Source organism: Chelonia mydas, chromosome 1 (assembly GCF_015237465.2).
Source record: "Chelonia mydas isolate rCheMyd1 chromosome 1, rCheMyd1.pri.v2, whole genome shotgun sequence".
Lineage (NCBI taxonomy): Eukaryota > Metazoa > Chordata > Testudines > Cheloniidae > Chelonia > Chelonia mydas.
The window spans coordinates 250,451,533-250,573,428 of record NC_057849.1 but is presented as its reverse complement, the minus strand read 5'-3'; the positions used below and the strand labels follow the sequence as shown (position 1 = coordinate 250,573,428).

General features: G+C 42.7%; 1 protein-coding gene and 2 long non-coding RNA genes across 4 annotated transcripts; 1 reads left to right on the top strand and 2 right to left on the bottom strand.

Annotated features, from left to right (window-relative positions):
• Positions 1-2,932: 2,932 nt before the first annotated feature.
• Positions 2,933-15,789, bottom strand: LOC122464910. Its single transcript, XR_006289338.1, has 3 exons — positions 15,466-15,789; positions 6,742-6,796; positions 2,933-6,546 (listed from the first exon to the last, which is right to left on the bottom strand). It is a non-coding gene; the product is annotated as an uncharacterized LOC122464910 (long non-coding RNA).
• An 807-nt stretch (positions 15,790-16,596) lies between these two features.
• Positions 16,597-76,105, top strand: NUAK1 (NUAK family kinase 1). Its single transcript, XM_037880049.2, has 7 exons — positions 16,597-16,999; positions 46,601-46,721; positions 59,719-59,870; positions 61,606-61,671; positions 70,261-70,380; positions 70,718-70,850; positions 71,971-76,105. Exons 1-7 carry the CDS (start codon positions 16,643-16,645, stop codon positions 73,122-73,124), a joined length of 2,103 nt encoding a protein of 700 aa, XP_037735977.1. The 5' UTR covers positions 16,597-16,642; the 3' UTR covers positions 73,125-76,105.
• Positions 21,277-33,641, bottom strand: LOC122464908. Of its 2 annotated transcripts, none has more exons than XR_006289336.1 (3): positions 33,344-33,641; positions 32,883-33,096; positions 21,277-21,816 (listed from the first exon to the last, which is right to left on the bottom strand). It is a non-coding gene; the product is annotated as an uncharacterized LOC122464908 (long non-coding RNA). The 2 variants fall into 2 exon arrangements; XR_006289337.1 differs by lacking the exon at positions 21,277-21,816 and adding an exon at positions 31,104-31,229.
• Positions 76,106-121,896: the final 45,791 nt, after the last annotated feature.

Genomic DNA, 121,896 nt, shown 5'->3' with positions numbered 1-121,896 from the left:
TCCCCAAAGCTTCACCTTTGCTTCAAAGGGCCTCTCTGAGCCTTGCCTTTTATGCTGAAAATGTCCTTTCAAACACGTGTTGCTGTCATAGCGGCTCCTAGGTCTCCTGCTGCATTTCTAAATGGCAAGTCACTTCAGGCTTCTTACACTTCGTTTCAGACGCACTTCTGTATGTGGGCAAACAGAGCAGCCAGTCAGCACCTGCTTTACTAAGCAGAGGAAGGTGGTCAGGACACAGGGAGCTGTCCTTTATACTTTCCAGGGATTCTTCAACCTGGTCAGCCAGCTGTGATGGGCAGAAAGTCCTTTGATTTTACATGTCGCTGGACGCAGAACATGTTTAACAATGCAGTGGCAAGGGGTAACTGTCAACACTGGCCATGATGAATGCAAGTTCTGGTGGCCAATTTAAACCTATGATCTTCTGACCAAGAGCCAAATTGCCATCAACTGAGCCGTAATGATATTTACAATTGGTTAATGTAGAGATTTCAGGCGACGTGTAGTAGCTGAGTGACATGGTACATCAGAGGTGCTGCCTCTGTGGGTGCACCAGGGCTTATGCACACACTAAAAAAATAGGGGGTACTCAGCACCCACAGGGCCGGATTAATCTTTTGTGGGCCCTAGTGCCTGGACCATGGCCCCGCCCCACCCATGCTTTGCCCCAAAGCCCTGCCCCTACTTGGCCCCTGCCCCCAATGCCCCAGCCCTGCTCAGCTTCTTCCCCCCGCAAGGCCCTGCCTGCTGCTCCTCCCAAGGCCCCGTCCTCGCTCGGCCTCTTCCCCCTGAGGCCCCGCCCACCACTCACATGGGGTGGAGGGGCAGAGAGGAGCATCCACTGGCAAAAACAAAAGTCAGCACCTGTGTGTTACATAATAAGCTTGAATGGATTTTTGAAGGTTTAAATGTTGTTAAAAGCTTGAGGACTTTGGCCCTCGTTCTGAGCTCACTTACACTAGTTTTCTACTGGTGAAATTCCATGGTCTGATCCATAGTAATAAATTTTATGCTCTTTTGGGGGCAGATTTTTTGGTTTGACTAAGATGCTCTTAGCACAAGAGCAAGGGGGACAAAGGCTGCTCTACATCATGTTAGAAAATGTTGCTCTTGTAAAATTATTTCTTTCCAGGTTCTGCACCAAGTGAAGTGACTCAGGATGCCCCTCAATGATGACCAGAACAGTGATTTTGATTCTTCAAGGCTATCTGAAAGCACAGCTTCTTCCAGTGACTCTGAATATTCAAGGCAGAGTTTTGCTACTGAGCACAGTGGGATCCTGCTCCATGAGTGGGGCTCCTAGGGGCCACCACAATAATAATTTGGGTTTTATTATCTCCTTTCTTGACTCTAATAGCTGTTTTCTTTGAACTCAACATGCTTAAGTCTTCTCTCACTTACAGTGGTATAACTCAGTTGGCTTTAGTGGAGTTACTCATAATTTACACCCGTGTCAGTGACATAAGGATCAGGCTTGATGCTTTAAAATGCTGAGAAGGGTTAAGAAGGGTTGCTGTAAAAAGATCCTGTATGTGTGTGCTTTGAATCCTATACTTTCATACACAGATACTCCACCAGTTGGTGGTGCTACTGCAAGGTACATTTCTTTTTCCAGTGTGAAGAATATGCAGATACCAAACCAAACTGGGTAACGCTGTGGCAGTGAACAAGGTTACTCCAGTCTCATTTCTAAACCTTATACAGCCTTCTCTATGGGAGGGTTAAAGATTCAGAAATCCATCTGAACTTTTTTGCTTGCAAAGGTACTTAAAGTTATAACCTCTGCTAAATCATTTCCTATATAACAAATAATACCTAGCTCTTATATAGTGTTTTGCATCCATAGATCTCCAAGTGCTTTACAGCAGAGGGCAGTATCATTGTATCATTTTACAAATGGGGAAACTGAGACAAAGGGAAAGTAAGTGACTTGCTATTCAATTTATGCATTTGTAATAGACGTGGGAGAACACTGGAAAGTGTCCCACAAGCAATTACTTGAATTTAAAAATGCATTTGTTTCATGCCCCCTTTTGTGTTTGCTTTCCATAGACATTCAAGCCACCCCTTTTTTCTTGCACCAGCGCTAGCAGGAAATGAATTCTCAGCTTGCACACTCCGGTATTCACACTGGAAGTGGGAGTTGGGCACCTAACTATGCAAAATACCAGCCACATTTTATTTGGGATAGGATGGCACTTGACAGGCTGGGGAGGGAGTGGGGCATGGTGGGGGGGGGGGGATGCAGGTAGGTTCCAAAGCCCCTCCTTCACATCCAAGCCTTGGCACAGAGGCGGTTAAGGTCCTGAGTCAGCAAGCACTTAAGTCTTGGATCTAGGTGTGAAGGTGGAAATGAGTGCTGCATACCTTACTTCTTCTTCCTGGAACAGGTGGGTGAAGAGGGAATGAGCAGACCAACCAGTGGACCAGAGGCAGCATAGGTGGGTGGGGGAGGTTAGTAATTTGCAGTGGCCTTGTGGCACAGTCTAGCCTATTCTGAAAAGGCTAACTGGTGTCATGTGGGTGTAGGCATACAGTCACTTTAAGTTGACAAAGGGACCAATCCTGCAGGCTTTCTTCTCACAGATCTCCAGCTGAAATCAGGAGATGCAGGACTAAAATGAGCAGGATTTTGCCTCATTCTGCCCGAAACCAGGCAAAAAGAAAAACAGCCTATAGATGACATTGCTCTTCTTATTAGCATTGAATACTTTCGTTTAAACAGACCTTCAACCATGTTCTCTTTAGACACTAGTGTCTAAACAGTAAATCTGTTTAATTACTGTAACACAACTAGTGTCAGCTAAGCATTCTGCAGGTCTGACAAGGCTTTATTTTTGTTTAATTCTTGTGAGGCAGGGTAGACTATTCCAGTTCTGTAAGAGTGATAAGGAAAGCCAAATTTAAAGGCAGTTTTAGATCCTGGCTCAGTTTTTCTGCTTCACCAGATTTACACAGGCATGCATGGCTCCATAATTCTCTGCCAGTGCAGGTTAGAGACACCTAGATTAGGTTAGAGACACTTATATACTCCAACTGGCAACAATTCTCTAGAAATTGCCCATCAGCTAAGCATAGCTGGAACACAGCATGCCCCCGTCACTTCTTCTTGTCCCTGACATACATCACCCCATTCCTGATATTCTCCTTGCATGGGCACTCCAGAGATGGTGGTGTCTGAGCCAGTGACATTGGCTCTATGCCTGCTGGGTACACCCTCACACTGGGGGTATCCCCAGCAATGGGGATTCATCCGGTGTCCACTCCCTTTGTACCACATTAGCAGCACACAGGGAGGGTAAGAGAATCTATCTCATTGCATTTACTCAGTCAATGAAATGCAATTGTTATGCATAATGACTCTTTGATCCTTTTTGTCATTTATTCAAATTGCCATTGATTAAAGAGTTAACTCAGCTAAGCAAAATGCATAAAGGATGACATTTGAGTAAGATCTGAATGGAAGATTGCATTTGATTCTTGTGCATCAATACATAAACAGATTAATTTACCATTTAATTTTTTTTCCAGCTCACTGGCTGAGATTTTTAAGAAATGTGTGCACTCTCTCTTCGGGATTTCTCTGTCTCTTTCGCCCTATCTCATTGGTACATACCCCAAAGCCATAATATCCTATTTGCCTCGCTGTAATCATGTCCCATAAAATGATTATGTTGCTATTAACAGATTTTATGACTTTATCTGATTTACAAGTTGTAGGCAGCCACAGCTTTTAAAGCAGGAAATGGCTACAGACAGATGAAAAGTAAATGGAATTAAGTTAAATAAAGCAGGCAGCCTTTGCTCTGACTGATCATGAAAGTATTTTCTAATTTAGCTTTGTTTTGACCTTGACAAACTAATTCTCAAAGATGAAATCATGCAGACAAAATTACAGCTATGCAAAGAAGCCATGATGCACATTGTGTTAAATTCTAAGGTTCCCAGGTTCCAAGTATCTTTAGTAAGAATTTGGGGTGGGAAAAGGTTGAGGGAGGATTTCATAGGGCTGGACTGTCGCCCTAGGACATAGCCCATAATAAAAGGTGGCACTTTGCTAGACTACCCCATGAGCATCCTAGGGAATGGATTGTGATTCGGGATACCACTAGTCCCTCCCTGCTCACTGAGGGGAATTCATTTGCAGTTGGCCAACCTGCTATGTGTGTGTGGAGAGGAAGAGGGAGTATGGGCCAAGGCTCCACTTCTTTCCCACCCGCATGCTCCATAAAAGGAGTAAGCAGGTGTGCGATGTCCCTTACTCATAAGAGTCCAGTGTCCAGGTGGCTCACATTGAGGTGGGGGGGCGGGGAGGGGAGTTGCTTATATGACCACATAATTATAGGGAATGCTGGAATTTCTCCATATATGGTCACAGTGGACATTACATTCCATGTTTTACATGGTTGCTTTTTCAGTATCCATGCAAAACATGCTGATGGTCTCAAATAGACCAAAATATGCTGGATGGCTCAGTGGATAGACAACTGGTTCCATTAGGAAGTACAAGCTAGGCCAGGTGTCAGGGCCAGCCTTAGGGAAACTGGCAACCTGGTGGTGTAGCTAGGCGGAGAGCGGGACCTTCACCGACGCAGCTGCCTGGGTGAACTTTCTTTGGCGCCCTTTACCTACTGCTCCCTGAGCCGCGGGCAGCCACTCAGCAGGCAGAGCAGCAACGGATGGAGCCACTGCAGGGGAGGGCAGAGAGGGGACGTGTGTGAGTGCCAGATTCCCGCCCCGCAGCCCCCTTTATCTTCTCCCCCCACTTACTAGGTGGGCATGGCTTTTCTGCAGCCTCTTGACCCCAGGTGTCCCCCGAACTGTGATGCCTTGGGCAGTTGTCCATGTCACCCACCAGTAGGGATGGCCCTGCCCATTGTGTCCAAAATCTATTATCATCCAATGGCTGTGCCATATGTGAAGAGAATTTTAGGTCTAGATTCTGTGCTCACCTCTAAAAAAATACATAATTAAAAAAGATGGAAAAGGCTGCAAACGTGCCTTTTCTAAACCAAAGTTGCTCCTTTTTCTAGACCTACAATTGAATTTTAAAAGAAAATTGGCTATACATATCATTACTGGAATCCTGCCGTGGAAGAATTATACAACCTGACAAAAGTCCACAGGCAAATCAACCTTTCCAAAACAAAGTTTGAGTAAAATTTACATTTTAGTTTCTCCATCAGAGGCATCAGTACAAAGTATCTTTAGTAAAAATTTGGGGTGGGCAAAGGTTGAGGGAGGATTTCATAGGGCTGGACTGTTGCCCTAGGACATAGCCCATTATAAAAGGTGGCACTTTGCTAGACTACCCCACGAGCATCCCAGGGAATGGGCTGTGCACAATGTTTGAATCACAAATGAATCTGGACCATAGATTCTTCAGGGATCCACCCAGTGGATGTGACATCATGATTACATCAGGCTGACCAGGAAATCCCAGATTGTCTGCTTCATCTCATTTATGAGTCACCAGGATGCATGGGTCAAAATGACAAAAATTCACTCTTCCTCATTATATTTCCATACAAAAGTAGTTTGCTGACTTTGTGTTAAGGTTATTAGATTACACACCCCACCAAAACAAAGCAGAAAAGAGCAAGGAAATAAGCAATTACGGCATTGGACACCTCAGCTGCACTCCATTTCCCTTTCTGAGCTCAGCTATCTGCTTTCCACAACCCACAGGCCACATTATCTTCACCCTTATGGGGAACAACCCACAGGCACCCTTGAACTCTGCCTGGTTCTACTGGTTATATGATCATGGGTTACAGGATTGGTATGGTTTCCATTAGTCTCACCATATATAGCATTGTATTGTCAGTAGGCGAGGTACAACATCAGATTTTAAATGGTGACTGTAAAATAAATTTATCCGTAATGTTTAGGAACAATTTTGTGCACAAGTGATTTCTGTTGTTAGTGATTATTCTGAATTTGGTATGCAAATCTAGGCAGAATGTAAAGGTTTGAAGTCTGTGCACATGCACTAGGCAGAATGTAAAAATATGACAAACTGAGTGTGCTGGTGTACTATATTGGTGGTTGAAGGTAAAGCAGCCTGTTGTTCCGGATAAGGGTAGAACTGTGGAGGTGATGGAAGGGAGGTAATAGAGGATGAGAAAGGGAAGTGATGAGTGGAGTGTGAATGGGGTGCTGAGTGACTTAACTGCTTATTTCCTTGCTTTGTACATTTGTGTATTGATGGGATGTTGCAGTCTAGCAACCTGAACTCAAGGCTAATGACGATGAAAGATGAAATGTTGGTTTTCTGTTACAACCTGCTGATATATATGACTTTAACACTGAGGATTAATGCTCCTTTGGATTGTTTTATGCTTTGTACTGTATATCTTATTTCCACTGTAAAAATAGTATTTAAATAAAGTAATAATCCCTTGTGTCATCATAGAGATTTATAGGCATTGAAAGAACACTTAAACTGAGAGGAGTGGGAGAAGGTGGCAGTCCCACTGACTTCCGCTGGAGTTGGGTGGGCTCAGCACTTCTGAAAATCAGGTTCTGTGCGTCTTCATAGGGCACCTAAAACCAGATGCACCCACAATTAGGGAATGCTTTTGAAAACTGGGAGGCCTTAACCTCTCTATACCTTAGTTTTCCCATCTATAAAATGGGGATAATAATCCCTTTCTTCACAGGGCTGTTGTGAGGCTAACTTCATGAATGGTTGTGAGGTGCCCAGATACTACACTGATACAACTATAAATAAGTACATACTGAGGCATGGGATCCTTCCAAATCCAGCTGATGACTGGCTTCTCCCATGCAGAACCTGTGACAAAAATAGTAACAAACAATTATTCATCAGAATCAATGATAATGTATTCGTATTCTAATCCCCCATTTCAATCTGATGGAGCAGACTGAGACTAAACCTTTCAAAGAGATCTCATGGAGTTAGGCTCCATCTTCTGTGGGCACCATTACAAACCTATGGAAGTCACGGCCTAAATAGCCAAGAGACCTCCCTGCCTCCCAGCAACCTCTTCCCATAACCACTCCTCCTCAGCATCAGTGGTCTTTCACAGCCCATAAATCTCTGTGATCAGGCATTTATTATTTCACTGAAATATTACTTTATTGGTGAAATAAGATACACAGTACAAATACAAAACATTCCACAGCTGAAAGCAGCACTGTGTAAGGGACCCAGGTGGAGGCTGTCTTGCCAAGCAGTCACAGCTGGGCTGGTGTCCAAAAGTCATAGAGAGCCAGAAGGCTACAGTCAGCAACAGGGATCAGAATAATTGCTAGAGCTGGGATCAGTAGACAAGAGTCAGGGTCAGAGACCAGAGATAGTTACCAGGCTGGAATCAGGAGGCAAGAGTCAGGCTGGGGTCAGAGACTGGCAATCAGACAGCAAGGTGAGGTGTGGCATCATAGAAAACCAGGTATCTGCATGGTTACCAGCCAACTTCCAGGGCCACCCTCCAGGGTTAAATAGTGGCCCAATCAGAAGGTCACAGGGTGCTAGTGCTCTGGTTCCTTTGGGTGGTATGGCCTGTGGTGTCTCAGCTCTACAGGGCTCCTAGGCTAAAAACGTGACTTAGCCTGCAGATAGTGGTGTGGGAATAGGTAGTGTCCCAGGCGCGAGAGAGCTGGGTTCTAAACTATTAAGAATATTGACATTACATCCTTCATCTTGAATCTCATCATTTTTATGAAGTATTTATATAAAGAACTTAAGTGCAGGATAGGATATGACCTGTCAGGGCAGATAATACACAGTAATTTGCAGCAAGTGACAGATGCCAACTACCTCTGCTTCCAAGAGATATTCTCTGTTACTTAGTGAAACAGGTTTCCCTGTATTCATTTCATCCTACCAAAAATCCATTTATTAGAATGCATTTAAATGGAGGATGAAGGTGTGTTGCTAAGTTTCCCTATTAAGAATATTCACATTGGCATACATGTAACTCTTTAGGGGCTTGATCCCGCTTGGTGGTGAGCTCTAGCCTGAACCAGCAAAAATAATATAGTGGTATTTTAGTCTAATCCAGGTTATTTGCCTGTATGTAGAAGTAAGTGAGTGGGGTTTAGCAGCCTGTTATGTACAGGCAGGCAGATTGGCTGATGTAGTGGTCCCTTCTGGCCTTAAACTCTATGATTCATGAGCATGTGCTTAACTTTAAGCGTATGAATGGTCTCATTAATTTTAATCACATGGCTAAGTGTTTTTGTGGATCAGGACCACAGTGCTCAGCATCAGGACCACAGTGCTCAGCAGGATTGAACGGTAGAAGACCAGCCCATCAGTTCTGGTATACACACATCCTTGTCTAACATTGTATTGTATCCATGAGTTCCCGTAATAATAATACCTACCGCTTCATAAACATTAACTGTGATAGTGGCCAGACAAGTGATTATGTATAAATTACACCTACTTACTTAACAGGTCTGCAAGGTACATAATGTACATAATTGGAAAACACTTGGTGTTGAAAAGAAGAATTTGTAGGAAATTGCTTTGAGTTCTGATGTTTATTTCCTCCCACAGAAATACATGAGAGGAATTAAACATCAAAATCTATGCCTCTGATGTATAATTCCACCCACATGCTGTATTTTTATGAGAGGATTTAAACATTAGGTTGAAAGCCATTAGGCCAACATTTTCAAACTTGAGTGTCTAAAGTTAGGTACTAAAATAAGTGGGATGATTTTCAGAGGTATTGAGCATCCACAACTACCACTGATATGTCTTTGTATCATTAGTGTCCATTGGCCATTCTGGAAGGGTAAGTTAACATGCAGAATGGTAGAATAGGAGTAATATGCCCATTGGGTAAGATCTCCCTATTTTCTAATAAATAAATAAATAAATAAATAAAATCCAACACTTTTATTTTTAATAGTATGCGTATCCTTATGTTGCTCCGGAAGTTTGGATCTTGTCTAGGCTGTGTCTTCCTGTAAGCTCCTGGGGTCTGTTAGAAGACTTCAGACCCACAGTGTTGGTGCTGAATGTGGCTGCCTGCCTTCTTTATGGTTAGGCTGCCGTGAGCACATCAGGCCCATGCCCAAGTCCTTCCACTGGGTCCCAGTCAGCTTTCAGTGCTAGTGTAATGCTTTGGTCATAACGTTCAAAGCAAGTGATGGACCCCACCCCAGCTGCATCAAAGACTGAATTTCAATTCATGAACCGTTGTGGCACTGCGATCCTCTAGGAACTGCGCTCCTCTAGGACAATGCTGATCACAAAGCCCAGGATGAGATGTGTGAGACCTGGGCACAAAGCATGTTTGATCCACGGGATCTGGCTACAGAAGAAAATCCCAGAGGAGATCAGCCAAATCTAGAGTCTGACCATCTTTAGGAAATGCTGCAAAACCTTCCTCTTTGAAAAGGCCTTCCCACCATAAGAATGAAACAACACTGACACCCTTTTCTACCCAGTAAACCCCAACACACCAAAACCAAAGGAAATTAACAGTCTAAAACACCAAATACACACCTCAAAAAATAAAAAAATGCACCCCCAAGTAGTGTCTCTACTACTTTACTATTGCTTTTGATTTTACATAGAAGGCTCTCAGATACTGCGATGATGGGTGGCAGTCTAAAACCCTTAGATAGATCTGGGGCCAAATTCTGCTCTCACACCAGTGTAAATGTAGAGTAACTCCACTTAAGTCTTCCATTAAGAGCAGAAGTTGGTCCATTAGCATTACAGAATTACCAAATCCTCTCCTGGATGAATGTCAGGAATCAGTGACTGCAGCAGAGCTAGTCTTCAAGCATCCTCATCAGCACAGCTAGCCTGCAGCAGGCTGCCTGATTGGCCACACCACCTGATTGGCTGGAGGGACCAGCACGCCAGCTCTTAAGCCAGCAGCAGCTTACGGGCTGCTCAATGCTCATGTTCACCACTGTGACTGCTCCTGTGTTACCTTGTTCTTGCTGCCTCTACTTGCTCCAGTTCCTGATCTCTGGCTTGACTCTGGTAGCCAGTTCCTGCCTTCTAGTTTGACCCTTGGCTCCAAAACCTGACTACTGACGCCAAACCTAGTCCTTGGTGCCTGATGCCTTGCTCCAACAACTAGCTCTGATGCCTGCTCTACCACTAGGCTAGACTGTTCTTGTCCCACATGGCTGACAGTATAAAGGAATTTCTCTCCTTACATTTCCTCTTTTCCCATTATAGGTCTTAAATGCTAATCTTTTTAATTTTATAAGGCACTAAAGAATATTCGTTTTGTATGGAAGCTTTTATGGGTGTTGTCTACTGTTTTCTTGCAAATTTGGGCCCTGATCCTACTCCCTTTGAAGTTAATGGCAAGATCTCCTTTGGTGTGAAGGTGAGGACTGGGCCATTTGAGAATAAGGAGATGGTACATAACAGAATATCAAATGTGGAAAAACTCCCTCTTGGTTTCTGTAGACACAGAGGGCCAAAATCATGCAGAATCATATTTGACTCAGAATCATAATTATTTGAATAATCAGGAATGTCTAAAGTGTCTAAAACAGGCATTAATTTCAGATTATCTTCTACACCCATTTTATTGCTTTCCTTTCTCAGTATCTATAACAACCCAAAGGCCTAGAAGCAGGGTCTGGGGCAACCGCTTCCTCATTACTACCAAGGACCCAGGTAGGGTTGCCTCTGAGAAATACTGAGAGGCTAAGCCCTGCAGGAAGTTATGCCCTAAAGGGGATGAGTGACAGCTCTCTGTGATACTGGCTGGCACAGTCCATATAAATCAGAAAGCCCATTCTGGGGTTTGTCTAGCAATGCCTCAGATCCCACTTGTTGTAACTCACCTGAATCCCAGACTCCCAACTGTGGCCTGGTTCCTGACCCTGACCTTGGTATAACGTCTTTGGTGTAGGACCATTGCTGACCGTGCTGCAAGATTCTGGTCCGGCCTGACCCGGATTCTCGCCTCACACTCACTATTTGGTAATGGACTCTGACTCTGTGGTTTTGAGATGAGCTGCCACAGACTGATCTTTGTCTGTGCAACCCAGATACTAAGCAGCTCACCGCATGCCCACAGGCTGCCTGTGACCTGGCTCTGGCAGTATCCTCACACCAGCTGCTGCTGCTGAACAGTGATTTGCTGTTGCTTCGTTACTTTCAATTTTGACAATGACATAAATGTAAAATTGACCATAAAGCTGACAATACTTCCACAACAGAAAGGAAATATTGCCATATTGTGATATTCTTCATCTTTTATGGGTACCTTCGTGTCTCTCATGCTATATATTTATTCCATAATAGAAAGGCATATTCTCTATCGTCATTGCTATTACATGTGGATAGATTCAGTACACCACATCTTAGCTGTAATTTACATATCTGATTTGTTCAATGCCCCTCTAGCTTTTTGTTCAATAGGGTGGAAATTTAAAGCAGAGAATAGTATTTATGATTGTATATACTGCATCTAATTATGCCATTAAGAAAAGACATTTTTTAATTTGGAGTTTTAGTTTGGAGCATTATTACATTTTATATCTGTCCATTCAGAATAAATAACAATTATTGATGACATATGAAGTCATGTAAGTGTGATTATGGTGTATACTTATGGGAAGGTCAAAGAGAACATTTTCTTGTGAAGATTAATAACCCTCCAGGAGCAAAACGCAATGGGCAGATTCTCTCCCCTGGAATTGGCCTCTCTGTGCTGCTCAAGATGTGTAAAGGCTCTGGATACTGCCCTGAATCTGGTTAGCTAAGAATTCACCCAGTCAGTCTGAGACTGGCATAGCTAGTTCCTATGCCAGCCTGCCCTCCTGGCCCTAAGAAGCATGCCAGTGGTGGGAGGAGGTATGCCTGGAGTGCTTCTTGCCTGCCTCCAGCAATTTTCAGCTGGCAGACAAGCCCTAGACTGCGGTAACTTTTAGCAGAGCCAGGGCTGGCGCTGCACAGGGAAGAACAGTCAGAGAGTTGTAATTGCTCCCTAATAGCCTGCCCTCTCTCCTGCACTCAGCAAAGTTTGATGCAGGAGAGAACCTGACCCAATTTTTCTAAACTTTGTTATTAACTTATTTTCCTCCAAACTATGCCAGAAATATATATCTTGGTCCATTCCGCTTCAAATGAGGTTGCACCAAGTTGGCCAAGAATTTTGGGGCAGGCATGCAAAACAATTTTTTACTTCTTCCCACACCTTCTCAAACATAATCAGCTCATGTCCAGGCCACTATGCATAGCCCCAGAAATAGGATTTGCTGGAAGTTCCTCTCCGACTTAGCTAACTTATTTTACTTAAAAGTTTGGGTGAGAGGAACCTGTACATTGATAGATTTTAAAGCCAGAAGAGACCATTATGGTCTGATCCAAATAACACAGGCCATTGAATTTTCATCCTCTAGGGATTCCAGTTAGGAACATAGCTCCTCCTTCTCTGCTCAAAGAAGAGAGTGAGTTCCCATTCCCTTTCTTTTCCTCTCCTGATCTTGTGGGAGCTCAGCCATCCCCTCTCCTCTTGATTCTTCACTGGCAAATGAAGTGAGGACTCAGCATGTTGGAGAATTTGAAGCTGGAGAAGCAGAAGGAGCTGGTGGCTGGTGAAGGAATTTGTGGAGCTTTTACTGCCTATGTGTGGTATAGCACCAACATGACAAATGATGGGATGAATTGTTTCCTGCTGGGAGCCAGTCCCCTACCTGTTTCCTTATTTCTACGGCAAATCTCTGCCCCTGTTGGCCAGGGGGCAGAGCAGGAAAAAGAGAGAGTCTACGGCCTCCTCCTCTCCCTCCTCCTGCCTCCAGAGGAAAAGGGAGACTGTGCCACTTGCCTCCCCATTCCCACAGAAAGAATCTAAGGTAATGGTCCTGTCAGTTTCCTCTCCTCTCCTGACACGCCATAGTAGGGCATCCAGGCAGGGTATCGAGGGTGGATTGGAGCACAAGGGTTCCCTTGCACAGAGCCATATTTGGCATGTGCACATGCACATTTGTTTGGTTGGCTAAGGGCCTGCTCGGAGATATGGACTCCAGTCAGATACTTTTATTTATTTTGCCCCCGTTCTCTTCACCATGTCCCATCACACTAGATGATGTAATGTCACTATTCCACATGATGTCAATACTCAAAACATACCATCACCACAACTGTGAGCTTCCTCTGCTATACTGATCTTCTTTAACAATTGGTGTTGAGCTAGTGATCTCACAGAGATTTGTGCGTTCACATCTGCCCGGTTTGTTAAAGTCAGTGAGCTAGTGACCTCACAGAGGGCTCAGCCTTATCATCAGCCAAGAAAGCTAGAGGTCCTGAGCCAGTGAGCTCACAAGTCCTTTTACTTGATACTAGCCAAGCTGTTTTTTACCATCAGCCTTCTGCACTAGATAGGGTTAAAAGAATGTTGACAAGAATGATCTAGGGTATAGAAAAACTCTCTTATGAAGCGAGATTGAAAAGATTGGAATTGTTCACCTTAGAAAGGAGAGAAATAAGAGGGGACATGATAAAATCCATAAAATGACTCATCTACAGAAGGTAGATCGGGGGTTCTGTTCTCCCTGTCTCATAGCACAGGAACAACAGGCTGTTCAATTAACTAAAAGGTGGGAAATTAAAAAAATGATAAAAGGAAATACATGTTGTGTAATGTGTGATTACCACCCGAAGTTGATGAGGCCAAGAATTTAAGATTCCAAATTGGACCAGGCATTTATATGGATATCAAGAACATACGATTATTGTTGTTAATGATAAATTTTGTGGAAGGGATATTAAACCTCATGTGTCAGGGCTTAAACCAGTCTCTAACCATTACAGATGAGGCTGAGACCCAATGAGAGGGGGCACATTATTCCATATCTGCCTGCTCTGGGGTTTTTATACTTTCCTCTGAAGCATCTGGTACAGGCTATTGTCAGAGACAGGATACTGAATTAGGTGGACCTCAGGTCTGATCCAGTCTGGCAATTCCTTTGCTCCTAAGATGAAGCTGCAGAGCCAATAACCTCATAGAGACCTGTGCTTTCACATCAGTCCATTAAACTACGGGTGCAGAGTCATTAATATCACCAAGACCCGTTCCTTGTCATTATCTCGGCAAGCTAGTGGTGCATCGGCAGACTTCACAGAAAGCTAAGCTCTCACATAAGCCCAGCAAGCTGGAGGTGCTGATCCCGAAACCTCACTGAGCCCTGTGCCTTGACATCATCCCAGCATTCTAACACTGCTGAGCTAGTGTCCTGAGCTTTTGCATTAGCCCAGCCAATTACACAAGTGGAGCCAGTACATGCACAGAGAGCTGTGCCTTAACATCATCCCAGCAAGCAAGAAGGGTTGAGTTAGTGACCTCACAAAGTTACAGATATTGACACCAGTTTAGCAAGACAATGCTACTGAACCAGCAAATTCAAAAGGCCTGTGCCTTGTGATTATTCTAGCAAAGTAGAGGTACTTAGCTGGTAACCTCGAAAAGGCCTGAACCTTATTGTCAGCCAGCAAGATGAAAATGCTGAGCCAGTAACCTCAGAGAGGCCTGGATCTTTGTATCTGCCCAGCAAACTAGTCATGCTGAACAGAGGATAAAGTAAGGGGCCAACACAGCTCCCCTTCCTCTGCTAAAAGCAGAAGGTGCCCCCCACCCTCTCCAGGCTTCAGGGGACATGCAATTTTTAGGAAAGATAAGTGATAAAATTTCAACTCTGGCAATCAGTTGACATATCTATTTTGGTTTACGTTTTCTAGGCTATCTTTGCAAGGGAAAGGACTAGAAAATTACTTAAAAAAGAAAAGAAAAGAAAGTTGATTTTCTCCTTTATATTTCTAGGTGCCCCAAACCAGGAGTGAGGGCTCTGCAGGCCCAAAGATTGTCTCTGGTTGCATGGAAAATTTGGGTACAGAAACCAAAGATTTTTCTTAAAGGTGAAAAACACTAGCCTGGATCATAAGAGGGATCATATGTCCTGCACAACGCCAATGCAGAAAGCTGATGGGTGTGCCCAGTGTTTTTCTAAAAGTTCCAGTTACACAGAAATCATATAGAGCTGTTAGGATACCAGGGAATATAATAGTTGTTTGGAAAAGCCTGCTAGACATAAATGGGTACATTTTCTTCTAGGCCTCTCTCAAGCCTGTGTGTGTGCATTTGTGCACACAAAATTGTGCACGCACACATTTATGCCTGCACGTTGCGGGTGCAAACACTAAGATGTGCTATAAAAATTCTGACATTGGTGTGCACATTTTAAATAATCCAATACCTGTGCACGCACAAGTTTTTGCAGTGTCAAATTTGAACACTTATGCATGCTTTGGTGTAAGTCCATTTAAATTGTATGTGCATGTATTTGCACCTGTATAGCACAGGCAATCTTCAAATGCCTTGTGTTTGAAACTGGGGGCCACAGTACTCTGCCTAATGTAGCTAGTTCTCTTACTAGAACCCAATTTGTAAATGCCTAGAGATCCTTCTATGAAAGTAAAATTAATAGCACCCTGTCTATCCACCTTTAGGGTACCTGTCTGTCCATGGGATCTGTCCTTCTATTGTCCCACTCTCTGCCTTTGGCATCTGTCTGTTCCTCCATTGTCCTATCTGTCTGTCCTGGTATCCGTCCATCTGTCCCCTCATCTCAGTTTCCTTAGCAGCAGGTTCCAGCTGACTCCCTTTTGTGCCATGCTTTTGTCCTGGCCTCGCTTCACGCCGGCTGCTGGGCTGCGAGCTGAGTGGCTGGCTGGGCATTGCCAACCGCACCCTGCGAGCAGCGTGAGTCCCGCTTTGTGACCTGCGGGGCTAGCCACCGCCCCCCACGCCTGGCTGCCCGCTTCCCGCCCCCGTTCAGCGCCTGCACTGGAGAGGGGCGGCTCCCGCCTGCAAATCCGCTAGGCGCTGCCCGCCCCTTCCCAAACCCAGCCAAGCCCGCAGGGAGGCGAGCGAGGCAGGCGGCGAGCTGCCCGGGGCATGTGCGGAGCTGGGGCGGAGGAGGGACTGTGGCTTCCGCTCACGGCCGCGGCAAAGCGGCTGCTCGCCACAGCCAGGGCCGGGCTGAAGGGAACATGAGGAGGAGGCTCCGGCGCCTGCTCTGCACAGAGAGAGCGGCTCGGCCGCCTAGCCCCGCCGCTGGCTCCAGCCCCAGCCCGGGCACCCTCCGCCACCAAATATAGCCTGGAGCAGAAGGGCACCTTCCAGCCGCACATGTGCGGCGGGGCCGGCGGCAGGGGCAGCCAGCTCGGGGCCCGTGGGCTGTAAATACCGAGCCCCCCCCCCAGGCCGGGCAGCCCGGCTGAGTGAGGGGCCAGGCGGGGCCAGTCTCCTCGGCGGCCGCACAAAGACGGGACTGGTCTCCCCGCCACCCCCGGCCAGAGCCGCTTCCCAGCCCGGGGCCACCGGCCAGGAAGGGGCTGCCCAGCACAGCTCCAGCCAGGGGCTCCCCGCCAGCGGGTGCCCGCTGCCCCCGAGCCTTGCCTGCCCCTAGGCGGGGCGGAGCGGGGTCGCTTCGGCTCGCTTCGTCCCGGGGGGCGGAGGGGGGACTTGCCAAGCGGGGCTGCAGCGGCGCCTGTTCCCCGAGTGCCAAATGTGCCTCAGCAGCCGGAGAGGGGGGTGAGGAGGAGGAGGAGGAGGAAGGAGAGGGGAGGGAGGGGGTCGGGGGCGCTGCGGATCCCCACCCCAGCGGCGCAAGGGCTGGTGCACAGCAGATGTGGGCAGAGCGGAGAGGCGGCGGCTGCGCTCCCGCGAGTGCCCCCCGCGCCGTGCCGCCGCCGGAGATGGAGGGCGCTGAGCTGGATGCTGGCCGCGGCCCCGCGCCCCAGCGCTGCCTCTCGTGCGGCTCCCAGCCGGGCGCCGCCGGCAAGGGAGCCGCGGCCCTGGAGGAGCCGGCGGAAGAGGCTCCATCCTCCGAGGTGACAGCGGCGCCGGAGCTGAGGAAGCAGCAAGGGGTGAAGAGGCATCATCACAAGCACAACCTGAAGCACCGCTACGAGCTGCAGGAGACCCTGGGCAAGGGCACCTACGGCAAAGTCAAGAGGGCCATCGAGAGGTTTTCGGGCAGAGTGGTAAGGCAGCCTGAGCCGTTTTTCTTATAGCTTCCCAGAGGGAACACCGCTCCTCGGGTGCATCCTCCCAGGAGCTTGTTAGAGACCAGTCCCCTGAGCGTTATCTCAGAGGAGGTAGAAAGGAAGCTGTGGCATTCAAGAGGTGCCCAAGCCACAAAGCTTCGAGCTGAAATCTCCCCAAAGAATGGGAGAATATGAACCCAGCTCTTTGGGGGTACTGGTACCCATTATACAGCTAGCTATGGAGTTTGGGACTCGATCGGAATAGCCTCCAAGTGCCTTTGGAACCGGTGTTTTGACTCCAGCCAAATACTTACGATGAGGCAGTTATATACTTGGGCATATTTACCTGGCGACAAATGATATTTATGATTGGAATAAAATGTGTATTTTTGTTGGCCTTCACAGATGTGGCCGTCTTCACCAGTAACCTTACCTTTATTTCTAAGGGTGGAAATGTATAGTGCAGTGCAACTTGCTGTGTTCCCTAGCTAATTGAAGTGACCTTCAGAATGGTGTCAGAATATTAAGTGTTATTTTTAAGTGATACAGTGCAGTGATTTGTTGCAGTTAACTTTTGTGATCTGAACTTGGCTGACACCTAAAAAATGCTGGGACTGCAATCCAGCCCCATTGATTTTTACAGTCCAGTTCATGGCTCAGTTTTGTGGGATGGCTCAAGACCTAACACAGCCCAGAGGCCACCCTATAATAACTGGAATCCAGCAAGTCCTCCCACATCTCCTTCAGCCTCATACACAGGGGGACTTGTAATGCATCTGAAGTAACACACACACATTGCCATTTGTTTTTCAGTTGAAATACATCTCCAGTAGTAGGGTGATGGTACAAGATGCAGGGAGTGCATTAGCGATTGACTGCTCAGAGACATAAATGCTTTTCTGAAGACACCTTAACATAAATTTCATTTGAGGTTGACTGATTTTCAGCAGACTGTACAAAAGCAAGACATTGCCCTAGTGACATACAAGTTTTGTTTCATTGCTGTTTTTGTTTTGGTTGGCTGCAAACCTAGCACATACCCAGAGGAAGAAACAGAAACTGCCAGTGAGGTGGCTTGAATAAGGGACATTTACTTTACAACTAGAGCTATGTGTCAACAGTTAAAATGAGAGTTTCAACCAAGCTGTACAACTACATTATGTGTTCTTTCATTTTACTAGCTCATTTGGAGGCTGGCTAAACAGAAACCAGAGATGAACATCTCTGCACATGCTCACTTCAAGTACAAGATTTTTAATGTTTGCTGTCTTGGCTGGTCTAAAATTTCAGACTAACAGAAGCTAATGATCTCTATTATGGAGACTGATTGTTTTAAAGTCTGATGTTTTTTAGTTGCAAAAAAGTAAGAAATATCTATTTTTTAAACTTGAATAACTTAAAGAAAGATGTTGAATGGGCTTTAATCAGATTTGTTTAGGGGAAAGTCCTCTTCTGAAAAGAGATGAAGTATTTCAAATTTCAGTCTGATCTGAATCTTTGTGGCTGAGGTAGCAAAGCTTGGGGAAATAGGGAGAAAGGGTGAAAATCAAAATACAGCTGGATTCTTAAATGAAATAAAAATGTTGCATGCAATCTGTCTACCGGTATTTAGAATACTTACTGGAGTATATTATAGCTTAATTTTATATTGTAAAATTTAATCCTTGCCACATGGCATTTATTTTTATCAATTAAGCTACATTCAATTACAATATAATGTTTTTGCTTGAACTCTCCTGTTTGAGCACATGTGAAATATCTGCATTTTGTTGGTTCTAAAGAATTAGAGCTAGTGGCCCTGAACCCAACCAGACATGAAGTTAATAGAAATTACTTTTTTTTTTTCAGTTTCCACCCCCGACTCTCGTACTTCGAGCACTAATTTATCTCACAGACCACTTCACCCACAAGAGGAGAATGCAGGAAAAGGGGGCTGGGTCAGGAGAGATACAGGGTTTTCATTCAACTTTTTTTCATTCTCATTTCTTTCTTCCCTTCTATTCTCATTAGTCATCAGTATTTATGGCATCTTTGAAAAGGCTTGAATAGATTCATACTGTGACCAGCAGGGGATGCACAGAGAGCAGTGTGGCAGGCACCATTCCATTATGTCTTAAGCACAAATTGTCCAATAACCAGAAGCTAGGTTTCAAGAGTCCCAAGGTCACTCTCTAACCTGGCTGTTTGCTTCCAGTCATCTTTTTTCACTCAGCAGTATGTAAATAGTTCAAGCTGTATGGCAACAGATTGCAAACCTGAACCTTGGAAACAACATTACATTCCCAGTTATTAGCCCTGTCCAAGTGATCTGCGCTAACATATTTGGCCTTTAAAAATTTTTATTAGCCAACAAGCAATTTAGCTATACAACATTTTGCTAAAGATTATTGCATGAGTAGTCAGACTTTAATATAAAATGTAAGCTTTGAATTTTGCATTCTGTTGTTTCTAACTGTAATAAACAACTTAACAACAAAGTCAGTCGACAGATTTGACAGGCTAAGAGTCTGATTCTGATCTCACATTGCTGTAAATGAGAAGTAACACCACAGAAGTCAATGGAGTAACATCAGTACAAAATCAGCATGAGAGGAGAATTGAGTCCTATAAATGGCTCAATCCTGCCCCAACTAAAGTCAACAGCAAGTCTGTATTGACTTCAGTGGGAATAGTATTTGGCTTTGATTTAACAGGCTATGTGTATTCAGTTTACCTTTTTTTTTTTTTTTTTTTACCATTTTGCACTGAAACATGTTCACAAAGTGTTCTGAAAATAAAAACTGCTAGGTGGATTGTATGATATATTTAGTTTGTTGCTAAAAACAACTTATTTGAATGTGTACTAGTTAACGACAAGTTACTACATACAACGTTGTGTGTTCCATGAAACAGATAAATTAATATCCCAATATGATGTTCTGGGGCACGCTGTTTTCCAAACAAGATTTCCTTATTTAGTACTGGGTGGGTATAAAATTCACACCTTATGATATCTTAAGTGAAAGTTCCTATAAGTGTAAGGGTGATATAGGAGGATATAGAAAGTCTGTGTACATTGAAATTCCTGTAGGTGTTTTCTCCGCTTGTCCTCTTGCACATGAAAGCAGCAGAACAAAACTTTGCTCATGTACTATAATCAGTATGGGTTAGCCAAGGAATCCATAGTTATAATCATATAAGTGCAAGGCATGCTAGGTAATGGTCATATGTGCCTGTACAGTACACGGTGCATAATGAAAGGAAATCCTGCAAGATGCTCATGCTAGAAAACGCTTGGTTTGAGGACAATTACCCTAAACTGCTGATAGGGCCTTTCAACCTTAACTCCATCTTTAAGTAGTTTTTTTCTGGGATTACATATAAGCCAGTAAATGGTATTCTGCTGATACGGTGTATGTTTTGGTTAATATCGGCAAAAGAAGGTCTAGTATTGTGAAACATGGCAAGAATCCAGATGAAAGCCTGTTACATTGCACGATGCACTCAAAGCAGAGCAGAACTTGATTTTTTTAAAAGGAGGCACATCCAGAGCCCTCTGCGGGTCCACTCATATAGGGGTTCCCTCTTGTGTCATCATTCAATTCCCCCTCCATACCCCAATGTCCCAATTATTAATAACACTATATATTGTATGTAACAATTTCTCATGCAACCACTCTCCAAGCACCCAGTGTCTGACCCCTTCAACATTCACTCACTGGAAAGATTTTTCTTTCTGCAGGGGCCAGGGGTGGGCTAGGGGAGTGGGAGCAGCAGCAGGTAATTTTTTCTCTGGTCCCCTCCTGAGAGTCAGGGCTTTTATCTTCCTCCTGGCCAGCAGAGGGCAAACCACATAGTTCTTCTCTCCCTACCCCTAAGACAGGCTTATTAGTCTGAGAACTGATGACAGGTTGCAGCACAACATAAAACACAGGCATTTCATGCATATTGGTACATGTGTTTATATCTTATTTACACTTATGTATAAAAGTGCACCATGCAGCTCTCAATCATAGGGACACTGCCAAATTAAATTTGGCCCCAAATTTACATCCTATAAAAGCAATCTCTTGCAAAATTTTAGATTGTTTGAAACATTTGCACAGTTGAAAAAATTCCAATGAAAAAACCTTGTTTCAAAACAAATCAGCATTCCCCTGTGGTGCTGGAAACTCAGACATTGCTTTTGAGAACCTGAAAGTGAAATGGTGTAAACAAAGGGAAACTGGCTTCATTGATTGTCATTGCCCTGACAGAGAGAAGTGAAAAACATAAATAGTGACAAGTAAATTGGATTTTTTTTTAAAGTTTGGTCATTTTAATAATTAGGGTCTTATTTGTAACACAGATGCATTTGTTTGTTTACAACAAGATTTTTTAAGTGGAGTGTGTCCCAATTAACAAGATAAGAGCGGTTGTGCAGATCACAAGGAGTAGTGTCCTGATTCTCCATTCTGCTGAGTTGATCTCAGTGTAGGAATGGAAGGGTGGGAGTAAAGGGGTTGTGCACCACTTCAAAGCCTTCCAGTATTCTTGGCTCAGTCAACATTCTGCCCAGTCCTTAGGGCTATAGGGCTGCTCTAACGTACACTGTGCTCTGGTTGCAGTGGCTGTAGGCTGAGACTCGCAGCGCCCACTCTTCCTTCTGTCTTCTGGCATGCCCCATACACAGGGAACTGAGAAGGGTCTGGTGCTTAGCAGTTCCAGTAGAGCTCTGTGGCAAGTGGGGAACCACTTTATGGCAGGTCCAGTTTATGGAACTTTTACATCAGCAAATTACATAACGTGTCTGTCAGACAACCCATAATTGAGCCCTTTAGGGGTAGATCAGTAATCTATTACAGCCAGAGGAAAAAAAACCTACATTAAAAGCAAGTTAATGTTGAAAAGTCAAGGACTCAAAAGTTAGGAAATGTCAGTGGTAAAGTTGTCTGTGGAACCTTAATTCAGCTCTCTTGTATGCTTCATTTTAATTACGTGATCATGTACTGTTTTATCCACAGGACTCCTCCCTCATACAGTGAATGGGCAGGTCAATATTTATTTGTATTCTCATTGTTCCTGTGAGGCCCTATGCATTATTTACTACACATTATTCAAACCAAATACAGAATTATAAATTTCCTTATAACTTTTCTATAATGCTCTCATTGTAGTAACTTAGTTCATGACAAACATTCATTAATGTGTCTTTGGAACACTGTTGTGATGTGAAGTGATATGATTATTATTCCCATTTTACGCATGGAGCAGAGGTTAAATCCAAGTGTCAAAAGTGTCAGCATACTTTGGGTGCCCACTTTGAGATGCTGGGACTTGACTTTTTCAGAGTACTTAGCATTTTATAGCACTTTGTATGTTCAGAATAGATCTCCTGTAGACTTCTGTTGCTGTTCTGAGTGCTCAGCACTTCTGCAAATCAGACCCTAATATCTCAAGTCAAGCACCTAGAAAATGAGGAATACACAGTGGCCACCTGTAAATGTTTTGGCTTCATTGACTTGCCCAGCATCACACAGGAACTCTGTGGCAGAGGCAGGGATAGAATCCAGGTCCCCAAGGCAGCATTCAAGTGCCTTAGCCATGCGATCATCCTTTCTTTTCTTGCAGTTCCCTGCCTCTTTCAGTATGTACCTTACAACTTCTGCAACAAATGAGGCAGGGATCCAACAGACAACCCCCTTTACTACTCAACCCTGATTCATTCCTAGAGCAGTCTCTCTCCCACTTGGCTCCTGTGCCTCACACCTCTTCCTTCTCCTCTCCCTGTTCCTTACACATTTCTCAAATGTGGCCACTGTGGCCGCATGAAGCCACCGGGGGGGGGGGGGTTTCCTGTGGCCATGACAGCCTTCTGGGGGAGAGGGCAAAGCAGTGGTCCCTCCATGCAGGGTCCAGGGGCTCCAGGGGACTTCAGCCCCTCCCCCCCTTCAGCCTCAGGACTCTGGGGGTGGGCTTAATCCCCCTCCCTTCCATCTTCAGCCTTGGGGCTCTGGCAGTGAGCATCGTGCTTCAGCTCTCCCCCTGCCCCCGTTTCAGCTGGCTCCGGGCTTCAGCCTCCTGGGGTGGCAGCAGGGCACCAAGCTTCAGCCTCCCCCACCCTTGACTCCAGCTGTGGGGCTCCGGCTTTGGGCTTTAGCAAATCTGATCTTACAAGGCACCATGGTAAAGAGGCATGGTTCGGGCTAAGCCTAGGGTGTGAGGCCACAGAAAGGAGCTTGGGGCAATGTGGGGTGGGGGAAGCAGCAGGGGCCAGGGACATCCATGGAGGGCGGGGGGAGGCAGCAGGGGCCACGGGCATCAAAATACAACTATACCTTATTAAATCTGCAAAAAAAAAACCCCACCTTACATAAATAAATTACAATGATTTGGACAAGTATATGTGCATATTTATTTGTTTTGCCTAAAGTTAATTAAGTATGCTAGGAAAATTTGTCAGAGCAGCCACCAGCAAGAGTTGGTGGCCACACTTAGAGACCACCAAAAATTTTGTTGTGAAAACCCCCTATCTGCATTCCAGTCAAGCTGCACTCTCCTCTTCTATACTGATGGGGAACAAGCTGGGGGAGCATTGAGAGTGCAGGAGAGAGAGTCTTCCTGCTCTCAGTTCCTGTGTCTGGTGCCACAATGGGACCTAGCAGTTGAGTGAAGCAATTGCAGGGAAGGTCTGAGCTCCTGCAGTCCCAGGATGGAGCATGCTCAGTCTTTCTGCGGAGACAGTGCATACACGCTCCAGTTATCACACAAGAGCTGTGAGGGGTTGCAGCATGCTCTGTGCAGATGGAATCTTTGGCAAATTTAGCTCCAAACTCTAACAACATTCTATTGAGCATATGCAAACTGAGATTTTTCAGAGGCTTATGACTTTGATAAATTTGGGCAAGGTTCCATGGAGATGAGAGAAGGTACATTCCTGACACCAGGGAGACCCCCTGCTAAATTTCAAGTTCCTGCTCCAAAGCATGGAGGTGTTACAGCTTAGTGAAAAAGTTAAGATTTTTTTTTTTAGCATGGGCAAAACAACATTTTTCATAACCTCCTTCTTGGAAATGGCTGGACTGCTAAAACTTTCCAGCAATATTCATCCTGAGGCAGATACCCAGCATGGAAAAAATTGGCAGTCCAAACAATTAAAATTTGGCAAAGATATAAGTAACTGAAAACAGAACCTTATAACAGTAAGTGTCAGGCATTAACTCTGGGAATTGCTATCTGCACTGCCTATAATAAGCCTAAGAAAATTGGCTTTGGGGACTGATTTTTGTTGTTTTGTTCCATCCCTACTTATTACATAACTTTGTTCTAAAACAGTGGTATAAATATTTCCTAATTAAATGCAATGGTGTGTTGTTTATTTTTGCTTACAGTCCTTCTTAGAAAGTACCACAAATTTATTACAGTGGGAAATATCATGAGGTAAGTGTCAAATGGCTACATCTAACCCTCACTTGAGTATCTGAAATGTGCAGGAAGGGGTTGAGTTTCAGGAACTGAAAACAGAAATTGATTGTCCTGTATTCTGCCATCCTTCCTAAAGCACGGCTCTCCAGATCCTCAAACTAGAGAGATTAGATCAGAAGGGGTGCTCCTAGCTAAAAATAACTTAAACAAATGGCTGAAAAATGTAGAAGCAAGTTAGTTTGGTGAAGTAAATATTCTGTAAAAGTCTGCGTCAATGAGTTGCCAGTAAGGACTCAGAGTAGTCTAAATATGTTAGTTTTCACAAATCTTTTAGCTCTTTTAACTCAGTCAGAGGCAGATGCTCACTCTGATTCCTGGGTGGACGTCTGGTGGGTGGCATTTACTGGAGGACTTTGGATCTATAAACAAGTGAATGGATTTCTAGGCTCTGGGATCCTATTTCTGGCTTTCCGCTGACTTGCTGTGTGATTTGGGGCAGTTCAGTTAACTTCTCTGTGCCTCAGCTTGCCCATTATAAAATAGGGATACTGCTACTTTGCCACTCAGAGAAGTTGTGTTAATTTATGGGCCAAATTCGGCCCTGATTTACACCCCATGCAACCTCACTGAAGTGAAATTCATGATAGAATTTGGCCTACTGTTTATAAAGCAACTCTCAGTTAAAAAATACTATAAGTACTAAGTGTTGTTACAAATGGTTTCAAAACACCATGTGTGAGAGAACCCAACAGAATGAAAACTGTACAAAATCTCTTTTGGCACATATTGTTCAAATGTATTGTGGTGTTCGGCTGTGTGTGATTTTATTTTTGCCTAAGAATTACAATTATGATATGACATGTGGAGAGTGTTTTCATACATATTCTAGTTTGAGCTCATCTATGTTGGATAAAGATGTCTGGAACTTGCAGTTCATGCTAAAGATTGTTTATTCATTATAGAATTCTAATCACAGTTACTCTGTGAGTCTTTTTTGTTTGTTTGTTTTTGTTTTTTGGTAAATAACTAGAAAGTTTTGCTAGATTGTAGAGCCAATAAGCAGCAGGTGGTAGCCACAAAATACCAGAGGAGAAAGTCATACATGGGTTAAAAAACACTGACAATATTTGGTAAACCTTGGCCACAGCCAGATCCACATGCACAGATCCATGAAAATCAAAGGAGAGAGAATGTGAGAAACATTATAGTGCCCTTATAGCACACAGATCTGTTGACATTTTTCTCTTGTTCTTTTCCCCCAGAAGGCAGAATTTGGCCCTACATTGCCAGGGCATGCACCTGACTCTTTTAAAAAAAAATTCTTGTTCTACTTCTTTGTTTGAGACACACTTCTTTGCAACTCCAAGTATACCCCATATACTGACCAATCAGAAGTGTAATACTAGATATGCAAATTAATTGGTTGATGCATCTTTTAGCTATCTTTTAACAGACAGGGATACCATATGTGTCTATTTAACAAACAAAACCAAAAACTGTTTCCACAATTTGCTAGATATATGGCCAACAGTGAAAAAACTACAGAGCAAGGTAAAAACTGCATCTGTGTGTTGTTATATTTTATGACCAATTCACTAAAGCCATAAGTGTATCCAGGCTTTCAATAGTGTTCTCCTGCTGTTGCTTCCTGTACTCCCTGGCTATAGAATCAGGCACTGTGGCTCTCATTTGTCTTACCCACATGAAAGCCTTTAAGCATCTGTGAGTTATGATTTGAGAAGGATCTGCTTTTTAAACAGATTATATTTATCACCATGTCTGCACAGACAACATTGTACATTGTATAAATTAGAAGATCCTAGACCTTTGAACACTAGGGGGCTGGGTGAGGTATTCCATGAGAGTATAGCGTCTGGCCATACTGATCAAACATCCTGGAATCACACCAAAAATACCAGATGTTTAATTCATGTAGAGGCCCTCCCATCACCTTTAACTACATGTTCAAATGGGGAAAAAATGCCTGAATGCAGTCGTCCCTTGCTGTGGTGCTGTCTAATTTCTAATTGCAGCTAAATATGATTTTTATACCAATCACCATGTGTACAAATTAAACAATCCCCAAGTCATGCCATTAAACTAATATGGATTATTGATATTTGTAATATCCCTGCTCTCCAAGGACAGATAGCACTGCTACTAGTTTTGATTGTTCCCAAGATATCAGACCTTGTAACTGCCACTGGTACAGGATTGAATACAAGTCCTGGATCTTGCTTGAGTGTGATTTTTCAAGTCCTGTTCTGACACACGGAGGAAAGGAATAAAATATTTTTATGGTTAGTTCCTTTTATTTTAAAAAAATGGCTGCTGTGGGAAAAGTGCTTGACAGGATTGGAATGTTAGGAGCAGTCCTGGTGGAATTAGATTTGTGAGCCAACTGTAGGTAAACTCAAAATTGCAAATTAAGTGCAGTTCATTCCATGGTTTGTAGCTTATTTCATGGCCACAGTCCATTCCTTGGCAAAAATGATCACATGACCATCATCCTTCTATCCCAGACCAAAAGCTTTTTTAATAAAGAGTTAATCTTCCATTAATACAACAATTAATCCCTAGGTAATTCCCCAGTCATCCCTCGCAACCTACAACAGTTGTTCCTTGTCCACATTACTTCAGCAACATCTACACCACAGCACTCTTCCCTCCACAACCCCGTCGCCCACTGCACACCCCACATTTTTTCACCTTCCATGTTGTCTCCCACATCCCTGCTCAGCCTCTCATGGTCTCCTTAAATGGGCCATTCACCACATCCTCACTCCCAGTGGGGCAGTTGTATAGTGCACTGGGGAACCAAGGAGGACAAGAGGTGGGATGTGGGGGAGCTTGATGGTGATTGAAGATTCTATGGGAGGCAGGAGAGTGACTAGGGATCCCACTGTCTCTGTGATAAGGCATCAGTGCTTCAAGGGCTCCCTCAGGCCTGTTACCTTGGCTACCTGGTAGACCAAGTCAGCAGCACTGGGTAAGCCCTTGATGTGCTGGTATTTTGGCATAGAGGCCCGTAGTGACCTTGGCACTGCTGCTGGCATACTGGAGAGCTCAGGCAGTAGTACTGGAGGAGCCAAGTGCCTGAGCTGAGGCACTGGTGCTTGAAAGACTCCCCACGGTGCGAGTGCTTCAGTGTGTTGGAGAGCTGAGTCAGCAGTGTTTGTGGCAGTGGAGAGGGCAGGGTGTCTTTAAGCACCAATGCCTTGGCACAGACACAGTGATTTGTACATACTTGACTGAAAAAAATAGAACATTTGTTTGTCCTACGAAGGATTATTGTGCCAAAGTTGGAGACTAAATTCAGTCATTAAGATATAGAGCAGAGAGATTTTGGTCCTGCTTTAGGTGGAAATCACAGTGCAGTTTTGACAATGGAGTTGCTACTGACGCCTCCAGACTATATTTCCCATACACAGAAAAGGGATCTAATCCCTACTATAACTACCAATCTTGACACAATCCTAATGATGGACATTCTAGAGACACCTCCATAATATTCACTGTATTTGGAAGAGATTTGTTTAATTTAAAAATGAGTCTGAATATTTTCCTTGTAGAACCTGCTTCATAATCTAGCAATGAGTTTAGATAAAAACATCTCTGCAAGGCAGCATGAACTTTAGGATTAGTGTTTGCTAACGATAATAATTGAAAATAACTGTTTTGTTTGTTATTGATACAAATGATTATCCCTATTTAAGCAAAAGATAAATGAAGAAAAATGACCATGCATCATTTGTTTAAAAAAACAGCCCACTATCATACACATTTGGAATTTTTGTTTTGTTTTTGTTGGGCTTTGCAGAAATAAAGTCATAATGTGTTTTGGTTCCATATTGGGGTTTTTAATTATGTTTGTCACAAGGAATGACATGCTTAAAATAGTGTAAATAGTGTAGTCCTGGAATTTAGAACCCTTGCATCTGTAGTTAAATCTGAAATGAAGACATACCTCATAATCACCTTTGCAGTGTTCTGCGGTTTGTTGTTCCAAGTGGAACATTTTGGCATAGGAAAAAGTGACCATCGGGAGAATACTGAAGAGTGAAACCTCCTTGGTAGCTGAATGCTCAGCAGGAGGGTAGGTTGACTAACACTACACTCCCTGAGGCTTGAAGTAGTTGCATACCGATATGAAATATTATAGCCTGTAAAAATACCAGCTAAAATACAGTACTACTACCTTACCACAAGAGTATTTAAAATACATTAGAAAGCAGTACAGTTGGACCTACACCAATGGGTAAAAACATTTGATAACTCTATTGTGATAGCAGTGGTTAGCTAAACATTTGTTTGTTTGACGTCTGGGCTATTTTTATGGTTCGTTGGTCCCAGTCATCTGAGAATGAGCTTTAGTTGACCTTAATTAACCCAGATAAGGGTGTACATGAGGAGGGTACTCACCTCCCTCCCACAAGCAAAGAATATTTGAACCTTGTCTCCATTGTGTTTTCCTGAGCAGCCTTTTCTTTATATAACCCAACTTTTCCTCCTCCATTTTTATGTATAGGCTTTTTCTGTGGTGCTTGTCATCACCATAATGTCGGAGCACCCCACAACCATTAACATAGCCTTGCTACATCCCTTTGAGATAGGACGAATTATTTCCCCCATGTTACAGAAGGGGAAATGAGGTCTGGTTTGTACTGAAAAGTTTTGCCAGCACAGCTCTATCAGTTAGCAGTATGACAAAATAAAAACATACCCCTAACTCGCACAGCTATGCCAGCAAAAGCCCTACGGTAAACACAGTTATACTGGCAAAAAAAGTCTGTTTGCTGGTATAGCTTATTTCATTTGGGGGAACTGGACTGAGCCATACTGTCAAGAGGTTTTTTTTGCTGGCATAAGCTGCGTCTCCATAGGAGGGTTTGACGGTATAGCGATACTGGTTTAGGTATACTGACAAACCCTTCCTAGTGAAGACAAGGCCTCAGGCAATGAGAGATTAAGTGACTTGCCCAAGGTCACACGAGAAATTTGTGGCAGAGCAAGAAACAGAAGCCCAAACTCTCAAGTGCCACTCCAGTGCCTTAATCATAAGCCTAGCCTTCTTCTACTTGACTGTTTGTGGCAGCTTCGTACATCCTAGGAAAAGGCTGCACTTCCTCTGTGACAAGGAAAAGTGAGTATCTTCCTTTGAGGCTGTAGTTGTATCCCCTGAGCACTGTAGATGTTAGCTTTTCTTCCACCCACAGACTGTCTCCTCTTCTTCATGCCCACACCCTACCCAATTATCCGCTTAAGTCGTTAAGACTCGTAATGAACAAGGGGCCTTCAGCAAAAAAAATTGTGCAACATATTGGCAGCCAAGTGATTGGCTGGCCCTCTTTTTCAGCAACAGTCTTATTCTGAGTATAATCCAAGAGTTTTCTATGCATCTCTTTATTTCAGTGACATAAGTATCGTCTCAGTTCATCCTGTCTAGCATTTCATTATAAAAATGTGTTCTAACAGGACCATGAAATGCTTCATTGTGGAGGGAATATTACCATAGAGGAATTCATTAGAGAAAAGAATTTCATTATGTACTTTAACCTCCCTCCTTCCAGCCTTCCTCCGATGCGAAGAAACCTGTGTAGTTATGAATGTTACCAGTTATCATTATTCCCTCTCCCTGAATGTAAAACAGAAAATCACATTCCTTGAGACAGCTTTGGGCCAAATTCTGCTCTTGGTTACACTTGTAAGCTGAAGAATTTTGGCCCTTTGTTTCAGTTGATGTATTTGTTTAATGCAGGCAAGGGCTAAATGACACACTTGAAAGCAATCTGTGTTATTGTCTGTAGAGCAGAGCTTGTGTTTTATGAACTGGCTGATCATAAAGGCAGCATAAATCATGTAAAGCATTCTCATTTGCTTTTTCTCTTTTTTGCAGATGGGGCTCATAGAGTAGAATTGCAGTCAAATGTCTGCTCCAGGATATTTTAGTTGAGCTGTATGAGTCCATTAAACAAATGTAATGGCTTTTTGGAAAGAAGTGCTATGTGTTTCAAACCAAATGTTTTACATAGAGAACATCTGGGTATTACTGGTGTTTGTGTGTACAGCACATCAGACTGCAGCCTTAGCAAGCTCAGTTGGGAGGTTGCCTGGGATGTGGTTGTAGGATATGACAGTTCAGTTGTTATAGGGAATAATTTGTATGAAGTATTGCCATAAACTGAATGTTTGGCACAGGCAGCTGTGTCTTTGTTTCACTGTACACCCAAATTCTTCTCATTATCTGCCCAACAAAGCCCTTTATGACACTTTAACAGCATATTATATAAGCTAATTTAAATGTTCGCTCATTCTGAACTATGGCATGCACATTAAAGCACACTTCAGAAAGCAGTCACAGTAAAAGGAGGGCTAAAATTGCTTCATTTTCAAAAAGGCAGCTCTGTTAATCCTTGTCATGGATTATCTGATGCAATTGAGAGGTTAATGCTGTGCTTGCACAAGTTAATATAGGATTGAGCTGGAAGTTATCAGTATTATAGTGGTAGCCATGTGCATTCTTGTTTTTAGGAATGTAAAAATGCAAAACCAGGAAAACACATAATTTAATACAATGCATGGTTTTATCCAGGGGCTAAAAAAATGGACTTAATTGCTGGTGTAATTCCACTGAATGTAATGTATTTGGTTTTATTTTAGCTAAATCAGGATTAGTATATTTCTAGGACATGGAGCCAATAATTTATGCAGAAAATGTCACAAATGTTTTTATTTAGGATCTGTTTTAAAAATTAAATTATTTCTGCCACTTAGCAAAGGAATGCCTGGCTCAAATGAGATGAAAGCAGTTCTGAGCTCCAGAGTAGCAAAATGCAACCTCCTCCTTCAGGGTAGTTTAAGTAAAAAGTTAAATAAAATGGGTTAGGCAGTGGCTAGCTCAGTCCCTCATGGACAGCAATTCACATTGCACAGCACCACTTAAATAGTTCTACACAGTATGACATGATTTGTGGTATTTTCTGGGATGAAATTCTGGACCAAGTAGAATGAGAGGGAATTGTTCTCCACTCTGGGGACGGTGGTACATCCAAGTCTGTGTTAAGGTCACTGGCAGGGTGAAGTGGGAAGCCTGCGTTGCTGCTGGTGCTCTACCTAACTTTTTGGCAAAAGGATTCCAGAAATCTGAGTACGGACTCTCCCTTGTTCAATTGACTCTGGCTAAGGCAGCTGCCAAGAAAAGGGGGTGTGCGTGTGATGGGGGTGGGGGCTACAGTCTGAGTGAGATTACACAGTCCGAATGAGTACATTGCCAAAGGCTTTTTTACCCATTCCTTTGTTCTGGGTTGCCTCTTTTTCAAATTTCATTCTCCCCCAACTGTTCAAAACAACCACCTTGATTTCTGAACAGGGAGAATAGGTACCCTTCTCTGTGGCCGTAAAATTGCTTGGTAACCAGCTGCTAGATCTTGTGAAAGGACAATCCATTCTTCACCCTCCTTGTCACATCTTTGTCCATTCCAGTTCTACTGTTCCAGGAAAACCTGAGCTTGGTTGTTTCTGTATTACCCTTCCCACCGAGCCATTAGGTGGCCCCTCTTATTTACTTTTGATAAATAGAAAGGAGCAGCAGCAGGTCCCTCTGCTTTCAGGGATACAGATATTTCTTAGAAATCAGAGAAGGATGGGGAAAAAAATGTTAACAGTTCCTTTCCTCCCTCTGTAATAATTCCATGGAACTCTGTAATAATTTCCAGGATGGTCCATAACCAAAAAGGGCAATTAAATTAATACCATTCAGGCTGAACAAGATGAAACCAAAGTAGAATTATTACAAAAACAAGAGGGGAGTTTAATATTACAGAATGATCTGCAGACCTAAAACAAAAGGAAACTGGGTGAGGTTTAACTGACAAAGTTGCCAACATTTGAAAATATTTTCCAGGGTCAGTTCTCCAAACAGGATGGGGGACTGTGGGTTACTAGGACCCAATAGAGGATTGTATCTGCAGCCTGGTCCATTTTAGATTATTTTAGAAAATTATTATAATTTAGCCATCAGGGCCTCAGAGTTGATACTCCTGTGTGATAAACTGAATCCCCTACCCCTCCCTCTCCATTACATACCTTTGTGTACCTTATATTATATTCCCTGTACAGTACACCACCCCTTGTATCATAATTGCTACCCATAATTGGCAATCCTAAAGCCTGAATTTCCTGCACATCCAAAACTCCCATTGACCTAACTAAAAATTTTAGATGCTGACGAAATATAGGTCTGGGCCTTGATTAGCACAATCATATCCCAGGAATATGGACTCTTTAAAAATAAACTTTCCAAAGAAAACTTCTCCATGCTGTGGCGCTCAGACTGAAATATTAATCTCTTTTCCCTTTTAATTAATTCTCATCCTGCTTCTAAGACTAACAGTGCCGGGGGAATAAAACAAAATCCATATAAAATCTAGGATGAGCATTGTAAAAGCGTATGCATGAGCACATAACCACCCCCCTGGCATTTATACTGTAAAATTACCTCTCATTAATGATGGAGAAGAGAACCCCCAAAAGTCTGTGGTTTGATGAGCATACAGCAGTCCTGATGCTTCTCTGAAGCTATAGAGGCCCTGTGAACTGGTGCCGTATTGCATCAGCACCTCCTTTTGGTCAGATGGAGTGTTGCACATAGTCTGTTCAGTTCAGCGGGGCAGTCAGTCCACCCTTCTTGTCTGAATCTCTGTAGTCCTACCCTGCAGGCAAAGACATTAAATTCTGTCTCACTGGAGTGTATGGGTTTCCCCTTATGTTTGGCAGGGGTTAGCTGGTCCTTGTCCTCAAGAGGTCTGGAACCCGCTTTGGTTCTTAAGTTTCTGTTGAGGGATAGGTTGGAGAACCCAAGCCCACCCACTCAACTGAGTTCCAGCTCAGGGCCCTCAACCCTGGCAGGCAGAATCAACCCTCAACAATTCTTCTGCTGTACCCTGAGCTCCATCCTACCTTGGTTCTATCGGTTTCTGCAGCCTGTGGTCATCTGTTCTCTAGGGTGTTGACCCTCTGGGACAGCTTCTCACCAGCTTGCTGGCAGGACCTACTTTCTCTGGTCTACTGCCTCCTCTGGCAGCCACCCCACTCCTGTGCTTCTCAGCTCTTTTATTCTCCCAGCTGCTGTGAGGCTGCCAATCAGCATTGGCTGGTAGTTCCTGCATTAACTCATTCGTTGCCAGGCCAGCATGGGGTCTATACACCCCATGACATGCCCCAAAAAGGGCCTTGGGTCCATTATCTTCTCACACCATTCTACCTGCTGTGGGGCCTTATGGTAAACCTTAGGCTGCTGCAGGCCCTCTTTAGTGCATTAGGGGTGTGGCCAATAGACACGTTTCCCTCTTTGTGGCATACTGAGGGGAGGATGGCAGACCTCTTCTCTTAGTAGTGTCTTCAGGGAGTACGTTTTTCCTCTCAATGGTCCTGCTCCCATTGAAGTCAAGGGCAAAACTCCTACTGACTTCAATGGGAGCTACATTTTGATTGTTTAGAGGAGCATTCAGTGCTTCTCCCCTACTGTCTTTATTCTGAGAGAATGCTTTGTAGATTACTCCTTTGTTATCGTTCTGTCAGAGAAAGCCAAGTATTTTTATCATCATGCCCATGCCCATGTAATGGGCCTTATTATTAAGATAGGTTTAATGATCTTAGTGGCAGTATACAGTAGAGAGAGAAAACAGGGTGAAGAGTTCCCTTAATGTAAGCGGTGTTAAACTTGTCGATCCATATCATCATCATCAACTGGACCTTATGGTTGAAAGGAAAATGTACTTGCAGGTAGGTCCTTGGAAGATTCTAGTTAACTGTAAGAGAGTTTTAAAATCATCCGAAACCCTTCTCGTTTTGTGTGTGTCATTTATCCAGCGTCTTTCACCTAAACATAAGCCAACGTATGTTACAGACATTGCTAACTGATGGAGTGCATTGTTGCAACTGTTTAACACACACAACAACAGGATGCAAGTTTCTAAGAGGATGTGAATAATATTTACGTTTAAATTATGGGGTGGGAGCAGGGGGGGGGGGTGAGTAGTAGACAAGGAGAATATATTCAAACTGGAGTTTTGCCAAAACACCAAGACTAGGACCCTTGTGCTTGAGAAAAGTGTAAGGGATTTTTTTAATGACCACAAGTGACCAGCATCTTGCTTTTACATTTCATCCCAAATCAGCACCTCCAAAGAGAGAGTGCCCTCTAACATTATGCTTCAAGACCGATTCACAACGAAGATGTTGCCTCCTGAATCACTAAAGATCCTTTCTACTGCTTCAGTTTGGCATTTTTCATTGTATCATTGGCTATGGTAGCTGAGAAATCAAGCCTCAAAATTAATTTTGAAAACTGTCTTCCAGTATTTGGAGGAGGAATCTTTAGTAACCATGCAAAACTGAGCACAGTGATCATGGGACTTGAGAATTATTTCACTCTCCTTTCCCCTGATTTGCCAGTATTTTAAATTAGTAATAAACATTCTGCACGTGGACTTGCAGACCTTAAAGGACTGGCACATGAGACACTTGAAGTAAGTTTTCCTCCCTTGCACATGTTCTGGATGGTGCTGTGCTGTGTTTGGAAGCTGATCAATAACAAAGATTTCACAATTGTAACCTTATTCAAACTATGATATAAACAGACATTGAAACAGATGCTACTAGGTTTTTTTCCTACTTATAAGTAAAGTCAGCTTTTTTTTGTTCCAACAAAATTGTAACCTGGAAGGAAAGCAGTTAGACATTGTGGAATCCCAATTCCTTGTTGCATTTGGCTTTAGTAAATGTGGAAGCCAAAAATAAACATTTGCTTGGCAACTTCACCAGAAGTTAATATAAATGCAGTTTTTATCCTTTCAATGAAAATGGCATTCAGTATTGGTTAACATTTCTTAAGGAGTAGTGACTGTGTCATTAAGGTTGTAAGACAGTTTTTATTTTAATTCCAATTACGGACCTATGGTGCTTACCAGAAAAAAAACCCAAACCCTCTCCCCCCATCTTTTTTACAAGGCTTTCATGTGTCCAGAGGTGAACTTTCTTTGAAAGTTTGAAGGTAGTTGAACAGGATGTTTTTGAGTTATGAGACTATGGAAACGAGGTGGTTATTCACTTTTTAGAAATTGTTCTGTTATTTTGTCCATTCTCAACCTAAAAACAACTGGATGTAAAACTTCAAACTCATTTTTTTTAAACTAATCTCCTTAGGAAGTATAGCATATGACTTTTTTTTCAGGCTGGAGTACACAAGGTTTTAGGTATTAGAAGTAGCATTTTTGGATGTTCTGACAGGTCTTGGCAACAGGTACAGGTTTCATTCCAGCTAATGTAAGAATTCATTTAAAAAAAAAAATCCAGCCCTTTTTATTAGGAAGCTAGGCTTCAGAATTCATCTTACAGTCATCAGCTCCAGGGCACCTACCTTGAGTTATCACCCCTTTCAGCTCACACCTTCCTCACTAAAGACGGCACAGGTAATGTTGGATCTCTACTCTTCAGTAGCTCCCCACGCAATTACACTTAGAGAAAGTAACTTCCCCAGTTCCTGAACTGTCATTGCTCTCCACCACTCCCTCCTGGGGAAACGGAGTCTTTGTGAATGAGGTGGGATGGGTATTACAGAGTTCAAGGGAAAAAAAGGAAAATGGCAGGAACTGTGTCTTCTGTAGGTACCACGGCAAACTTGCTTCACTGTTGACTGTGCCAGAGTGGAGTGTTTCTGGAACTGCAGTGGTATATTATAACTGATACAACATGGGTGGATATCGAGAGGACGGATTAATGTTGATCCAGCATTTGAAAAATTGAATAACACTTAAGTCCTAAGAATGTTTATGATATATTTATTCTTCCTTTTGAACATAACTACTGCAATATAGAAGTGTATTATCGCCATATTTAAAATAATACTTTTTGGGGGAAGGTGGCTTTCTTTAGAGTTGTAAGGTCCATCAATTTATATGTTGGTTTTGGGATGTGAAGTCTTCTGTGGCAACTGGATTGAGACTACCAAATTTAAGAGCTATCAGATGGTAACTGATTTAGGCTGGATTTGAACCAGCAATAATCTAGAAATAGAAGGTTTTATTGCTCGTTGACTGAGCCCTCCAGACAGCCCTTTCCAAGATCCACTGCATAGGGATGGAACACGAGTAACCAAACTGCTAACCCATATTTTAAGTCCTGTTGGGAAGAAGATTTATGCCAGACCAGATGAATTGCCTTTTATTTCTGAGGGTAAATCAATCTTGAAATGGTTGATGCAGAGCTGTCATTTCCAGTTGGAAATAATGAAAAGACAAGGCAGGGCTCCTTCCGAATGCCAAAAGAATGGGTCTGTCCAGGGAATTTTACTCGAGAATGCACAGTAAAAATATGCCAAGCAGCATTTACACAGCAGACTGAGGACAACAGGTACCAAACAATGAAGGGATGTAAATTTTCCAGCAGGGCATTTCTCAGGAAATACGCACATAAATCCTGTTAACATGTACCATGGACAAGGATGAGGGCAGAAGGGGAGGAAGGGTGTTGCACAATATGCCTCCTGTCACCCACTTTGTAAATGTATAGCATAAATCTCTTGGTCTGATTGCTTCTAGTGCTCAGTATACCTCGTTACTTACACAGGCAGTTTTTTGAGTCTGTGAATAAAAGAGGCATGATAAAGGCAATGAAAATCAACCTAATATTTCTGAGTCACAATTCCTCTTCTGTTGCTGAGTCACCACTCATGATATGATAACGGCATTTACAGCCAACAAAATTGGAAACGAAGAAGTAAAACACAGATAAAAGTATTCTGGCTCTCTCTAAAGGCACAGGCACACAATGTCTCATCTTATGCAAATAAAATTTTGATTTGACATTTATCATCTAGACCCAGGACTTCCAGTGCCTGAGCAGAAGAGAGTTTCTCGACAGGCAGAGATATGGTAGCCGTAAATCAGCTTCAGATTTGGAAAATAGAATCTTTTTATATGACATGTTGGGATGTAGAAGATTGAAGCAGATGGTTACAGATGTTCTGTTTTTACCATACTGAATGAGGTTTCTGTAAAAGTTACCTCACCTTTTAAGAGAGAGAAATCAAAGGTGCCTATTTAACCTTTGATTGGCACATGCATGCTTGCCCTTATGTGATTGTTGATGCAGCTGCTGGCTCTCAAACAACAGCATTCGTCTTTGGAAACATCCATGTAATGACATGAACAAACACGCAAATAAAAAAAAAAAAAGCAAAAGCCCTGAGGTTTAAATCAGCAGGGTTCCATTGGGTACAGATTGCACCATTGCTTGCTTAGAGGAAAGAATTTAAGCAACTTCCCTGATTATGACACAAGTTTGCCAATCTGCTAAACAATAGAGTTGGGTAGCTTATAAATAATTAATTAGGATTTTGCTGCATGATTGTCTCCCAGGCAGTAATCTCCATGGAGATGATTTAGCTTGCAGGATCTGAAAAGTAACAGACTCCAAGATGATGGTACTGTGATGGCCTCACTCTCTCTGCCCCGCAAAAGGAGAACACTCGGAGATGTATCTGTCCAACGTACAAGGCCAGGCACTAATTTTACAGCAACTCATATAATGTCTTTTTATCCGACTTTCCACTCAACACATGAAATGTTTTCTATGTCTCTGCAGAAGCCTCTTGTAAAACAGTTTTTCGTTTATACTGAATATGGCTTGAAGTCAGATTGCCAAGAGAGCTGTACTTCTGCATCTCTAGCTAAGAGCAGGAGTATGGCCCAGGAGTTTGGGAAGACACACAGGAGGGGGCTCTAGGAGAGGAGATCTCCACAAGGATGCCCCTGTGGAGTTCTTTTCTGATTGTTCACCTTCCCCATGGAATAACCCAAGGGATCTGCCCCCAAACCTAGCAGATCCAAAAAAGCCCTTTACCTAGCTCTTATCCCTAGTGCCTCCCTGGACCCTGGCAGAGCAACTCCAATGGAATCACACTTGCAAGGGCCCCTTCCACCCCAATCGACTGCAGCTTCCCCGGGGGGGGGGAGGCTCGATGAAAAATATAATACAGTCCCAACCTTTATTATTTTTTCTGACTAAGCACCAGGGGGCTGGGGGAGGAACATGTCTCCTCCTTCCTCCCCCTCCCACACACACTGGCTCTACTCCTGGTCCACTTCCTTGCATTTGGTCCACTCAATCTATAACTCCACACATAGAACATAAGAACGGCCATGCTGGGTCAGACTAATGGTCCAACTTAGTACTCCCACCCAGCCACTCCCCTGTCCCTATGTGTCCCTGTCCCCCTTCTCCCTGTCCCCATGTGTTTCTGTGCCCCCGCTCAGACACCTTCTGTCCCTATGTAGCTCTGCACCCTCTCCCCAATCACCATGTGGCCCTGCACCTCCCTCCCCACTGTGGCCCTGTGCCTCCATTCCCTTTCAGCTCCTGTCCCAGTCTGTCCTCCCCCACTAGCCCTTATGAGCCCCTGTCCGACCCCCCAGCAGCCCCACACTGTCTGTCACCCACTAGCCCCTGTCTCCTGGCCTGGCCTGACAGGAGCTGAGTAGAAGGCAGGCCTTTTCTCTTCCCTAGCTGGCTGGGAGCTGCCGCTGCGGTCTATCCCCACAGCGCCCTCTGGTGGGCAAAAGGCAGAACTGCAGCAACATTTCGGCAGAAGCTTTTAAAAACTTAAAAATATGCATAGCTCATTAATTATGCACACGCGCAGTAGCACAGAATTCCCCCAGAAGTAAACTAGCCCAGTATCCTGGCATCTGACAGTGGCCAATGCCAGGGGCTTCCAAGGGAATGAACAGAACAGGGCAGTCATCAAGTGATCCATCCCCTGTCACCCAGTCCCAGCATCTGGCAGTCAGCACTGGCTCTTGACCTACATCTTCCATGAAGTCCAGAGGAGGGGAAACAGAGCCACAGAACTGGCTGGACCTGACTACTTCCCATCACACAGTGATGATCCCCTCTGATCACAGATTTGAGGAAGTGGTGGCCTGTGTATACTTTAAAACACCCCCCACCCACCCACAGACCCCAAAAAAGAAGCAAACCCTATTCTGCTTTAAATAACCCTTTTAAGCTGCATTTTTAACATATTTCCTAGTGACAGTAGTTGGTCTTCCTCCCTCAGGGGATTGCATTCTCTCCCTGATGTCATTTCCCCTGCACTCTTAGAATGCTGTTGCAGTAATAAATTGGAATTTGCTCCACAGCCTAACTGGGACGCCTAAGAGGTTGAATCAGCTTAAAATTCCCAGCCTCCACAATGAAATGGAACAGCTTGTGAGCACACAGATGGATCTTTCTTTGTTTATTTTTCAAACACAAAAATATTCTACAGAATAGAAGATAAGTTTGGCTGATAAGAAAACTAACATATTATCTACAGAAATTACGGGGGGAGATTCTATGGCCTGTTATGAAGGAGAACAGGCTAGATAATCATAATGGCTCCTGCTGGCCTTAAAAATTTATAAATCTATGCCATAGGGCAAATTCTGCCTCTGTTTACATTCGTGCAATCCCAGTGGGGAATGTGTCAGAATTTGGCACATTGTCTTTAAAAATCAGTTAGAAACAGCCAAAAGGAAATGTTTGATTCAGGAAAATATAGCTTTATTGTTCAAGATTAAGTCTCTACGGCTTTTTCTCCACCCTCACCTGCCAATAACCTGATGGCCAGATTGGTCCCACAAACCAACGAGTGCCCAGGAGGTGGACACCTACTACCTACTTATACTCTTTACCAAGTGTTTATAATATGTCATATTTTGCTGTGCACAACGCTTTTACTGTATCTTTATGGAAAATTCCATCCATTTTGCTTTGCCCAGAAGTCTGGAAAAAGTGAAACATTTCTCATGAAGATAGCACTGAAAGTACAGAAACCTTTGTAACTATCATGAACCATCTATGAAATATAACTCGATTACAAAGTATTTGCAACAAACAAAAGCCAAATAAGTATGAAACATACTTGGGAAATTCTCCATCATCCCTCCAGGCAGGCCCAGAGAGTGAGTATAAATCCTCTTTCCAGCAAAGTCAGACAGGTAATTTATTGTAGCCCTGCAAAGGGAGTAACTTACTTCCCCACACTTCATGCCCATCCAACTTTGCTAGCCATTGCTTGGAGAAGTGCCGCCATGGCTCTGCCCCATCTTTGCCTTCTTGTTTATTGGAGAGGGAACAATTGGTGACAGGACCCAGTGTCATGATGTGATCACTGGTGGCACAATTGCACCAGACTGTTGAGGGGACTGTATTTCCTTGCAGGGCCATGTGAGGATTAGTGACAATCTAACCCAAAATGTTTAAACAGTAAAGTGTGGTGTTGTGGTATTTTTATAATTGAAAGCTTCATTTCCAAATGCGGGGTTATCTTGTAGACCTCCACAGTGCAGAAGTTTCTACTTTAAAGTTATACTTTTAGATACATTTTCTTTTCCTGTCAGTAGATCAGCGAAGAGTGGGCAAATTATTAACGCTTAAGATTGGAGTTAGCTACTTCCCTGAAAAAAGGTTCACCGTTGGTTAGATGTTTTTGTCTCTGTTGTTACTTTGTGTTTCTGAAGAGTGCAGGATTTATTCTGTTTACTTCTGGCTATCCTCAGAATGGGTGGGAGGGAGAGATTTTTCCAGCTCCTCCCCACAAATGAACTCAATCCTGACCAATTGTAGGACTGAAAGGAAAGTTCAGATTTTATGCTCATATAATCCTTGGCCTCAGTGTGACTAACAAAGATTCTAGTTAGTGCTACTTGTGATCCTTTTGTGTGCATATGTGTAACGGACACCTGTCCTCTAGGAAATGAACTGAGACCAAATCATCCTATTGTGGTCCCCAAAGAAGCCATCTTGTGGCAACTGCTTTTGGACCCAGATCTGAAAATGCACATGCTTAACTTTGCACTTACGAATAGTTCCAGTGAAGTCAGTGGGACCACTTACGTGCATAAAGTTAACCATATGCAGAGCCGTCCCTTGTGTATGGCGAATTGGGGTGACTGCTCTGGCCCTGCGCTTTGGGGGGCCCCACAGGCCGGTGCGATTGGCTGGTGCAGTTGGTCCCAGAAGTGCCGGGTCAGCCCCGGAAGTGACAGATTCGTCACTTCCTTCCCGGGCCCCGTACTCCCCTAGGGACGGCCCTGACCATGTGCTTAAGTGTTTGCAAGATCAGGGCCTTTGTCTCTATTGATCTTGAACCTGTGACATAGGAATGAAAGACTTTGTATCTCTCTATTACAAACCAGGTATGTTATTGTGTCTGCAACTAGGGTTCTTAGTTACCCAACACATCTCATCAGTTCAGGAGGCTGGGAAAAACTAAACTGCTCTGATAGTAAAGTTACCAAAAATGCCATAATTACATATCCTGAGATATAAAGCTAGAAATGTTTTAAAATCAGCAAAACACAAACAAAAAGTGTGGTAAGAATCATGTACCGTTTTCTGGGATTACCATAGGGGCTAATCACACTTCTGCAGTCAGAACTAGAACTGGGTTGTCATGAGCTGTTGATAAGGTTGGCACAAAATGCATATTGTATTTTATCCTGCCAAATTTCATGTACTTTGAAACTTAACATGTTGTGATGATGAACAGAATAGATCTGTTGCTTTCAAAGAAAGGCATCTGCAGGATGAACAAATAAGTGCTTTTTAAAATGTATTTTTCAATTAAGATAATAACTTCTTAGGCCTAAGTTTTTCAGGTTCCTCATGTACAGTCTCTGGCATCAGTCCCATAATTAAGATTCTGACAAATGCAGCCTACAATATCTCTAGTGCTAAAAGAATAAACACATTTTAGAAAAGCTGCTTTTTTCCTGAACGTATTTTTGTGTAAAATAAATTTCATAAACAGAAATCCGTTAGCAGCATTTAGAGTGCTTAGAAAAGACTTGTTTTACATTTTGATACTGTAACAAGCAGATAGAGATCTTGTTTTGTTCACTGAGACCAAAACAGTGACATATACTATAATTTCCTAAAATGCCATCATGGCACTTAAGAGAAACCATTGAACATGTTGCAATGAAATACTTCAAAAACAATAGAACTGAAAGATATTGGGCCAGATCCTCATCTGTGTTGATTCTTTCAAGTCAGTGGAACTGTGCCAGTTCATACCAGCTGACGATCTGATCCTATCTGTGTGAATTTGGTGCTGGTGAAAGTGACAGTTTTGGAGACTGAAGTTTTCTCTATCCACAAAAAAGCAACACCATGGATGTCAATATAACCTTCTGAACAGTGTAAGTCTGAAGTGTGCAGTCTTGACTTGGGATACTGCCTCTGTGGGGGAAAGATCCGTGTCCAGGCCCAGTCAATACTTGGTCTTTAAGATGAGATTGCTGACAAGATTGCTGGTCTTTGTGATATTGAGTCTATCCACTTGGAATTGGGCAGACAACCGTACTTGTATAGGACACCAAATAGACATCAGATGGTAACAGTATTCAATCATTATCAACCTAGGCTGTATTTGATCCAATGACCTACAAGTGAAATGTTCCTTATTCTTTTAGAGCCAGGTTTTGATGCCTTTACTCATGTAGAGTAGCCCTATTCATCTCAGCGGAGCTCCTCATGAAGGAAAGTGAAACTCACAGTGGGTGAGGGTGTCAGAATCTAATAATCCCCCAATTCCCTGAGCAATCCATTCCTCTTAACACAGCAGTTTGGGCGGGAAAGTAGACTTCCATGTCTGAGACAGAATGAGTGTCATGATCCACATTGTGGAGTACCTGTTCTTGGGAGAGGCACGCCACCTTTCAGACTCAGTTTCATTATATGTTAAAATGGGGAAAATAAAGCTTACCCTCTTATTTCTCAGGAGTGTTATGAGGCTTAACTAGGTAATATCTGCACAGCACTTTGAACATGTAAAGTGATATGTAAATTCTAATCAATATTATTCCTATTTAGCATAAGAGTCTAGATTCTGCCACCCTCACTCACACTGAGTAGTACCAGAATATGCACAGAGTCCTATTAAGGGGCAGTACCTCACTCCACAGGTAGTATCCAATAAGCTAATGCTCACTTTAAGAATTGCAGAATATGACCCAAAATGTGCATAAATACTCTGAGAAAAGATCATCAGCTGACTTCAGTGGAGCAATAACAATTTATACCAGCTGAGGAGCTGTCCCTGTATTCCTGAGTATCAGTCACTGAGACCAAAAGAGCCTGAGGGACAGGTGAGGAAGTCAAAGTCTGTGTTACTGATTTGCATGAGAGATGTTTCTTCCCTCATCTGGGGTGAACTCCTGGACCTAAGAAGTCAGTGGCAAAACTCCCATTGACTTCAATGGGTCTAAGACTTAAACATACAGGGTAAAATTTTCAAGAGAGCCTAAGCCTAAGCCTTAGGACCCCAATTCCCATTTTCAAAAGTGACAAGCACTTAGGAAAGAAAGTGATAGTCAGTGAGACAGGCTCCTAAGTGCCTAAGACTCTTTTGGAAATTGGATTTAGGATTCTAAGTCACTTAGGTGCTTTTGAAAAATTTAGCCACAGGAAACACATCTTACTGTATTCCAAGGCAAGTTCAAAGATACATTTTAATGTCTATATGCAACCATAATACTTAGTCCTGCCATGAATGCAGGGGACTGGACTAGATGACCTCTCGCAGTCCCCTCCAGTCCGATGATTTTATAATTTGAATCACTGTTGTGTATTTTTCATATAAAAAGCATATACTTCCATGTTTAAAATAGAAACTAATTATGAGAGTTAATTTTCCTGTTTGTCAAGTATAGAGTTAGGATGCTGGCAGGCTGTCATGCTCTCCTGGATGCCATTATTCCTTTCCTGACCCAGAATGGTGAAGAATCATAGAATATCAGGGTTGGAAGGGACCTCAGGAGGTCATCTAGTTCAACCCCCTGCTCAAAGCAGGACCAATCCCCAATTAAATCATCATCCCATGAAGAATTTGCTACCTGTTATATGCTTGACAATAAAATCCTTCTTAAATTCTTCTTGAGAGCCAAGTGCAAGACTGTCTTATAATAAAAGGCAGTGGTTCTCAAACTAGGCCTGCCGCTTGTTTAGGGAAAGCCCCTGGCGGGCCGGGCCGGTTTGTTTACCTGCCACGTCCGCAGGTTCAGCCGATCGTGGCTCCCACTGGCTGTGGTTTGCCTCTCCAGGGCAATGGGGGCTCCGGGAAGCGGCGCGGGCCGAGGGATGTGCTGGCCGCCCTTCCCGCGGCCCCCATTGGCCTGGAGCGGTGAACCGCAGCCAGTGGGAGCCCGGCCCACCAGGGGCTCTCCCTGAACAAGCGGTGGCCCTGGTTTGAGAACCACTGATAAAAGGCATATTTCTACCCGTGTCTAAATTTACTTTCAGGAATGCGTGTGCTGCTCCAAGAGCCACCCACATCCTCCTTGTAAACAAGGTATGCACTTACAGCCTGCCCAAGTGCAGAAAAATTGAAAAAGAGAAAAATCATGTGATGTCTGCTAGTGTTAGCCGCTTTAGCCCTCTGCTTGGAATATCTCTGATGAGGCCTTTTTCTTCTTACCTTTACTGGAAAGGTGTGAATCCGAGATGAAAACGTTGCTTTGCGCTGTTACTTTTCAAACTTCGATCCCAAATGTTTGGGTCAAGCAGCAGAAAAGAATTGTATAGCTTTTAGATATGACTCCCCTCATCCTTTACTGCCTGCTGTGTTCTGTTGTTCACTCAGGCCCTGAATCAGGATAGCATGTAAGCACATGCTTAAAGTTGAGCATGAGTTTAAGTCCTATTGACTTCAGAGGGATTTAGGATCATGCTTAAAGTTGAGCATGTGCTTAAGTTTTTGCTGAATAGGGATGCCTTCCCAATTTGGGGACTCTGTAGTTCCCATTTAAGCACAGTTCATGTTAATATTCTTTAATATTTTTCCCTTTCCCTCCAATGTCCTTGATGCTACACATAATAATTAAAAAGGCACCAATAATGCCATTCACAATTATTGATGCATGCAAACAGTGTTTCACAATAGACTGGAGCATTGTAAACCGAAATACTTTTTCACAAGGCAAAATGTTTTCTCAGGAAAGTTCCATGTTATAATAAGCTTGTGGAATAACAAAAGTGTTATTCACCCACAAAAGGGTGGTCTCCATAGTAGGAACAAGGTCATTGGAGGAGCATTGGAGGATAATGATGTTAGACAAAAGGCTAATGTTTGATTTTAATCTAGCTGGTAATGTATTCCTTGTGCCCTGGCTTTAAATAAAAAAAACCATTTGGGGTAAGTATCTGTGATCATAAAGTCAGTGTTGCCATTTGCTGTTATTCAAAATGCATATTCCCCCAATCAGGGTCTTCCCATTGTTGATTTATGCTTTTTTTCTGTAGCATGATCTGACCTCAGCAATTATTTATGAGCTCGCTCATATAAGTCCTCTCTTTCACAGGCAACTCACACACTTGCTAGGGCTTTTTGAATCTGAATTTGTGCTGCAAGTTCACCTATCACTTCCTCTGTTCCCACCCAGCTTTTTGGAAAGATACCCAGTCACACGATGTGCTTGTGAAAGGTAGCTGATTGAGGAAGGATGCAGGAAGGATATGGTTTTGGAGTGATTGCATAAGTGCTGTATAGGACATGAAAGTACAGGATTTATACAAGAGCGATTTTCAAGGCAGTGGCTGCAAATATTAAGGATTTCTTTATTTTTCACTTAGGCCTGCTCAGTACTTAGGACTTGTGTTGTAGCTCATCATGTAATAACTTGTATTAATATCGTGCTTATTGTGTGAGCTTGGCCCAATATATTTTGTTATTGGTACCCTAAAATATCGGTACCCTAAAGTTTCTCTGAAAAACTAATAGGATTTCTAAGGGGAATGGGCTAAAGCTTTTGTGTGAGATTGTCAAAAACAATCAACTCTGGCCAAATGCTGTTCTCATTGAAATCAATGGGGGGCTTTACCATTGACTTCAGATTTAGGCCAACACTGAGTCCTTTTGAAAACCCCACCCTTTTTTGAAGGATAAAGCTGTACAAATAAAAGTCTCAAAACTTAATGTGATTCACTGCAGTAATGAGAGTGTACGCGTTGTAATGAAGTGGAGGGGGCATGGGGTATGTATTTTAAAACTTTATTTTGGTCATTCCACATTCTGCCAGCATCTGACATCTGTATTTATTTTCTGAACTCTCCTAATAGATTATTTGCATCTGTTCAGTTCCAAGAGTAATGCTCGATTTCCTGAATTTATAGGTTGCAATAAAATCCATTCGTAAGGACAAAATTAAGGATGAACAAGATATGGTTCATATCAGACGGGAGATTGAAATCATGTCATCCCTCAGCCATCCTCATATCATCACTATATTTGAAGGTTAGTGACTGCGATTCTTTTCACCATCTGTACTGTTTGTTGTCTCAGACCTAGTTTTCATATGCTTTTAGGTTAGGTCTTATGACATCTCTTAGTTTTGTGCACCAATTCCCCTTCAAATCGTATTCCACTTTGCAAATGTACACCACCTCTCTAGCAACCACAGGAATTCCTTGCATGGGGGAAGTTGTTAATGTGTGGCTGAAATGCTTCTGTCTGAGTGTGAGGAGAGCTGTCACACAAACCATCCAATCTTCCCTGTCCCAAACCAGAAAATCAATTTCATTTCCCCCCTCCCACTCCAATTCATTTCCTCCCCTCACCAAAATAAAATCAATTTCAGTTCATGCCCCTCAACCACATAGAAAGTCAAACTAGATGATCTGATCATCCCTTCTGGTCTTAAATTCTTTGAAACCCCCAACCATTCCCCACATAGTTCATTGCTTTAACTTCCTTGGAGCCCACCTGGTCAGTCTTAGTCTCCTTACACCGTTTCCTTCATTGCTGCCAGCCCCTCTTGATGGCTGTCTTCCCAGGCCCCGTTCCTCCCTGAATCCAAGGTTCATCTTCCAACTGACTTCTCAAGCCTTGCTCCCAACCCAGTCACTAGCTCATCACTCCTGTCTCCCAGTCCAGTCCCAACTCCTTCCCTTGGCTCTGCATTCCTGCTCCCTAACTCCCTTCCCTGCAGCATATGGCAGTGGGGCTAGTAGCTTTCTCCAGCTTATAGTTCCTGGCTCCAGGGCTGCTACTGACTCTGGGGAGGAGCTGGAAGTAAAAGGCAGCCTAGAATAGTGGCCTCTAGTGGAAGCTCCTCCTTCCTTCCTTCCTTAGGCTGTGACGTCCTGGCCAGAGCTAAAAAGGTTCGGAAGTGTACATGCTGTCTGGTCCTGAGTAGGAATGGAGCCACAGAGGACCTGTAGAGTGCAAACTCCAAATGTGTTGAGGGAGCTTTGCCCCACTTAGTCACTCTTCTTTTCTCACATGCTTATATTGGGAAGAGGCACCTGAATTTGGCCCTAAGTATTAACTCTACACACCCGCTGTACACGCTAGGTGATGATAGGTATATGGCAACTCCATTCTGAGAGTTGATCTGACTGATTAAAACAAGGTCTGGCTTGGAATAATGTTACAATATCACATATTGAGTTATTCAAAAGCATGTTCTTTTACTTGAAAGGAGATGAATTCATCTGTCTTTTTATGGAATAAACTCGTAACAGGATCTGGGAACAGAAAAGGGGAGGGATGCTGTGTCAGCATGTGGGTTGCAAATGGAGCAAAAGTTATTTCCAGTGTGCACTGGAACTAAAAAAATTAGGTATGCTACAGTGCTTTGACCAAGTGGCCTTCTTATGTCCCCTGCTCTGCTTTAAATAATTTTACTGAGTTAAAACATTTTAAAGATTAGAAAGATTTTAAAAAGTAGAAAATAACTTAAAGTTACCTTGAAGCAAAACCTTCCCCTACAACCCTCAGTTCCTTGGCTCTAGCTGAAGATGGTCTCTTCCCACAGCAGAACCAAGACAGGTTTTTAGTTCAGGGTTTTTCACCCCTTCCTTCCCAGTGAAAGTGCATAGGGCACATGACAGTGTTACCCTCAGTGAGATCCCATGCTGTTTATTCTGTTGTGATTCCTTAAGCATGAGTGACTCTTTTCTACATGGAAACTGGAGGCAGCTTTCCTCTCGTCTTTATAGGTTTTCAAGGTGTTCATTCCATTACCATTTGCTTCTATCCCTGGTGAAATAGCTACTCTGTTATTGAAACAAAATAATTATTGAGAAACTAAAGCAGTCTGGCATGACCCTCTGTATTTCAGTCATGGCCTGTGTAGATGGGCAATGGGAATTCAGATGGACAGTGTGATCCTATCCATTATAAAATCAATCATGTGGCACTGGGAACAGAGGCATGGCAGCTGTAGCCTCACAAACTCCAGGAGGCCAAAAGAAATATTCTCCAACACCCGACATCATACCATGGGTACTGAAGTGCAAGGCAGACCAGCTGAGACACAGCCATATTCACCAGGGGAATAGTTACATACTGCAGAATAATTAGGATCCCAATTCAGAAAGGTACCTCTTCATGTGTCTTACTTTAAGACTAAGAGGTGGTTCCAATGAAGTTAATGGGACTACTTCCATGTTCGAGATTAGGCTGGTACTGCAGCTTGCTGCATCAGGGCCTAGATTACAAAGCCATCTTCATGAATGAGCCATAAAAAATATTATAGTTATATTGTTATATATAAAGGTTAGTTTTAGTTCTCTGTTGTCTATTTATAATTTTTCTTTTGCTGTGTGTATTCAAGAAGAGATTTGAACTGCCATCAAACGCCCTAAAATCCATAAACAGAGGTGCAGGAGGACTGCACGGAGTCTGGCTAGAATGAGTACTGCTCTCTCTGTCTGGAAGATCTTTAAAAGATCTTTGAATTGTACTTACAAAAACACATGTTTTCCTGAAATGGGATCCATGTTTTGGTATCCTTTTGACCTTGTTGGCTAAAGGTGATTAACCTCTGAATTTGTCAAGTCAATATAAACATAAGCCATTGGTTTTTAATGCTAAGCAAATCCAAATGCATGTAAACAGGCTTTCTGGTTTAATGATACATTTTGTACCCAAATCAAAATGGAATTTATCTCATGCGCTATTTGCAAGAGGTAGACCTCCAGTTCTGAGTCAGAAGAAATTCCATCCTCTCAAGCAGGACTGTAATTGGCAATCTTTAGAGTGCAGCTGGAAGGGAAGTGTTCTTTTGAGTAACTTTAAATTCCTTGAAAAGGACTGAATAGATGAAGCTGACTTTGCCAGAAGTGTTCTGATTTCAGGGCATAAATTTTAACTCAGAAAGCAAAGCGCCCTCCACCCCCTTTTCTCCCCCTTGCAAACTCCAGGACTTGGTATCTAAAGCCTTTGAGAGCAAACATATTATTCCATGGGTAGCCTGACTGAAAAAAAAATCCCATCTGGCAATACTTTATTTTATAAAAGTTAAAACGTGGGGAGCGTATAGGGCCCAATCCTGTAAACACTTACACATGTGTAAAACTGTTCATGGGGGTAACGTTATGCACAGGATCAGGCCCATGGGTCTCTACATGGTGACGTACAGTCTTTGTGTAAGAGTCTCCATTGCGTGTCCCGGGTGTTGTCCCGGATTTCAGTAAATACAAACAGAGAAGTTCCTCCATTTATGAAAAGGACAGGTTACTTTAAAAAAAGCAAACACACTGTTTGCAAACACCGGGGAAATTATTTAACAAAGATTTTCCCTACTGAAATATAAGATTATGAACCCATTGCAAAGCCCATTGAAGTCAATAGCATTGGTTACTCCTGTACATAAAGTAAAGCATGTATTAAGTGCTTTGCTGGGTTGGGGCCAAGGCACTCAGCACCTTGAAGAGTCAAGCTCCTTTAAAACATCACAGTACTAAAATTGCATTTCCCTTAAAAAACACACTTCCTTAGTTCTTTGCAATTGCATTTTATTGATTAATAAAAAAGAGAATAAAAAGATTCTTCACACATTTCCACAAAGTGTAAGTTACAAATGTAAACTGACTTGAATTAGGTTTCCTACCTTTGCTAATCAGGAAATAAGTTTAGTTCTTTTAAACCTTTTAACTTCAATGTAAAACCTTTTAAATCTAACATATATTTACAAAGACGGTGTATGTTGCCTAGTTATAATAGTTGTTTTATTTACAAATACATGTTAAATCTAACATTTCATATCATGCCTCTGCAACAGTAACAGGACATGATCGGTTAGTTTTCAGTCATTGCTAGTCAATTCCACCTTGCATTTTTACAGACAGAATCAAAATGGAACTGAGTGCATGATCATGTGAGCCTCTGTGTGGAGAACTCAGTGAAGTCAATAGGTGTCCTGTAGCGTGAAGCACACGCGGGACTGAGCGCTTAACATGAATGATAAAAACTAGAAAGCTGAGATTTTTCTTTTTAAAATTTAACCAAGGGAAAGTATTTCAATGGTGACACCATTTAACCACATTGCTAATTGGCTTCCTCTATTTATATAGCTTTTTGACCTTCAAGTATATTATTTCCATTGTTTTCTTTTGATAACATCCAAGAATATGAAGTGATTTTTCTATAGTCTAGTGATTAGTAATGAAACAAGTATAAACAAACTTAACTCCTAGGTTATCATACTCCACCCACATGAATTTCCTTGCATTGAGTATGGTTTAACACCTAAACACCACCACTTGTGAGATGAACCCTCAGGTTCCTGAGAACACTGGCAATTTCAAATCACATTCTAACATGGTCTCAGGCTACATTATGTTTAAAAAATAAAAACAAATTTCTAACTGCCACCTCATGGCATATGCTTGCTTGTCTGAGGTTACAAAGCAATCATAATTTAAAAATGTAATTAGCAAGTCTGTTCTTCACTCAGGCAAAATTGGGATAAAATAGTGTAACAGAGAGCTTAAACGTTATGGCTGATTTAGTGATTCTCACATTTTTCTCAGCTTCTTTTTAAATGGTGAAACATCAAATTCTATGTTTCTTCATCCATGTATACATACAATTGATATCAGCAAGGCGTATGGTTCTCATTTTGATTTAATCCACTCAGTGGGGATTAATTTTTAACCCACAGACTGATTTAAAACGATTATCACAGGATCTTAACTACATTCCTTTAATTTAAGAAGAAATGCATTGCATTTCCACTGTATACAGCTGTGATTTAGGAAAGCAGTTTAGAACATGCTTAACTTTAAAGCATATGCTTTAAATCCCATTGACTTCAATGGTAATTAAGCTTATGTTTAAAGTTAAACATGTGCATAAATACTTTGCTGAATTGGACCCTGAAAGAGGAAGGCTACCCAAGCCCCACCATGTTCTTTATTTTTAAAAATTATATAGCAATAAACTAATAAATAACATCTTGATAAAAAGAAAAGGAGTACTTGTAGCACCTTAGAGACTAACCAATTTATTTGAGCATAAGCTTTCGTGAGCTACAGCTCACTTCATCGGATGCATCCTAGAACATCTTAGAAGTTTCCCATTATTCAGGTGTCTTTCTGCGGGATAATTTGTCCTTTATAACATGAGTGCACTAATTGGACTTTAAATGATTTTATTGAATGAAAGGTTATTCCAGCCCATGTGCCTAAAATTAAAGATAAACTTGCTTGTTCTTTTGATTTGGCTGACCTTTAATAAAAGAGCACTTTGTAGCAGAGGAAAGGTACTTCTGTCTGCGGCTGTTAGGAGAGTAATAAAAATACCGCGGAATGGAAAGACACCAGATGGAAGGAATGTCAACATACTGGAACTAATTTAGGAGATTGCTCTGATAGAGAGCAAAGGCATGAGGAGAATTCAAATGGTTCCAGTGGAAGGGAGATTGGCTGCCCCTCTTAAACCAACAAACTAAAGTTCTTACCCCAAGGTTACATATAAAACAAAAGGAATCAGCCCATGAGGAGGTAGTCCATTTAAAACAAACAAACAAACAAACAAACTCCTGCCGAGCCTGAATTAGCATTCGGTAAACACAGGAACAAAGGGATCAAGGTTTTTTTTTAAATTAGTCAAACAAGTCCAAGGAAAACTATCCTAATAAAAAGGATAAAAAGTGACTGAGTCCTTTTGACCAGTCTTTGCAAAGGCATATTCTTATGTGTTTCACATATCTAGGGCTAAATTCTACACTCAGGTAGAATTTTGTGTAACTCCCATTTCTTTAAATGGATAGTGAATTGTGTTCATTCAATAGCAGAATTTGGCCCATAGGGTTTCTGTAGAAATGTAACTCTTGTGTTCCTAGGGGGGAATATTGATCACTTTGGTGTAATAGACTCCCAGTGCTCTGAGCAGAGAGAGGTCTCTGCACTGCCAGTCCTATCTGGGAGTTGTAAAGCTCTGAATAGAAGCTGAGTTCATCATTTCAAGCCCTAAGTAGAGAGATTACATCCAGGAATTATTGCTATAGTAGTACAGAGTGTGATGGAGAACGATTGTTGATGTTACAAAATGTATTTCAGCTCAAATATATCTTTGGTATTGAGAAGTTAAGTAAATGTCCAGTTTTACGTTTGTATTCTTCAGTGAGCTCCCAAGCCAAGGGATTTGGTTTCAATTATCTGCCCAGAAACATGGAGCTTTCTTTTTAGCAAACAAACCTTTTCCTTAGAATTAACAGGAAAATTAAAGAAGAGAGAACGAGAAGCTGCAACACATATTTGAATATTTGAACGTAAGCACTTTTTGTTCGTTGTGCACAATTCTGCTCTTACTTTTAGGAAAGGCTCTTTGGAGTGGAAAGACTGAAACAAATTTATAGCTCAGTGAAAAATAATTCTCCTCACCTCCTGATACATTACTGCAGCGCTCCCTCCACCTCCCGGGACATAGTTTGTCCCTCCTGACATGTTACTCCAGTGCTCCTGCCCCCTCCTGATACATTACTGTAGCACTCCCCCCCCCCCCCCTTATATGTTACTGCAGTGCTCCCTCCACCTACCGATACATTACTGTGGCCCTTTCCCCCACCTACTGTGGCGCTCTCTCCACCACTTCCTGAGGCCTTGCTACATCTCTCCCAACATAGAATCATAGAATATCAGGGTTGGAAGGGACCTCAGGAGGTCATCTAGTCCAACCCCCTGCTCAAAGCAGGACCAATCCCCAATTTTTGCCCCAGTTCCCTAAATGGCCCCCTCAAGGATTGAACTCACAACCCTGGGTTTAGCAGGCCAATGCTCAGACCACTGAACTATCGCTCCCCCCCAACATCACCCAGCCTACAAGGTGTTGGAACTAAATAAATGCAAAGTCAGTGACTCAAAAATAAAAATGACAAACAGGTTCTAACAAGTATTTCTTCCTTCTGTCCTATAACAAAGGGGCCCCTCGCTTCTCTCTACACAAATCATGTCTCTTGATTTCTTATTGACAACTTATCTGCCCAGTCCATCTGTTGATATTCACAATTCTCCGTTTCTTGCTCTTGATTAACTTGCACTGCTTGCATTGTTTCCCTCAAAGGACTTATGCGTAGCTGTCCCACTGCTGTTATGAATAAATAACCTTTCATGCTCCGTGACCCTCATCAGCAGTTGAGGAGCAGTCCAGGGCAGCCTTTCATGAACGGGCCTCCTCCTCAATAGCGATCCATGGAGCATTCCTGGAGCAATCTGTCCTAGCTAAACCCGCTTCCCTGAAATTGCCAGCTGCAGCAGAAGTGCAGAAGCACTTCAGAAGTGGAGTGAGCTTCAGAATGGCAGAGGATGGCAGATAATAAATCAAACACAGTGAAAACACAATGTGCACCAAACATTCACAGGAGCTATGCAGAGGCAATCAGTCCATCAGCTTGCAAGTCACAGCCCAGGTGTTAACAGGGTAGCATATTTATTACCTCATTATTATTTGCAGCAAATAAATCCTGCATTTAGTTAATGCCCTCCTCCCTTCCCCCAACTCACAATCACATTATTTTCTTGGGGCATATATTTCTAAAACTACATTTGGTGCATGTGCATGCACGCGCGCACACACCCACACACCCAATGTTGTATCATGTTTGAAGATACATGTAAATATATAGATAGATATTACCATACAAACACTACTTTCAGTGAATGTTTAATGTTGGACTCTTTATCTCTGAGTTCAGATTGCATATCGCACTCATGTGAACCCTAGAAAGTAAGGAAATAAGGAACAAAGCCATGCATTTCCGTTCCACTCATTACTTCCCCTTCTCAATCTAGCTATGTCCTTTCTACCACCATCTCCACCCTCATCCAGAGCAACCATTGTACACCCCTGTTTATTGGGTATGTGCTCAGGTGTTTTGGTGATTAATGTAGGGTAGGTGTGGCTTTCATTACACTGTATAGGACTGTGTATTGGTGTATGTAAGCAATAAAGTACAGTGGCAGACTGCAAATGGAGCATGTGGCCAAGAAGGTGCTATGCTTCTCTGTAACGTTCAGGAGAACTTATGCAAATGGGTGATATGTGTTGGTGATTGTTCTAAACTGGTAATAATTTTTTATGTAGAAATTAGAGCACTGAAATCTGAATGCAGGGGGAGAATAAGGATGTGAGGGCCAAGGTGTGAGTAAAGATGTGGAGGCCAAGGATGCATGGGGGGCTGCCAAGGTTGCATGCAGGGATGTCCCAGGTGGGATGGAAAGGTCTATATGCCAAGGAATCTGTGCTTGAAGGGTTTCCTCTGTGTTGCAGTGGGGAGTCCTTGATGTACTGATGCCACAGTGCAGAGAGGTACTGCTGCCTATTCTGTGCTTATTCCATTTTGGTTTTGTTGAGAGAGCTTCTACAGTGTCAATGTAAGTCAAAGGGTTATGTCCCTATGAAAAGTCTCCTTCATGGAGATAAATGATATGCATCAACGCATCCTTCAGAAGACAGTGCAGTGAATCCAGGATGGTAGGTATTGAAATGCTCATATATAGATTGAATCCAATATGTTTTTCCTTCCAAGGCAGAAATTCATAGTAGAGATTTAGTATTTCCCAAATTTAGCTTTTAAAATATAAGCTCTGCTTGCTAGAGAAGAATAAAAAGCATTTAAAATGTTATATAAATAATAATGTGCCTTTCTCAAACCAAAGACCGTCTATATATGCTTCTATGTAATTGCAGGGAAATATTCTTGGACCAAGACTCAAACTGGATGTCAAATTTTAGTTGAGAGGGAAATTTGGTCATGGAATTAGAAATATCTGAAACCTGAATATAAAGGAAAATTTGACAAAACTTAAATGGTCAAGTTGCTAAGGCACAACTTCAATAAATCCATGTATCAAAAGAATGCTATCATCAGCCATGAGACATGAGGAAGTTACCATGTTTAGTGGCATCAAACCGCTTTTGTGACATCCTGAGTCACAGAGTGGAGGGTGTCCCTAGGCAAAAGGTGTCTTTCCACTTATGCCCCTGTGCCATGGTTAACATTCTCGTGGGCTCAGTGTTCTGCCTGCTAATTCCCCTTGGAGTGCACGCCCCTCAGACACATGCTAGCTGGCTGCTCACAAAGGGGTGCCCACAATGCTTCCTGGAGGCAGTGCAGCTACAAACCACCCCCTACTCAGAGCTGCTAGCCCTCAAGCAGCACGTATGCATAACAATCTGTTAGATTCAATATTATTAGTCAGAAAAAATTTGCAAACCCATTGGGATTAATCAAGCCTCATTGTATGCTTGCACATTCATGGGCAGAATTCACTTTTGTTTTGAGTGAAACTCCATGGAGATCAGTGGATCTTGGCCCACTTATATCAGTGGTGAATTTGGCCAGTCTAATTGTACATGTAGTACACAATAAAGCCTGGTACATTGTTCAATAGCCGTTTGTGAACTGACTTTACTTCTGATTCAAAATGTTGAATTCATGTATTTTTAGTGTATTATCTAAGCGTAAAGGATGATTCTTTTCTCCCTTCCTGGGCTGAATAGTGATTAGTTAGCAACTGTCTCTGTGCTTAGAGATATGGGTGCACTCATTAATGCTCTATCAATAACACGTCAGAATGCTTTTGTATAGAACACATATTATGTTGGGTCCTTTCCAGAGACTATCAGTCTATCATTCTTGGAGAGGATATTGTAGTATAATCCATCCAGAGACAGCTCTTCTAGTTTCCGAAGGTTATTGTTAATGAGGATGCATGTAGGATGTAATCACTGGCAGGAGTCTATGCTTCAGGGTACTGTAAGGCCAGCAGACAAGTCAGTGGCCAATTTTATCTGGCAGTTCCCTTTCCCTTTTATCAGAGCCATTTGGCTGAAGTCTAGGGGGATTTAGAAAGAACTGCAGAGAGGTTTTGGCTTGTAGAATTTAATGACAAGGTGTGAGGGGACAAGAGACAAAGCCCAAGAATAAAAACTATCTGTGTGTTGGGAGCTGCAGCTTCACACTGAGCTGCAAAAGCTGAAGTCTGTTCCTTAAAATACTAATGGCCATGTTGGAAGACAACATTTGAGTTGTGCGGGTCCAGAATAGCACTGGTTTGGAAGACCCCCTGTAACCTCGTTACTTTGGAGGAAGTGTCACTGCCAGCGTGGTCTTGCCCCATAGTATGATATAAAAGGAAATTCAATACCTTCTAAAGTGAACTGTGGTTATCTAGGCCAGATACAGTGTTTCCTGCGTGTACAGTAGATTGTCAGAGTCAGAGGAAATTTTATGTATCAGCCAAAGCAGTGTGGCAATTTGAAACTAGTCACGGCCTGTTTTGTTAGTTTAAATGTTTAATTTTCATGAACTCCCAGTGGAGTCAGTGACAGTCGATGGCACACAGCACAGGACCTTACAGGATTGAGCTCTGAAGGAGCAGTCATGTCACATACTACAGTGAACATACAGGTGTGATAGTATACACTGTGGGCCAGACTGCAGTTGGCCCTGCACAGGTGCAGAAGAGACAAAGGTGGCACAAACCCCGACTTGCAGGATGGTGAGCACAGGCATTGCTTGAGGCTAGTGCCGGTGGCATTCACCCAGAGGAGGCAGGGAAGAATGGGTGAAAGCAGAACCGTAGCCATGTGCCTGTTCTGTACCAGCCAAAGGAGCTGGATGGGCCTAGAGAGAAGCGCACACAGGATGGCAGAGCTTTCAAAGGGCGGCAGAGCTCCTATTTTCACCTTCCCCAAGGCCCCAGGATGTGTCCTAGCTGAGTCAGCCAGAATCCCTCCCAGGGCTGTGTGGCAGCTCCTAACTCACACCCAGTATAGAGCTGATCACTAAAGGCACAATGTAGTCCTTTGTAAACTTTTATGTCCGTGAAGATAAGCTTTCTGGAGTTCTTATCAGTGGCCATGCATTTGCCTTTACAGAATGTTGAGTTTCAAGGCAGTCACAAATATTTGATAGCCAACCTCCCCCCCGCACACATACACATACGCACGCTGTATGTGTGAGAGCTGTAGGTGCTGAGCAGCCAGCCCTCCCACTGAAGTTCAGAATAGTGCACACATGCAATTAAGTAATAATTAACAAAACCTAGAATTGTGATAGTAAAGTCAGTCACAGGCATAGCCTCTTCCTGGGAGAAGGACAGGCAACAGTAAGGAAATGAACCCCTCCTGCAGACGTCCCAGACTCCCCTTGTATGCTAAATATGTAATACAATCGTTAAACAAAAATATTTCTACATTATACATAAACCCTTAAGGCCAGAGCTTCAGCTGATGGAAACTGGCATTGGTCCATTGATTTCACCGATTTAAACAAGTGGAGGAGGGTATGTTTCTTTGTGACTGTGAGCTCTTTAGGACAAGAGCCAGGTCTTTGTCTGTCTGTGTTTGTACAGCACCTAGTGCAATGCGGCCCTGGCTCACTACTGTAATGTATCTAATAAAAGTTAACAGTATAACTTCAAAACCCCTTTGAAGTGGCCTTTAAATGTGTGCTAGCGTGGCTGTTTTCAATTCTAATGAAAAACATCAAACATATGAAATATTTATGGTAAATAGAGGCAGTAAAATAATTTTTCATGAATTTGACACATTTAAGACCTAACTGGTTATTTATGTATTGTTTGATTTATAAAATCACATATCCAATAGTCTCTAAGCATATTATGAGTCATGGTTACAAAAGACTTCTTTCAGACCAGGAAAGCAACAGATTGATAGTGTGACTGAGGGGTCTGGACTGTATTACTACTGGAAATAAATAGAAACCTGTTTGCAGAACTCTTTTTGGTTAAAGATATGACTCCTAGAACTCTTTGGGCCTGATTCTTCACTGCCAAACTGGAATGGCTTTACACTCATTTTGCATTGCTGTAATTGATGACACATGGTGCAGGGAAACAGAATCAGGCCCTTTTGTCTTTATGTGCTATTCAGTGGCACTGTTAGTACACAATAGTAATAGAAGGGGAAAAAGCTTTCTTTAACTGAATAAAATGATACCTAGTAGCAGTAATGATTTATAATATGAACAAGTGTAGAACATTAAGTGTCTTTGCCTTTATCACAGGTCCTTTAATTATGCCTGCAGCAAACAGCTCAGACCTAATCTTTCTTGTTGTTTAATACTTAATATATGTGTCTTAAGTTATCTGTATTTTTGAATAATCATAGTAATGATGAGTGCTTTACACTGTATCTCTACAAGCAGTAACTAATCTTTATGACACCCCTCTGAGGTGGGTATTGTTTCTGTCTTTAGTGGAGTTATTCTGAGATTTACATCAATGCCAGTGAGTTGAGAATTATTTGTCCCTAAGCAAATGCTCAAGGCCACAGTGAGACTTATGGTCAGAGCTGGGACTCTAATGCCAGGAATTCCTGACTCCTAGCCTCTCTGCCTAGGCAGCTCCTGGAGTTACATGATTTGTTTGGATAAGCATTTGAAAAGATAATTTAGGCAAGGGTTGAATCTGGTGCAGTGTTGGCTCACGGAAGATGTCCGGGCATGAAGGTAGTTCTGAGGGCTCATCACTTGCATTTCAGTTCTGCCTTGTTTCTCTAGCATGCCACATAATTTAGGTTCTTCAAAAGATGTGCTATACCAATCTTGCAGATTGGTTAAGTGTGTTTCACATGGATACAGAATGTCATTGTCAAACCTGGGATTAGAACTCAGGAGTTCCTGGCTCTAGTACTTTGCTCAGACTGGTAGAGCCTAGTGGTCTTGTTCATACCCCATATTACAGTGTCAGGATCCTCCTCCCATCTAGCTATAGAGACAGCGAGGGTAGTTACAACCCTCCTTCCCTTGACCTGTTCATGATCCCCTCAGGATTGTGACCTCCAAGTTGAGAACGAATGCGCTTGACTAGTCCATACCTTTGCCAAGCATGTTGGTGGCAGTATATTGGAAACCTCTCCATGCTCCAGTGATGGTGCATCAGATACCCCAGATCACTTGTATTCTCTTCCCCCTTTTAAGTGTCAATTTTAAATCTATCAAATGAACAGTTTATTTTCTTTTTTATTGCCTCTGCAGTGTTTGAAAATAAAGATAAGATTGTGATAATCATGGAGTATGCAAGCAAAGGGGAGCTGTATGATTACATCAGCGAGAGGCGGAGGCTGAGTGAGAGGGAGACAAGACACTTCTTCCGGCAGATTGTCTCCGCTGTACATTACTGTCACAAGGTGAGCACAGCATTTGGTGTTAACGTAACTATTTGAGGCTTTAACAGTGACTCTCATGCTTAAAAGGACCAGTGAGGTAAAAATGTTCAGCTGTTGAAGTGGGAGAGTCCAGCAGCAGGTATTTTATGTGTACAGCAAGATATCACAAGTGTAAATATTTCACTAGTTCACCACACATGTTTAGAGAATAAAGGCCATGTCCGCACCTGGGTCCATTTCCACCAGCTAACTCCCTTACACCAAGCCTAACTCCCATTGGCGCTTTTGAAGATTTTCTCCTTAGGTAACAGAATACTCCACTAGCTTTCTGTAGAAGAAAGACCACTTAGTGACACAGCTCGTAGAAAAGGATTGATAGTTTTCCTGTAAATTGAATTCAGAACAATTTTTGACAGAAGAATAAGGTACAATATATACAATTAAACAAACAAACAAACGCAGAGCAGAGGTGTAAATGTGCAACTTCAGAACAAGGGAACTCTTTTGAGAGGGGAAGAAAGTGAGAATACCTGTCATGGAGTCATTTAAGTTACCCAAAAGTAACTGCTCCAGATATAATAGGAGCATCAGAAGGATTCCCTTTGTTCTTGCCTTTATCCTTCATGGCATGCCTCCGAAGGACAATTTAAGCCATGAAAACAAGCATCAGGCTGATTAACTTCATGGGCCCTTCATCTTCCCTTACAGGCCCTGGTTGTCCACATACCCTGTGACTGATACAGTCATAAGGATGTTATGTTCACGACATTTCAACGGGTGTTGCTTTTATCTCAGCAGTGTCCATCTCCTCTCCAGAACCTATTGAGGCAGGGAAGCATTATCACCCCCATTTTTACAGGTGGGGAACTGAGGCACAGAGAGGTTAAGTGACTTGCCCAAGGTCACACAGGAGATCCGTAGCAGAACAAGGAATTGAACTTGGGTCTCCTAGGACAGTGTCCCAACCATGGGACCATCCTTCCTCCTGTGGGCCATGGAGGTGTAGAGCCAAAATATGCACCATACTAAAGCCAACAAGCAGCTAGTGCAGCCTTTTTGTTAGAATTTTAAAACATTTTAATCTCCCTTTGAATTCTGGTAAGTAAGTAAGGTTTGCAAAATCCACATTATACAGCACAGAAAATCCATTGCAGCCTTTTGTGCATGGTTAGTTTTTAGAACTTTAGGAATAAGATGCTGTGACTTAAACCCTTTTTGTTAATTTCCATCCCTAACATTTGCAGGCAGTAGCAGTCTTTGAGGATTCGCAAAAAGAAAAGGAGGACTTGTGGCACCTTAAAGACTAATAAATTTATTTGAGCGTAAGCTTTCGTGAGCTACAGCTCACTTCATCGGATGTATTTAGAGGGTTATAACTCCCCTTGCCCAAATGGCTGCACACTGGAGGAATTAGAGCTTTTCTAAGGACTAATGTCATTGACAGATTCTGTTTTCTGGTGCCTGGGAAGAATATATTTCTTTCACACAGTGGGGGTAGGGTAGGAGTTGGAATTAAGTTCCGAAAAGAATCCCCCTGCTGTTTTACAGGCTTTGTGGGAGGACAGATTCCAGTCATTCTTCTCTTAACCACACAGCAAGTGACTAATACATCTCCTGTCACTAGTCACTGGGCCGTGAGTGTTATGACAGCAAACTCAGCCCTGAAATGTAGATACAAAGACCACCCTGATGATTCAGTTCTTTAACCTGTCCAATATTCTTCCCCCCACCCCTTTTTTTTTGTTCTTCATTTCAGAACGGTGTTGTCCATAGGGATTTAAAACTGGAAAACATCCTTCTTGATGACAATTTTAACATTAAGGTAAGGTTCTTTCTGTCCTCTTCTCTGAATGGATTTGCAAGTTCCATAGCAATTTTTATCCAAGGTGTGATAGAGTCCAGTATTATAGCAACAGCAACTGGCAAGTAACTGAGTAGATGGGAGGTTGAGGAGAGAGAGTACTGTGTATGGTTAGCCTGAAGTGCTAAATGGAGTTTTGGATAATTTTGCGGGGAAACCCTTCTTGCCACTCAAGGGGCTCAGTTCCCAAAGCAATATTAATTTGCCAGTGGAAGACAGCAGAGTGTTTAAAGCGGTACAGTTTACATTACAAATGGTATTATTGCTGGCTGCTGCTAAGGCTCAAGAAAACTTTCTTAGCCTAGAGGGTTCAAGTGCCTCCTACAGAACACTCCGAATGTCCTTTTGATCACGTCTGGAAAATAAGCAAATAAGAGTTTCAAAATAAACCTAGTAAAGCACATGTGCTTCATTAGGAAATGGTCTTAGAACTCCAGACACAAATGTAGCTTTCTGACTGGTGACCAGTGATGTCATATCCATGTCAATAATCCCCAGTGAAAGCATGGGAATGACCTTCTTTCCTTTCTTCTTCTTTTTAATAATAGCCATAAGACAAGATAAGTAATGCAGTTCTGGGAGATTAGCGAAGTTCCTAGATGGTGAACATGTTTCACCTTCAGCTTGGTGTCAGTTCACACTCATGAGGCATACAGTCACCGTCCTCTCCTGATGCAGCATAGATTGGTTAGATGTATAGATCTATGGACAAACAGAGAGGCAGATGATAGATACTGCCCACTGGCTGTTGTGCCTTATGGCTTAATTAACAAAACGAAGCAATCAGGAAGCCATCTACACAGCCTACTATCCCAACAGCTTAAGTTTTGTCTTTTTCAGTTCTCTGTCCTGTCTCTCTACTGATCGTCACCGTGCTCCCTGCTCTGCCTTTTGTGCATCATACTGAAGAGACCCTATTCAGTTTAAATGTATGCACAATGGAAATGGAAATAGACAATAACATATGGTAGTTACCATCTGTGTAAAACTGATGACAGAAGCTACCTTGGATCAACGGGTGGATTAAAGACACATAAATATGCAGTTTCTAAAAATAGTATTTCAGAGAGGGCACGTCCTATGCAACACTTGAACGTTTGTTGTTAACATCAGGGTTGTCGTGCTCGAGTCAATCTCTCCCACTGTGCGCCAATAGAGTCACCAATGCTGGCAGCCCCCCCACCCCTTTTAATAGCACTGAAAACAAAAAATAGCCTTTCTAGGACATTGCATGTGGTCCAGGCTTCTGCATGCAGGATGGCCTCTCTTTCAGCATTACATACCAGACTATCTTCCCAGCTCATCACAGATTTTTTGAGAGAGAAGAAGAATTTGGGGAATTTGTTAAATGGGGTGGGCTGGGTTCATCCCATACAAAACAATCATTTTCTCAAGTCTGTAGGAAATTGCATCAAGACAAAAGGCCTGATTCTCTCTTTATGTCTGTTTTATACCACTTCAACTCTTCTGATTTCAAGAGACTTAATCCTGATTTACACCCCAGTGAGAGGTGAATAATACCCAAACTCAGTGTGATCAAAGCACTTCAAAATCACAGGTTTTTTTCCTCAGATACTACAGTGGTTGATGCTATTTTTGGAAGCTGGATAGATGCTAGTCAGAAAGTAAATAGGGGCCTGATCCTGCAAGTCCTCACTGACATGAAGCATCCTTGTTGACTTTGATGGGTATGAGCCAGGACTGCTCTTGTGAGCAAGAGTTTGCAGGATGGGGGTGAAATCCTAGCCCCACTAGTGTCAGTGGAAAAACTTGTGGCCAGGATTTCACGCTGGGGCTCCAGACATGTCAAATACCGCAGTGGTACTTTAACATAAATCTTGTGTTCATAGAATACCTGAAGAAATATTACTAGCTGATGAATCTTTTAATAATTTCCTACAGCTCCCAGTAAAGAACAACTTGGGGTATTCATAGCCTGTTTTCTCAAGGACCCCCTTTGTTGGATTAGATTCTGTTTAGCCTACCATCTGTGTGCCTTTTGCATATTTTCAGTTCTTCCTCACTCATTCCTTTGCTAAAAGTAATGCACATCTCTATATGTGCAAATATGCATGGGCATGATTATACACACAGGTGGCTATAAGCTGTCTTGCTTTCTCATGGTGCCTATATTTAAACAAAGAAGCTCTTGAGGTTTAAGGATTGGGATTTGGAAACGGTTTATATTTCACAATCCCACTATCAATGGTGTTTGAATTTGGATTCCTCTGAAGGAGGGTTTTTTGTACCTTACCTACCACATTGAGAACTACTTCCAGTACTTGATGTAAAACAGACAGTTGCTATTTGCTTTGATACTTTGGGGTTAGAATTTGTTATTGTGGTTTCTATGTTAGTGACACAGGGTTTTATTTTCCCTTTTTTTTCTGTTTCATAAACAATGTTTGTTGGCAAGGAAACACATCTGGAGCTGTAAATTATTTATTTTCAGTTGAGTCACTCTAACAGGCCCTGATTCTGAAAATATTTATACATGATTTATGCAGAAAGAGAGAAATGTGTAGTTTGGGGCTTTAGGAAGGGGCAGCTGGTTTTGGATGCTCAGTGGAAACATGTCTACTAAAATGGGATGAGACTTATTGTTTTCTGTCTTTCTAAGACGCCCATCCTCATGAACTAATATTTATATTTTTTATTTCACCGGTAGATCCCAAAGCACTTCACAAATTTTACTAATTGGTTGTAAGAAATGTATATAAAAAGGAACCACTTTGTTCACGGGGTTGCAAAGTATAAACTTTTCAAATAATTAGTGACACATATAGTACAGATTACGCAATTGTCCTATTCATCCATTATGTTAACAGCTTACATCTAATAAAATGTTGTCATAAGAAACCAGAACAATGTACAGTAGCACCCTACAGTGCTTTTAGGACAGGAAGTGAAAAACATTTTATCTATTAGAAATTACTCTCTGAGCTCAAAGAGTCACTTAGCTATTTTATTCTATCCTTTCCATTTGATACGCTGCCAACTTTGGAGCCATCCTTAAATTTGATCTGATTAAATTTAAGTCATGAGGCAGATGAACAGTGTGCATAGAGGTAATTGGGTTTTTGAATTTAATTAGCTAGTAAAGTCTGTGGAAACTTGAAAGAGTCGTGGACTGAAGTACAACAAACAGGAAGCATCAATGTTTGAAGATTGACAAATGTAGCATCATTGGAGTGCAGACTGTTGGGAAGATCCCCACTGTTCCACAGACCAGAGTGTGTAGGGGCCTCTGGTCTAAATTATGTGGTTAGATTACCAAAGGACTTTCTGAGGTGGTGGTGTTCCCTGAAAACCATTTCTTGAACACTCCCTGAAATGGGGGGAGCTGATACATATTAAATCATAAATAATGTCTTGGTTCAGTCACTCATGAGAAGGATTGTGTGCTCAGATCCTTTGGAAGTAAAGAAAAACAACCTTACTAGTTTTGGCTTAGAACTGACCAGTGCAGTCCTATAGCTTAGTACTTAATGTCCTTTGCAGTCAGTATTATGTTGCATTTTCAGAGCAAATGGCTGCATAATCAGTTTCTTGGTAAATTGTGCCTTACCACAGAATCTCATGGAGAAATCACATAACTCTGTGAAGTATGATGATGCTAAGACCTCTGAACTGAACCACAGTGTTATTTGGACCCAAAGTGTTACTATTCTGCATGTCAGTAATGGTGCTGACATCACCTAGCACAGCGGCAGTCCAGATCCATGAATGAGGCTCTTAGACACTACCACAGTACCAATAAATGATCACAACAAATATGGACAGTCTGTTATGTCAGGAAATATATATTTAAACGAAGCAAGGAAACTGATAATGATGAAACCTGTCAGATTTCACCAAAGTGTTACCAGCAAATTGACCACTGAACTTCCCTGCCTCTGGAAGAGAGTCACAGGTCCCTGCTCAAAAAGGGTTCTCCCAGGATATTGACTGTCTGCATCCTGGAGCAGAAAAATGGGGTGGAATCCCATGAGTTGATCCCTCCCAAGACTTCCCAAGTCAGCACAGTCTGCTATGTTGAAATTATTTTACAATCTTTATTGCATTGTATACCGTGTGATATACATAAAGCAGTAGTCACTTTAAGTCACGTGGTAATGAAGCGTGGGTTTGTGCAACAAATATTAGCCTCTCCCTATTCTGACTCACTTCCCAGCTGCTAGCAATACAATTTACTTTAAAATGACTTTATTACTACTTCGGGCTTCAGACCTTGATCCAAATAACAGAGCTCCCTCCCTCTCACTGCTGCTCCTCCAGCTCTCATTAATTTGAAACATTGTGTGGAATGTTGGGACCTGAGAGCCTCTGTATGTCATATGACGTCACCCACCTTGCGAGGATCTGTCTTTTATTGGATCAACTTCTGTGGATGACTCAGATAAACTTCTGAGCTACACAGAGCTCTTCTTCAGCTCTGTCTAGCTCGAAATTTGTCTCTCTCACCAACAGAAGTTGGTCCAATAAACAATGAATCCTCACCAACTTTGTCTCTCTAATATCCTGGGACCAAAATGGCTGCAATAACACTGTATACATAGATCTTCCCAATCAGCTACCCCTTCTGCTGCTCCCCTTAGCTCTCCCACCAATGCCTTTTGTACCAATAGGGAGGGGGTCACCCTCTTTCACAATCATCCCCCATATGTGCCTGTGCAATAAATGGCTAGAAAGACAGTAGGGCTAAGGCAGCACCAAAATACCAAAACTCCTGTTGATATGGTAAACTTAAAATGACGCAGAGTGACAGCAGGAGAGAAAAATGTAAGTGTAGTAGTGACAAGAAGCTGCTAACTGCACCTTCTATTGGGCTTTAAAATGGAAACAAGCCAGAATAAGTGCTGGTAACCCATGGGCATTACATTTATGCAGAACAGGCGGTTTGTTCACAGTAGATACATGTAATTCTTGAAAATTTCACCCTTAGCATGTAAATTCTTCAGTCATTTATCTGCTTCAATGGACCAAATATATTTTAGTCTGCATTGAAATACAAAGAGCCAGATCCTCATGTGATGTCAATCAGAATAGCTCCATTGAAGTCGTTGGAGCCATGCCAATTTATACCTGCTGAAGACCTGTTCCAAGTTCTTTAAATGAATGCACACTTCATGGAATTTACAATCCATACTTATAACCAACCAATAAATTACATCTAGGTTATTGTAGTTAACAGTAAACATGTAACACGCACCTCCTGAAGCTAAGGGAAGAAAAGCCTGCTGCCAGCACCTCCCAATTTTGAAGGTTTTTTGACTTAATGCTTTAGCTCCATTTAAGTGCCAAGAACATGAAGTAATCTTGGCTTCTATTAATCTTGTTTTGGGGGGCACTACAGCTTTTACGGGAAAAGCTGATAAATATCAGTCTGTGACTATGGGAGTGGATTGTAATATAAATACCCTTTTCCTGAATGGTCAAAATGAAAACATGAATGCCCAAGTCTAGGAGTTCTTTGGTGTGAAGAGTGGTATGTGTATCCTATATATGTCAATGCACATATACACACATTTTATACATTCCATGGCCTTAAGGGAATGTATTTTCTTAAGGAAGCATACTGTGCAGTGTCTGCCCCTGTCTTAACTATATCCTGAACTAAACCAAAGCTCAGGGACTATCAGGAAAGTTTTAACATTGAATTGGTTCCACTCTTCTTCTGATTGACAGGACACACTTCTTAAGACTTAAAACCAACTTCCTGCAAGCCAGTCAGGGTGACTTGATAAGAAAGTGGAATTTAGGGCAATTAAGTGCAATTTGAGCCATGAGACTATGTCTGCAGATTGCAGTAGTACACCCCATTCAATGGTATTCCAGCCACCCAATGAAGATTTTACAAAACACACTTATTTAAGGGTTGATTTTGCTACAACAGATGGATAATACACTAGTTGGGATATTGAGTAAATTCAAATGATCATTATATTGGAATGGGATAAAGTACTATTAATGAACAGAAATCAGCTACTCCTTCAGCACTATCTTAGGAGCTGCAAATATCTGCAGGACTCTCGCTCTCTCTCTCTCTCTCTCTCACACACACACACCCCAGCAAAATATTAGAGGTGGGAGCTTGAAATGGGATAGATATGATTTTAAAGGTGACCAAGGATTTAAGCAAAAAATGGACATGACCCCCCATTTTTTTCCTTTATGATATATCAAGAAAACCTGGACGTTCTCCCCCACCCTGCTGCTTATTTTTGGTTTTTAGTCTGGCATTCCCTAGTTTTGCTGCAGAACTTTGGGGGGGAGAGGGGGGTGTGTCTCGGAGAAAGGCAAAAGAGTGAGGGGTGTCAAAAATGTTTAACAAGGACATCCTTTTTCCTAAATGCTGATTAGACATTGCTATTATGTCGGTATTTGCAATAGCAAACAACAACAAAACGTTTTAAACACTGGAAAAAAATCCTCTTTGCCTTCTGATTACAGTACTCTGCTTTTACTTTTTTGTCTTTTATGGTGTCATAATATCACTAGTTTTTCGTGGTAGAAAAGGCCTGCATTTATAAGGTGGGGGGAAAAAAACTCAACAGAAAACTCCTTCCTTTTTAGTTTTTTTGTTTTTGGTCTGAAAAATACTTTTGAAGCTTCCTGTATACATCATAAAGAAGCAAAAACGGGCAAACCCAATCTATTATTTGTTTATTATATTGTTTAAGCCATCTATTATCATGGCAAGAACCATGATACAAGTTGTCAGACTAGCCTCATGTCTTCTCTGCATGCTTTCTACCCTTCTTGCAGCACTGGCAGCCATTGTTGTGTGTGTTTATCAGCTCCACTCCACTGCACCCCTAAACCATCTCCTGCTGGCTGAACGGGCTTTTGCATTATATGGTCCCACCCCTTGGCCCCATTTTTTGCTATGCTATTTTTCTACTATTGTGGGAGGCTCAGCTTCTGTGCCTCCATTTCCCAAAGATTTGCAGAAGGAGAAGAGGAAGCAGCTTCTGCTACCCTGCTACTACGTTGGATTAATTTTTATAATGTAATTTAAATAACAACTAAGTAAGAAAAAATGTCAAGACATTTAAACCCAGCAAAGCCCCACCAATGTAATTGCTAGCAACATAATCCTAGATGGTAATCCACCCCCTATACAGAATCTCATACGGGTTGGCAAGCTACTCCTCCTCCCCCCCGCCCCCCCCCAGGTTCTCAAAGGAAGCCACACCCCTGACTCACATGATAGTCCCGGTGAAGCCACGATAGTAAGGTGAGCAGAATTTGTCTTGTGAAGGGATAGCTTGACTGTGCTCGCAGCTGCAGTGGGGCTCAGGGGACTTCTGGGGTAACTGCACAGAAAGCTACTGTGCATATCACCAATTCTAAGTTTTGTGAGCCAGCATTTGTGTCCATTTTTGTGTCAATAGTGTACATTAATAAAAAAGTGGATCTCTGTGACACAGACATTTGGGTCAAAAACCAGATAAAATTGTGAGCTACGTGGCCTTGTTCTGGGGAAACAATGAAAATGTAAGGGATGTGAGTTTTTAAGCCACAGTGTCACAAATCCTCAACTTTTGTTTGATAAGAACAAGAGCAGCGACTAGACCAGGGGTTCTCAACCTTTTTCTTCCTGAGGCCCCCCCAATATGGTATAAAAACTCCATGGCTCACCTGTGCCGCCACCCCTGGTTTTCTGCAGATAAAAAAGCCAGGGCTGGTGTTAGGGGGTAGCAATCAGGGCAATTGCCTGGGGCCCCACGCCACAATGGGCCCCGCAAAGCTAAGTTGCTCAGGCTTCGACTTCAGCCCCAGGTGGCAGAGCTCAGGGCCCCAGGCTGCAGCTTTGTACTGCGGGGCTTCGGCTTTCTGCCCTGGGCTCCAGTGAGTCTAACACTGGCCCTGCTTGGTGGACCCCCTGAAACCTGCTTGTGGCCCCCCAGGGGTCCTCGGACCCCTGGTTGAGAGCTGCTGGACTAGAAGAAATAAATAAATGTCCCAACAAACTCCAGGGGCATTTTGTCTGTGCTGGGAAATGTAGGAATGCAGGATTTGGTTGATCATTCAAATCCATAATGGCATAATTGATGAAAGTCTATTGAACCTGGAAAGGTTAGACAGTGCATCACTCTCTTTCTCTCCCTACTATAATTGGCTCCAAATGACTTCAGATGCCACTTCCTTCTGGAACCTTATCCCCGGGTTCCCAGGACACCACTGCCTCACTTCTCCTGTTGAGTTCTAAGGGCCTGACTCTCAATTTGCCTGCACCTTGTGTAGGCTTTTAGACCAGTGCCACCACTTTATGCTCACTTTGCACTGGGGTAAATGACTACACATGGTGCAGGGCAACCAGAGGACAGTAAGGTCCAGGTTCTTCCAGTTATCCTTGCAAAGATATGTGAGGTATCCAAGATTAAATGACTTACTGATGGCTGCCCAGGGAACCAGAGACTGAGCTGTGAATAGAAACCAAGAGTCCTGGCGCCTAATCCTGAAGATTTAACCAGTAGATCTCACTCCATCCCTATCTTTTCATAAGGTAAATGTCAGTACTACAGAACCCTTTTGTCTTTACAGATTGCAGACTTTGGTCTTTCCAACCTCTATCACAAAGACAAGTTTCTGCAGACCTTTTGTGGGAGCCCACTGTATGCTTCCCCAGAAATTGTTAATGGAAGACCCTATCGAGGCCCAGAGGTAAGAGGACACAGGGGAGAAGGAAAGTGAAATTAAAATTAATCTTATGTTGGTGGCACGTATACGATCTGTACTTGGTAATAATGAGCATGAACATTAGTTCTGTCCTGATAGTATCTCACACATAGACTATGTTGGGCCTCTCCTAGGTTGAATGTATTCAAGCTGCCTTCTGTTACTTTCATTTGCTTTGCTTACACTTTGTCAGTTGTTAAATACCTGCATGCCGGTAACCAAGCACAGCTGGGTGTTCCATTGCTTTTGTGGTGCTAATGGTCTGGAAGACTGCAGGAATCAGCTTTTCTAGCCTTTACGCTTCTTGTCTATGTATTTTTAGGTTGACAGCTGGGCCCTGGGTGTATTGCTTTACACTCTGGTTTATGGAACGATGCCCTTTGATGGCTTTGATCACAAAAATCTGATCAGGCAGATCAGCAGCGGAGAATATCGTGAGCCAACACAGCCCTCAGGTATAAAAAAAAGAGCTGGTGTAATGCGTTGAGATGACAGGAGTTCAGAATGGCTGGCTGACCTGGCCTCTACCAGCATTTTCTGGTGTGTCACTTTAGAATGACAAGTAAAAGGATCTCCCATCCCCTCTCAAAACATCATCTGCCCTCAGTTTCCATCTGGATAGAGCCCTTACCAAAAGCCCTTTTTAAATGAAAGTTTTACAGCAGATAGATTTTATTGCCTTGTGGAAGCTTTAACAGGGTCTTTTAACTAGATCTATGACAGTGGAAAGTCTGTTAGCTATTGCAAGTGAAATTGTTCAGACAAGCTGTAAATTGATACAAGGTCCTGATACAGATCAGTCTTCTAGTCTAACTACATTGTGCGATATATATCAAAAGCAGAAAGAAGAGGAATAGTCATGGGGAAGCAACCACTTGGCCCAAGAACCCATTCTGAAGTCTGAAGTCAATACCAATATGTTCACAATTATTATTACACAAGGGGATGCCACCGTGATTAGAACTCTGATAGAAAGGCACCAAAGAATTCTAGTCCAGCTACATGATCATAATGGTCCCTGGCCATGAAATCTATGAATCTATCAATAAATTTCACTAGTCATTTATTTTTCATCATTTGTTTGCCACCATTTTTCATATTCTCCCTCCTGGTTATTCCTATCTAATTTGCTTTGTGGAAATTTACCTTTAAAAATATATAACAGACTATATTATAATAGCATTTTACTTTCTCTCCCCCTCTTTTAAAAAAAAACAAGGATGCAAAATTAATAATGTACATCATTTGAAATACCTGAGTGCCCTTTTGTTTTCCTCTAAGGCTTATATGCTTACATCTGGTTGATGTAAAATTCAGTGTCTACACCAGATTTCTTCACTAATATGGAAGAATACTCATCTACTTGACAAGCCAATGGTACATTTGTTTGGATGTATCATGTGGCTTCAGATATGAAATAGCACTTAATTTCATTTCCTGAAGTTGAATTGATGGTCAAAGTCTTCCCACATAGCACATTCACTTCACCTGTTTTGAGAAGCATCTGTTCATCTGTCTTGCCCATATTTCCATGTCTGTGTTTTGACTATTTTAAATGTCATTCTTTCACCATAGATGCTCGTGGTCTGATCAGGTGGATGCTGATGGTGAACCCTGAGCGACGAGCAACCATCGAAGACATAGCCAATCACTGGTGGGTTAATTGGGGCTACAAGAGCAGCGTTTGTGACTGTGATGTCTTGAAAGACTCAGAGTCCCCGCTGCTGGCTAGGTTTATTGATTGGCATCACCGTTCGACAGGTCTACAGCCAGAGACTGATACCAAAATGAAGTGCCTTTCTAAACCCAAAGGTTCTGAAGTTACGCTGGAGCGACAGAGGTCCCTGAAAAAATCAAAGAAGGAAAATGACATTGTGCAATCGATCCAGGAAGGAGGGGCTGAGAATGCATCCAAACCAACCTCCAAGAGGCCCAAGGGCATCTTGAAGAAAAGGAGTAACAGTGAGCATCGGTCTCACAGTGCAGGATTCATTGAAGGAGTGGTCAACCCAGCGTTACCCTCCACTTTTAAGATAGAGCAAGAACTGTGTAGGACTAGTGTAGTCATTAAGAGTGCCATGGAGGGAGAGATAGCAAGTAAATACGGCACTAAAGCATCTTCCCTCATGCCAAAAAAAGGAATCTTAAAGAAGACTCAGCAGAGAGAGTCTGGCTACTACTCTTCTCCCGAACGAAGTGAATCTTCTGAATTGTTGGACAATAAGGATGAGACAGAAAACAGTGATACATCCCCAGGCATCACTGAAACATCAAGAATTGGGTCTCATAGCCATTCCTATAGACGTAAGGGCATCTTAAAACACAACAGTAAGTATTCCACCAGCAGCATTGACTCTGCTTTGGTCAGTCCTGAAACACCGATGGTGGAAGCCATGGAAGAAGGGGTCCTGCCTGGGGATAGATTATCTCGAAGTTACAGTCGCCCTTCTAGTGTGATTAGTGATGACAGTATTTTGTCCAGTGACTCCTTTGACTTGCTAGATTTGCGAGAGAGCAGGCCAAACAGGCAAAGGATACGGAGTTGTGTCTCTGCTGAAAACTTCCTCCAGATCCAAGATTTTGAAGGACTCCAGAACCGCCCACGCCCACAGCATTTGAAACGTTATCGAAATCGGCTGGGGGACAGCAGTTTTTCCCTTCTCACGGACATGGATGATGTGACTCAGGTCTACAAGAAAGCTCTGGAGATCTGCAACAAGCTCAACTAGCACAGTGGAGAGGGTGGGAAGGGAAGGGAATTGTCATGTGTACCTTTATGATGGAGTTAGCCTGGTTACCAATTTGCTGACAGTGGTAGGATCATCAAAATGGGGTTGAATGCGCATACTCAGCTGAAAACCTTGAGATATGTAAAAACCCCAAAGAATTCTCTTGAGCATTATGCAAACTCTCTTTTAGTTTGCTTTATTAAAGTATTACCTAGTTGCCCAAAGAAAACATACATATGTGATGCAAACATACAGCGCCTAACACAGTGGGGTCCCGGTCCATGATTGGGATTTCTAAGTGCTGCGATTGTATAAATAAATAAATAATAATACCAGAATCTGGCAGACAAAGGCGTAATGTAGACAAATTCAGATTGGAAATAAGGCAGGTATTTTTAATAGTAAGTGTAGTTTACTAGTAGAGCAACTTTCCCAAGGGAGGTGGTGGATTCTTCATCACTTAAATCTTTCTCAATATTGGATGTCTTTCTAAAAGATATACTCTAGTTCATCCTGAAGTTATTTGACTTGATGCAGGAATTATGGGGTGAAATATCTATGGCCTGTGTTATACTGGAGGCCAGACTAGATGTTCACAATGGTCCCTTCTGGCTTTAAAAATCTCTGAATTTGCTTTAGGAAGGGTAGTTTTAAATAGTCACACTTAGTGTGATGTGCCTAGAAAATTTGAGGCATGTGGCTACAAATTCACATCTTCCATCTACCATGTCATTCTCCTCACTAGCAAGGGGCACAGATTCGTATCTGACCATCAGTACTAATAGTGAAAAAATACAAGAACTGAAACCATAGCATGAGCTAGAAAAAGTTGACCATTGCAAATGGCTAGTTGATTTCTGCCCCGCGCCCTCCAACATATTTACTAGGTTTGTGACATTTTCCAGATTGCCAGCCAAACAAATGCCTAGGAAGGGGTGTGTTTATCACATTCTCTCAAGGGTTAATTAAGCACAAGACCCAGATTTCAGTCACTTTCACTGTCAGCAAATGGTGCCGCCTTGCTTATTAGCATGTATCTGAGAGTGGAGACTAGTTTGCTTCTAGAATGTTAGCTTAAGAAAAGGTTGTAGCATGTAGTAAATGGAGAGAGGACTGAGAATCAGTGAGAATGTGCCTTTTCCCCAGATAAGAATGTTTTGAAGTAGGTAGCAGTGGAACAGAAGGAATTTGACTATGAGTGCTGGAATGAGAACAGTAGACTCGACAAGGGATTTGTTATAAAAATGCAGGTATCTATCTCTATTTGTAATTGGTACTGCATGAGCAGTGGTATCAGTCTGAAAAGGAGAAAAATGTATATGTTTCCTTGGATATATCTAAATATCCAGACTTAAGGCTTCAACTCCCATAAAGGTACCACTTGGGTCTACTGGATTACCTGAATGTAAGTAAGCCTCAGTTAGCAAGGCACTATGCGTTTGACAGGCCTGGGCAAACTGGAGTCGTATGGCCAGTTTCAGATCTCATTTACATGAACATATGGCCCTGGGCTTCATTCGGGCTGCACTGGTGTGACTGGGGGCAGAATTTGGCCTGTGAGGTCAAACTGGCTACAGCTCTAACAGTCCAAACACACAAACAACTGGAGGTTAAAGGGCCAAATTCTGCTCTCATCTTTACCCCAAGACTTCAGTTCTTCAAATTCTGGGAACAGAATTTGGCCCACTCTCTCTGGGCATGCTCTAAAATCCTAAAAGCCATAGAGAAATAGTACCAAGTTCCATTTGGATTAGCTGAGAATCCAGAATAGCAATGTGAATAGATTTAAGAAAGAACAAAGAACTGCTTTATTGCTCATTGCTTCCCAGCTTGCAAACTCCTGATTTTGTGTGTCACAGTACTTCACTCAATCCAGCTGATTTTAAGGAGGAGCTGACAAACAGGCATAAAGCTGGGTGAGTTTTAATTCCTGAATTGCCTCCTCTATCTCAATGGAGAGGTTTTTTCCTCCAGGAGACACTTGGCCAAAATTCAGCCCAGGTGTAAAAGGCATCCGTGGTGCTGTGCTCACACAAAGCAAGGCTAAATGCTCACTGTTTGTTCTCTTAAGAAGGGAGATTTCAGTCCATTCTTTTATTTATGGATATGTTTCGGTATGATAATGAGGCATCCTGTCCTCCCAAGGGCTTACATGTGTTGTTTCTGCCTCTTCAAAAATCCATGTACTATTTTGAAGGGTGCAAAGTTATCAGGTTTGCCATATTCCATTTTAGGGAAATGTGAACTAGAGACCACATGGTTTCAGCAATTCAGGTGAGCTTTGCAGCCTTGGGCAAAAGATGTTCTTTTAACTGTATGCCCTGGAGTGTCAGGTGCCAGATGCTGAGCTGGTGTAAATCAGCCTACTTCCCTTGACCTAATGGAGCCTGACTTCAGTAGACCTACACTGATTGACACCAGCTTTGAATCTGACTCTAAATGTGTAAATGATTTATACAGGTTTCAAGATGAAGGAGGCGGACCTCAGCTTGCTGTTGTGAGGAACTGAGAAGCACCCCAAAGGCTCAGATCTCCTTAGATTTTTGCCCAGGCCTGCCATCTTGTGTACAAATGTGAATGAATGATTGACTGCTTGCTGCCAAACTGGAAATGTCATGTAGGGATTTACTGGCATGTTATCATTCCTAGAAGAATAGAAAGAAAAAAAACTTGACTGCACATTATTATTAGTGTTGTGATTTTTATTTAATTTTTTTGTAATACAAAGTTGACTTTTTTTTTATTTGAATTTGTCTTTTTTTATTTATTGGTCTGAAAGCCATTTCAAATAGGTATAATAATATATTTGGTGTAATTTAATTGGTGCAACATTATTTTACAGCTGCAGCCAAAATGGTTTTGTTTTGTTTTCCACTCATTGGTTGGCTCTAGAAGGCACACAGGGAAAACGCTGGATAATCACCCAAAGTGTTTGTATTTTTAATCTGATACTGTTTTTTATTAAATAAAAATAAAATGAACGGAATGTAAGATTTTTTTTCTCTTTAAATAAATGTAGATCAACTGTGGCCAAATACCAATGAACTTCTCATGCAAAAATACAGCAGCATCTCCAACAAACTGTACTGAGTTGTTTACTCAAAGCTTTTGGCTTATTTGTGTATTTGAAGAGAATATGGGTGGCCACTGAGACTTACATGCTGAGAGAGATTTGGCACTGTGAACAAGCCATGGTTTTCATCTGTATTAAAATAGCACGGAGAAGAATAGCTAACTGGGATCTCCTTTCTTCAAGATTGAGATCCATGAGCCAGGTGTGTTGCAGGTGAGGGCAGAACAGGCTGTCTCACAGCCAGGCAACAGCAAATTTATTTATGCCAAGTAGGATGACCAGACAGCAAGTGTGAAAAATCGGGACAGGGGGTAATAGGAGCCTATATAAGAAAAAGACCCAAAAATCAGGACTGTCCCTATAAAATCAGGACATCTGGTCAACCTAATGCCAAGCAACACCCGCAACAGTAGTCGCTTCCCCTCCCTGGTCTGGGAAGGAAGTGTATGATTATTTTAAATCTTCCTGCTGATGTAATCCAAGGCTTGTTTGGACAAAAAGCTATCAGCCATATGTTGCTATCAGATGTGCTGTGGTTTTAGTCATACGGCTTTCAGCAGGCCGAGCGGTCAGCTGGTGGAAGACAAAAAGGGGGTTTCCTTTTGATTTAATTGGTTGGAGTCCACTTGAAAATTGGAGGCTTTTGATGCTCAGAGATTAAATCTTGGTGTTTTGTGTTAGAGAGCTTATTCCTTCACTCTCCCACTTCCCTGGTCCTTCTCGCATGAACAGAGAGCAACAATACCCGAAGTCCAAAGGTGCAAACAATTCGATGTTTATTGGGGTGAACTTCCAGCAAGCTTAAATACAAGTTCCTTTTTCCTTATTTTCGAATCCCAACTTACTTCCTGTTTGCCCCTAATTTATATAGTAATATTCTTAGCTATACCTTAACCAATCATTCTACTGAAATTTAACTAACCAATCCTAACATATTGTAACATGATTAGCTAACCAATTATATCCCACCACCTTAATTAGATTACACCTAGCAAAATTAATTATACAGCAGACAGGAACAATCACAGAACCAGACAGAGATTATACAGACAAACAATAGCAAAGTGGGAAAACAATACAGAAGTGAGGATTTCACATCCCAGCTATTGATAAGTGAGTTCTTGCCAGACAGGATGCTATCAAACTAAGTTTCCTTTTACATTTTCTAGGCACTTCCCTTTCTTTGGAGGTGATAGGAATTATCAGGACAGGATTGTATTCAGGACAGGATTGTATTCCTAACAGCCCAATAGCACCTTCTTTCAATGTGGCTAGTTTGGAATGTGAGGATGTGACTGTTCGCTTCCTGGCTTATGGCTGCCTCTGCTGCTTAGCCAAAGGCCTTAGCCTAAGAACAGGGCCTCAAACTGTCACAGTAAGAGAAGGCCCTTACACCAGCAGACAGTGATTTTGATTCTTTCTTTTATACCTCTAGAACTAGCCAAGTAATAAGAATACCCCTAAATTCTTAAAGTACAGGCCTTTACAGACAGGCCTGAATATCTATATCCTAACATTTTGTCTTGGCAATATGGTGGTAATGGCCTGTCATTGGCTCTGACTGAGGCTGCATAAAACCTCTTGCTTGATGTAAGCGGGGGAATAGTCCCGCTCTTGTGGGGAACTTTCCTGGCTTCTGCACTACCCTGGTGAAGTGGGCTAGCGAAAGGATCTGAGTCCTCGCTCCCACTTCCTTTACCCAGTGGCCTCCCACTTCCTTTACCCAGTCCCTAGAGGACTCCCCTTCCACTCTCCTGTCTGGCAGAGTCCTCGTAACTCCAACAAGGTTGGGCCCAGGATTCTTGGGGGGCTCAACCCTCAACCTTGCTGTGGTCACCTAGGACAGGGGCTAGGGTGTCCCCACTCTGGGGTACTCTCTCTGCACTGGGCATTTCTCTCACCCACTGACCATTACATACAAGTTGAAGCAAAGGCAAGTTATTTAATCAACAATTTAATTTTAAAAAGAATAAGGAAAAATGGGAAAGGTTAAAGGAAACACATCACCCCGCTCTGTGGCAGGGAACATCACAAACAGCGTCTCTGGGATGTCAGAGCAGTTCACAGTCTGTTCCTTGTAAGTCCCAGGCCTTCTTCTCAGGCCCTGGCTGTGCTGTAGGGATGCTGCGAGTTGGACACTTGCTCTGGTGGTGGCCACACACTCTCAGGCTCTAAGTGGTAGGACCCCTCTTCCCAGCGTTGCCCCCGCCCTGTCGGGGTTACGATCCAAGCCTGGCCTGCAGAGCCTCTTGGCTGAGGCATCTCCCTGTGCTGGGCCCGCTGCCCATGGTCCCCCTCGCTCTCTCCTGCTCACCACACCCAGCTCCGGACTGCTCCAGCCCCAGCTCCACCACTCTGTCTCTGCACTGCTGCTGCTGCTCTGCCTCCGGCTCCCTGGGCTGCTTCTCTGGCCCCTCTGGCTCTGGTTGCTGCAGCTCTGCTCCCAGGACAGGTCTGCTCTGCAGGCTGCTTCTGTGACTCTGCTCCCAGCACTGACCTGCTTCCTGGGCTGCTTTTCTGGCCGCTCTGGTTGCTGCAGCTCTGCTCCCAGGACAGGGTCTGCTCTCTCTGGGCTGCTTTTCTGGTCCCTCTGGATCTGGCACAGCTCTGCTCCCCAGCTCAGCTTGGGCCCCTGCTTTCTCCTTAGCTCGGCCCCACTCTGTCTGACCCAGGCAATTCCAGCTCACACGGAGGACAGAACTGCCCTGGCCTCCTGACTCTCTGATTAGCCTGCCCGTCCTGTCGTTCAGGCTGACCTCGAGCATTGGCCTCGCTCCATTGTTCCTGAGGGCTGTCAGTCTCAGGGTCCTGGTTTCCCATAGACCCCTCCCCTTTGAGTACTGGGAGCTAGCCAATCAAAACACCCCCACTGAATGTTAGTAACGGGGCAACAGTCCCCTTACATTGAGTTAGTCAGTCCAGGTGCCTTTTTTGTTTTTTCCTTCCAGGAGGTTTGGGTGCCATGTGAATTCATTCTCTAATTAATTCTACCCTGATCTGGTTAGAACTCAGGACTTTCAGTGCAGGACTTATGTGACACAACACTACCCAGCAGAGCAGGGTAACAGTGACCACAGACCAATAAAGCACAAAAGCAAACATACATTACTCCATTACAAAGGGAGCAATTAAGCCAGCTTTACACTAATTGACACAGGAAAGTATTAAGTGCATATTCAGAGGCAGCCATAACATTAATGTACCTGATGCTGATAAGGACTAAATTGTGTGGTGAGGGAGAGGGCATGTCTTGGCGCCTCCTTACCGATAAAGTGGTGGCGGGAGGTGGTTGTGATGAGAGGAAAGCAGACTATGCTGTGACAGCAATGGGGAAGCCTTGTCAGGATTCCCTCCCTCCCTTCCCCGTTTCCCCCCACCACACACGCTACGAAAAGGGAAGTTGGGGCAACCTTTTTTTTTAAGTATTGACTTTTGGAAGATGAAATCTAAACACTTTGGCCGTGGGGCAAGGAAGCCAAGAGCATTTAGTACGAATTGCAAGTGTATTTATAGATCTCCAAGCACGTACACGTCACAAAGATGGGTATTTTAGCCCCATTTTAAAATTGGGGAAACTGAGTCACAAAAGATGAGTGACTTGCTGAAGGAAAAGCAACAAATCTGTGATTTAGCCAGGAATAAAAACCCAGGTTGTCTCATCCCAGTCCTCATGTACTGGATCAGATTGCTTCCAAATAACTCTTAGCATTTTGTTGAGTGGATAAGATGGGAGAAGGTCATTACTGCCCTGGGAGATATGTAGCACTCACGCAAAGTTTTATCTGAGGAATTTACAGTCTAACACCCTGAGCCTGAAAAGTAAATGCATAACTCTGCTCATGTGTGTAGACTCAATGATTTCAATGTCACTACTTACCAACATCTAGAGGACAACTCACATGAGTAAAGTGTAAACATGTGTCTAATGTTTTTCAGGATCAGGGCCTAAATGATGGACCCACAAATGAGGATGTAACACACCCCAGGAAGTGGGAGGAGCAAATAAGGCCTGGGCTACATATGTAGCAAGAAGAAAAGGAGGACTTGTGGCACCTTAGAGACTAACAAATTTATTTGAGCATAAGCTTTCGTGAGCTACAGCTCACTTCATCGGATGCAAGGCTACTCAGTTTAGGTAGACGTATCTTGGTGGTTCAAATGTGCTTCTTTAATGTGCAGAGATAGTTTCTGTCAATGCTGTTGCAGAAGTGTAGGTCCATTACTACAGATGGATGACTATTCTTGATAGTGTCATCCCAGGCTCCACTGACGTCTTCAGCAGTCCCCATTTCAGGGTGTTACATAGAAGAACTACTGAGGCTTCTTCCCTTGAACAATGACATTCACTATCTAGCTATGTATTGGCTCTAGTACTCCATGAGGGGCTGTCTGCTTCTGCCTCAAGACAACTTTGTCATGAATAACTAACGAATTGAACTTGGGTTGGGCCAGAGCTTTTCTGGATTTCCTCCCTAGCTCTATTTCTGGCCATCAAGATCTTTTCTCCTCTTTGAAACATTTTATGGACTTTCCCTCAGAACATACACTAGTTGACATACATATCAGCAGGGCATACGCAATCCTGCATATCTTTGGCATAAAGAACATTATACTCATTCCTATTTGCATATGCATATAAATGCTCCTTGAGATGGCATTTAAAGGTGCAATTTTATCCAATACGGGATGGAGCCTTCACGAACGCCAGCTCTCTATAGATACTTATATGGGTCTCTTTGTTAGTATCTGAGAGCCTCTGGGGATTGGTTACATGGATAACATGACTGAACCCCCTGCTCATTCCACGGAGCATCCAATAGCAGCACTAGGTGCTCAGTCCCTCTGAAGTGCATGCCCAAGGTCTCACACTGAACATCCAAAACTAAAGCATCCAATAGCAGAGGCTATTTGAAAAATTTGGCATTAACGGCCCTTCTCTTTTGGCTCTCCCCCCTTTGTATTACGCTATATAATTTACACAAGTAATGACATTCCCCGTTGAATTAAACCTAGCTTGTTATATCGTTTAGTTTTCCAACATGGACTCAGTGACATCCTGTCATATGTTGGGCTGGCTTTTACTAACTACATTCTTTTTGGGTACTCAGCATGGCTGTGGTATTGAATCAGTAACTGGCATCTCTTTAGACCATTAGCCTATGGCAGCATTCTGCTCTGCCAGGTTTGGCTCGATTTCTGGGGGCCAGCATCAGGTAATTTTTCTTTCTGGATGTTGAACTTAGGGAGGACAATTGGAAGACACCTTGCACTAATAGTGGCTTGTTCTCTACAAATAATGAGACCATGTGGAGGAGCAATTAAAAAGCTAGACAGCTAGGATAGACAGACCAACAATATAATTCTGCAGAAGTTATGATGAGATTCTACAATCCCCAGCAGGAGTCTCCTTAGAAAAACTATGTTCTTTTCATACACAGGGACAAAACTGTTGCATTTGGAAAATACTGAAAGTTGAGCAAGGAGCTGCTATAAGAGAACTGGCTAGTAAGTGAAAGCAGGAGCGACTGGAGACAGTTTATACTATTGCACTGCAATGATACAGTTTATTAACCTCCCACACCCCCATTCCCACTTTCAGCCTCAGAGATAATAGGACAAGGCATACTGTAAATAGAAACAAAAGGAGAACAAACTCAAACCAGATGCCAGGAAATTTTTGTTTGTTTGTTTGCAAGATGCCTTAACTACATGTAAAGGCCTGCTGGGAAAGCTTGCTGGAACTAGCCATATGTCAGCATTCTGTTTGCCCTGGGATTTATCAAAGAAATAAGCCTGGATAGGCTGGATTTTTTTTTCATGTTTCCTGTTTTCTTTAGTGGCATGCACCAGATCTTGCTAGGTAAACCAGGAGTCTTCTTCAACAGAACCTGCTGCCTCACTGGGAGAAGGCAGGGTTGCAAAGTTCCAATATAACCCGGTGCTGCATGTGTTTTGCAGGCTTACTCCAACCATACAGTAGTATGAAGCTTCCACCTGAACTTCCAGGAGCCATTTATGTCACAGTGGTAAATGCAATGGATAATGTTTGAGTGTGAGAGCCCCAGCTAAGGTAAATTGGCATCATTCCATTGACATCAATAGAACTATGCTGATTTGCACAAGCTGAAGATCTGGCCCTAAAATATAAATAATTATACTATTGTAAAAAGTCTTTTGGATTGAATGGAAGCAAGGCACGCCCTAAAAGTTGGTTGGCAAATTCCCGTCTATGGGTCCAAATTTTCACAAATGATCACTTGTTTTGGAAGAAGAAAAGGAGGACTTGTGGCACCTCAGAGACTAACAAATTTATTTGAGCATAAGCTTTCGTGAGCTACAGCTCACTTCATCGGATGCATATAGTGGAAAATACAGTGGGGTGATTTTATATACACAGAGAACATGAAACAATGGGTGTTACCATACAGACTGTATGTAACAAGAGTGATCAGGTAAGGTGAGCTATTACCAGCAGGAAAGCAGGGGTCGGGGGTGGGAGGGGACTTTTGTAGTGATAATCAAGGTGGGCCATTTCCAGCAGTTGACAAGAACGTGTGAGGAACAGTAGGGGGGGAAATAAACATGGGGAAATAGTTTTACTTTGTGTAATGACACATCCACTCCCAGTCTTTATTCAAGCCTAAGTTAATTGTATCCAGTTTGCAAATTAATTCCAATTCAGCAGTCTTTCGTTGGAGTCTGTTTTTGAAGTTTTTTTGTTGAAGAATTGCCACTTTTAGGTTTGTAATCGAATGACCAAAGAGATTGAAGTGTTCTCCAACTGGTTTTTGAATGTTATAATTCTTGATGTCTGATTTGTGTCCCTTTATTCTTTTACGTAGAGACTGTTACTTGTTTTGGGTACCTCAGTTTCTGGGTGACCCGTTTGAGACAACTTGGACCTGATTTTCAGAGTGTTGAACACCTTCTGGTCCTGTTGATTTCAGTCAGCGCTGCAGGGCTCAGCACCTCTGAAAATCACGTTCCAGGTGTGACGGACAGGACAGCCAAAAACTGTGGTACCCAAACTCAGTGATCACTTTGAGAAATATTGGCCTTAATTTCAGACTCATAAAAATGTAGGACTGGACGGGTCATCAACCTCAACACGTCATCTAGTCCAGTTGCCTGCACTGAGGTAAGACTATCCAGAAGATCCCTGACGTGATATTTTAACTGTTCTTAAAATCCTCCAGTGATGGAGATTCCACAACCTCCCTAGGTAATTTGTTCCAGTGCTTAACTACCCTGTCAGTTAGGAAGTTCTTCCTGATGTCTAACCTAAACCTCCCTTGCTGAAATTTAAGCCCATTGCTTCTTGTCCTGTCCTCAGTGGTTAAGAAGAACAGTTTATCATCCTCTTCTTTATAACAGCCTTCTACTTACTTGAAGACTGTTATCATGTCCCCCCCTAAGTCTTCTCTTCTCCAGACTAAACAAACACAATTTTCTCAATCTTTCCTCTTAGGCCATGCATTCTAGACCTTTAATCTTTTTTGTTGCTCTTCTCTGCCAATTTGTCCATATTTTTCCCAAAGTGTGGGGCCCAAAACTGGACACACTACAGTTGAACCCTTATCAATGCTGAGTAGAGTGGAAGCATTACTTCTTGTGTCTTGCTTACAACACTTCTGCTAATACATCCCAGAATGATGTTTGCTTTTTTTTGCAAAAGTATTACATTGTTGACTCATATTTAGCTTGTGAGCCACTATGACTCCCAGATCCTTTTCTGCAGTACTCCTTCCCAGGTAGTCATTTCCCATTTTGTATTTGTGCAATTGATTATTCCTTCATAAGTGGAGTACTTTGCATTTGTCCTTATTGAATTTCATCCTCTTTACTTCAGACTATTTCTCCAGTTTGTCCAGATCATTTTGAATTCTAATCCTATCCTCCAAAGCACCCACAACCCCTCCCAGCTTGGTATCGTCCGCAAACTTTATATGCGTATCCTCTTTGACATTATCATTATCAAGATATTGAATAGAACTGGACCCAGGACAGATCCCCGAGGGATCCCACTTGATATGCCCTTCCAGCTTGATTGTGACCCATTGATAACTACTCTCAGTATACTTTTCCAATCAGTTGCACACCCACCTTATGGTAGGATCATCTAGGAGGATATATTTCTCTAGTTTTTTCAGTATCAAAAGCCTTACTAAAGTCAAGGTAGACCACACCATCTGCTTCCCCCCCTATTCACAAGACTGGGTTACCCTGGCAGAGAAGGATGTTAGGTTGGTTTGACATGATTTGTTCTTGACAAATCCATGTTGACTGTTACTTATCACCTTATTTTCGTCTAGATGCTTACAAATTAATTATTTGCTCCATTATCTTTCCCAAGTACAGTACCAACATTAAACTGACTAGTCTATAATTCCCTACATTGTCCTTGTTTCCCTTTTTATAGACAGTTTTTATATTTGCCATTTTCCAGTCCTCTGGGATCTCTCCCGTCCACCACGAGTTCTCAAAGATATGCACTAATGGCGTAGAGATCTCTTCAGCCAATTCCTTAAGTATTGCAGGATGTATTTCAAGCCTTGCTGACTTGAAGACATCTAACTTGTCTAAGGTTTCAGAGTAGCAGCCATGTTAGTCTGAATTCGCAAAAAGAAAAGGAGGACTTGTGGCACCTTAGAGACTAACAAATTTATATGAGCATAAGCTTTCGTGAGCTACAGCTCCGATGAAGTGATCTGTAGCTCACGAAAGCTTATGCTCATATAAACTCTAAAGTGCCACAAGTACTCCTTTTCTTTTAACTTGTCTAAGTAATTCTTAAGTTGTTCTTTTCCTATTTTAGCCTGGGATCCTACCCTATTTATACTGATGTTCATTATGTTAGTCATCCAGTTATTGCTTTTTTTGGTGAAAACTGAAACTAAAAAGGCATTTAACACTTGTGCCATTGCTGCATTATCTGTTATTGGCTTTCCCTTCTCATTGAATAGTGTGCCTACCCTGTCCTTGGTCTTCCTCTTTCTTCAAATGTACTTGTAATATGTTTTCTTGTTACCCTTTATGTCCCTAGCTAGTTTAATCTCATTTTTTGTGTTGGCCTTTCTAATCTTGTCCCTAGATGCTTGTGGGTTTTGTTTTTAATATTCTTCCTTCATAATCTGACCTAGTTTCCATGACTTGTATGACTTTTTTGAGTTTCAGATTGTTGAAGATCTCCTGGTTAAGTGAGGGTGATCTCTTATTATACCTCCTATCTTGCCTATGCACTGGGATAGTTTGCCCTTGTGTTCTTAATAAGGGCAGGTTTTTAAAGAGGCAACTCTCTTGAATTCCTTTTCCCTTAGACTTGCTTCCCATGGGATCTTACCTACTGATTCTCTGAGTTTGGTGAAGTCTGCCTTCCTGAAGTCCATTGCCTTTATTCTACTGTTTTCCCTCCTACCATGCCTTAGAATTGTGAACTCGTCATTCCATTTTCACCCAAACTGCCTTCCACCTTCAAATTCTCAACCAGTTCCTCCCTTTTTGCCAGAATCAAACCTAAAATAGCCTCTCCCCTGCTCACTTTCTCCACCTTCTGTAATAAAAAGTAGTCTCCCATACATTTTCAGAATTTGTTGGATAATCTGTGCCCTGCTGTATTATTTTCCCAGCAGACCTCTCGGTCATTGAAGTCCCCCATGACCACCAAGTCTGGTGCTTCGGGTGATTTTGTTTTTTAAAAAAAGCCACCTCCACCTATTCTTCCTGGTTAGCTGCTTGAAAGTCGACACCTACCATGACATCAGTCTTGTTTCTTACCTCTGTTATCCTTATCCAGAGACTTTCAACAGGTCTGCCTCCCACTCCTATATCAACTTCAGTGCAAGTGTGTACATCTTTGATATACAGGGCAAGACCTCTTCCTTTTTTCCCCTGCCTGTCCTTCCTGAGCAAGATGGACCCTTCTAAACCAATATTCCCATCATGTAAGTTATCCCACCAAATTTCTGTGATGCCAGTTATGCCATAATTGTGATAATTCACTACTTTTTAGTTCTTCCTGTTTATTCCCTGTACTTCTTGCATTATTATACAGACATCTAAGATGTTCATTAGATTTCTCCCCTATATTCCCTCTTGTCTCTCCTTTGTCCCTGCTACGATTGCCCATGTTCCCCCCAGAGTCTGACCCTTCACCCAGGTGTCCATGTTTTGGACATACCTGTGGGCTTTTGTCTCCTGCCCTTATCAAACCTAGTTTAAAGCCTGCCTTGCTAGGTTAGCCAGTCTGCATCCAAAGATACTCTTCCCCTTCCTTGATAGGTGGACTCTGTCACACTGTCGAGTGATACATGAATACCAGCCTCAGGGCAGACGCTTAAGAAGCAGGGCACAAACCCCAAACTGGTTGTGAGTTCTATAATTAGATTTCACCAACTATGTGTAAATTCCTCAGACACTATACAGGCTTAAGATGGAGTCACAGATAGTCCCCTTGGGCATTCCAGTCTATTTTGCCACGCAGGCAAGCTTGACTCTGTGATAGATGGTCACTTGACACCACAGATCACAAAATATTCAGGTTACTACCAGTCCCAGCGGTCCTGTCACTTACCCCAGGTCAATTTGCACCTTAGATCTCACCCCAAAGACAACACTTGTAGCCAATCCTGTAATAAACTAACTAAAGGTTTATTAACTAGGAAAGAGAAATGAGAGTTATTTACAAGATTAAAACAGATAAACACACACACACAAACGAGTTGCAGTCTTAGGTTTCAGATGGTGACAGACCAGCTGAAATATGCCAGATCTATATGTCCATGAGGGCAAACTCAGGTTAATCTTGGGGATCTCCCGCTTATATTTAGGAATCTTTGCCCCATAGAGCCCAAACAGTATAAAAAGATCCTATTTCCTTCTGGTCAGAGATTTTTTAACTCCCCTCCCTAGAGTCCAAGCTGATGGGATGAGCACTTCCACACATAACCTCATTATAGGTGGGTGGGTGGAACAATCTTCAAAGTCTTTGTTCCACAAAGGCCCATTTGGATTCAATAGTCCTTCCTGAGGGGCAGGAGATAACACCTTCTGTAGCAATCCAGAATTTTGCATTAGGTGTATTTTTTTTCCTGTTCTGTGAATTACAGAGTTTCATAACAAACATTTTACAGTTACAGAGGAAACACTTAAGTATTACCTTATGGCATGGGTTACAGATGTAAGTAGGATTCATACATGCAGCATCCTACAGGCATTCCATAAAGTCTACAAACTAAACACATTCTTATAACACTAATATCTCTTTTAACTATACTAACCCACAGGTGAGCCAGACTGGTTTCCAGCTATGCATTTGTCAGTGTTCAGGGAGGCCAAGGGCTTTGGCATGAGCTGGCACCTGGTCTGCCGGCATCACAGACCTCATCTCTGCTCAGCAATCCTTCTTCGCAGGACACTTCACATTATTTATACAGTAGAGTGGAGCTCTAGTGGAGCGCTATATAAGCTCCAGTAGCTTATATAAGTTCCCTCCACCAAGATTTTGGATATTTAAGTAATTTTTCAGTTGCATATGAAAAATCATGATAAATATTTTTCAAGTAGCAGGACCGGGTGGCTGAGGGTACTGGTAATGGAATGCAGAGCCTCTCACCTCTGCAATTCCAGTTCAAATGATGGCCAGATTGCTAGCAGTCCAAAGTCATCATTCTGCCACTCAAATGAAGGGCAGGTTTGGATAATTTTGCTCTTTGGCAGTCTTCCCCCCCGCCCCCTTGCAATTCTCCTAAATTATCCCTGCCAGAGATAGTCTAAAAATACTTTTGAAGAGCACGTTTGCCTCTGGAATGGACCAAATGGCTTCAAATGGCAGAAATGCTAAAACAATGTTCCTGGGAAAGGAAATATTCCTGGTGCACAGGGCACAGCACAAGCTGAGCTGGGGGGAGGGGAGAAGGAACATTTTTGTGGGAGCTCCTTGTTAAAATATTGGCAGCACATCACTGATGCGACTGGCACTCTTCCCAATTAGGACCATGCACCCACATGCAATTACTTTGTGCTGATCTTTGCGGTGCTGACATAAAATTCCAAACAAGTAAATGCAATAACGCACTTCGTCTATTTTAAATGGGACGGGATGCTGCTTATTAACCCAGCAGGGGGCCATGACGCCCACCACCCCTCACCAGTATCCTTGCACAGAGGCAGCCAAGGGTCCGACCTCACCCTGTGTAAGCGGAACTGCACATACACAATTAATTATATTTAATGAATGTGGATGAGACAACATTAAATTAAAACTCTGCACCCAGCCATTAAATCTTACAAGAGTTTGATTTTCTTAGGAGTCATACCTTGGGCAAGGCCTGTGGGGCTCCAAAGGAAAAGGGTTAAAAATGTCTTAACACACCCTAATCCTCTTTATCTGCCTCTACTTCTTAAACTGCTCCTTTTCCCAGAGAGGTTCAAAGCCCCAGTCAATAGCTGCTTCAAGACCACCAAAGTTATTAAAGTTATGCTCACCAGGTCGGGAACTGAAACAATACCATGTGACTAATGTGGCCAATCACAACTTTTCCAAGCAGCTCAAATTCCGAGTAGTGAATAGTTAGTAGTGAACTGTTCATGATCAATTCATAGAATAAAAAATCCACATGAAAACTGTCAAGCAATTCCAAAACACAAATAAACTGAAGGAAATTGCATTTGGATCCCCAACATCCTGAGAGCAGACAAAGAGGCTACATTAATTCAGTAAATTACCCGCTCTAAATTATTCTCTTAGCTTTACTTGGTACACACCCCGGTATAACCTTTCATTGGTTGATTTCTGAAATGGCAGCAAAATCTGCAGTGATGCTACAATTAGCTCATGCACTCCAAAATTCAAAAGAAAGGTTTGACCTTTCATCACAAAAATATCCACTTTGCATTCAGATCCGTGTGAAATAGAAAGCCTTTGTTCAGATCAAGCAGAGAAGAAATAAACTAGTGTTAAAAGGTCATCTCAGTTTGCTTTGAGGGGTGGGGAAGAATGACAAAAAATAACCAAATGTGGGCTTCTTAGAGATACTGTCTTTCAGCAGGACAGACATGTTTTTGGTACAGACCTATTCATTAGTAAAACAGAGTCTTTATACGTATGGGCCAAGACTTTCAAAAATGGCTACTGATTTTACATGCTGCAATTCTTGACTGCCCAATTTGAGAAACCTATAAGGGGCTTGATTTTCAGAGAGTGAGTGACTCAGTACTTTGTGAAAATCGGGATCCCTTTAAGTTGTCTTATGTTGGACATCCAAAAATCAAGGCACCCCAAATCACTAGTCGCTTTTGTACATCTTGGCCATGATAGATTTCTTTCATGGTATATTTTATTTTCCAGCACCTACAAAATTAAGGGTAGAGTTTGCTGCCCCCCATTAAAGACTGCTATTTTGTGTGGCTTTGCCTAGAATAAATAATGTATCATAACATAGGTCTATTATAAGAACATTGGGAAGGTAGCTGCCAAGTTTAGTCTGTCTCCCTGCAGAACCATAACTTTGTAAAGTAGCGTTCTGTTGCTGACCCACAGCTGATGTGTCCTTTAAAAAAAAAGGAAAAAATGGGAATACATTTAATGTTCCAAACTCAACATCTATAGGTCTTTTCACTATGTCAGGCGTCTTATGAAGTCTCCATCTTCTCGCTCTCATGTGGGCCCTTATTCAGGGAGGTGCTTAAGTGGGTGCCTAACTTTAATACAAGCAGATCCTCTTCAAAGCCATTGGGACTTTTCACATGGTTAAAATTAGGAAGAGGTTTGAGTACCTTGCTGGATCTGGGCCATGTTTTCCAAATTACAAATAAATGATATCCATAAAATATATAAAAGATTAAAATTAGGAAGAGAGAGAGAGAGGAGTTTCACTTTTTTTAAAACATAAACGAAGAGTCTGGCAAACGCTGTTTAGAAGTGGCTTTCTGGAACTGACCGAGGAATACTACAGATCTGTCTTTCAGCAAATCCCAAACATCGAGGGCCAACAAGAGCTAGCGCAGTTTTATCTTGCTATGTTCTATTTTGAATATTTCTTTCAGTGGAGAAATGGCCCTGAGGAGGTCAGTCCTACCAATGGTTGTGCTATTAATAGATAAACCAAAGGAGGGATTTTCAAAAGGGCCCAGTAGTGGTCTACTTGTTTCCACTGAAGTCAGTGGTAAAGCTCCCATTGACCTTGATGGGAGCAGAGTAAGGGCCAGTTCCTCAAAGGTATTTAGGAACCTTAGGCCATGTCTACACTAGAGTTAAGTCAATTTAAGCAATATTGACATTCATAAACCACTGTAATTATATCGCTTGTGCATGTTCACACAATGCTCCTTGTGTCGGTGGAGTGCGTCCACAGTTGGCGCTCTAGCACCTACAGAGAGAGTGTTGCTTAGGAAAATTCCTTCCTGCCCCCCCCCCCCAGCCCCATGACTTTTAGAGGACTTTCCCTGTTAAGACTTCAAAAGCCAAGTCTTTGTCGTAAATTCAGACTGATGAAAATGTGTGAGGTGTGCTACACAGGGGTTATTGCATGCAGAAAATACACTACTGACTTCCTTGGAAACGGCAAAATAAGGACATTTTAATTATAACTGTATCTTAGAAGTTCCTTTTTTAGGTGTGTTTAGAGACCATATGAACAATATCAATATCAAAGCCGCTATGGTTGTTTGGCTATTACCCAGAATTACCTACTGTGCGTGTTTTCATTTGCATGTTATCCAGTATGGTTGCAGCTGCAACTCAAATCAGGGCTGTCAAATCAGGTTTTACATGAAGATTTTTCTTTCCTAAGTGACACAGAAAATCTCCTCTGCTCTTAGTTTAAACTTTAGAAAAATGTAAGGTGACCTTTAACCTGTTCCAATTTTTTTTAAAAAAGTGCCCAAGTAAAGCAAACAGAAAAGAAAGGACATAAAGCTAGAGGGGCAATAAAAATGGTTAGTTTTACGGATTACTTTTTTCTCAGCTTCTACATTTCTGAGGGTGTCGCTGTTCCCATCAGCCACTGTCATATTTCATAAGACGTTAGCAGCTTTGTCAAAATTATCAGCCTGTGTCAGTCCACTTCTAGGAGAATGCTCTTTTCTAACCTCGCTCCCCGCTCAGGATCTCTGCACACGTAGTAGTCTCACAGATTTTAATTTTTTTTTGTTGCTTCGTCCATTCAATAGGCTTTTGATTGCACCAGTTGTACTTCCTGGCTATTGGTATCCATTTTGTGGATTCTTTGTAACACTAGTTCCTTAATTTTGTTCTTGTTATTAAGGGCTTGTCTACTGCTTTTCATTGTCTAACTGATGGTTCTTACTTTTGGACCAAGTTCTTTCCTCACTTACTTCCAGCTTAATCTCATTGAAGTCTACTTAATTAACAGGGATGCACAGGCGATAATTGGGTCAGAATCTGGCTTTAGTTAGTCATCAAATCCATTGGTTTATACATTTTGGCTCCCCTAATATAGGGCAAATTCTGCCCTTGGCTAGAAGCATGCAACTTTCTTTGAAGTCAGTAGGCCAAACACTGGAATCCAGGAGCAGTCAAAGTTGCTGGGTTGTGGAATGAGGATTTCCTCATGGCCAAGGAGACGTATCTCCCTTCTCCAGGCCACAGAGCAGCAACAGACAAGCCACTTGGTGGCCACTTTTGGAGACTCAAACCTAGGGTGACCAGATAGCAAGGTGAAAAATTGGGACGGAGGTGGGGGGTAATTGGCACCTATATAAGACAAAGCCCCAAATATCGGGACTGTCCCTATAAAATCAGGACATCTGGTCACCCTACTCAGACCAGCAGTAGCCTCCACAGCCAGCGTGCCCCTCCTCCACTCCCTAGAATCTGTGTTGCTTCTCTCACCGTCAAATTCTTCCTGAAGACTCACTTTTTCAGTCCACCTTCCATTCCAGCCTGGCCTTCTCTCCATCCACAAACCCTTGTAATGTGACACTACATTTTTTTCCCAAAGGCAAAGATGAGCTAACAAAATGAATCCATAATATGATGTACTTGATAGTCACTGTTGAGAGCTGCACCTCCCCAGACCGCCTGGCGTCTCATGTTTTTTGTCATAGAATCATAGAAACGTAGGGCTGGAAGGTACCTCAAGCGGTCATCACATCCAGGCCCCTGTGCTGTGGCAGGACCAAGTAAACCTGCACCATCCCTGACAGGAGTTTGTCCAACCTGTTTTTAAAAACGTCCAATGATGGGGATTCTACAACCTCCCTTGGAAGCTATTCCAGAGGTTAACTACCCTTATCGTTAGAAAGTTTTTCCTAATATCTAACCTACATCTCTGTTGCTGCAGATTAAGCCCATTACTTCTTTCCTATCTTCAGTAGACATTGAGAATAGTTGATCCTCGCCCTCTGTATAACAGCCCTTAACATATTTGAAGACTGTGATCAGGCCCTGCCCCAGTCTTCTTTTGTCAAGACTAAACATGCCCACTTTTTTTTAACCTTTCCTCATAAGACAGGTTTTCTAAAACTTATCATTTTTGTTGCTCTCCTCTGGACTCTCTCAAATGTGTCCACATCTTTCCTAAAGTGTGGCACGCACTGGACACAATACTCCAGCTGAGGCTTCACCAGTGCCAAGTATAGCAGGACAGTTACCTAGTATGTCTTATATATGACACTCCTGTTAATATACCCCAGAATGATATTGGCTTTTTTTTTTTTTTTGGAACTGAATCACACTGTTGATTCATATTCAATTTGTAATCCACTATAACCCCCAGATCCTTTTCTGCAGTACTGTCACCTAGCCAGCTATTCCCCATTTTGTATTTGTGCATTTGATTTTTCCTTCCTAAATGAAGTACAGTGCACTGAATTTCATCTTGTTGTATTCAGACCTAGTTTCCCTGTTTGTCAAAGTTATTTTGAATTCTAATCCTGTCCCCCAAAGTGCTTGAAACCCCTCCCAATTTGGTGTCATCTGAAAATTTTGTAAGCATATTCTCCATTTCATAATCCTAGTCATTAATGAAACTATTGAATAGTACCAGTCTCACAACTGACCCCTGCACAACCCCACTAGATCTGCCCTCCCAGTTTGACAGTGAACCATTCATAACTACTCTTCAGGTACATTTTTACAAACAAGTTGTGCACCCCCCTTATAGTAATTTAATCTACACCATGTTGTCTGAGTTTGCTTGTCACCAGCTATGTAAAATATAATATAGATTTTAGACTCCTTGGGGTAGTGACCTGATATTGTGCTTGGTTGTGAAACATCATGCACATTTATGAAACTCTTTAAATAATAATGGGGCAAACTCTGCAGTCCCCAAGCACAACTCTGACTGAAGTCACTGGTCACTCCAGACTTCTCCTGAGAACTTGTAGGTTTCTCTTCCCTTTTCTTGGTGACTAGAGGGCACAGTGTAGGCCAGATCTCATAGGAAAGAAATCTGATAGAATTTTGTTTCCCCCAGCTGTTTGAGGTATTTGGGACTGTGATAGATAGAGAGACTGTTCCCTCTCCATTGTATTTCCATTAACTCGGGACTGTGATCTTACCCCTAACAGCTGCACACACATATTCTTATGAGATCATTGTGTTCTAAGCCAAGTAACCTGCTGGAGGCCCTCACAATAGGAATGCCTGTCTAGTTGACTATGAATACTCACAGACCAGCCACAGTACTTGGTAGATAGACCGTGATGAGTCATCATGGAATCACCTGACTGCCCATTATGTCGTTTGTGTACGACACAAGAAAAGAATGGATCAACATGAGGCATTTGCCCCATCCTTGTCAAACATGCCATTAAAACAATACAATCACCGGAGCTGGTTGAAAAATGGAGAACGTTTTTCACAGTTTAAAAAAATTTTTTTCATGAAAAAATGTCATCTAAAATTTCAAAAGCCTTCAACCAGCTCTCCTGATCACTCGCTCTGCAACGGCAGTTACATGGAGATTCAGCAACATGTCAAGAAAGACGAGATGAACAAAACATGCTGGCCCAAGGGAATAAAAATGGGACAAGGAATACACTTGAGAATGCCTCCACCCATGACTCAGATCATGTGCGCTGGGGATTTTCCGTCGCTATTTGCAGCTTTCCCCAAGAGCTATTCTCACTAGCCTGGTTCTTCTCTAGACATTTTCTCTTAGGTGTTGCACTTGAATGAGGCCAACACTCAATGTAAAATATATGAAAACTATCCACATATAATTATATAAGGGGGTGCAGGCAGCAAGGTTGTTCAGTCAGCAGGCTTCCTGGTCAGGGGCTGCTGCTCTAGACTCTCTTTCAGTTCAGTGTGTTATGAATCCCTTCAACAGGGTGCAGCTGGTTCAGCTGGGAACCCGCTCATCCTGCTCATTCCAGGGCTAGCTATAGGGGAACCTGGTGTGGGTAGGAGTCCAGGCTCAGAGCTCTGACAATGTGACAGCATGGGCTGGCCTGTGCTTGACCCACCTCCTACCTCACCCAATGTCTCAGTTTGGGGAGTGGCTGCTGTTTGATTATAGTCCTTTGCTTCAAACTCCCAGAATGTCAGGGCTGACGCAGGTGACCTTCTGGTGGCCCACATGTGGTTCTCCCTCCATCTGGGGTGATGTCTCAAAGGAGCAGAGGAAAGACTCACAGCCTTGGTAAGAGCTCCTTCTTCTCCTTCTGTCTCAGGGCAGTGCTCCTCCTGGAAATGTCTTCTCTCCTCCCCCTGCCCGGGTGGCTGGTGCTCTTTTACTACTGCTGCTTGCCCCAGGAACATGCTCAGCAGTGCCTGAAGAGCAGAACTTTCCTGGCTCAGTCCTGCTCCCATACGTCCCCTGCCTCAGACTTAGTGAGGGGTTTGTAAACCCCGTTACTGTGAGTTATTAAAATACTTTTCAGGGCAGAAAGGAAGAACCTCTAATCTGCCCTTCCTGTCTAACACAAGCCATAGAATTTTACCAAGTGATTCCTGCATGAAGCCCATAACTTCTGGTTGAGCACCAGCAACTCTTTTACGAAGTCATCGGATCTGGATTTAAAGCTTCCAATGGACGGCGACTCCACCACACCTTTTAGTAAGTTGTTTCAATGGTTTATCACTAATATACAAAGCTGAGTCATTCAGAGACACCTTGAAGATTGAGCATCCAAATCCCTTAGGCAGTTTTGAATGTGTTCCCTTACCTGTTCAATAAAGCTCCTATGGAACAGGTCTGAGGTGGAAAGCATTATCGGTACCCCAAAGTTGTTGTGGCTTGAGGAGAAATTTACAAACAGGTTCGGTGATTAGAATAGTTGGATTTATACCGCATCGCTCATCTGAGAATCCCAAAATGCTTTACAGAGGCAGGAAAGCATCACTGTGCCCTCCTACACATGGAAAGCCAAGCACAGAGGGGTTAAGTGACTTGCCCAAGATCTCACCAATAAGTCAGTGGCAGGGTTGGGATAACTTCTCTACCACCTCCGGTTCTAGTATCCTCCAATGATCTACATAAAGGTCATGGGCCAGCTCCCATTGACTGATGTCAATAGCGTTACACCAGTTTATCTATCTAATTTAGGTACATATCTATTTTAGCCGCAATATCCAAGTGTCTCAAAGTACTGTGCCTTTGTATATTTATCCAAACATTATCCCTGTGAGGTAGGGGAGTGTTATCTCCACCTGAGTCTCTGAGAGGCTAAATGACTTGCCCAAAGTTACACAGGGAGTTTGTAGCAGATCAGATACTTGCACTCAAGTCTTTCAAGTCTTAGGCTAGTGCCCTAACCATCAGACCATCCTTCCTCTCCCAGTTTATGCCACCTGATGAGTTGGTGACATATGTTAACTCTCTGAACAATGATTGGATAAGTAAAGGGATGTTCCTTGACACTACCTCTGAGCTTGGTGCAAAAAATCTAGTTTAACATACTCCGACCCTATGCGGCTGACAACACACAGGAGTGGATGTTTTCTTCTTATTTACACAGGCCTGCCCTTAAGCCATAAGAAATTTGGAGCTGGGAAAGCATAACAAATGTTCCTGCGGCTGTGTGAACAAGTTCTGTCCCACATTGGTACATGTGTCACTCATTGAAATCCAATCACAATGTAGGTAACATTTTCATAAGCTCCTAAGTCATTTAGGATCCTAGTCCCATTTGAAAGTCAACTTTTACCCTATATGTTAACATACCTTCACAGCAGGCAAGTGAAAAAACACTCACGTGTACCCTATGTTGGTTACACTGCTGTCTTTGAGACAATGTGTCCTAGTGAACAGAGCACTGGACTGGGACTCAGGAGATCTGAACTCCATTCCTGGCTCTGCCACTGGCCTGCTGGGTGACTTTGGGCAAGTCACTGCCCCGCCAAGTGCCTCAGTTTCCCCATCTGTAAAGTGGAGATAATGACACCAACCTCGTTTGTAAAGTGCTTTGACATCCGCTGATGAAAAATGCTATTTAAGAACTAGATATTATTATTATATTTCACACAATAAGAATTAAAACGACTAATTTGTTACCCTAAGGGGTTAGTTTGCAAAGTGATGCATAAGGTTTCAGCTGCAGAAATTCCCAATGTACCTTTTAACCTTCAAAGAGATTCCAAAATCTGATGGTCACCGAGGCCATGGGCATGATCCAGAGAGCAGAGGATTCAACCAGAATAGAAGCTATCCCAGATCTGCTTCCCAACCTCACAATGATTCCTTCCTGTCAGTAGTGGGGATAGCTGGTGGAATTAACCACAAGGTATTTGACTTCTTCTTTCCTAGGAATGGGTGGATAGCAAATTGAAATGGAAGGGGATTAGATTTCAAGAAAGCAAATTGGATTTATGAAGAAAGATGAAAGAGCTGATTATGTTTAACTTGGCTAAATGACAATTGAAGTGTGTGTGTGTGTGTGGGGGGGGAAATGATAACTGTCTAGCAGTATTTGAAGGATGCAACTCACACCAAGGAGGGAGAGGAATGGTTTAGGATGAAGCTGAGTAAAGGAAAATTTAGGCTGGATGTTAGGAAAAGAATCCTGGGGAGATCTATCAAACCACAGAATAATTTCCCAAGGAAATTGGTAGACACCCTATTTAGCAGTAGACTAGACAACACCCACAACAATACACCACAGAGAGGAACCCTGCATCAACAGGGTGACGGGACAGATAACCTTGCGGGTCATTTCCTTCTCTAATGTCTATGGTACTGTCAATAGCATGGGATTTTAAACAGTCTTTGCAATGATATTTTTATTGCGGAAGCTTCGGAGCTCAGCTTTAATAGCAGCAAGTACGGAGGACTTCTCTTGCAATGAAGTCACTCTTTTCACAGAATAATTGAACTAATAAGAGGAGTTTCCCTATATACGGGCTCGAAATGACTGCACTGCCACACACCAAACCAATATTGGACTTTTATTCCAGTTCATCTCTGGACCGTCACTCAATCTGAGTGGGTGCAACTTGTGTACCAGAAATGCAAGCGTGTAATTTTTCATGACCTATCATATTAACATTTTGCACAGCGAGAGTATGGCAACGGTGGGTATACATACAACCTTATCCTTGTTCTTACTGAAGTCAACGGCAACAAGTCTTGAGCCTTGAAAAACAACATGGACCCGATTTACCAGTGCGCTACCCCACTTTTCTGCTGGTGTAACTCTATTGCGTTTACATGGGAGTAAACTGGAGTGACACAGTGGAGAATGAAGCTGAGGCTGTCTAGTATTTTTGTGCTTAATTTAGTCAATGAAATTTATAAGCCAAATGGTGAAATTTCCTTTATGTCCAGTCATCAGCATTCCCAGCGGGATGGTCCAATTACTCACCAAGCTGCTTGTTACAACCTTGCGATTTCTTCAATGATTTTTTAATGTTCCTTGTGACCTTCAAAATTGGTTTAATCTATGTACATCGCAGTAAAGCACCTATATGTAGCAAAAGAATAATAGGGTTTTCACACCACACGTAGCAGAATGTATCAGCGATGCAAGGTTACGTTGTTTTTATCTTTTGGATGTCAACCAGAGGAAGCTGGGCTGACTCACATACCAGAACAGTTCTGTTCACCGAGTAAGTGACGCAGGAATGCATCAGAGGACGTAGAATTTTCTCTACAAGTTTCCTCTGAGCGACACTGGTTTTCTGTAAGCCTGAGGTCAAAAGAATGGCAGCTTTCAAAATGGTACGCTGGTCTGAAAAGGCAGGAAAGGCCCATGGAATTTGGAATCCAGGAGAGAGGTGCTATAGTCCGTGTAAATCAAAGTCGTCAATTACAGGAAGTGCTTTGAGTGGCACAGTTTCCTGCTTTCACATTGTATTTGCTCTAGCAGGAGTTTCAGGCGGAAGCAGCTCTCTGTCTCAGAGATGACACATTATTTTAAAGAAAGGAAGAAGGAGAAAGGGCAGAAAGGAGGTGGCTTTCAGCCTCCGCATATGGTGAGAGCAATAGGGAAAGGGGTTTCAATCTGCTAATGAGTTTTTTAAAACAACACCTTACCAGTATCCCTCACCCGAGGCAGCTGGGGAAAATAATCTTCGTGGGTGCTAGGTGCACAGGGTGTGGGTAGGTCCCCACCCTCTGTGTGTGTGGGAAGAGCTCACTCTTTGGGGGTGTCAGGCCCTACTCCCCGGGTATGTGCGGGGTTGCTCTCTCTATCCAGGCCTGGTATGGAGGGGAGGCCGCAGCGTGTGGGGCGTTGGAAAGCAAACCCAACCTGCACTCACCCCACAGTGGCGGCTTTTGTCCCAAGGGGGTGGACCAAGATTTACTTACTTAGAATCTTCTCTGCCTGGTGGCAAATGCGGCACTTTCCCCACTGCTGTCTGTCCAGAGCAAGAGGTTTGACCTATCACAGGACAAGTGAAAAGGCTGCTGCCACCATAGAGAGAACTTACGATGGAGCCATTCATTTGTCTTCCATGCCCGCTTTTCCCTCCAGGTGGAATCCAGCCTAAGATGTACCTTGTGCTTCTGCCACAAGGTAGTCTGATGACATGGCCAGACCACGGTAGCCATCTCTGTCTAATTACTGAGTCCATTCTGCTGACACATGCGGTACAGTGCTTCCACATTGGTTCTACATTCTGTCCGATGAATTCCCAATATGCTTCTTAATGAGCACCGGTGGAATGCGTTCAACTTCCTGTTGTATACGGTCACTTTCTGCAACATTTCTGAGTCATACAGTAGAGTGGGGTGGACAATAGTGTTGAACACACTCATTTTAGTGCGTAGATGCCTCTTCTTACTCTTCCAGATGTTTGACAAATGGGAAAATGATCCACTGGCTTTACTGATTCTTGCCTTCGCTTCATTAGTGAGCTGACCACTAGCAGATATTGTACTTCCAAGATAGATGAAGTCATCAACTCTTTCGTGCTTTTCTCCATCACTCACACGTCTACCTGGGTGGACAGCCTTCTCTCCTACCTCCCTGGTCTTGGTCTTCTGTGTACTGATACAAAGTTCCACTTTAGCAGCTTCTGCTTTTATGCTTATAAAGAGTTTTTTCATTCCATCCAAGCTGGTTGCCAATATGACTATATGATCTGAAAAATCTAAGCCTTGCAGCCCACACAGAGCCATTGTCGTTAACAACCATCGTGCTTCTCATCAGGAAGCCTATGACAATGTGGAAGAGAAGTGGGGATAGTACATAGTACATAGCAGCATTGCCTTGCACCGCTATCTTAAATCTTAAACCACTCTGCCTCTCCACTCTCTGTCCTGATGCAGCATGCAGATTCATCATACACATTTTTATCAAACTAGCAGTCTTTGCTGGAATTCCATAATGTCCCAGGTGCTTCCAGGAGGCTTCTCTGTGGATGCTATCAAATGCTTTAGTAAAATCAAGCAAGTTAGAAACCATCTTCGGTGGGTATTTTGAGCCTCTCACAATAAGTCTTCTCAGGGTGAAAATCTCCTCTGAACGTGACCTACCAGATTGAAATCCAGCCTGTTCTTCCCTGAGTACTTGATCAACAGCAGTTTTCATCCTATTCAAAATGATAGTGCAAAACCCTATTCCAGGTACAGATGGAAGTGTCACCCCTATCCAGCTATCAGAGAAAAGCTGGCTCCTCTTTTTAGGAATTTTGCAGATAACGCTACTTCTCCAATCTTTAGGACAGCTCTCCTTTCCACCAACCAACCTGTACAACCTGCCTATGTAATTGACCATCACTTCCTCCCCAGCTTTTACCATTTCAGCATCTATCTTATCATAGCCTGCTGCTTTTCCACTCTTCAGTTGGTTTATGGTCTTAGCTACTTCAGCAAAGGCTATTACTTCTAGGGATAAAGTCAGCCAACGCTTCACATCTCTCAGTGTGTGTTAGTGTTCTGACTGGCTGAGCACCGCCTGAAAATGTTCCGTCCAGCGGGGCTTTGTGTCCTTCCTCTGTGGTTAAAACTGTACCGTCCTGAGCCTTCATAATGCCACAACAGTTTGAGAATTGTGATGTCAGCTGTTTAGATACTTGAAAGAGCTTTTTGGAATTCCCCTCTCTTGTATATCTTCTCAGCTTCCCTTGCTTTATTTTCTGTTCATTCTGTCTTCTGGATGATCTTTTAACTTCCTTGTCTCGGGATTTCAGGGAAATGACAGTACTATTCACTGCTGCTGTGTCAGCATCATGGGCTGGGGAAGGAGAGAGTTCTAGAATATAATTATAAACCAATTTGTCATCTATCAAATCTTCGTCTACAGCTGGCAAACTCAGGTCATGACCATCTCCAGCCAGGCCACTTTTTTATCCCCCATATGATAGTGCCTGCTACTTGCTTCAGCAAAACGTTTCCATGGTGCCTGATGAGTGACTGCTCTTACCACTCGCTGACAGCCTTTAAATGTTACATTTGAAAAAAACCAAAACAGTTAAAAGAATTCCTCCATGGTCATTTTTAAGTCACATGAAGGAGGCTCTCATATTTTACCACCCTCCTGTCACCTCGCATGACAGCGTGCCGATGTGTATTAAAGAGAAAACTGAAATTCAGCCTTGTTTGTCTTGGGTTGTCAGAGAAACAAATGGAAATGTACTTTCCTAAAAGAAGCTTATAATATCACTTCAAATGTCATGGGGCAGTGGCTTGGACTTGTATATTCGCCAAATGAAAACATACTTCCTTTGTTTATATACTACTGATACAGAGTCTGGCTCCTGACTGGAAGTGAAAAGCAACCACATTGCATCTTTCACAACTGTGGAAACAGTAAACACAGCCCAAGTGTTCAGGAGTGACCTGTCATTGTTACCACAGTCACAATCATATCAAGAATTCTCAGCTCAAATGCATTGACTTTTAGTGATGCTTAGACCATCGACACCAGCTAAGGAGATAGCTCCCCTGCCGTGTCTTTCTAGCCTACTTTTCCTTCTTTAGCACCAGTCTGGTCCCCCCTTGTTATGGATTTCATTCACACTGCTGGTAGTCTCAGCCTCTGTTTGTTTTTTTGGACTCCTCATCCCTGTTTACCTTCTGAGACCGTTACTGAGGGTAACGGCTGGGTTCACGTAGTGTGTGAGTTCTCGGGTTTGCCAGCTTAAGGGAAAAAAAGATAAAGTGATATTTACTGTACAGAGGTTCTAGCACAAGGCCCTGTTGGGTTTAAATTGTGCATAGGCCTTGTGGTGGTCCTTTGCACAGGGTGAATTTCCCCCTCGTGTCCTCAGCTGAACACATTTACTGTGTGAACATGTAGCTCATAATTCCTACAGTGCCACTCCTGGTCCTTCACTTCCTTTCCCTCAGAGTTCTAACTGCCCAACCCCACACCAATGCAACAACAATCACTATTCTCTCAATGGACAACCCAATTCAGACCAGAGTATAGCTGGCTTCTGCACAGAAATGTGCCAGCTGTGAGAATGTGGGTGCAAGGAACCTTTCCTCCTTGGTGTCAACTGCTCAGGGGCCAAATACAAGTGCAGCTTCTGAGCGCTCACAGACACAGGGGCTTCTTCCTGCTAATTGCCACCCCAAAAAGAGCCGGTAGGACGCAGGGCTTTCTGAGGTACAGTGCCCCCGATGCTTGTTGGGGGCAGGGTGCAGAGAGTGGAGGGGAGTGGGACCGTTCAGCTTGGCACCAGCCTCAGCATAAGGCACTAATTAATTGTCACAAGGCAATTAGTGGGTAGCCTAAGGCGCTGAATTGTAGCTGTGTTCTGGGCTATGTGGTTAGAGACTCTAGATTACTCAGGGTTGCTGTGGTCATTAATAAGAGCACGAGACAGAAATAAGCAATGGGGCAAAAGGGGAATCAAAACAAGAAGGTTAGAACAACACAAGAGGGTGTTTGTTCAAAGCTGAGGGCCTGATTCTGTTGTCAGTGACACAAGCATAAATTTGGGGGTGACTGCACCGAAATCCGTGAAGTTCCTTTGGATTTACACCAACGTTAAGGACATCGGAATTCGGCCGGCATTTTCAAAATCTTTGAAACACCTGGATTCCTCTCACTCAGGGCCGAAGCCCTAACTCACCATTTGTAGAGGGAGGGAGGGGGAACTTCAGAAGCCAGGAAACCAGTGCTAATTATTAGTACTATTGCAGATATTTAGTGTTGCTCTGAATGGGGTTGCCTGAGCCCATGAGCCCATGCTGGCACACACGCTTCCAAGGAACAATGCTATTATTGGTTAGCATGTCTGGTTATTTCATAGACCCTAGTTAACAACAAAGGGGGAAGGGGAAATTCCTGCATTGTGCAAAGCCCTCCCCGCCACCCCCTTGCTTGGCTTTTTGCCACTGTTTAAATTTGCTATCCCAACATCTGCAGTTTGATTATTTGACTATTGCCTGGCTCTCAGTCAAACCACAGCAGAACACACTAGCCTGTGATTTACAACCCAGGCTGTGATTATAATGGTTTTTGTTTAGCTGGCCCCCCATTTACAGGCTCATTTATATTAGTGCACAGTGTTATAATAACAATGGTAGAACTATTAGGTCTCATAGAAACAATTGCACGTAGTAAATGGTTGCAACTCACGGTGTGTTGCTTAAGTGCTCTAGCAGCCTAGCCATGTCTGCAGCACAAGGGTTTCCATTTTAATAGCGAGGTGCAGTGGGATCCAGGCACAGCGAGGTTATTATTAATTATTTTCTAAGTAAATAGAAAGGACGTGTGTTTCCTAGATTAGCAACCGAAAACAAAGGCTGTGAGGGGAAAATGGTGGTGTTTCCTTCACCAAGGTTATGTAAGGTACCCTGCTTCAGTACTTAAGGAAGTCAGCTGCTTCTGAGACATGCTGTAAACTGTGCAGAATGTCAGGCTATTGAATGTGGATTATTAAAACAGGAGACGTGCTAACAACCGCCGCAAGGTTTGGTGCACAGTTAAGGAAGTTCCCAGCTCACCAGAGGTGAAATGGAACCGCCAACTGCAGTAGAAAGTGACTCGGATATAGAAGTACTATCCCAAAAGCTTGTTACTCCTGGGTCCTCAGAAGGACCGAGGTGAGAATGAAAGCTGGTTCTGCAGTATGGTGTGGAGGTTTATTTATAGTCGTGTCTCCGATGCACACTGAAGTTCCGTCATCAAGTGCCAGCACAGTCCTGTGTAAACCATCAGTATATTTCATGGCCACACTTGTTGGAGTGACTCATTTGCAGACATTAATGTGCTCTGCCTTGGGACTGGTATCTGATAAAAACTGTCCTCTGTTAATAGTAACACCACTACTGAGGGCTTTACCTCACACTTCATGAGCACTAAGTAATCCAGTCACAACAATCCTGTGAAGCAGGGAAGTATCATCAGCCACATTTTACAGATATGACAGAAAAGTTAAGGTGCTTGACTTTTGGAGGTGCGGAGCACCAACTGCTCCCACACACTTCAGTGGGATTTGTGGGTGTTCAGCATTTCTGAAAATTAGGCCCTGCAAGTGACTCATTCAAGACAACAAAGGAAGTAAGTGGCAGAGCTGGTGTTAATATGCAGGAGTGCTTGGCTCCCAGGTCTGGGATCAGATCACTATACAACTCTGCTGAATAGTGTGTTAACACTACAGTACACTTGAAAAGTGAGCTGTTCTCACACCAGTCACTCCCACCCCTCCTGGAAGGCAGGGACAGGATAATATGTCTAATTTGTGAAAACACATGGAACTGAAGGATTTCCTCTCCCCACCCCCCACAAAGTAGTGAGTAAAAAAATACTGGAACTTTGTGTTTAGTAAGAGGAAAAACTGTTTAACATATCTGTGTTATCTGTCTGGAAATATTAAAATCTCATTCTTAAGCTTTTCCATATACATGCTGGTTGATTTTAGAAGCTGCATTTTTTTTCTTGTTTTAAAAGTCAAACCCCACACCCAACAAAACCCAGCGTTTGGGTGGCGTTGTTACTTCAGCAGCTGAAAGGAATGAAGCACACCTGTAGCAGGTGAGGTTGACTGGGGGAAGTGGCTTAGCAGATTTCAGCATATTAAATAAATATTAAACTCAGCTAGTTTAGGCTGTGGGGATGGATGGTCTTCTTTGTGGTTGAGTTTGGTGTTAACAAGAGATGACTGCAAGGAAAGTGGATCTTTCTGTAAAAAATGCCTGGAGTATAATTTGGAATAACTGTCTGCATGGAAATTCCACTCAGAAAAACCCATGGCTATGAAAATAGTGAATTGGCATTTTCTGTATGTTTGGCACGCAAGAAACCTGGCATCCACTTTCACTCATGATTTGAAGTTTTCAGCTCTTTTTTTGCTATTGTTTAAAATGAATTCCATGGACTCCTCATGGACATGATGTCAGATTTTAGTATCTTCAAAAAATAGTAGCACACTCCTAATAATGAATGTGGATTACACAGTGAGGCATCACTAAAGGTATTTCAAGTTCCACATTTTCAAAGTGCCTCTAAACAAACACAGGCTGCTTGGGGTGTCTGGTAATGTGTCCTCAATATTTGCAGCTGCACTTGTTTGCAAACGTAATACCTGTCCTGCATAATAATCTGTTGTGCAGGGTGGGCAAGTGTGAGTGTTTTTGTGGCAACAGACAAGCTTTCAAATACTGCAAGCAAATCCTAGAGGCCCTTTGAAAATTTTGCTCTAAATGACATCACTTGTGTTATCATAAATATAACTGGTGTCTGGTCCTGCTCCCACCCAAGCCAAGAGCAAAATTCTCATTGACGTCAGAGACAGTATTGTTATATATACTGCAGGAGCAGGCACAGCTAGAGATCCCCTACCTGAGATCAGGGAGGTGCTATCCATATATATATATATATATGTATATATATATGTACACAGAGAGAGAGAGAGAGAGAGAGACAGTGCTTGTACCCTGGAGAGTTCACAGTCAAAACAGATAAGACAGAGAAAGAGTGGAGAAAAAAGAACTATCCCTGTTATATAGATAGGGATCTGAGGCACAGTAAGATTGTTTTATCCAAGGAAGTCTGTGGCCAAGCCAGGAATGGAAACCAGATCTCCTGAGTCCAAACCCAGTGCCTAACCACAAGCCTATCCTTCCTCTTGTAGAGGTTGCTTTGTGTTGCTGACCAACTACGTGGAGAGAGAGAGAGAGAGAGAGAGAGAAATCCTCTCAAGCCAAAAGGAAACTCTTCTCTTCTGTCTGATCTCTCTCTATCCACATCCATCCATCTATAATGTGCTGATTTCTAAGGTATCTGAGTGCTCTCTCCCAAGAGGTACTCCTGGAAGAAGCACCTGGTGGTAAGCTACGTGTGTTTTCCTGTATTCTTCTGTACAAATAGATCCCACTGCCTCAAGATCACCAAGCCTAAATCCGTCTCATTTTCATTCTTGTGGTGGACGAAATTTCTCTCGTCCAAACATGATTTAATGTTTCTTGTTCCTGGTGCATCTTTCTCTCTTCTCTGGGCTTTATTCTTCAGAATTCTCATCTTCTCTTAAGCTTGCACTTCTGATGAGGCACCCCTCCCCCCCTTTAAAACTCTCAGTACCAGGACTTTAATAACTGCCTATTATTCATGACATTGCTCTGCTCACAAGGGACAAAGGAATAAGCACCGTAAGTGCTGAACTCACTCAGCTTGTCATGGTACCCTGTTTCCCTGTAATTTCGACATCATCCTACATTCTTATAAATGGAGCCATTCATTTTTATGAATGAGAAATTAGGATGCATTTCCCGCCTTTTTCATGTGGCCAACTCTCCATTTAAGGTTGTTTCTACTAAAGGGGCACAGACAACAGAGGATTAATAAGGGTGGGGCTAATGAAATGCTTACATACAGAATTGGTGCATAAGCTGGACATCTGTACGCTTTCCACCGTGCAAGAATTCTGCCGCCCAAAACTTGTTTTATGAGTTGAACCTAAAGTTCTTCCCTGTGTTTTTCAGGTGCTAGTGTATTAATTTCTTCAAAGCTAGGCAATAACAGCCTTCTCTAGCTTTCATTTCGTTTTATTTAGGCCAACTGAAATTTTATGATTTTTCTTTTCTTTCTGTCTTTCTTTCTTTCTTTTTTTTGGTAGAAGAAAATGCTGGAGTGGCATTGGCACCAAGAATAAAGCCCTGTCTCATTCAGTATTGCCACTTGGCAGGAATTACAGAGGTTGAAATATACTCAGTGTCAGAATGGGCCAACATATCATTCAGTCTCCCTGTAACCTTTTCCCAGCTGAGGCTGATTGTAATGGTGATACAGAGCAACAAGAATGCTGAAATGTCTAAATATCAGACCTCCAAAGTTGGCTTTAATTATACTGTGTCTTACATTTGGGCTTTCCATCGTATAGGGCAATCAGACTAAGATTCCTGCACAGCTGCCTGGTTTTATTAATGGGATTCCAGAGTACCCGGTTTTGTAAATTGCTTGCCTTCGCTCATTTCCTCTGTACAAAGAAGCTCCAAGCAAAGCAGAGCTGTTTGTTGAAGTTATATGCTGCGCACAATGGACAGCACAGCACTCAAGCATTTTGCCATCTTATTTAGGTCCTGATTTTGCTTACATTGACAAGGGGGCAGGGCTAACTCAGCGAATACAGGGGTTTAAAAAGTTAGCTCCTAAGTGACCAGAGGATCTAGCCAATGTGGCCAATGGCCTGTGATGGGTGGGATCTGAGTTACTACAGAGAATTTTTTCCTGGGTGTCCGGCTGGTGAGTCTTGTCCACATGCTCAGAGTTCCGCTGATCTCCATATTTGGGGTCGGGAAGGAATTTTCCTCCAGGGCAGATTGGCAGAGGCCCGGGGGGTTTTTTCGCCTTCCTCTGCAGCGTGGGGCATGGGTCACTTGCTGAAGGATTCTCTGCACCTTGAAGTCTTTAAACCATGATTTGAGGACTTCAATAGCTCAGACATAGGTTAGGGGTTTGTTACAGGAGTGGGTGGGTGAGATTCTGTGGCCTGTGTTGTGCAGGAGGTCAGACTATACGATCATAGTGGTCCCTTCTGACCTTAAAGTCTATGGTTCTATGATTCTATGAATAGGGGAGTTTTGAAAGGGAGTTTAGAGAGGGAGTGTGAGAGGCAGATACACCTAACAAACATACTGTAAACTTAGGCCAATAGACCTGTCCCCCCAAAACAAGCAAACAAACAAACCTTCAAGAGTAAAAATAATGCAGACAAAAGTCCCGGCAGCAGAGTAAGGGCTATCCAGTTTATCACACTCAACGCAGCATGTACAGTTACCTGCCTTGTGGGCAGGTGGCATATGTGTGCATGCAGTGCAAGCAGTTCTTGGCCCTCAGAGACATGGTTCAGGCCATGAGTTGAGGCCAGAATGACTGAACTGGAGGAGCTAAGGGAGACAGAGAGGTACACAGAGGAGACTTTCAGGGACACAATAGAGCAGGTCCTACTCCCAGTCTGACAGCCTCTCTGCTGTTAAGGAGGCTGAAAGTCTCAGGAAAGGAGAGCATCAAGCTGGAGCAGAGGGAAAAAATCCCATACTTGGGATCTTCCTTCCAGATGATGTCCTTGCATTGAGGATAACCCTTCTGGGGAGAGAATCCCAATTACTAGGAAAAGCCAGATAATAGTAATGGGGGATTTGATTAACAGAAATATAGATAATTGGGTTTGTGATGGCTGGGAGAACTACATGGTAAATTGCCTGCCAGACGATTGGAGATCTGGGAAGAGCCAGTGGTTATGGTACATATAGGTACCAATGAGATAGGGAAAGTATGAGAGAAGTCCTGGTGGCCAAATTTAGGCTGTTGGGTAAGAGATTAAAGTCCAGGACCTCCATAGAGGCATTCTCTGAAATGCTTCCAGTTCCACATGCAGGGACAGTTAGACAGGCAGAACTGCTGGGTGTCAAGGCATGGATGAGACAAGTGTGTAGGGAGGAGGGCTATAGGCTTATTGGGAACTGGGGAACCTTTTGGGAAAGGAGGAGCCTATAAAGGAAGGATGGGCTCCCCCTAAACCAAAATGGAACCAACTTGCTGGCACTTATAATTAAAAAGGTTGGAGAGGAGTTTTTAAACTTAGGGCTGGGGAGAAACCGACAGGTGTGGAGGAGCACCCAGTTCAAGTGGAGACATCCCTTAGGGATGAATTTATTAAAGGGGGAACTCTAAGTCCTAGTAAAGAGAATAGGAAAGGAGTTGGTAAAGTGCAGCTTGGAGCTAGTGAGGAATAGTCTAATGTAAAAAAATCCCATTTAAATATAACACATGAAGGCAAACAATGGAATATTGACAATATACACAAGTGCTTATATCCAAATTTTAGAAGTCTAAATATTAAGATGGGTGAACTAGAGTGTCTGAGGACATTGATATAATAAACATTGCTGACACTTGATGGAATGAGGATAATCAATGGGTCATGATAATACCGGGGTACATAATATATAGGAATGATAGAGTAGATTGAGCTGGTGGAGGAGTGGCACTATAAGTGAAAGAAAACATAGTTAAATAAAGTAAAAATCTTACATCAAACTGTACCTTGGATGGATGCTGTGATAAATATAAAGGGAAGGGTAAACACCTTTAAATCCCTCCTGGCCAGAGGAAAAACCCTTTCACCTGTAAAGGGTTAAGAAGCTAAGATAACCTCGCTGGCACCTGACCAAAATGACCAATGAGGAGACAAGATACTTTCAAAGCTGGAGGGGAGGGGGGGAACAAAGGCTCTCTCTGTCTGTGTGATGCTTTTGCTGGGACCAGAGCAGGAATGCAGGTCAGAACTTCTATAAAGAGTCAGTAAGTAATCTAGTTAGATATGCGTTAGATTCTGTTTTGTTTAAATGGCTGATAAAATAAGAATGGAATGGATATTCCTGTTTTTGTGTCTTTTTGTAACTTAAGGTTTTGCCTAGAGGGATTCTCTATGTTTTGAATCTGATTATGCTGTAAGGTATTTACCATCCTGATTTTACAGAGGTGATTCTTTTACTTTTTCTTTAATTAAAATTCTCTTTTAAGAACCTGATTGCTTTTTCATTGTTCTTAAGATCCAAGGGTTTGGGTCTGTGTTCACCTATGCAAATTGATGAGGATTTTTATGAAGCCTTCCCCAGGAAAGGGGGTGTAGTGCTTGGGGGGTATTTTGGGGGGGAGATATTTCCAAGTGGGCACTTCCCCTGTTCTTTGTGTAACACTTTGGTGGTGGCAGTGTTTAACCTAAGCTGGTAAGAATAAGCTTAGGGCGTCTTTCATGCAGGTTCCCACATCTGTACCCTAGAGTTCAGAGTGGGGAAGGAACCTTGACAGATGCTATGGAAAGAAATTGCATGCCTGAACAATAAAAATATAGGAATAGGAATATACTACTGACCACTTGACCAGGATGGTGACAGTGATTGTGAAATGCTTAGGCAGATTAGAGAGGCTACAAAGGCAAGATACACAATAATAATGGGGGATTTCAGTTATCTTCATATTTGACTAGGTACATGTCGCCTCAGGACAGGATGCAGAGATAAAATTTCTAGACACTATTAATGACTGCTCCTTGGAGCAGCTGCTCCTGGAACCCACAAGTGGAGCACAGGATCTGGTCCAAGAGGTGAATGTAGCTGAATTGCTTGGTAATAGTGACCATAATGCAATGAAATTTTGCATCCATGTGGGATGTGTATTTGTGTGGAGGGAAATGCCAGAGAAACCCACCACAGTAGCATTTAACTTCAAAAAGGGAAACTACACAAAAATGAGGAAATGAGTTAAACAGAAATTAAAAGGAATGGTCAGATGGATGAAATGCCTACAAACTTCACAGAAACTATTTAAAAACACCACAGTAAAGGTTCAAATTAAATGTATAACCCAAATAATAATAAAAAACCAGCAAGAGAACCAAAAAAATGCAACCCTGGATAAAAAGCCTAGTAAAAGAGGTGGCTAGAGGTTAAAAAAAGCATCATTTGAAAACTGGAAATCAAATCCTACTGAGGAAAATTGAAAGGAGTATAAACTCTAGCAAGTCAAGGATAAACATATAATAAGGCAGGCCAAGAAAAAATTTGAAGAAGACCTAGCTAAGGACACAAAAACTAAAAGCAAAATTTTTTTTAAGTACATCAGAAGCAGGAAGCCTGGCAAACAGTGAAGCTACTGCATAATCAAGGTGCTAAAGCAGCAGTCAAGGAAAACAAGGTAATTGTGGAGCAGCTAAATGAATTCTTTGTATTGGTCTTCAAGGATATGGTGGAGAGCCCCACACCTGAGCCATTATTTTTAGGTGACAAATCTGAGGAACTGTCCCAGATTGAGGTGTCAGTAGAGGAGGTTTTGGAACTAACGGATCAGTTAAACAGTAATAAGTCATCAGGACCAGATGGGATTCACCCAAGAGTTCTGAAGGGACTCAGAAATTGCAGAACTACTAACTATGTAACCTATTGCTTCAATCAGCCTCAGTACCAGATGACTGGAGGGTAGCTGATATAATGCCTATCTTTTAAAAAGTTCCTAGAGGCAATCCTGGCAACTGCAGGCCAGCAAGCCTAACTTCAGAACCAGGCAAATTGGTTGAAACTACAGTAAACAAACTTATCAAATACATAGATGAACACAGTCGGTTGAGGAAGAGTCAACATGGCTGTTGTAAAGGGAAATCAAGCCTCACCAATCGATTAGAATTCTTTGATCAAGTCAACAAGCAGTCAATATAGTGTACTTGGACTTTCAGAAAGCCTTTGACAAGGTCCTTCATCAAAGGCTCTTAAGCAAACTACGTAGTCATGGGATCAGAGGGAAGGTCCTCTCCTGCCTCGGTAACTGGTTAAAAGATAGGAAGCAAAGGGTAGGAATAAATGGTCAGTTTTCACAATGGAGACTTAAATAACTCCCCCCACAAGGATCTGTACTGAGACCTGTGCTGTTCAACACATTCATAAATGATCTGAAAAAGGGTGTGAAGAGTAAGGTGGCAAAATTTGTGATGATACAAAATTACCCTACATAGTTAAGTCCAAAAATGACTGTGAAGAATTACAAAGGGATCTGACAAAACTGGGTGACAAAATGGCAGATGAAATAGTTATGCACAATGGAAAAATAATCCTAACTATACATATAAAATGATGGGATCCAAATTAGCTGTTATCACTCGAGAAAGAGAGAGTCATTGTGAATAGTTTTCTGAAAACATCCCCTCAGTGTGCAGTGGCAGTCAAAAATACTTATAGAAAGGGATAGATAATAAAACAGAAAATATCAGAATGCCACTTTGAAAATCCATGGTATGCCCACACCTTGAATAATGTGTGCAAATCTGGTTGCCCCACCTCAGAAATGATATATTGGAATTGGAAAAGGTACAGAGAAAGGAAATGAAAATGATTAGGGGGATGGAACAGCTTCCATATGAGGAGAGATTGAAAAGACTGGGACTGTTCAGCTTTGAAAAAAGATGACTTACGGGAAGGTTGTGATAGAGATCTATAAAATCATGATGGGTGTGGAGAAAGTGAACAGGGAAGTGTTATTTACCCTTTCACAGAACACAAGAACCAGGGGTCACCTGATGAAATTAACAGCCAGCAGGTTTAAAACAAACAACAGGAAATACTTCACACAATGCACAATCAACCCATGACAGTTGTTGCTAGGGGATGTTGTGATGGCAAAAAGTGTAACTCGGTTAAAAAAAAAATGAATTAGATAAATTCATGGAGGATAGGTACATGAATGGCTATTAGTCAAGATGGTCAGGGATGCAACCCCATGCTCCAGGTGTCCCTAAACCTCCCACTGTCAGAAACTGGGACTGCACGACAGGGGATGGAGCACTCACCATTGCCCTGTTCTGTTCTGTCCTTCTGGAACATCTAGCACTGGCCAGTGTCAGAAAACAAGATACTGGCTAGATGGACCATTGATCTGACCCAGTATGACTATTCTTATGTGGTAAATCTTCTATTGACTTCAAGGGTGCAGGATTGGACCCTTCAAGAGCATGTTTTGATTTTTGCTTGGATTTTCATAAATAGCTTTTTTATACAGGTTACATATATAGTGCCCAACTGTGCAACCTTTTCTTAGTCAGTTAATCCCACAGACTTCAGTGGGATATTTGAGTGAAGAAGGAATACAGCGCTGCAGGATGAGGACCACAGTTAAATCATAAGATTAGTGTTTATCTGGGAAAACTGAAACCGAACTTAGTTCACGAAACTCCTTCTGTTACACACAACAAAACTGGCTCCTCTCCCTGCTCCAGCTTTAAATGCCACAATGAATCTTTTGGAGCACTAGTGATCAGAAAAAAACATCTGGAGAAGAACAATTCACTGACACAGTGAACAACAAAAAAGAATTTCACTCCAGCTGCACCACTAATCTGTATAGAACACTAGCACTATTGCTGTTTATTTATTTGCTTGGTTTGTTGCTTACATGACAGAGGAAAAAGTGCACAGAATTGTGCCTTGAAAATAACAAGTCCAAACAAATGTCTGGCAAATTGTGTTACTAGAATGGGGTATTGGAAATGTAAAATAAAGAAAAAAATCTTTTACATTTAGGATTGTTTAACCATATAGGCTTTGATTAAACAAAGGGATTAAGTATATGTTTACGTCCCATTGAAATCAATGGGACTTAAGAACATCCTTCAAGTTAAGCAAGCATTTAAAAGCTTTGCTGAATAGGGATGGGATTACTTGATATTCTTACAGTTAAGTATATGCTTAAATGGTTTCCTGAATCAGAACCATAGGCCCCTAGCCTCTAGGTTCTGAGCACATCCTACAAGGAGCAGAGAGAGGCCTCAATCCCACAGAAGTGGATGGAAGTGGAGGCTGCACAGCACAACCCCGGAGATACTGAGCACTTTACAGACTTTGGTGCGTAATTAGATCTAAAAAACCCAACCCAATTCAAACCCTTGCTACATTCTTTTGTCTTCTTAAAAAGGAAGGTTAAAAAAATACCCCAAACATATCAACATTTGTCAGGTGCCTAGTCCCATGCTGATGTCTGTAGCTATTTGGGGTAGTTCAAAATGAAGGAGAAGTCAGTGGCAAGTGCAGTTAAGCAGTGAACAATGAAGTTCAGAGGAAATCACTGGGGCAAATTTTCCCCACAGTTACACCCAAGCACCTCCAAATTCTGCACTCAGTTTCACATGTGCATCTGTGTTGCAGGTAACGGGGTTGTCAGGATATAAATGCCATACAAAATGTAGTCCCTTGGTAACTATGCCATCTAACCAGATATAGTCACATATTTCCTTTTGAGTCTACCTTAGAAAACATCTGTATTTTTATTTTAAAACACATTTTAAAAAGTCAAAATATTTTTCCTAGGACAAACTCGTGGCAGATGTTAGTCATGTTGCTTCATGAATTATTGGAAAGTGCTAAGATACTATGGTAGTGGCTCCCAAACTTTTTAGGTCTGCGCCCCCCACCTCCTGCAGGCAGGGTTAATGGGACTGAGGCTGGGGCCACAGCTGGGGGCAGGCCTGGGAACGGAGCTGTGGCCAGGTGCTGAGGTTGAGGGCGGGGCCAGTGCCGGGAGCAAGGCTGGGTGTGGAGCCATGGCCAGTCCCTGGTTGGGGGCTGAGGCTGGGGGTAGGGCCGGGCGTGGGGCTTGGAGCTGGAGGCGTGACCATAGAGCTGGAAGCGGAGTGGGGCTTGGTGGTGCTCCCTCCCCGCCCCCTGTGGGGCTGGCCTGGACCCCACTGGGCCGCCCAAATGTTCCTTTGCGCCCCCCTATGGGGGCACGCTCCACAGTTTGGAGCCTCTGCACTATGGTGACTAGTGCAGCAAAAGGGGGGAGGGATAGCTCAGTGGTTTGAGCATTGGCCTGCTAAACCCAGGGTTGTGAGTTCAATCCTTGAGGGGGCCATTTAGGGATCTGGGGCAAAATTTGGGGATTGATCCTGCATTGAGCAGGGGGTTGGACTAGATGACCTTCTGAGGTCCCTCCCAACCCTGATATTCTATGATTCTATGAAAAGAAACTGTATAGAATAGGGTGTTCCTATTGCCTTAAATCCCCACTTTGTTAGTATGTTGCTGACTACCCTGTTGGAAGGTGTTTAGCTATTACAATGATGAGGGTAGTATAAGAACCTGTGTATAACAGAACAGTGGTAATGAAAGTTATTATGCAAATGAGGGCCTGATTGTCATTTATCCCAAGGCTTCTTTACACTGCTTTTGGCCTATGAAACCCTATGTGTCCTCCTTCTTACTTGTTGTGATATTCTCTAAGGGCTGTACTGTGTCTTGGACTGCACAGCCAAACAGTGGAGTCAGCAGTAGTAGGACCATCCCTGCATGGGCTACCCATGCCTCTGGTCCAGGAATGTATAAGTAAGTGGGGGAATGCTACTCCCAACCCCAAAGCACAGGGAGTGGGTGGAACATTGGCTCTGGCCCCCCAATGCACTAGCCAATGCAGCTGTCGGGTGTGTGTCCTAATTTTCTGCTGGCAGCAAATTACTGCACACATACACCAAGGAGCAAGACAGAAGCAGAGAGGGAATTATGCCTGAGAATCACTGAATTGTGTGTCTGAGCCACAGTGCCTTCCTGGGCCACTCTGTGTGTGTGTGTGTGTGTGTGTAGGGGGGTGGTATTGAAACTTCTGGACTCAGCTATTGCTTAGCTCTGTTCTCACAGGCACAGTCCAGCTCGGCCTGTTTAAAGGACTAATTTTCAAGACATAGTACATCCAACCAGCTAGGCGTCGGCCGTATCAGCTTTAATGTCTACAGAATCCAAAAGGGGAGTCAAGACTTTAGACCGCCTGTGAGTGATATAGTCTGAAGTATCTATGAAATTAGCAGCTGGGAGATAAAAATGTCAGGGAATGGGGGCGTGGGGGAAAGAGCCAGACCTTACAAAAGCATTAGGTAAAAAAATATCATTATGAATGCTCAATTTAATCTGAATATTGTTTAAAATGCATGGGTGGAGGCAACAGCATGCAAGGAACATCTGTTCCCATTGAATCCCATCCCTTTTGTTTTAGCAGCAGCATAACTTTCAATAGACATGGGGGGTTTTTAGCTTAGATTTTTTTTCTGATTTACCTATCTTTATTTATAGTATGACTAACATCATTCGGGGTTGTAACCTTGATTTATAATATTGTAAATGCTGGTGTGATATTTTGTTTGCACAAAAGCTAGATAGTTGAGTTGCACACTTGAGTTGGTCTGTTGCTGTGAGGAGTAGCAGATGTTAAACTGTTTTCATTTCCACCCCTCAGTGGACAATAAGTGATGTCCGATCACACCTCTGCTTCGCAATGAGTATTCTAAGTGGGGGGTCTAGCCAGAACAAAGTACAGTACAGAGTCAGCAGAATATCTCCTATGGCCTTTATACTGTTTTAACTACAGCAAAGATCCCAACAATTTGCACATTGTTTAGACCCTTTTAAAGATTTCCACTAGGGAGAGTTCTGTTGCCAAGGCTCCTTGTGTGATTTTCAAGCAATCTCTCTCCTTTCCAGGGCTCAGTCCTGGAAGACCCTAAAGGCTCTGGTGAGTCAGTTCCTGTGCACTGGGAACTGAGAGCACTCAGGAGAACGGGTTGGGAAACAATTTTTCCCCCCAATGAAAATTTTTGTTGCAAACTAAAAAAATGCTCATTTTCATCAAAGATTTTCCACAAAAAAATTGTTAACAACCACCCATTTTTACAGAAAAGTAGTCAACCAACTCTAGTGCTCCGTGTTTCTTAATTTTTGCAGCCAATATATACTATATGTACTGTGTGCCACAGAAATATAATTCATTACTCTCACTTTATCCCCAAACTAAATCCAAACTTGTTTGTATTGTTGTTCTCTATCAATTCTCTTTCTATATACTGGGCCAGATACCCACCTGTTTTAAATCTGATTTACACCAGATGAAAAACTAATCCATTGTCATGACTGAATCACATTGATCCCACACTGGCTAGTCTAGGGCTAATCTACACTGTGCATTAGTCTACACTAGTCTACACTTAAATTCAAGTGTGTACTAGGGTGTTGTTCAGTAACTGGCCTGTGGTGCACACTAAAAGTTCCCTAATGTGCATTAATGCAGCCCCATTTCATACAGGACTACATTAATGTGCATTAGGGAACTTTTAGCACAAACCAGCACGGTCCACACAGGCCAGTTAGTGTGCGACACTCTAGAGCACATTAGAATTTCCATACTTCTTTTGAGGACTAATGCACCGTGCAGACAAGCCTTGAACTAATCAAGAAGGAGCACCATTTTAAAATGGTGGTAACGTTACTTGCTCAAGGGAGTTACTCTTGATTTACGCAGTATAACTGAGAGCAGAATCAAGCCTTGAGTCACCGTCCATCTCTCTTGCTGCTCCTGTTTTTAGAGCAGACCTGCCTCCTTTGCTTGCGCCTAGATTACAGTGGTTCCTTTTTGGCCGGTTTACAATTTTAAAATGGATAGCCTTTGATCTCTTCAGGAGAGCAGAAAGGTCTGGGATGTTATGATAGGGAATTCATCTTAAACCAACAGGTCAGCAGAATATTTTTAGGTACTGTGCTATTAAAAGTATAGCAGGCCTGAAAGACTAGGTTTTCCTCAGCTGGATAACAGAATACAAGTAAGCAGTAATTCTGCAGCCTTATTTGGCTCCAGAAAAACTGTATGTGTCATGCAGATACAAAAATAGGAGTTCCAAGGAAGATAGTTTATTGTATTACATCCACCGGAACAAAAAATCCTGTGAAGAATGATTATATTCAAATCCCTGAACTACATTCATTGTCTTACAATCAAGATGTATTTTTACAGACATGGCTACTTTAAATGACTGCATTTCTTGGATTCATCTTCGGACACAGGTATGCATAGCCTAATGAGACATGCAAGGAAGATGAATCCATGTCCCCTTGGATCCTCAGAAGACATGCCCCAAAGCAATCCATCAGCTGAGAAACATCTGAAAAAGGGTGGTTTTCCTCAGAGCCATGGCTAATGAAAATGTGTGGCTTTCAAAAGAGGCAAACCTTATTATTATTAAAGAAAGAATGCAATCCACAAAATATTTTGAGGTCTGGCATTTGTTGTTTGAAATATTTCATGTGGTTCAGCCCTGTAGCTATTAAAATACTTGTTGCACCTGCCAATCAGCAAGTAATCCTGTGGTTGAAGGTGCTGTGTTTGCATCTTCTTTTTCCTCCCATACTGTTCATCGAGCGCTCTGCACTTTTCAAAGGCCATTCATCTTCTGACTTGGACCTTAGAATATGAATCAGAAGGAGCCATCTCAAACTGACAGGTTTCACTTATAGTCTTGGACCTGATCTAACACCCATTGAAGTCAGTGTCTTTCCACTGACTACAGTGGAGGTTGGATCAGACCATTAATAGTTTAATGTTGGTTATATTTTGTCCTCGATATTCCCATGATGGGGCCTTGATATATAAAAGAATTAGGGTGAAATACAACCCTTTGTGGGAGACCAGTACAAAGCCCTATTTTGAGGACTTGAGTGATGCATGGGCCTTTTGCTGCTCCTCTGCAGATGGGTCATTTCCACTCTTGTAGCTTAACTTGTGCCACATGAGCATGAATCTCTTTTTCCAGTGTTCCTTGTCAGTCTACTTCCAAAATGCCAAACAAGCCACAAGACAGAACAAAAGAAGAGCTAAATATTTAGAGCCATAAATGTCCTGTACTTCCACTTAAACATCTATCTATCATACCACAAGCCCTGATAGTCATTCCTAGCAATGGCAACTGATGGAGCTTTCTCCTTAATTCTTATGGTCCACTGACTTCAGTGGAATTAATCCAGACAGACATCAATGTAAGTGAGAGCCGAATTTGGCCATCTGAGAAATCACGAGAAGAGTCCAGTGCTTAATTGGTCATGAAAGAGGTGCTGTGGTTCAAGCAATTCTTTTACATTCATAACTGACGCAGCAAGCTTAGAGGTGCCAGGGCTGTGAACAGCCAAGCCTAAAGTGACAAGCCCTGGCACAGGTTAAGCACTGGAAGAGTCACATTATATGCAGAATTTGTATTGTTCCTAGCATCCCCTCATTGTAACCTTCCCAGACCCTTATTTCTTAATAGCTCTGCAGTCCAATCAGATCGCATAACCTGTCAGCAAAGCTAAAGAGAAACCTCATAGATTATGAATCCCACTCTTTTTTGGTATATGCCTTGGCTTAAAAAATAGGAGCAGATCCTGCTGCCGCTATGACCATATTCAGCTGCCATTTACACTCACACATATCCAGCCACTCTATTCACTTCAGTGGAGTTACTCCATGTTTACACAGGTGTAACTTGGCAGAATTTGCCCACTGAAGTCAATGGAAACTTTGCCATGTCCATTGCCTGCAACTGGAGCAGGGTCATTTTTTCTAGGTTTGGCTAAAACTTACGATCAGTCTCTATTTTATATTTTAAGGGTGGTGGGAGGGAATAAGAGGCTGAGAGAGGGGAAGGAATGGAATGAAGCATCACAGAAAGCTAAGATAGAGAGTTTGAAAGCAACATCTTAATACACTTCCTCTTGGAACAATAAAAACAAAACATTTCTCCAGCAGAAGGTTGGCTGCCTAAAGTCAAACTAGAAGACTTGCATATTTAACCCTAGAAAAAATGTCATGGGGAAGATGTTAATGATTTTTTAATGATGCTTTATTTTACAGGAAACAATTTTACAAGTATTCTTTACTTCCAGAGCAACTATTGACCATTTAATGACATGGTGAGTATCATGCATTGGCATCATATGTATGTGGTAAGCACCATATAATCACCAAGTAAATTCGTCATTATTTTTGCCTTAAAAACCTGCATACGTGTTAAATGATATTTTTGGGCCTGCTGTGTGTAATTACTAAGTACTGTAGTCGGCAGAAGCATGTAATTACTATGCAGTTGCACTAGGAGTATATAGTTACTCTTTATGGTCCAAATTCTGCTCTTGGATCCTTGTTATGCCAAGATCCAACCAAATTCAGCAAAGGAGCCATGGATCTTATTGGCCCCTCAAGATGACACTTCATCTTCTCCAGTCTTCACCTTTCCTGAGAGCAGGATGCTAGACCATTGTGTCCAGTTCTGATGTCCACATTTTAAAAAGGATATTGGAAAAAACTGGAGAGAGAGCATAAAAGTGCCACAAACTTGATTTAAGAGTGGAAAATATGCCTTATGGGGAGAGAATGAAGATGATCGATCTGCTTAGCTTATCAAAAAGAATAGCAATAGGTGACTTGATTACAGTGTGTAAGTACCGTGACTTGATTACAGTGTGTAAGTACCGTCACAGCAGGTACTAAATGGCTCTTTAATTTCCAGCTATTGATTCTTATGCCTTTCTCCACTAGATTAAAGTCAGACAAATTCAAATGGAAAACATGGCACACATTTTGAACAATAACCATTGGAACAAATTACTGAGAGAAAGGATAGATTCTCCATCTCTTGATGTCTTCAGATCAAGACTGGTTGCCCTTCTGGAAGATAGTCTTTAGCCCAACACAAATTATTGGGCTCAAGGGAAACTGGGTGAAATTCTTTGGCCTGTGATATACAAGAGGTCAGACTAGATGATCTAAGGTCCCTTTCTGGCTTTCAACTGTCTGAATCTATGAGCAGTTGGGAATTTATAAGAATGAAACGTTAACTGCATCTGACCGCGGGGTTTCTTTGGGCCAGATTGTGCTCAGTATCACACAGGTGAAATAGATTCATTGAGTTTAAGACCAATCTGATTCTAGGGTAACTCTGTTGTCATCCATGGACTTATTCTAGTTTTACACAGGTGTGACTGAGATCAAAATCTGGCACCCTACAGGCCACATTCCAAGTGGCCTTTCTGAGGGTGTTCCGAATGCGCAAGAAGCTCTGCACAACAGCCGCCTCTGTACACTGGGGAGCACAGGCACTGCTCACTTCTGCTCCCCCTGGGATGCAAGACACTGGGAGAGAGGCGAGAGGGGCAGGGAAGGATGAGGAGGACAGGAGATGATATAGCACAGCCCCCGCCCTTTCTGCAGTGGCTGGAGGAAGGCTCACCTCACGACTCACCTCACTGCAGTGGAACTCCTCACCTCACTGAACCAAGCAGAGCCCCCAAAGAGACTGTGTCTGCTTGAGGCATAACTTCCCCAATGCTTCTCATTCCTCATGAGGGCAGTGGCATAAGCGTCACAGTCTGTTTAATCTATGCATGGGCTTGTCTATGCTTGTAACGCGACCGCAGCACAGCTGCCCTGCTGTAGCGCTTCAGTCTAGACACTACTTTCCCCCACTGGAGGGGTTCTCCCATCAGCATCGGTAATCCACCTCTCCAAGAGACACAAGAATTCTTCTATCAACCTAGCTTTGTTTCGATCAGCTTAACTATGTTGCTCAGGGGTGTGGATTTTTCACACTCCTGAGCGAAGTAGCTGGATCAGCCTAACTTGTTAGTGTGGACCAGGCTGAAATTTCAGGGTGCCTATAGGGAAGAAGGTAGAGGCAATTTCTGGGCTGAATGTGTGAGTGAATTACTTGGGGATATTATTTGTTTGACACAGGCCTTATGATTGCTGCCATTACTTATAGCAAAACAGGGGTAGAGGCATACCAAAGAGCCAGGCTTGGATAGGCTATTTGGATATTCTTGAATTTCTAAGGTACACTTTGAGCGGTGAACCAGAAAAATATTTTGCTAGAATCATCCCTCTTCTGTAAAGTCATCATCTTCTACCAGTTGCAAAGCTCTAGTGGCCTGTTAACTCCTCCCAGTGGGAAAAGGAATCATTATAATGACAAGAATCAGAATCAGTGGTCATCCATCTAATAACTCCAGACCTGCGGGACTGAACTTTGCTGTTTTTTATTTAGCAAGGCTCCGGGAGCCTCTTTCCACAGAGGATCTACAGCACTGAGTGATTCTTTTGTTTCGTTCCTTTCTGGGTTCACCCAGGAGTTCTCCTCAGCACATCTGGATTCCCCTTACTGTGATAGGCATAACATTTGACTGAAGTTAACCTGGTTTGTTTTGGGTTTTTTCCTATTGTGAATAATTGTCTAGTTGTCACTACATGAGGAAAATCAGAATCACTTATCTGTTTAGCTGGTGAGCCTAACTCTCTGGCTAAGTGTTTTTCCACAGGGCTATAACCTGCCTGTGTTTACATCAATGTCCATCAGTATTGAAGGGCTGGTATCCAGTTTTGTGAGTTAGCATTTTTTGGTGGCACCTACTAGGACATATCCTGGCAGCTTGTTTAACACTGTTTTGCCAAGTGCCTGATGTTTGAGTTTCTGATGCCTTTCGTAGATGTGGCTGCACTGCATTGTTAGAACTTGATGTTCTCTGTCGCTACATAGCTGGCTCTGGGTCACTGCAATTCAGTGTTTGG

Excerpts from the sequence above, each read along its gene's own strand:
- NUAK1 (XM_037880049.2), top strand. The coding sequence starts at position 16,643 with ATGTGGGCAGAGCGGAGAGGCGGCGGCTGCGCTCCCGCGAGTGCCCCC. Across the intron at positions 46,722-59,718 it reads TATCATCACTATATTTGAAG|TGTTTGAAAATAAAGATAAG; the intron begins GTTAGTGACTGC and ends TTGCCTCTGCAG. Across the intron at positions 70,851-71,970 it reads TGAGCCAACACAGCCCTCAG|ATGCTCGTGGTCTGATCAGG; the intron begins GTATAAAAAAAA and ends CTTTCACCATAG.